Source organism: Sarcophilus harrisii, chromosome 4 (assembly GCF_902635505.1).
Source record: "Sarcophilus harrisii chromosome 4, mSarHar1.11, whole genome shotgun sequence".
Classification (NCBI taxonomy): domain Eukaryota; kingdom Metazoa; phylum Chordata; class Mammalia; order Dasyuromorphia; family Dasyuridae; genus Sarcophilus; species Sarcophilus harrisii.
In genome coordinates this window covers 14,127,016-14,271,194 of record NC_045429.1, presented here as the reverse complement: position 1 = coordinate 14,271,194, position 144,179 = coordinate 14,127,016, and the positions used below count along the sequence as shown (strand labels likewise).

Genomic DNA, 144,179 nt, shown 5'->3' with positions numbered 1-144,179 from the left:
TAGGTGGGCGTCTGGGAGCTAGAGCTGGGGAAGGGGCCGAGTCGGCAGGACGGAATGCTGGGCGCGCGGCGCCCACGGGGGCGAGTCTCTGCAGGTGCACGGAAATAGTCTGACAGATCGAATGCAGCTCCACGCGGGCCATGTCTTCACTCACGTCCTTCACAAGCCCGATGTAGCCCTTGTAGGCCCCCTGGCAGATGCGCACTGTCTGGCCCAGGAGGCCCTTGTGTGGGTGGCGGTCACCTGGGCCTCGAGAACCCCGGCCCCGTCCCCCGGCGGCCGCACTCTCAAACGTCCCGCGCCCCGCCCCTGCCGGGCCGGGGTGTCGGGGACTGGCGGGGTGAGGGCTCGGGCCCGCAGTCAGGCCCCCTGCCAAGAGATCGCGGCCCCGGCCGGACTGGGCGGCGCCGGCCAGCAGGAGGTGGCGGCACTTGCAGGCGAACAGGCCCCCGTGCTCCGTGAGCGTCCTGGAGCGCAGGAAGGCAACTCCCCGGAAGAGGTGCAGGACCGTGGCCTGGAGCCCCGCGCGCGGGCCCTCCACCACCCTGACCGAGTCCCGGACGCGGACGCCGTTCTGCTGACCGTCCAGGGCCATGGCCAGGTGGTTGTCCCTCCTGGCGGTGACGGCTTGGCGGCGCACCGTGACCACCCGGTCCTGCATGTCCAGCACCCGCAGAACGTCGGCGTCCAGGCCCACGACGACGCCCACAGTGCCGGGGCTCAGCTGCACCATCTCTCCCCAGCGGTGCCGGCCCCACGCGTCCTCCGGGGCCGCCGTGTCCGGGCACAGGCGCAGGTCCCCGGGGAGCACCTTGATCTCCTCCCGGCCGAGGTCGGACAGGAGCAGGACAAAGCTGGGCTCGACTCCGAGGACGAAGCCGGTGGTGCCCAGGTAGCGGCCCGCCAGCACCTGGACGTGCTCCCCCACCTCGAAGTGCTTGCGCAGCTCCCGGGCGGGCAGCTGCAGCGGCTCCCGGAGCAGCTCGTGCTCGGGCATCACGGTGACGTGGGGGCCTTGCACGCCCAGCACCCGGCCCCGCAGGTGGATGAGGTCGCCCGTGCTCACGCGCACCTTGTCTCCGGCCCTGAAGCTGCGCTCCGCGGCCCCGTCGACGTCCAGACTTAGTTCGAGCTTCTGCAGGGCTTCGGGGCGCTCCTCGAAGTGCTGCAGCTCGGAGAGCGCGGGCCTGACGGCCTCGGTGACCAGGGCCGACAGGGAGTGGGGGACTAGGGAGTTGGGGGGGAAGGAGAGGGAGGGGGAAAGGTCTTGAAGAGGAAGCCCTTGGGACTGTAGCGCTGCCCCCAGAAGAGGAGGAAGTCTCCGTCCCTGCCCAGCTTTCTTCCCAGGGATCGGATCTTCTGAGCGTCCAAGAGCTTCTGGGGAGCCGCTTCCTTTTGCCGAAGCCTGGTGTCGGCCCCGGGGAGCCCCGCTCTGTCCACGATGTCCTCCGTGCCGACCACCCACTCGGCTTCCTTTTCCTCCTCTTCTTCGTCATCTCCCTCCTCATCCTCGTCTAAAATGAAGCCGTGGTGTCTGGGCTTCTTCCTGCAACCATCCAAAGAAATAGGATGAAAAAGACTTTGATGATGGTGTTTGCATTCCTCACTATGGGGACTCAGATTGCAGCCGCTTCACAATATTGGACAAACTTAACTGACTATGCTGTTGGGAGGAGGGGGGGAATAATCGTGTTCCCATAAAACAAAAAACAGAAAGTTGTTAAGGACCACGCCTAAGGGTGAAGGTGCAGGTTAATTCTTTGAGGGCCTCCACAGCTTGAATATAACATACAAAAAGAATTGTAAATTAGCCTTTACTGTCGCAGATGTTGCTTGTGAATTGGAGGTATATGACATAATAAATTGGAGGCAAGAGGGAAGAGGAGAGAGGTCAGAGAATGCAAGTGCCTCTTTGCCTCAGTCTCCTTGTATCATTGTCATCCTCTCACATGAAGGGATCTATTCTTCTGGTCATAATTAGATCCCCAGCAGCCACTAGCAAGTGGAGCCTATAACAGAGAAACTAGGACTGTATTTTTGGACATGATCTACAAAGAGATGATAATTGAATCCATGGAAGCTGATGAACTCAATCAACAAGGAAGCATGGAGGGAGAAGAGGGAAGTTCCAAGACCAGAACTGGTTGATGTGGGTTGGGATAATCACAGTAAGAAAGAGTTGGATGATAAGGTTGAAGAACTAACAAAGGAAAACAGCAGGAGAGGTTGAACAGAGAAGAGGAGAACCCAGAGGAGTGATAATAATAGGTAACATTTAAATAGCCTAGAAGGTTTTCCAGTTGCTTGATAGATGTTGTCACCTGGTCCTCACAACTACTCTTATTCTTTCACCATATATTCAAAGACAGCAGGACAGTTGGGAAAATTATGTTTTGCACCAGGAGAGAGTATTCTGGCCAAACCTTTGAGAAAGAACAGATGGGGCTGGAGTTGACATTGGGGATGGGGGAAGCATCTTAACCTTTGTTCCCCCTTTAGTAGAGGAGAACTTTAGAGATATAAAATATTTAAACACTTTCATTGATATTTCAACAATATCTCTGGACAGCAGAGGAAAGTATCATGTTTGCATTTTTTTTTGGGGGGGGGGAGTGAAAAAATAATTCAAATCCACTGAGGAAAGGATAGCTTCAAGACCAACAGAAATATATACAATAATGAAGGGGAATGTCTGGAGGACTCAATTTCTCTGGCTAATGTTTCCTCAATTGTGAGATGAAAAATTTCCTCCAGGTGGCCTTTAAGTTTCTTTCATTTCATGCTAATCTGATTCGGAGGCTTCTGGACCCCATCATTTAGGCTTTTTTAACAGAGGGGACCTGAGGTGGGGAAACAAACTGGGGACTTAATGGGACAAAAAGTCAACTCAGTAAAGTACCCAAATTGCTGGCACCCCCTAGAAATCTGCTTAATTGATGAGACTCCTGCCACTAATGTAATTTACATTCTCTCCTAGGTACCATTACCAAATTGAATCTAAGACATTGATATGTACCATTTGGTATAGAGTTAAACGAAGTATTTTAAAGGGAAGCCAAGTTCTTCAGTATCTCCCTGAATCACCACGGTCTAAAGTAACAAGGTATCTCTTGAGACATTTATTCTCGTGTACACTTGGATAAGAATCTTTTCCAGGGCGTCTTAAAGAATTAGTCACCCAGCCTCTGATAGAAGATTTCTGGTAGTAGCGAACGATGGCACATTTCACTCTAATTATTAGGAACTTTCCTCTCCTATTGACTCAAAATCTACTCTCCATGGCAATTGCTCCTGCTTAATAATGATAATAATTGACATTTCTATATTATTATAAGGTTTGCAAAGCACTTTCTAGACATTACTTTTTAAGATAGTATTTTTCCAATGATATGTAAAGAAAATTTTTTAACATTCATTTCTTTACATAAATTTTAAATTTTCTCTTTCCCCTCACTTCCCTAAGTGAATGAATAGAGGTTATATATGTGTAATCATGTCAAACCTTTCCATATTCATCATGTGGTAGAAAGAAAAAACAGATCAAAGGGGGGAAAACAAGACACAAAAAGCAAGTGAAAACAATGTTTCACTCTGTTTTTTCTGGACATGAAGAGCATTTTCCCTTGCAAGTCTTTTGGAAATTTGAAGAATTTGGAACTTAAACCTGAAAGTAGCCCTACTAGGTAGACACATGCTTTTATCTTGATGAGAATACTGAAGTTTAAAGAACTTTATTTTTCTATAGGATAAAGATACTATGGAAGGCAGGATTTGAACCCCGGTGTCTGACCTTAAGATTTATCAGCCTAAGACTATCTAGTCCACTCTCTCATTTAATTATTTTCCCCATTTATCTCTATTAACAAGTTGCTGTGATTGTACATGTCGATGAGTCATCTCTAAAGTTTAAATCAGCAGCAGAAAGAACTGCCTCTGGGCCTTCAGGAAGGTCTATCTTAGTTCCCATTGCCAAATACAGTCCTGGACTCTGCTCCAGGCACTGTCACTGTGGTCATGCCATGGTAAGAGCTGCTAATGTTTAACTTTTTCTATGTCTTAGGCAGGTAGCATTTAGGTTATAGGGAGGTGATTCAGATCAGGTGAAGTTTTGTCAAAAAGTCTGAGATGGAATAGGTCAGACCTTAGGCTGAAGTCATGTGATCCTTATTCCCAGAAGTCTGCAGAGCCAGAAGCTTGAGTCTTAGGCTCAGGTTGCAGGAAGTCACATGATTTCAAGGCCTAGAGGTCTCTGGGGCAAGAAATATTAAAACCTAGGTTTAAGTTTCAGGTAGAGACAAAAAGTGATGTGGCCCACAGGAAGCAGACAACACTGGTGACCATTGTTCAATGATGATAACTTCCTATTTAGTCCATCCAATGAAAAGACTCGGGTCTTTGCTATTTAACCAGCTTTTCTATTTCTGGCCTGCCAGGTCAAGCACATTTGGGGAGGAGAGAAGCCTTCTGGATGTGCTTGGGCCTCTCCTGGAATGACTTAAATACATGCTTTCTCTTTGTATCTGAAGATGTCTGTGATTAGCTAATTTGGGGGAGGGGAGGGTCTAGCATCTGAACCATACAGTTTATGGGGGCTCCTCTAGGATCTGTGACTTCTCAGAGCTCTGGTTGGGGTTCTGATTCAAGGCAGGCACCAGATTGTGTTTTCTTTGAGATCAGACCCTTAGCCTCTCTCTCTATGAAGTATAGGCCTAAGAGAGACACTCAGATAAAAACAGAAACACAAATCTCCAAAGAAGAAACAGTCTGAGGACAAGTGAACAGTCAGGTAACTTATGCATGCATGATCCAGAGGTAGAAGAGAAAGAGCCAGTGGAGCTGCTCTGGGCACTTTTTGTGTCCTTAGACTGTTCCTGGGTAGAAGTGGGCCCTGAAATCACTAAGACTTGTTGATCCAGCATCAAGGGATGAACCAGAAGGAAGTTCTGATAAATGGCACAGAACTGGGGCACCACAGTTGATTGAGAGGAAGAAGACTACTTCTTCCGTGTTTGAGGGTCCCTACTGAGAGGTCAGCTCTGTATTACAGGAAATCAAGCCATGAGATTTGATGCTCTCCTCAGAGAGGCTTGGTGATCCAGCCCTCAGGGAGGGAGCAGTCCAATTAAAATCTTCAGAGAAAAAAATGGTGCCCCAATGAGATTTTTCTGTTGTGTATGAGTAAGGGATGGTCCTCTTCCATGTAATTTTAGTCTGTATTTGTGTCTTTGTGCAGAATGTCTGTGTCATGTCTATTCTGTGAGTTAGAATTTGTTAAAAAGAGAAAAAGACCTGACTTTCCTATAGATTTTAGCTCTAGCCAAGTTGGGGAGCTGCAGGAAAATTTTTGAGAGTAATAACAAGGGAGTTTGGCAATTGGTCATTTCAAGATTCCAAAGTGCTTAGCATAAAGCAAATGTTATATGAGTGTTGACTTCTTTATTGGCTTTAATTGCTTCATATTTGGTAACTTTATGTGGCTTTTTAGATGTGACCAACATACAATCCCAATGTGGAGATAAATGAATTTTGTGTGTGTAAAGTAATTTGGAAACAAATTCAACTAAATTGAGGCCTCCTCCAGGAGGATAGTGCATAGAGTAAAGAAAATCTCTTTATTTTTGTTCCCCTTTCCCCATTCCCTGACTGCACTGAATTTGGAAAATAATATTTTTATGATGAATCTTTTACAATTATATGAGACTATCACTATTAAATTGTATATGCTAGAATTGTGAATTGGTTTACTTTCAGCACAAGATCTTTGAAATTTTTAGCCAAAGACCTAAAATTATATTATAAAGTAATGGTCATACAAACCACTTGGTACTGGCTAAGAAACAGAATAACCGATCAATGAATAGGTTAGGATCACAGGACAAAATAGGCAGTAACAATAGCAATCTACAGTTTGACAAACCCAAAGACCCCAGCCTTTGGGATAAGAACTCACTATTTGCCAAAAATTGCTGGGAAAATTGGAAACTAGTATGGAAGAAATTAGGATTCCACCCACACCTAACACTACATACCAAGATAAGATCTAAATGGGTTCATGCAAGGGTGATATTATAAGCAAATTAGAGGAACATAGGATAGGTTACCTCTCAGATCTGTGAAGAAGGAAGGAATTTCTGTCCAAAGAAGAACTGGAACTCATAACTGAACACCAAATAGATAATTTTGATTATATTAAATTAAAAAGGTTTTGTACAAACAAAACTAATGCAGACAAAATCATAAGGGAAGCAATAAATTGGGAAATCATTTTTACATTTAAGGGTTGTGATAAAGGCTTCATTTCTAAAATATATGGAAAATTGACTCAAATTTATAAGAATTCAAGCCATTTTCCAATTGATAAATTGTCAAAAGATATGAACAACCAAGTTTCAGATAAAGAAATTAAAACTATTTCTAATCATATGAAAAGGTGCTCTAAATCACTATTGATCAGAGAAATGCAAATTAAGACAGCTCTGAGATACTACTACACACCTCTCAGATTGGCTAAGATGACAGGAAAAGACAAGGACAAATGTTGGAAGGGATGTGGGAAAATGGGACACTCATACATTGTTGGTGGAGTTGTGAACTGATCCAGTCATTCTGGAGAGCAATTTGGAACTATTTCCAAAGGGCTATCAAACTGTGCATAATCTTTGACTCAGCAGTGTTTCCATTGGGCTTATATCCCAAAGAGATCTTAAAGGAGGGAAAGGGACCCACATATGCAAAAATGTTTGTGGCAGCCTTTAGTAATAGTGGCAAGAAACTGGAAACTGAGTGGAAGCCTGTCAGTTGGAGAATGGCTGAATAAGTTATAGTATATAAATGTCATGGAATATCATTGTTTTATAAGAAACAATCAGCAGGATGATTTCAGAGAGACCTGGAGAGACTTACATGAAGGGATGCTAAGCGAAATGATCAGAATCAGGAGATCATTGTACACAGCAATGTCAATATTATACGACAATCAATCCTGATGAATGTGACTCTTTCCTACAATGAGATGATTGATGCCAGTTCCAATGATCTTGTAATGATGGTAGCCATCTTCACCAGAGAGAGGACTGTAGGAACTGAATGTGGATCACAACATAACATTCCTACTCTTTTTGTTGTTGTTTGCTTGCATTTTGTTTTCTTAGTCATTTACCTTTTCTCTGTCTCTGTCTCTGTCTCTGTCTCTCTCTCTCTTTTTGGATCTGATTTCTCTTGTGCAGCAAGAGAATTGCATAAATATGTTTGTACATATTTATGTGTATTTTACATATATTACATATGTAATACAAAATATATATATTTTAACATTGAATTGCTTGCCATCCAGGGGAGGGGATGTGGAGAAGGAGGGGGAAATCTGAAACACAAAGCTATGCAAGGGTCAGTGTTGTCAAATTATCCATGCATATGATTTTGAAATAAAAGCTTCATAAAAAAAGAAAGGAAATTTGTAGGCAAATATTGATTAAAACAAAGTTCTTGTAGATTACCTTAATGCAGGTCACATGTTTGTATCCCCTAATTAGATAGTATGTTGCTTTCTAAAATGTATATTGGGTAATTTGTAAAAATGATGAGCTATGCTTTAACATTTTATTTCTGCTGGATATATGTATAAGTTTCATGAAATTTGGCCCAATGGTATTTAATTGTGAATCATAAAGTTTAAGGGGGAAAAAAGGGGGGTGATTTTAAAGAACAAGGGACAAGGAGGATTGATTTGCAAAAACAACTGATATTTTGAATGGAACATCTAGTCAGAAGATCACGAGGCAAAGTATTGATTTTTTAAATGTCTTTTAATTGTTGTGCACATTAAAATTTCAAATGACTGTAAATTACATGAGATTCCTATTTATTTTTGTGATAGGTTATTTTATGTTTATTTGGCTATAATGTGTAAAAATTGTGAAATTGATAATTGAATAGTGCCATCTCACTTAATCATTTCATAAATTCAATGACCATCTTTGTGTAGATGAGACCCAGATCTATCTGTCCAGCTCTAACCTCTTTCCTTAATCCGCCTTTAATAGTGAACTAATTGAGAACAAGAACTTTTTATAACCCCACATATCCCCAGTATGCTTACCATAGCATCTGGCATACATAGGTGGTTAATAAATGTTCATTGATTATTAATATGTATTAATTCTCTTGGACATAAAAATCATCAAGTCAACATGTCCAAAACTGAACTCGTTATCTTTCTGCCCATCCCTAACTCTTCCTCTAATGCAAACTTCCACATCACTGTTGAACATCCTCCAAGTCACCCAGGATCACACCCTAAGTATCATCTTAGATTGTCCACCCAGTATGCTCATCTATAAAATGGGGATAATAAATAGTACCTATTATTGCAAATGTTTGTGAAGTGTTTAGCATAGTACCTGGTACATCATCAGTGCTATATAAATGCTAGCTATTGTTTTTTATTGTTATTTGTATCATTTCCTCTTCACTCTTACTCCTTTAGTAGCTTTTTTTGGGGAGGGTCAAATCCTGTTGGTTTTGTCTTCACAAATTCTTTTGCATTTGTACGTTCCCTTTACCTCCCCCAGGGCTCCCAGGCTCTGATAGATGAGGTTTCCCTTTTTTTCCCAGGGACAAGGCCTTTCTTTCCCAGTCATCTCCTCCTCTTAAAACAAAGGTTGCTAAGGTTCCAGAACTAAAAAACGGCAGAACAAAGATTGGAACCAATGTGTCCTGAGCCCAAATTCAGCATGGCTTTCTTTGCAGCACAATCACTGCTAGAGAATTATTTCTTTCAATTCATCAAAGACGACTTACTAAAGAAATTTTTCTTTATCATCATTGAATGGAAGTTCTTAAAATGTGAGTTCCTTAAGATCAGAGGCCATATAATTTCTCTATTTATATCTATCAAGGCTTTTGGCATAGTAAGCAATTAATAAATATTTTATTTATTGAATGGTGGATGGAAAAAAAGATAATCTCTGAACCAGTTTGTTCATTAATCCATCAAGCCATGAATCTATAAGCATTTATTAGGTGTGCATTGAGTGTATCAGGTGTGCACTGAGTGCGAGAAATAAAAATTTTATTTTATTTTTTATTTTTTTAATAGCCTTTTATTTACATATTATATGCATGGGTAACTTTACAGCATTAACAATTGCCAAACCTCTTGTTCCAATTTTCTTTCTCTGGGCATAGCTGGTTCAGTTCATTACTGCTCCATTGGAAATGATTTGGTTGATCTCCTTGCTGAGGATGGCCAGGTCCATCAGAACTGGTCATCATATAGTATTGTTGTTGAAGTATATGATGATCTCCTGGTCCTGCTCATTTCACTCAGCATCAGTTCGTGTAAGTCTCTCCAGGCCTTTCTGAAATCATCCTGTTGGTCATTTCTTACAGAACAATAATATTCCATAATATTCATATACCACAATTTATTCAGCCATCTCCAACTGATGGACATCCATTCAGTTTCCAGTTTCTAGCCACTACAAAGAGGGCTGTCACAAACATTCGTGCACATACAGGTCCCTTTCTCTTCTTTATAATCTCTTTGGGATATAAGCCCAGTAGTAACACTGCTGGATCAAAGGGTATGCACAGTTTGATAACTTTTTTTTTTTAATTTTTTTATTTAATAGCCTTTTATTTACAGGATATATACATGGGTAACTTTACAGCATTAACAATTGCCAAACCTCTTGTTCCAATTTTTCACCTCTTACCCCCCCCCCCTCCCTAGATGGCAGGATGACCAGTAGATGTTAAATATATTAAAATTTAAATTAGATACACAATAAGTATACCTGACCAAAACGTTATTTTGCTGTAGAAAAAGAATCAGACTCTGAAATATTGTATGATTAGCTTGTGAAGGAAATCAAAAATGCAGGTGTGCATAAATATAGGGATTGGGAATTCAATGTAATGGTTTTAGTCATCTCCCAGAGTTCTTTTTCTGGGCATAGCTAGTTCAGTTCATTACTGCTCCATTAGAAATGATTTGGTTGATCTCGTTGCTGAGGATGGCCTGATCCATCAGAACTGGTCATCATCTAGTATTGTTGTTGAAGTATATAATGATCTCCTGGTCCTGCTCATTTCACTCAGCATCAGTTCATGTAAGTCTCTCCAGGCCTTTCTGAAATTATCCTGTTGGTCATTTCTTACAGAACAGTAATATTCCATAATTTTCATATACCACAATTTATTCAACCATTCTCCAACTGATGGACATCCATTCAATTTCCAGTTTTTAGCCACTACAAAAAGGGCTGCCACAAACATTCGTGCACATACAGGTCCCTTTCCCTTCTTTATAATCTCTTTGGGATATAATCCCAGTAGTAACACTGCTGGATCAAAGGGTATGCACAGTTTGATAACTTTTTGAGCAGAGTTCCAAACTACTCTCCAAAATGGTTGGATTCGTTCACAACTCCACCAACAATGCATCAATGTCCCAGTTTTCCCGCATCCCCTCCAACAATCATCATTATTTTTTCCTGTCATCTTAGCCAATCTGACAGGTGTGTAGTGGTATCTTAGAGTTGTCTTAATTTGCATTTCTCTGATTAATAATGACTTGGAGCATCTTTTCATATGACTAGAAATAGTTTCAATTTCTTCATCTGAGAATTGTCTGTTCATATCCTTTGACCATTTTTCAATTGGAGAATGGCTTGATTTTTTATAAATTAGAGTTAATTCTCTATATATTTTGGAAATGAGGCCTTTATCAGAACCTTTGACTGTAAAAATATTTTCCCAGTTTATTGCTTCCCTTCTAATCTTCTCTGCATTAGTTTTGTTTGTACAAAAACTTTTCAGTTTGGTATAATCGAAATTTTCTATTTTGTGATCAGTAATGATCTCTAGTTCTTCTTTGGTTATAAAGTCCTTCCCCTTCCACAGGTCTGAGAGGAATAAAAATTTTAAAAGGGAAATAATCCATTGAGTCCTTCCTAATTTTGTTACATTCCCTTTTGATTTTGCGGTGCATCCCTCTTTCTGTTTACATTTTCAGACTTATGTGTATCATGTTTTCCTGGTTCTGCTTCTTTCTCTGAAGCAGTTTAGGTATCTTCCCATGTATTTCTGTATTCATCACACATTATTTCTTACATCACTATAATATTCCATTTTATTCATGTGTCACATTTTGTTTAGCCATTTCCCAGAAAATGCTCATCTACTTTGATCTGTGTTATTAAAGGTGCTGCTCTACGTCACTTAAGAGTATGTGGGAGTCTTACATGAACTGATGCTGAGTGAAGTATTAGAGTCAGAAGATCATTGTACACAACAACAACATTATGGAATTATCAATTCTGATGGACGTGACTCTTTCAAACAATGAGATGATTGAGACTAGTTCCAAAGATTTCACTCTTTTTGTTGTTGTTTGTTTGCATTTTGTTTTATTTCTCATTTTTGATCTGATTTTTCTTGTGCAGGAAGATAATTGTATAAACATATATACATCTATTGGATTTAACATATATTTTAACATATTTAACATATATTGGATTATTTGCCATCTAAGGGAGGAGATGGGAGGAAGGAGGGCAAAATTGGAAACACAAGATCTTGCAAAGGTCAATGTTGAAAAATTATCCACGCATATGTTTTGAAAATAAAAATTCATAAAAAAATTTAGTTCCAATTCCCCCTCCTTTCCTTCCTTCCCTCCTCATTGAAAAGGCAAGTAATTTGATATTTTATATATGTGCCATCATAACAAAACATATTTCCATAATAGCCATCTTGTGAAACAGAGAACAAACAAAAAACCAACTGAAGAAAAGTAAAGAATAAAGTTTCCCCCCCCCCCAAAAAAAGGAAGTATGTTTGATCTGTATTCAGACTCCATCAGTTCTTTCTCTGGAGGTGGAGAGAATTTTTCATTGTTCATTTATTCAGAATTGTCTTGGCTTATTGTATTATTTATAATAGCTAAAGTCATTCCCGGCTGATCATCTCACAATATTGATATTACTGTGTACAGTGTCCTCTTGTTTCTGCTTATTTTATTTTCCTTCAGTTCACGTCTTTCAGATTTTTTGAAAGCATTTTTTCATCATGTCACTAAGTTTTAATAAGTTGACGATGAGTTCTTGTTGGTCACAAATTTTTAATAGCCTAATGAGTCCTTACTGGCTCCAAGTCCTTATTGATTACAGCAGCTACCAGTATTATAACTGATAAGTTCTTATGGGCCACAAAGTTTTGTTGCTCATCTAGATTCAGACTAGAAAATACATCACTAGAAGATGAAGTTTTCCCTTTTATGTTGAAAGCAAGAGAAGAAGGAGGAATCTTTCCTTGGGAAGTCCCTGTATGTGAACAAACACTTCACCTTTGGGATAGTGGGAGCCGGGGGAAAGTCAGAAAGGAAGAGGAGGGAAAGACAACTCATCTTTCTTTTCTAGGCTTAGTTTCCCTAGAAGTTCATTGATTTGGGGCTGAATCTTCTTCATGAAAATAACTGAGTCTCAGGCTCTCACTGCTCCTCATGTAGGGTTACCAGATACTTTCAGAAATTGCAGGTATATTCCTTCTGGAAGATTCAATTGCTTTTTTGAAGGAGACATTGACTTTAGAACCATGGACAGCAATCTTGAAAGACAAGGGAAAGAAAGAAAGAAGAAAGAAAAGTAAAAAGGAAAGAAGAAAGAAAGAAATGAGAGGGGGAAAGGGAAAGAAAGCAAGATGGAAGTAATAGAGGAAGGAAGAAAAGGTGGAAAGAAAAAAATAGAGGGAAGGAAATGCTTATTAATTACTTATTATGAGCCAGGCACTATGCTTAATAATAGGGTACAAATATAAGCAAAAAGAGAGTGTCTCTCCTCATGAAGCTTCCATTCCAATGAGAAAGACAACACATAAAAGAGAGTTAAGAATGGGGAGGGATGGGAGTTGGTGGTGGAAAGGGAACTTTGAACTTCAGAATGTCAGGTACAGGTTCTGGAGAGGAGTGAAGAAAGGCCAGCCCATTCTTTCTGGAAGATCTCATCAAAAGGCAAAGGGGGGAAGGGTGGGTCTTGTGCAGAGTTATTCCAGGGTGAGCAGGCTGAAAGGATGATAGGCTATTTCAGGACAAAGAGGTCCCAGACATTGAGGGACATTCCAATAAGAGACAGTAGTCAAATTATGATTTTGATGTCCAGAACTGATGTCAGGGGAACTGAAGGCAAGCTAGCTCCTAGGGAGGAGGACAGTCTAGAAAGGTGCCCTAATCAATGAGCTCTAATGATTCCTGCCAATATGGTTTTAAAGTTCTCCATAATCTGGCTCCTTCCTACCTTGCCTCTTCAAAATACTCTCCTGCCCAGTGACATTGTCCACTTTCTGCTCCTCATTCATGACAATTCATGCCTCTAATTTTGTATCTTTTCACTAGGTGTTCTCATGGCTGGGATACCCTGTCCCCTCACTGCCACCTCTTGGCTTCTTTAATCTCCTATAAGATTCCAGTCAACTTCTCCTCCCTTTCTGCAGCAGACCTTTCCTAGATATCCACCCCCCTTCCACATTTGCTACTCCTTCCCTTTGAGCTTGCTTTTAATTTGCAGTGTCAATGTCTTGCATGCACATCATCATTAGCATGATTTTTTGCCTGCTAGAATGGCAAAGACCATAGTTTTTGCTTTTCTCTGTCTCCCTAGCACTTACCACACTAACTGTAATATGGTAAGCATTTAATGAATGTTTTCTGATTTGAACCAATGTCCATTAACTCTACAGTCAGTATCTTCTTACCGAGAGTCAATTAGTCAACAAGTGTTAGATGTTTTACTGTGTGCTACATATGGGGCTAAGCACTAGGTACACTCAGAATTCTGCTGCTTTCCCCCATCCCTTACCCAAAACAGTCCCTGTCCTCAAGGAAGGCAACATGTAAAAATTAGGTCCATAAAAATTAGGATTAGAGAACGTTAATGTGAAGAGGAAGTCATCAGCAGTTGAGTGTAACCCAGAAAGGCTTCTAGCAGAGGTTCAGCTTGAGCTGTGCACTGAAGGAAACCAAAGAGAATAGTATGTAGAAGTTAGGGGACAGAGTATTCCAGATTTGTGGGGACAGCCCATGGGAGGGCACAGAAATACAATAGTACAATGTTGTGGGTGGATCATTATGTGCCTGGAGTAGAATAAGGCATAAAACAAGCTTGCAAAGGTAGGAAAAGATCAGTTTATTCAGGCCAGGTGGTCTTAGCTCATCAAAACACATTGGAAAAAACCAATTTATATTTTTCCATTGTAAACTCTGTCAGGTAGATAACGCCTATAGCTTTTGATGGGATCAAAGTCTTGACCAGCTTCAGTTGCATGGTCATCTTTTCTGCTGCCTTTCCTAATTAACAGTAGATCCTTTCCCCAATTTGTGATATTGAGAAAGAAACTCCCCTGAAAAATGACAAATGTTGAAGGGAAAAATTGAGACATTAGCACACTGTGGAGTTGTGATTTGATTCAACCATTATGTAGAGCAATTTGGAGCTGTGCCCAAAGGGCTATAAAACCTTGCATATTCTTTGACCCAAAAATACCATTACTATGTCTGAATGCCAAAAGAGACAAAAAAAAGGGGAAAGGACCTTTACATACAAAATTATTGATAACAGCTCTTTTCTGGTGACAAAGAATTGGAAATCAAGGAGATAACCCATCAAATGGGGAGATGATTAAACAAGTTGTGATATATGATTGTGATGAACTACCATTGTGTTATGAGAAATGATGAGCTAGATGCTCTCAGAAAAACCTGGAAGGTCCTACATGAAATGATGAAATGAAAGAAGACTGTACCCCAAAAAAGCAATATTGTTAAGATGATCGATTGTGAATGATTTTACTCTTTTTTTTTACTCAGCAATAAATGATGCAACAACTCTGAAAGCTTATGAAAAAAATGCTATCCACCCCAGAGAAAGAACTAATGGAGTCTGAATGTAGATCGAAGCAGACTTTTTAAACTTTCTTTGTTTTTTGTGGATTTTTTTGGTGTTTTCTTTTTCAACATGATTAATATGAAAATATGTTTTGCATGACTACACATGTATGGCCTATATTAAATTGCTTGAATTCTCAATGAAGAGATGGGATGAGAGGGAGATAATTTGCAACTGAAATTTTTTAAATGAATGTTAAAATTTAATTTAGCATGTAACTGTGGAAAATAAAACACTAAATATTTTTTTAAAGACTTTCCATGGGCATCTAGGTGGCACAGTGGATAGAGCATTAGCCCTGAAGTCAGGAGGACCTGAGTTCAAATATGGTCTCAGACACTTAACACTTCCTAGCTGTGTGATCCTGGGCAAGTCACTTAACCCCAATTGCCTCAGCAAAAAACAAACAAACAAAAAGCTTAACATTGATTGAATCGCTTGCTTTTTAGAAGAGAGAGTTGGGGAGAAGAGAGGGAGAAAAATATGGAACACAATGTTTTGCAAGGATGAATATTGATAACTATCTTTGCATGTTTTGATAACATAAAGTTATCATTAAAAAAAAAGAAACTTCCCCTATTCTAGTCTCCCACAAGCCTAATATCATAAATGACCTTGAGAACTTCACCACATCTGGGTCTGATTAGGAATGCTCCCTCCCATATCTGACACCAATTACCTGTTCTCAACCAAGACCATTCTTAGGGAATATAATTTTGCCCACTGTATCAGGAAGACCTGAATTAAAATCCAGCCTCAGACACTTACTAGCTGTGTGACCCTTGGAAAGTCATTTCACTCTGTTTGCCTCATTTTCCTCATCTGTAAAATGAGATGGAGAAGGATATGGTGAGCCATTCTAGTGTCTTTGCCGAGAAATTCCAAATGGGGGTCATTGAGAGTCAGACACGACTGAACAACAGCAACAAATAGTGGAAGTAGAACCTCTCAGAACCATTAACAGTCTTGTGGTAAAAATAACATATAATTAGGAGCTGGAAAAATCTAAGCCAATAGCTCTGGGGAAGAAATGAATGAGAACACTTTGAGATAGAGGCACTTTCTATGACCAATGACGAGATTCATTACCGAATAATTGTAGGGAGGTGACAAGAGTGGAAAGACCTATGTTCCAATCTCAGCTCTTCCACTTAGTCCTACCTGTGTGATCTTGGAGAAGTTAATTAACCTCTCTGAGCTTCCTTTATCTCCTTTGTAAAATGAATGGGTTGGACTGCTTGACCTCTGTCCCTTCCGGGTCTAAATGTATTTCACTCCACATCGTTGGAATTGTCTTTAATTTGAATACTATTTTAGGAAAGTGAGAGAAGATCTAATTATTTTCATCTTTTGAAATCCTGTGGGGCTGAGCCTGCAAAACCCTTTCCGAATAAATCAGGTCTGGAGTCAGAGAGAGTGAACTGCATAATAATCAGGAGTGTAATGGGGGATTAGCATAGTTATTAGCATGCTCATAATCATTTCAAGCGGGGCCTCTGCTGATCATCCCTTGGCCTCCCGAGATTTATAACGAGGTTGACACGAATCCTATATGATGTTCTCTCCAATGAAGTAGGTAATGGTGCAAGGAGAGGTCTTTGAAGGTGTCAGTTAGGAGATCATTCTGAAAGGAAGATGATAATATCCCAGCCAAGTGGCACCTTCTTCACAAAGACCCAGAATACCAGGGAATAAGCAGGGTGGATTGGAATCAAATTTAAATTCTATTTCTCTCCTTGGATGATGATTCAATACCATAATAAAATAATACAGTTAATATTTTCAGCCTCTGACAATCATTAAGCAGGCTTTTCCTAGTATTTAAGAGCTATTCCATAATGCACGTGCTCGCACACGCGCGCACACACACACACAGACACACGCGCACTTGTGTTTTTGAGTCTTATAAACGAAACTTTATAGCTTTTACCTAATAGGGTTCAAGTCATAATTTGAACTCAGGTTTGGTGCCGTTCTATCCAGCTTTTGATCCATTATACCATCCATGACCCTTACTCTCTTGGTTTCCATTTCCTTATCAATAAAATGTCAAAAAATTAGCACCCATTTCACAAGACTTTGTGAGGGTCAAATGAAATAACTTGTAACGTTTTGCAAATCCAAAAGGTTAGTGTTAATTATTATATTCATTTTCATTTATTTATTTGTGACGTTCTCTCCTTTGAAAAAAAAAACACAAGCTTTTATTAAATGATTCCCATGTATTCGGCACTATTCCATTATGATTGAAAATTAAAGTAAACTGAGAGACAAGATAATGAGCATGATGGATTTATTGGGTCAGGTAGAAGTAACCAATAAATCGGGATAATGGCCTCTCTCAAAGACCAAAAAACCTGAATGAGGGCTGATGGGAGCTTTTAAGCCTAGTATGTCTTTCTTCTGATTCGCTGGACAATACATCATTTGACCTCATCTGCAAAGGTGCTTGTTGTTAACCCTTCCTTTTCAAAGAGATAATGACATCGTAGGGGAGATCATAACTCATGAGTGAATTGGAGTAAGAGTTGCACAAAGTCATTGGTCTCATTCTCTCTTCCCAAGTCATCACTGGAAAGAGGAGAGTCTGGATAATTGGTGATGACTCAAGATGCAGCAGATGATCTGGGTGTCTTGGACTCTAACTATTCCTCAGCACCTGCTTCAGCCAGCTTCACGGCCATTGGGACAAATGGTTCTCATCCACTTGTTTTGCTGGGAAAGTCTTTCATGCTAGGGGTGGACATCCTTCTAGCTCATCAGTGGGTTTGAGCCCCAAGAGTTCCTTTCAATCTGCTTTACCCAGCCGCTGAGAGGGTTTACTGGGTCGTCACCACAACTTCTTTGAGTCACAAGTGAGTTGGGTGACAAGTGAACACTAAAGATGGATGAGCACTGCGAAAAGGGCTCTGTAAGCCCTCCCACCAAAGATGCAAAAGGAAGACAATCCCCACTGCGAGACATTTTATTTTATTTTTTTTTGATTTTTTAAATGTCTTTTAATTGTTGTGCACATTAAATTTCTTTCTTTCTTTTTTTTTTTTTACTGTTGAAATGCTGGTATATTGTTCTCTGTTATTATCAAATAAGATTTTTTTAAATAGCCTTTTATTTACAGGTTATAGGTATGGGTAACTTTACGGTATTAACAATTGTCAAACCTCTTGTTCCAATTTTTTACCTCTTACCCCCCCACCCCCTCCCCCAGATGGCAGGATGACCAGTAGATGTTAAATATATTAAAATATAAATTATACACAATAAATATACATGACCAAACCGTTATTTTGCTGTACAAAAAGAATCAGACTCTGAAATATTGTACAATTAGCTTGTGAAGGAAATCAGAAATGCAGGTGGGCATAAATATAGGGATTGGGAATTCAATGTAATGGTTTTTAGTCATCTCCCAGAGTTCTTTCTCTGGGTGTAGTGCGACACATTTTAATAAGGCATTTGAGGAAGAGTTACTTCAGCTCCTCACCATTACTTCCTAAGGGATGGGAGTAATCCTCAGGTGATATGTAAGGGAATAGTCTGCAATGACTTGATCCAAACAACTTGAATTTGAGTTAAGTGAGTGGTGAATGAGGTTAGGAGCAGCTAGTGCACAGAGCACTGGGTTTGGAGACTCATCTCCCTAATTCCATGAGAAATTCAACAAGGGCCAAGGGGTCAGATAATCAATGCCTCTCCATGCTTGCCTTAGGGAATAGCTGTGGGAATTCAACTAGGGCCCATGCAGCAAAGGCCCACTTAAATTCCACAAAAACCTTCTCCTGTCAATGGCCTCTCTATGGCTCACCTTGCAGGTTTGCTGGCAGGGAGGTGACCTTTTGTTAGGGTCTTAGCCATCTCATCAGTTTGTCATTTCCTTCTTGAATTCATTTTCCAGTTGAGGAAACTGAGGTAAACAAGTTTAAGGGACTTTTCCAGGATCACATGGCTAATAAGTGTCTGAGGCCAGATTTGAACTTATGAGCTTTCCTGACTGTTGGGAAATAATCAACTGAAGAAAGGCACTGGTTTTAAGGGAGACTGGGAAAGGCTTCTTGTAAAAGCTGAGAGAAGGGTGAATTTCTTAAGAGACATCTCTCTACTGTGGAAGACAATCTCAATAAATTAGAACAGTGATCTTGAGTTCATGGTGGGAGGTTTTCTTGCAGGCTCCTGGCCTCTCCATCCTCCAAGCTACATTATGTGAAAATGATATAAATGTAATGATCTTTGGGGGGAAAAGGGTTGGAAAAGAACCTTTGGGGGAAGGGTGCCCCAGTCTCAAACTTCCCTCTAGGAGGGGCTCGCCTTTCCCAGACAACACCCTTCCCAAGATAAGTAAGCTCATTCACCTGGAAATCTGGGCCAAGGCCAAAATCCTAATCAGGAGTTTGCCCACTAAGAAAGCTTTCTTCTTAGCTACTGTTTTCTTAACTTACCTTTGTTAATTCCTAATTAGGAGCCATTTGCCTTTCTGGACTTGGCCCACTGCTGAAGGGATTTTCTTCTCAGTGTAAACCTATCTTTATAATAGTCCTGACAGGACCTTGCCCACTGAGAAAGCTGTCTTCTTAGTGCAAATAAATCCCCTTTTGCCACAAACTTTGGGTTTGCGAATTCTTTCACAAGGGATCTACAACACCGAGCAGAGGGGATCTCTTACTCTCAGTTCTCGTACCTCATCAAAATCCCACCATCTCCTCATTCGGACAAATATTTGACAGACCTGATGGAATAGGGTGAGTGCATCAAACCAAAAGTCAGAAGAGAACAGAGTTGATGCTTGTCTAGTTGTGAGACCACAGGCAGGTCAATCCACTTTTCTGAGCTTATTTCTTCATCTGCAAGATTATTGCCATTAAAATTATAGGGTTGTTATAAGGTTCAAATGAGATACCTGTACCAACCAAAAGGGGGATTCCCACAACTCTCTGCACTGCCACTAACCGCATTATTTTGGTTCCCTGTCCGACTGGGATCCCCGAAAACCTGGACGAGGTAAAGCCTTTTCTTGTTCTTTTATTCTATAGCTGGACACTCAAATACCTGGGAAGATTTGAGTCATCGGAGCCCCAGGCTCGAGCAGGATTCTCTCAGGGACCGTGGTTGAGAATACCTGCATTCTCTGACAAACGTCCCCTTACTCAGGGAGCATTTTGTCATCTCTCCATCTCTAGAGATGGATGAGGAGCTATAGAATTGAAAAAAAAAAAACCAACTAAGGCTCATGGCAAAATGAGACAAAACACCTGTGTTTCTAAAAATCCTTCCTTAGGTAAAGACAAATTCAGCCTGAACGATCTCAAAACCAAAAAGCTTAAATTAAAACAGCATTGTAGGATGCAGCTTAAATTTGCTGGAAGTCAAACTCCCTCCTTCCTGCCCCTCTAGAGACAGGGAAGCCTACCTTTGCATCCCTATGCAGTTCTAAATCCCTTTCAGAGCAGGACTTTATCTCATTAACTCTTATCTCTCTCACCTGAACTAAATCTTGTCATATTCTCTCTAAAATGTAATATTCTCTGTTGAGGTTTTCTTGGGATCTCTGGGAGCAGCCTTTGTTTCAGTTCAGTAATCACCACAGGAGTAGCCAGGGGTTAAAGTCCAAATCCTTTATTGTCTCCTTCAAAGTCTTGTCTCCTTCACTTGGGGCTCGCCTAGTTTTTCCGGAGGCCTTCCAGAGTCTTGGTTAGTGGAGAAGCGAATGAGGAGAGCCTGCCACCACTTCTCTGTCTTGCCTAGTTCTCACTCTGGCTGTTTGTCCGAGCTTATATGTTCTCTTATCAAAGATGTGAATCTTGTGGAACTATATTAAGTGCTAAGGACATGTACTGAACTACAGAACTGTTAAGCACCAGGATAAACAACCATTGTCTCTATCAATTCCACTGACTTAGCACCTTGTTTCAAGTTCTGGCTCATAACAAAATCCCAGGACTTCCATCTTTTTTTCTCACCTCCTCAGGATCTGTCAAATCTTTCCCAAACTGAGGAGAAACCTGGCCATTGCTCTGGGACCCCACCCAGCCTTTTGAGGAGTCCAAGGTCAACGCCCTTCTTGATCTGTCTTGGGGAGATGTTAATGTTAATATATAGAGGAAGCTGCAGAAGCCAGATTTGGTTCCTCAAAATTCTCTCTTAAAAAACAGCTGTTAATGATAGGAATCAGGCTTTAGCTGAGGAGAAAGGCCATGGAATTAAAGTGAGATTTGAAGAAAAGTCCCTACTCTTGGCTGCTATTTCTGGGAACCCCGAGGTTCAGGCTTTAGTTGTCATGGAAACTGTCTGAGAAGACTCCTCAGTTCTTGTCCTGAGTTTGAGCAGGAGGGGCACTGGAGGGACTGCCTCTCTACCACGGCAGCCCAACACCGCGGCCTGGAAGAGAGAGGGGCTTCCCTCTGGTCTCACCTGTTCCCTCACCCCATAGAGAGGGGATAACAGGGGGGGTCAGGACCTGCCTTGAGACCTCTCCTCAGCCTCACCAGCTTGGTGACTTGTCATTTAAATGCTCATTTCCCTTATTGGGGCAAGATTTAATGGTGAAATTTGGGACCCAGTTCTCTCTTCTCAGACCTCCAGAGAAGTTTTTCACTCATGAACTTTTAGTTAGAGAGTTATGAGATCTTGCGAAGCTTATAGTCTTATCCTGACAGGCAGGGTCACGTCCATCCAACAACAATAACAGAGAAGAGAGGCAGTGTTGCCTAGGGGATAGAAGGTTGATTTGGGGGTCAAACCCTGACTGACTTTGGTCTCAGAACTCTGGACAAGTCCCTCAACCTCTTAGTGAGTAGACAATAATAAAATACAGAAGAGTTACAATATACATTATATACAACCTGCCTTAGCAACCTCTTCCTTTCCCCTCCTCCCTAACCCTGGCCCCCACAGGTAAACAAATCTTTATAAAGAAAACAAATCCATATAATTAGTCTCTTTGTGTCACTAACACGTAATTGGAATTTGTGATCACTGGGCTAGAAACCCAACTCTTCTCTCCTTCCTCCCCAAAACCATTTCCCAAGAGCACTGAAATCTAAGCACCAAGGTTGATGGTGATGGATGGAATCCACAATCTTCCTCTGACGAAATGTTACCTTCCCCTTATCAGAGAGAAATAAAGCCCTACAGTTGGAAGAAACCTTAGAGATTATCAGTCTAATCATCTGATAAGATTCTGATCCAATACCCTCATTTTGCAGATTAGGAGGCTAGAGAAGGAGCTGCCTTTCCAAGGTTACATGGCTAGTCAGTGGCCGAGTTGGAACTAGAACCCCAGATTTCTTGATTTCCAAATTCATTATTCTTTATGCCACGTGAGCTGATGAATATTGGTATCAGCTTTTGTTGTATTCAAGTGCTACATAAATACGAGCCTTGATATCATTGATGTCATTGATGTGAATGTAGATCATAACGTGCCTCCCATCTTATCATGTGCAATCAATCCTTGTCCCTCTATAGAGTATCTATCAGGTGAATTATGGCCCTTTTTCTAGGTTGTTTATTTTTTATAGAAAACAAGATAATTCTGGCTATTCATCTGTTATTCTTTCCTGTCTTCATGTGGCTATCACCCTAGTAGTATTGCTGACCAGACTTTCTACTTTCCCAATCATGCATTTCCTCAATAATGTCAAGAGAAATACACTACCACCTGTTGGGTTTGTGTTCATTTTCTGTTGCCTTTAAGCCAACTGAGACTTTGATAATTAAAATGCAGTCAAATAGAGTGGAATACAAGGATGGTCAGTTAGTTGGCACAGTGGGCAGATCTGAAGTCAAGAAGACTTCTCTTCCTGAGTTCAGATCCAATCTCAGACATTTACTAGCTAAGTGACCCTGACCAAGTCACTTAGCCGTGTTTGTCTCAGTTTCCTCATTTATAAAATGAGTCAGAAAAGGAAATGGTAAACCATATCTTTGCCAAGAAAACTTTGCCAAAGAGTCAAACACACTGAAATGACCGAACAGCAACAACACTGATTATGGGTATTATCACTTCCTGTAAAAGTTTAAGTGATATTAAATAATTCCCACAGTGAAGGAGGCCAAAATAACCCAAAACCTCCTCAGCCAGTATGGGAAAACTTTATGGCATTGTTTGAATCCTCTGCGGTTGAGAAATCAGACCTGTTGCTTAGAGACCAGATCAATTTAATGCTTAACTCAGGACCTAGGTTGTGCTGACCAGAACCAAGTCTGAGCCAAAGGCTGGTTCAGGAAATGTAACAGGAGTTTTCTCTCCCATGATACATTTCAAGCAATCTCTGTGTCTTACTATGAAACTGCCTCCATGCTGGCCAAGATAACCTGCTACCGTTCCTTTGTTTGAATTGTCTATATTCTCTGAATTTTCTCTATTTTTTCAGACATTTGAAGGGAGTGGGTCATCCATTTTTTTGCTTTCTCCCTTGCTGGATGACTTAATATATTTCTTTCTAAAAGATTTCAGCTATGGATTTTGTTCTCAGCTAAGACCAGTATGGGCAAAGAACAGAGGCCAAATTATAGCATACGGACAGAAAAGTATTTGTAAAATACTATGGTGTGGATGACAAAAGATAATTGGAAGTTCCTCCTTTTAAAGTAATGAAAAATGGCCAAAACAAAATGTGAGACCCAAATGAGCTATACCCTCCCAAGAGCTTTCCTGGATGAAACTGGTAAAAGCACTCCCTACATCTTCAAAACTCCCCAGTAAAGTTGTGATTTCATTTAATCGGGAGTTCCCTTTGATGATGCAGACAGCATCCCATTCATGACAGCACATCCTGGGGAGCTCTCATCCATGTTCTTCTAACAGAGGGTTTTCCTAACTTGCTGGAGATTTTCCTTACTTTCTACCAGGAGGGTGAGGGTCATAGTGGAGCACTCTCACTGCCCTATTACAATACTCCTCTCTTGCCATATAAATATCCCATCTTCTCTTCTTATTGTACATTTCCTTCATGGGATCTTTTACTCCTGTTTTTCTTCAGAGTTCCTTTGGTATCTTTTGGCACGTGTTTGTGCCTAACATTTGTCTCTCCATGACCTTCTGTGTGATATTAATCTTTAGTTCCCAGGGGTGTTCCATGTCTTTCTCCTAAGTAGCACCTCAAGTAAAATGTTACTATTGAAAATATTGCCCCCAAATATAGCTTTTTGGGATCATAGAATCATAGATTTACAGCTGGAAGGGATCCAAGAGACCATCGAGTCCAATTTTGTTATTTCATAGATGAAGAAATTGAGGCTCACAGAAATTAAGTGACTTGCTTAGGATCACTCAATAATGATATTCAGCAGAATTTGAACTCAGGGTCTTCTTGACTCCCAGTCCAGTACCTTTGCTTTAGTGAGAAACTTGGGATCGGTTAAAAGGTTTTGTAATTTTCCCAGATCCATCCAGTCTCCCTTTCCTTTTCAACTCTGGTTCCAGCTCCATGTTAATTTGTATTGTAACGTGAAGGTTGGACAAGATGTATACAGCATTCATCTAAATGCATGTTGGAAGCTGGGCAACAGATACTTTTTCTCTCCTTGTTCTTCCCTGTGTGGATAGATAGGCTAAATTCTTTGGTGTTTACGTATCTCTTCTAGGAGGCTAGATATAATCTAATTCTAAAACTGTGTCTATAGTTCCCAATTATCTAATTATTCTAATTAAATACGCAGAAGGATTTGCCCCCATTGTGATCCATTCTTTTTCTACAGATCCTAAAGAGTGCCTCCCCATGTGGTTTTCAGTCCCATGAGAATGTTTTACCACATGTCAGATAGTTAAGCCTTGGCTAAGGTCCCAGGGGACCCCCGCCTTCCACTTTACTGTAAATGGGGCCAGGCTAGGCTAGGTTGGCAGGTCTCATCAGTGAATATCTGAAAATGAGACTTCCAGCAGGTCTGTTACACAGATATTTGAGAGTAGAGCTCACAAGTAACCAGTCACCAAGAAGTAAAGATCAAACAGAGCTGGGGCTGGGATGTAAAAGTGGGTAAAAAGGAGTCAGGGAATCCTTTTCACAGGAGGACACTCAGGTGCAATGAGAGGAAGTCACGGGCTGACATCAGCGTTGAGGCGAGGGTGGAAGCGACAGGGGCAGGTTGGTTGTAAAGAATCTAAGAGCGTGACAGGATTTGGAGTTGGAAGGGACTCTGGAGATGAGCTCGGTTAGCCGTCTCATTTCATTAATGAGGAAACAAAGGTCTAGGAAGGATAGAAAAGCTGCTCGAGGTCAAATATCTACAAAAGAAGCAATGAGGTATCACATTAAGGAACAGCTGCTGGATCCAAGGGGCTTGCGCTACTCCTCTCACTCCATCACCATGAAGAGAGCCAGCTGCTTTGGAGCCACACAGGCAATCTGGACCAAATTCAGCACCTGAGTGCCTGGCCACTGATAAAAATTGGGTTAGGACTTCTTCTCTCAATCTTTGGTTTGTTAAACCACCCTGGTACCCCAGGACAAATTATTTAAAGCTTAGTGTGAGCTTCACATCAAAGTTCTCCCCAACGTGGGAGAAGAAAGAGTTGTACAATAAAAATTAGATGTTTTTCTTACGCGTAAAAAGATGCTAAATAATCATAAGCAGGCATTTGACAAACACTTCAAACATGATTCAATAACTTATTTTATAACTGCCATTACAAAATGCTAGACAGTTGATATTTAAACTTCATCAGCTCATAAAAGAATCTGTGAGGTTGCTGATTACACATTCTACATTTTGCCTTGATTCACCCTGTCCAAATAACTTCTAGCATGTTGTTGATAAAATGGCCAAGTTGTGGGCTAATCAGTGGCAGTCCTTTCTTTCTTTCTTTTTTTTTTAATTAAAGCTTTTTGTTTTCAAAACATATGCACGAATTATTTATTTATTTATTGCTTAGACGATTGGGGTTAAGTGACTTGCCCCAGGTCACACAGCTAGGAAGCATTAAGTGTCTGAGATCAGATTTGAACTCAGGACCTTCTTGACTTCAGGGCTGATGCTCTATCTGCTGCACCACCTAGCTGCCCCTACAAATAATTTTTCAACATCAACCCTTACATAGCCTTGTGTTCCATATTTTCCCCTCTTTCTCCTCATCCCCTCCCCTAGATGGCAAGAAATCCAATATATGTTATACAGGTTAAAATATATGTTAAATCCAATATATGTAAATATATGTATACAGTTATCTTGCTGCACAAGAAAAATCAGATCAAAAAGGGAAGAAATTGAGAAAGAAAACAAAATGCAAGCAAACAACAACAAAAACAGTGGGAATGTTATGTTGAGATCCACACAGTTCCCACAGTCTCTCTCTCGGTATAGATGGCTCTCTCCATCACAAGAACATTGGAACTGGCCTGGATCGTCTCATTGTTGGAAAGAGTCCCATCCATCAGAATTGATCATCATATTTTATTGTTGTTGAGTGGCTGTCCTTTCTATACTATTCCTCCAATACGTGGAAAGATAGTTTTCAACATTCATTTTTGTAAAACTATGTGATCCAAATTTTTTCCCCTCCCTCACTTACCTTCCCTCCCCCTAAGAAAACAAGCAATCCTATATAGGTTAAATATGTGTGATTTAAAAAATATATTTCTATATTAGTCATGTTGTACATGAAAAATCAGATCCTTCCAAAGGGGAAAAAAAACATGAGAAAGAAAAAAAAAACAAGCAAACAAACAACAACAACAAAAAGGTGGAAATATCATGCTTTGCTTCACATTCAATGGTCATTGTTGTCTGGATGCAGATGGCTCTTTCCATCACGAGTCTATTGGAACTGAGAGGCAGTCCTCTCTAATAGCACTGCAGAAATTCCCCTTGCTGCTCTTCCGCTCTGACCTTATGGGTCACAGGATCACTCAGATTCATAAAGTCAACTCCAAACTTGGACGTATTTATCTGGGAAGAGACAGATATTTACCTCAGCTCAGGAAAGAACAAACACAAGAGGGACAGCCCAAAGCGGGGCTCGGGCTCTTCTAAACAAATGCAATTAAGCTGCCATATTGTCAAGGCCTCCTGGAGGACCACACAAGAACACAGGGCAAGCTGCCCTTCCCCACCAATCTCTCTCTGGGAGTACTTTGAGACAATTCAGACACAATTTACTGCCAGTAAAGAGGAAATAACTGATAGCACTGTCTTTTCCTTTTAAAATCTTTTGAATTATCAGCTCCCCAGCCACTACCTCCTTCCAGTCCCCTCATCCAAAGGTATTTTTTGCCATGTCAAAGTCTTATAACCCTGAGTCACACATGGTCAGAAGCAAGACCCAGAGTTCCCATATGGACTCTTGGGATCAGGGATGTCAGTTCTCTGTTAGCTCTCAATAGGGGAGAAGAGGTCTCATGCAGTGAGCTCACCTGAGCTTCAGCTCCAACAAAATGTCAGAAGCCATCTAATTCAGCCCTCTCCTTTCACAGATGAGAAAACTGAGGCACAAGCATATTAGGTGATTTGCACATAATGTGATACAGGTAATAATTGGCAAATTGATATTAGAATTCAGGTCTTGTCCAAATTCAATATTCCTTGTATGCATAATATTGTCTCAGCTTGTATCCACTTCTTCCTTTCCACCCAGTCTGCTCCCAGCCTAGATCATTGTAATAGGTCCTAACTGTTCAAGTTCCATTTTCTCTTCTCTCCAAATCATCTTTCACAGAGCTGCAAAGTTAATATTCCAGATGCAGCTATCACGGTGTAGAAAGAGTGCTGGACTGGAACGAGGCAAGGAAAGAAGGATCATGTGCCAGCCACTGTGCTAAGCACTTTACAAACATTACCTTTTTTTGATCTTCACATAATGACCCATCAAGGTAGGCGCTATTACATTTTACATTTGAGGGAACTGAGGCCGATCAGTGAAGTTACTTGGCCAGGGTTACATAGCTAGTAAGTGTCTAACGCTGGATTTGAACTCAGACTTTTCTGACTCTAGTCCTATTTACTGGGAATATGGAGCCTTGGGTTTGAATCCTGCCTCCTATGTTCAAGTATGTGTTGGTACCTCCTTAGAGCTCACTTTGCTTAGAACTAATTCCTTCCTTTATTATACTCTCTCCTTCTGTTAAGTGGAATGGATTTTTGAACCTGACAGCAGTGTGTGTGTGTGTGTGTGTGTGTGTGTGTGTGTGTATGTGTGTATTTTTTCTTCCTATGACCAGCTCAGATGAGACTGAAATTCAAGTATCATCCAGTCCCTTTCATCTTCCCCTTGTTTGTGTAGATGTCTATTTACATACCCTGATTATGTGAGATGATTTCCCCTAATCTTCCTTTCTTTTCTTCCCTGTTTAATTCTCTTCCCTTTTTCTCCATTTCCCTTCCTTATGCTTATTAAGACATAGTAAGACCACTCCCAGGCTTCGCCTAAATTGACTCTTTTTATGCATCCTGAACCCTGAGAGTTTTCAGAGAGGAAACATGTACCATCTCCCCATTATGTGATTGTTGATCCTTGTTTAGTCCTTTATCACTTTTCATTCACATTTTCCCATTTATGTCTCTCTTTACTCCTGTGTTTGAAATGCAAAGTTTTTACATAGGTCAAGTCTTTTCATCAGGAATGATTGGAAGTCTTCTATTGCATTAGGGGTCCATTCTTAGCCCACAACCCTTGTCCCAGATTAATATTCATTTTTGTTGGGTGAGTTATTCTTGGCCATACTCTCCCATCCTTCTCCTTTTGGTATATTTTATTCCAAGTTCTATGCTCCTTTATAATGGCAGCTGCTAAATCATATGTGATCCTGACTGTGGCTCCTTCACACTTGAATTCCTTAATTTTGGCTACTTCAAGTCATTTTTCCTTCCATGGGAAACAATGGATTTTGGCTGTGATGTTCCTGTGAGATTTCACCTGGCAATTTTTTTAGGAGGTGGAGTGGATTCTTCTGACTTCTACTTTGCCTTTTGATTTTAAGAGATCTTGGAAGTTTCCTTTTAATATTTCCTGAAATAATATGTCTAGGTTACTTTTGGGGTCAGGGCATTTTGATACTCCAATGATTCTTAATTTTTTTTCTCCTTTCTCCTTTTCTAGATCAGTTGCTTTTGCTATGAGATATTTTATATTTTCTTTCATTTTTTCAAGCCTGTCGTCTTTATTTTAATTTTTCTCATCATCTCATGAAGTCAGTGGCTTTAGTCCATTCTAATTTTCAGGGAATTTATTACTTGAGAAAGGTTTTGTACCTCTTATTCTAAGCTGCTAATTTCCTTTCCATTTTTTCCTTCTTTAGTTCTTGTTTCTTTTCTAATTTTTCCTCTAGCACTCTCATTCCAATTTTTTATAAAGTCATTTTAAATTCTTTAAAAAACATTTACTTCAATTTTTGCAGGAATTAAGTTGTGCCTACCTTTTGTTTTCTCTGAGGCTTTTCTCCCGTCAGGGGTCCTTGAACTATGGCTCGTGGCCCAGATGCAGCAGCTGAGGACATTTATCCCCCTCACCCAGGGCTATGAAGTTTCTTTATTTAAAGGCCCACAAAACAAAGTTTTTGTTTTTACTACAGTCCGATCCTCCAACAGTCTGAGGGACAGTGAACTGGCCCCCTATTTAAAAAGTTTGAGGACCCCTGTTAGAGTCATTCTCTTCTTCTAGATTTGTGACTTACATATCCCCATTACCATAAAGAGTTCATTGTTTCTTTTCCCTCCCACCCCATTCTTCTAGTCTATTTCTAGACTTTGCACTTGATGCAAAGACTAAGCTATAGGAAAGGTCTGGGATGGTCCATTGCTGCTTCCTTGGGGTATTGAATGTTGTTTCCTTCTAGCATTTCAGAGAAAGGGTGAGGATTATCAATTTTTCTTCAATGTTCTCAAGGAGTTCTCATCCAGGGGAAAATATGATTATTGCCCCCCTTCCCCAATCTGTGTTCTGAAAATTTCTGACTTGGGTTTGGGTCTGTACAAGCTTAAGAGTTCTGCCAGATTCTACCCCTACCAGTAAGATGGAAAGCTCAGGTGGTTCAAAGTGGCAGAATTATAGGATTCTCCTCTGGTCTAGGCTTCTTGCTCTGTCATTCTTTTGTAGGCTGGGATCTGAACCAGATCACTGCTGCTACTGACTTCTGTATTTCCTCCTTTCTAGTTCCCAGGACCTCTCTACCTGGGAAAGGCAACACCATTGCCTAATTGTGCCATGAGCAGGTCCTGTTCTCATTTCTGCTCTGAATCTGTGTACCAGGATTGGATGCTAGACAATGAGGCTGCCATCTGGCTTCTGTCATTATTTTAGTATTCTAATATGGGTCTTCTGGTAACCCAGTAGGATTCTGGGACCTCCTTTTATGTTAGTGTACAGATTCTCCCTCAGTATTGCCATGTTCTATCCCTAGAACGTGTGCTCCTGCCCTGACTCTGTCAATAGTGTTTCAAACCTCCTTGTCTATATTCTTATACCAGCTTGGGTTGGACAATGGACTCATTGTAGCTTTCTCTGGATTCAGTCTGGTGCACTTTATAGATCTGTTTTCAGGGGCTATAGATGGGAGCTCAACTGCATTGCTTCCTTCTGCGCCACCATCTTGGTTCTGTCCCCTCCAGTTACTCTCCTAATGTCAGTTTGAGCACTGACTGGGATTCTGGGAATCACAGGGAGAAGCATTCTCCTGCAGCCCTAGGAGGTATTTGGACTATCGTGATGTTTGAAGTGGAAGGAGGACTTGAGTTGTGCTAGGTAGTTTTAAAAGAGACCTCATAGCTTTTAAGAAAACAGAGAGGAAGAATCAATGAGACTGACTTCTCAGCCCTGTGTGAAACCTAAAGCACTGAACTGAGAATTAGTGACTCAGGGACAGCAACCAAAAGAAACTGAAAGGAAGGCAAAGCCATGGCAGAGAAGGAAGATATCAATATGGTTCATTGGCTCTTTGCAGCTATTGTGGAAGAGAGGACACAGGTTGGAGTCATATTCCCTTCTTGAGGGACTGAGTGAAGTTCCAAAAAGGCCAATTCTTTCCCCAACTTCTCCTCCCCATGCTTGTACAGTAGTAGATGCTGTAATATACTATGTTTACTTCTTTTACCTACACGTGTCCTGTATCTTTATTTTTACTTCACATATAGAGAGGCTGGGGATTAATTGAAGATACAAAAATTTAAATTTGTACAGAAATCCAAACTTCTATTTAAATGTTGGGAAATTTTCCCATCTAGAGGTTATGAGCTATTGCAATTATCCCAATAATTTTTCATTTGATATAAAGTCTATAAATAGCAAAGGACTAAGTGGATCTAAATGCGGTTTTTGTTATTGTTTTGCAGCTAGTCCCTAAATAGATAATTATTGTAATAGAGAGTGGTGGACTACGTCTCTGGAGAAAAAGGTCAGTGATCATAAATCACCTCCCAAGGGAGGAATATATGCAAGACCTCAGTGGGATTCAGTTCTACTTCTGTCCAAGAGGGAGGAAGGAACAGAAAGGATGATGTACTGTCCAGCCAGCTCTACTCTTCACAGCAACACCCAGCAGTACTATAGTCTGATGATGAAATCATGTCTGTTTCTTCCTCCAATGAACTTCATAAAAATGTTTCCCACCATGTTCCTCTCCTATGGCTGCTGAATTTCTTTATGATAGTATTGTTTCTTAATATGTAAGGTCATCCTAAACTTCCCTTTACCCATCCTTTCACTTAAGAAGTCTACTTTTCCAAAACCATATCCAGTCACTGACTTGATCCCATTGAATTTCAACGATATCTGCTTCCTTTTGTTAAGAACTCTAGTTTCTATGGTGTTAGCTTTGGGGAATTTGTTTGTAGACATACGAGGGCAAGGATTTTATTCTTGGCTACTTCCTTGGATTGGGTCTGCTATGAATTTTTGAATGTCTCATATGGCTGTTCTTCATTGACTATGGCTGCTCTATAGGGTATCTAGTTTGGGTGGTAGATGTGCAATCATTTCCTTAGTCTCTTCTATGACCTGTAGGAAGAAGAAATATGGGATTCCCTCATCCCTCTCTCCAAAGAATCAGGATGGTGAGCAGGGGAAAGTTAAGGAAGTGATTGGGCGAACGCAACAGTTTTGTTGCAATTTTGTTTTATTGTCTTTAATTAAACAATCTAGCCACAGAAAAGTTAACTGCTTATGAATCACTTATATGGGACTTGCTGATGTGTCACGGGCTAGAATCATATTTTCACATTTTAATAATCCTTGATCACATTTCATAGCCTGTCTCCATATTCCTTTCAGGTTCAGGTCAGTAAGTGTTTCTCTTTGCTCAACTCTTTGCCTGGGCAGGTTGCACGGGCTGCTGAGGCTTGCACCAAGCTGCTTTATTTTGCACATGAGTCAATGCAGACAGGACCATAGGGATGATCGCTGGAGTAGTATGCCATCTGCTGGGGAAAGGGATAAACTAAACTCTCTTGCTGATTGATGGTGAAGTGCTATAAAGTGATGTTCTTTCTTTGTGTAGTCCTCTAGAAGGCAGGATAGCGGGTGCTGGGACCTGCTCATATATGTGTTGTGTATATATATATTTCAGTATAATTCATTTCCTTTGCAATCCAGTATAATTTATTTTATGCTTTTAAAAACAATTCTTTTATATATTTATATACGAAGGAGATACATTAAATTAAAGACAGATAAAGTACAGTATATATACAAAATAAATCTATACTAATAGGAGGGCTTTCACAGCTAGGAACCAAAACAGGCCTCTTTTTTTTTGTTTGTTTTGTTTAATGGTGCTATTGTTTATTTATTTATCTATTTATTTATTTTTTGACAAAACAGTACTCTTAGTTGAAAATTAAAAGACAAATAGAATAATAAAAAACTACTCTATTTCCATCAAATATGTCTGCATATCTGATATAAATTCCAAATCTAATGATATTCTTGAAGAAAGATTCAATTTCCTAAGTTTCTCTTGGAAAAGACTTTGAGTTCTTGAGATAAAATATATTATGTATGTATAATATATTATAGTTGATCAAATATTTGTTTATAATAAATCATTAATTTTTATCAGATTCTGCCTAATCTGATTAATTGGTCCACTGAAAAGATAATATTTTAGGGGAAACAACATCATGGGGGCAGTTATTTTCATAGGAATAATGTTTAAATTTTTTTATTTAATATTTTTTGTTTTCCCCAGTTATATGTAAAACAAATTTTTACATTTGTTTTTAAAACTTTAGGTTTTAGATTTTTTCCCTTTCTCCCCATTTCCACCTTCCTTTATTTAAGACACAAACATTTCCATAAAAGTTACATTGTGAAAGAAAACATAGATCTCCCTTCCCCACCCCCCAAAAAACCCTCAAGAAAAATAAAGTAAAAAAAAAGAATATGCTTCAATCTTTATTTATATTTAGACACAATCATTTCTTTGAGTATGGATAGCATTTTTTAAATCAGAAGTCCTTCAGAGTGGTTTTAGAATACTGTATTGTTGAGAATAGCAAAGTCATTCTTAGCTGATCATCCCACAACATTGCTATTATTCTGTACATAGTACATTTCATTTTGCTTGAGTTCATGGAGGACTTTTCAGGTTTTTCTGAGAGCATTCTTCTCATCATTTCCCCCAGAACAACAATATTCCATCATAATTGTATGTTACAATTTATTCGGTCATTCCCTCGATTTCTAATTCTTTGCCCTGAGAAGAGAACTGCTATAAATATTTTTGTGCATATAGGTCCTTTTTCTTTTTCTTTTTAAATCTTTTTGCATTTCATGCCTGATAGTATTTTTTGGTCAAAGGATATGCATGATTTTATAGCCTTTGGGGAGTAGTTCTTTTAATCACTTATCAATTGGGGAATGGCCCTTTTATTTAAAAAAAATAAATTTAACTCATTTACTTATACATTTAAGAAATGAGCCCTTCATCAATGAAATTTGCTTCAAAATTCTTTCCCTCGTTACTATTGCTAATTCTATTTCCCCCTGTTTATTCTACTCTCTCTCTGTTTACCCTCTCTTCAAGAGTGTTTTGCTACTGACCACCTCCTTCCCCAATATGCCCTTTCTTTTATCATCCTCCCCACTTCCTCAATATGCCCTTTCTTCTATCATCTCATAACCCCCTCCCTTTCCTACTTTCCTGAAGGGTAAGATAAATTTATATACTCACATTGAGTATGCATGTGATTTCCTCTTTGAGCCACTTCTTATGAGAGTAAAGTTCATTCACCACCCCTCAATTCCCCTTCTTTCCTTCCACTCTAAAAACTTATTCTTGCCTCTTTTCTCTCCTTTCCCCATTTTCCCAATACATTCATCTCTCACTCCTTGATTTTATTTTTTAGGATGTTATCCTTTCATATTCAACTCACACCAGTGCTCTCTGTGTATGTACATACTTCTAACTGACTAAAAATGAGAAAATTCTTATCAGTTATAAGCATCATTTCCCCATGCAGGAATCTAAATAGATAAACTTTGTTAAGACCCTCATGATTTTTTTTTCCCCTTATTACCTCCTTATTCTTCTCTTGAGTCCTGTGGCAAATTTTCTATTCAGCTCTGGTTTTTTCATCACAGAGGCTTGAAAGTATTGTCCACCCTTTCCTCTGAAAGATTATACTCATTTTTTTCTGGGTGGGTGATTCTTGGTTGTAATCCTAGGTCCTCTTGCTGTCCAGAATATTATATTCCAAGTCCTCCGATTCTTTAATGTAGAAGCTGCTAAATCTGATATTATCCTGGCTTCTATTGACCACTTGCTCTGATTACAGAAATTTTTGATAAGAAAAAACATGGGCTTGCTTATAATAACATCAAAATTGGTGCTTTAGGCTGTAGCCTGAGAGCACATGTATGACAGGATAAAGCATCCTTAGCTCAGTTTGACTTTTAGGCAATAGTCATGGCTAACAACCAATGAGGCAGTTACAATTTCGCCTTTTAGCCAGACTCAGGAATAATCAGGTGGCCGTTCATATACAAAGGAACAGAATTGGGAAACTGAGTCAGAAGGATCCCCCCCTTAAACGGAGGCCAAGGTTGTCCTCCCAGCTCCTGCCCAGATAAGAGATCTCTACTCTGAGCAGCTTGTGGCATATTTCTCTCGGATTGTGGATTCTTGACTTAATGATCTGTCAGACATTCATACCTATATTCAAAACTCAAAACAATATCAATTATAGTCCCAAGAGATTTTGTAGAGGGCTGAAACTCTTGAGTCGATGCACTGAGATCAGGACAGCCGAGCACTTGAGGCTAACTACCGATTGGACAATACTCTATGGGCATATGCCTAGAAAATGGCCCTTCCCACTATCCTGTGCTGGCTCGATGATTGGTATATACAGAGGATTGTAGGAGGGACTAGGAAGTGGAGTAAGACTAGCCAGGGTCACTTAGGTCACGGAGATTCTGCTTCCATCCCCTTCACTTCTACCCCTAAAGACCAAGAATAAAGACTAAGGACTTTTGCTTATCCTGACTCCAGCTGATTCTAAGGTATCCTGGGTGCTAGCGCGGTTGTCACAAATTTCAGCTCAAATGGCAAGTTTCATTAATCAAAGCTTCAGGTGGCTTTAACTCTCAAGGATCATATATCCTAAATAAGTATTAACTATAATCTTACATTGATGACTTCAAGAAGAGATTCATCACAGAAAATTCACAACTTATCTTGGTATCTAAGTAGATGGTTTTAAGTTCAACATTGTACAAATCATTTTACTTAAAGATGCTCAATAACCAATAATCGGGTTAGAAAAAACAAAAATTCTAAATTGTATAAAAATCTACCAAATTTGATGAAACATGTTTCTATAGAAAAACATGTTTAGTTATTAACTATGTTGAAAAAGACACTACATAGCCTACTATTCTCAGAATCCTTTAAAATAATAGGAACATCTTTAAAATGATTCAATGTAACCAATTAAATTAACCTTCTCACAAGGACAAAGTTTATTAAACCTCACATACATAAGAGATTTCAGTTAACATCTTTGACTTTTTAAAAATTTAAACCTATCCTAGAATAAAAAGCAATCATTAAAAATCATTTCTATATAACAAACTTGTAGCTCCTCAGTAAACCCATCTCTTGAGTGAAAAATTTAAAACCCAAACAAGCTCTTTTCCCAGGGCTGATGACTTACTCACCGGATGCTTTCAAAGGAAAGGGAGTCAACAGGGATCTCAGAGAAGGGGCTGAATTCATTTGTTCTTGTCAGTTCACCTCAACTATCCTTAGGGCTTTTGTGGGCTGTGCTCTTTGATATACCTCTCCCTTCTCATCCACTAGTGGGGAAAGAGTGCTGCACACCCTCATATTTAAAAGAGAATTGATAAGTGTTTCATCTCATCCTTTTTGTTCTACACACAGTAATTACCAATTTTAAGTTTTAACATGACAATAACTCCAAATAACGTAGCTAACAATTTTAGAATTTTTATAATAGATAAATAGTATTAGCTGCAATTTCCTTTAAACTCATAAACAAAAGTGGAAATAACTTAATTACTTTTGCTGGATTAGCTAAGTAAATAAAATTAAAACCTTCCACCTTTTTTTAGTTTTTCAGTTTATACTCTAATAAATATCCAGTGTCCTAGATTACAAACCAAATCTGGGCTCTACAATCTCAGGAAAAACCCACTACTTATCAGTATCATTGAATCTCAACATGTGGACTCAAGTGGTAGGATTTTCTTGTCCCAAGCTATTACAGCTCTGGGAGTTTTCAGGAGGCTTCTTTATCTGTTACCTTAAATAAGTTTCCCTTTTAGTTCAGGGAGAAAACAAGACAATTTTCAAAATTCGGATACAACTGAAGCTATCACAAAAATGGATGAAAGTCTCATGTAATTTATAGTCAACTTTCCAATTTTAACACCCACACCAATTTAAAAGTTATTTGAAAATTAACCAGTACTTTAGTTTATGATATTCCCTGAATTCTAACTAGATGTTCCATTCAAACAAAATTACCTTTCAGTTGTTTCCCCAATTCACACAAACTTTTTTTTTTGGTGAATCAGGAAAGGGTTAAGTGCCAATTTTTGCTTCAGCTGGAGTTTTACCTCGAGATGCTTCCTGGAAGGGTTTCACAAACCTGAGTCCTGATAATGAAGTCACAAGCTCCTTGCTGGCTGGAGTTTTTAAAGTGGCATTGGACTATTTTTTCCCTTTTTAAAAAAGTTTCTCAAATCTCACATCCCTTTCTGTCCATGCTCTTTTCATTCCTACATGCTTAAATTTTCTCATTTACCTTTCTATATACATATCCCTTTAGTGAATTTGATTAAAGCCCCTTTAAAAATGCATGTCTCATTTCTTTTTCACTCTGATCAGACACTTTTCATATCTTCTTCCATTTGTTTTTTGCCATCTTCACAGTACTGGATATATTTTCTTTCTCTCTCTTTCCCATCCATCCATCTCTGCTGAAGAGAGGGAATGGGGCATACACAGAGAAGGAAACACTCCTCCTCTTCTGTTCTAGAACAACTCTTTTTTAAATTAAATTATTTTATTTCAAAAATATATACATGGATAATTTTCAACATTTACCCTTACAAAATCTTGTGTTCTAAATTTTTTCCCTCCCTTCACCCAAGGGTCTCCCCTAAATGGCAAACAATCCAATATATATTAAACATGTGCAATTCTTCTGTATATATTTCCACTAATATCATGCTGCACAAGAATGATCAAAGAGGAAAAAATGAGAAAGAAAAAAAAACGCAAGCAAAGAACAAAAGAGTGAAAATTCTATGTTGTGATTTACACTCAGTTCTCACAGTTCTCTCTCTGGAGCAGATGGTTCTCTTTATCACATGATCATTGAAACTGGCCTGAATCATCCCAGAACAACTCTTTATCAATCGCTTTTATAGCCAACATTTCTAGTCACTTGTAACTTAGCTGAGAGGGAGAAGTTCAGGGCAACATCAAGACCAGACTGGAAACACAAATACACACACGAAGAGAGACTAGGAGAAGAAAAAACATGTGCATTTTAAATCCCTAATATTTTCTTCCTAGTCTGAGTAGACTCAGTATCTTCCCAAAACTTAACACTCCCCAGTGGGCTCCAGGGTGGAGGGTGGGAGGGATTTCCAGAGGACTTGAACCTTTTTTCTCAGCGACTCTAATCCTTTATCTCCATCCTTGTAGACTTCTGTGAGGACTTAAACTCTGGTACTCCACCAGTACTGGGACTAGGACTCCTATCCTGCTGCCACAGCCATTTTCTGATTGATCTCTAAGTTGTCTTTGGCTGGAAAATGTTCCACTTGATCTTTTGTGCATTCTAATGCTCTAAAATTTGTCATTATTGTGAGAAATACTAGAAAGTTGGTTTTCCCAGAATGTTGCAAGCTTCGAGGTAGTATAGGGTAGTGAGCACTGCCAAGAAATAGTTTTTCAGAATTTGAGGGGTTATGGAAGGTTAAGGTTCAACAGAACAATTCACTTTCAGTCTCTTAGAAGACTTGAGCAAACAAGGAATTGGAGAGCTGGGAAGGTGCAGGTGGATTCAGCCAATCAATGAGTCTTGTGGTTTTGAGAAAATCATAAAATGAAGATAATAGCAAATTCAGACAAAACTAGTGGGACCAGTGACCTGACTTGACTGGATCACTGTTGTGCCCACTTAATAGGCTAGTTGAATATCAAACAACACACCCTATAGGAGGAGTTTTCTGCCATTTTTGAACATGGGATGTATGATGGGAGGAGAACATGGTTATACATATTTAGGTGGAAACATCATATCTGATGGGAATGGACGAATCTTAAGTCATTTTAATTTTCCCATATAGATGAGTGGGTAGAGAAAAAAATAAGTCAGTCAGATATTGTTCCTGCTCCCTGCTCTTTCCCCCTTCAGAGGCAGTTTGGGCCAAGTCAGAAGGGATCTTTGCCCTGAGTTCTGAGATCTCTTATTTTATTAGGACCTTATGACAACTCTGTAACGTACCACAAACGTTGTTCTTAGCATTCCAGCTAGAGATGAGGAAATCGGCACTCAGCCCTGTTAAGTTATTTGCTCAGGGTCTCACAAGTGGTCCCTGGGAGAGGAAGAATGCAGGACCACCGATTGCTTCATATTCCTCCTGTTTCTAAGTACACAACAACTTGCATTATATTTTGCTGCTTGGGGCAGGGGGAGAGGAGGATGGTTGCTTTTTAAATTTCCATGTCTGATTCTACCTCTCAGCTTTTATTGATGGAGAAACTGAGGCAAATAGGGTTAAGTGACTTGCCGAAGTGTCTGGGGCTGAATATGAACTCAGACCTTCCCCCTGAAGGGCAAGTAGTGAATTTCTGCAGGATGGGAATCTGAAGGGTAGCAGCCATCAACTTGTACAGAAGACATTAATATGAAAAAGGTCTTTCAGAGGCATTTGCCGAAACTAAGTGAGGAAGGTAGAGAATCTAGTAATATTTCAGGAGGCAGATGGAAAGAGGGACTAATTTTTTGTTTTTCTTGGGAATCCTCAAAAATTATTTTATTATATTAATATTGTATTCATAATTATATTAATATATTAATTACATCATTAATTAGGATCCAAGTTTCTATTTCCTCATTTCAGGCCCAGCCCCTGTGGAAAGTCAGTTTCTGAAAGGTGAGATCCATTTCTGTTGGATGAGATTGCCCTAGTCCTCAGGGAAAATGCTCTTCCATTTTGGGCAGGATTCCATCCAAATAGGAGACCTCCTTCTGTTTATAGAATAAACAGAATATAATTTAGCTGAATTTTTGCCCGTGGGGGAATAAGCCCATGTTCTTGCATCATCCATTGGGGTTTAGGGTGTCCCAGCTCATGAAGAAGTGAGTCTGGGTGCAGGTAGATTCCCTTTGCCCAGATTGCTGGAAGCAGCTGAGTCTCTGATCAAGACAAGTTTCTCAGCAGCAGGAGCTGAAGCATTTTAGCTCCCCTCCTCATTTAAATGTCCACCAATCAGGGGTAATTGCTCTTGTTAGGGGATTCCCTTTCAAAAAACCATTTAAGGCATTCAATGTCTCCATAAAGGGTCTTTGGTACCAAGAGAAACCACTGACCATTAACTTACTAGTAACTAGCCTCATTAATAAATTGGTTATTTATTACCCAGTATTAAATACCCAGTATTTATTACTGAGGCTTTTCATTAATCACATCTCTAACCTCTAATTTAAAATATCACTAGAGCTGGTTTTCACATAAATTTGGATGCTGGTTTTCAAATAAATCTGTTATTTATAGATCTATGACTATGCCTTTGTATATATTTATACATACATTTATATTTATTTCCCTTTTCAGTGGGTCATTGGATGGCTTTGTTTCCAGTTATTTGCTCTTACAAAATAGCTATATTTTTGCACAACTGGTCCTTTTTTTTTTTTTCTTTTCATGATATCTCTGTATTGTGGAAAAAGTTGTGTCCAGGGGCCATTAGTGTCTACTGAGCCCTGATGATAACGCCCAAGTCCTCTGTCTATGGCCAGTGCTTGGGTCACGCACAAGGGAAACACCACCTGGCCTAGGCTGAGCTTGAGCCAAGCTTTTCACATGTGATCAATTGTGTCTTGTGGGTTTAGAACCCAATTCAAGGTCAGCCATAGCAAAGGACTGGGCCTCTCTGTTCCAAAAAGAAACACCAATTTACAAAGAATAAATTCTTATTGCCATCTCTAAAATTCCCAGGGAACTGACACGTTCTGCTGGCCAGAGTCCCAAGATGCAGACTCCATGCAGTTCATTTCCCCGTGTTGGGGAAATGGGATTCTAACCTAGGTCTTCTGACCAAAGACTTGGATCCACTGCACCCCAATCCTCAGGCTGTTGAATTTTTCTTTTCTTTTTCTCTTTCTTTCTTTCTTTCTTTCTTTCTTTCTTTCTTTCTTTCTTTCTTTCTTTCTTTCTTTCTTTCTTTCTTTCTTTCTTTCTTTCTTTCTTTCTTTCTTTCAACTCTTACCTCTTTTTCTTTATGTTTTAGAAGGAACTAAAACAGTCCAGGAGGCTCAGAAGATGGAGTGCTGAGTCTGCAATTGAAATGACGCAAATTCAAATCCAGCTTTGAACACTTAGTGGGTATGGGACCTGGCAGGTCATTTCAGCCCTGTTTGAATGCCCTGGAGAAGCAAATCATTTCAGTATCTGTGCTAAGAAAGCCACATGGACAACGTGGTCCAAGGGGATCACAAAGAATGGGACATTACTCAACAACAACGGATTGTACCCACCAATGGGGGGTCAGGGAACGGTGTGTATGTAACCGTTACCATCTCTCTGCTCGGAAACAAAGAATAGAGTCCCTCCCTTCTCTTCCCCATTTGGGATTTAGCCAAAGACCTTTCTATGAAGTCACTTTGGCAAGAGCAACTTTGCATGAGCCATTCATTCATTTCCCATGTGGTTTTTCAATATTTAAAGAATTAGAAAACCTGTAATTACACATCTGATCTCTATGTTTAACCTATACCAAAGGTAAGGTCATGCTTTTTTGGGCCAGCAAGACTTGCTATTCAACAAGCATTTATTAGCCCCCTTCTCTGGGCAGGACCTTGCAGCAGTGTAGACACTAAGGTTCCAAAGACAAATGAAACAGGTTTTGCCCTCTACTGGAAGGATGTTAAGTCTACCTGGGTCAGCCTATTTGGGGCAACCTTGATGTCATTTTCTTTAGGCCTCCCCAGGATAGGCTCTGTGCAAATCTTGGGGTAAAACTCATCACTTAATACATACAGGGTTGCTGGCTCACAGACACAAGCCTAGCGGCATTTGGAGATGGAGGCAGGAGCTAATTTTTAAGAGATTTAAATAGCAGACTTGGGGAGAGAATTTTTTTATTTTTGAACCCACAGGGAGCATCAGAGATTCTATCTCAGAAAGAGATGTGGTCAGATCTGTATTTTAGGTAGATTGTTGTGGAAACTGTGGAGAAACTGGAGGTAGGGAGGTCAGTGAGAAAGCCACTGGAATATTTGAGGCAAGAGATGATGTGGTCCTCACTTAGGTGGGCCGCTGGGCAAGAAGAGTGTGAGCAGGAGGGAACCAGGAAGGTAAAAGAAGGGAAGCTTTTCTTTAGTTTTTCCTCTGTGTGTGCTCTTTCACAACATGACTAATATGGGAATAATTTTTTGCATGATTGCAGATCAAATTGCTTTTCATCTTAAAAGGGGAATAAAAAGAATATAAAACTCAAAATTTTAAAAATTGCTTTTACATGCCGTTGGAAAAATATTCAAAAAATATTTAAAAAGAGGTGCAGTCGGGCAGCTGCAAACTTGGGGCATCTTAGGCATTATTATCCCCTTTAATTATTACTTCACTGTGGCTAAGGGAAAGTGCTTATAATTAGAGACTCCTGGGGCGAGGAACCCGGGGTAATGGAGTTCTCTGTGTATAATTAGGCATTCTTGCCGGCACGTTCTCATCTTTCTAAATCATCAAGGGTTTCTCTGATTTGGGAAGAGCTTTTTCAGCTCAACCCAGGTTCTGCAAACGGCTAAGGTGGACAGTCCAAAGATCCCCCTGGGGTCAAGGACGCGGTCATTGTCCATCTTGCAGCTGTCAGAATCCATTTCTAAAAGTCCACGGCAGGCTGACAAGTCGTGTTCAAGTTCATTTCCACCACGGGTCCTTAAAGGAACAAAAGTCTATGAAATATTTGGCATATCTATAAAGCGGCTCTAACAAGCCACTAATGAAAGGGAAAAAACACTCTAAACATTTACACGGCGCTGCCGCATCATTTAGCCCAGCTCGCTTGCTGCCAGACGCGCTGGCACTCTCTCCTGCCTCGGGGCCTTCGCCGTCTCGGACTCCTCCAGGCTTACTCCCAAGGCGGCTCCTTGCGACCGACCAAGGCTCTCCCGCTCGGTTGCTGCGGCTCTGGTGCCCATCACTGCGCATGTGCGTTCCGCGCGGCCCAGCGGCTGCTTGCGGGCTCGGGCGCCGATTTCTCCGGCGGATTGTAAGCCCGCGGAGGGCGGGACCTCCTGCCTTCTTTGCCCCGCGCCCGGAGAGCCTGGAGCCCGTTGCGCAGGGGGCTGAGCAATCGTTAACCAGAGAGCGCGGGCTAAGCAGCTAGTCTAGGTGCTGAGGCTCGCGGAGCTGACGCTCCAGCCGGGGCGCGCCGGGCCGGCCACAAGTGCGCGGGAAGCTGCAGAACGAGGCCCGCGCCAGGCCGGCCACAAGTGCGCGGGAAGCTGCAGAACGAGGCCCGCGCAAGCGGTTTGTGGTTGTCCGCTGGCGCCCGCCTCCCCGGGACCCGCTTTGGGGTTTTCCTGGCAGACACCGCAGTGGTTTATCGTTTCCTTCTCCAGTCCATTTCACAGATGAGGAAACTGAGGCAGAATCAAGCGACTTGCCCAGGGTCACGCGGCTGGTAAGGGTCTGAGGCCGGATTTGGCCCCGGGATGCTGAATGTTCCCGGCTTGCCGCCCCTCAAAAACGCCTTTACTAGCGATCAGTGAGTCTCCCGGAGAAGACTCTGGGCGGGGGCTCCAAGAACCTGAAAGTTGCGGCTCTTGGGACCCCAACCTGCAGCTCGGCGGCGGGAGTGTAAGTTTCGGGATGGGGGAGGGGCTGTCTGTGCAGCTAATGAGATGTTTTTTCTTCCTCCAACTATTAAAATAAAAAAGAAAAGCCAAATCCTTGTCACAAATGTGTAGTTAAGCAAAGACCCCCCCCCCCCAAAAAAAAAAAAAAAAAACAACCTCCCCCCTTCCCCCGTGGTCCTTGTTAACAAATGTGTGCTTCCCGCTCTATCCTAGTCCACAGGTTATGGCTTAGAAAACAATCCCAAGGTCCTAGTTCTCCTCTGACTACTAGAGCTCACAAGCTACTGGGAATGGGGCAAGCTCTGGCCGCACTGCATGCTGGGTTTTGTAGTCCCTGTATCGTTGGTACTACAAGGGGGCGCGGCGGCGCACCGTATGCTGGGTCTTTTAGTTTCTGTTGCTGTTAGGACGAGGCACAAGCCTCACGCTAGGATTTGAAGTCTGGGCGCACTGCATGCTGGGTCTTGTAGTCTTGGCCCCGTCTTGGGAGAACCTTCGCGGGGGGTGCTGGGATTTAAAGTCCGGCCGCTTACAAAGGGACAATTTATATTTATCCTGGACCGGACACCCTGCTTAGGAACAATACTTGTCTATTGATCGCAGTAAAGAAGAGAAGAAATAGCCCAGGCCCAGGGAGGAAAGGGCAGATGTGGGTGGGGCAGTTGTCATGGCAGCAGCCATAAAAAAAGCATCCACCCGTTAATACCGGAAGGGGAAGTGTCGCCCAAAGGTTGTCAGTTCTTTGGGGGGCGGGGTCGGGAGGGGTCGGAGCAAGGCCAGGAGGGGCGGAGCGAGGCCGGGAAGGGCGTACCCCTCTGCCTATGGTGGCCTGAAAGGTATAGGTGGGATGTGTTCTCTCTTCTACTGGGGAGGGAGGCAGGGAAAGCTCTTCTGCCTACGGCGGCTCGGAAGGCGTTGGGAGCGGGTGTCCGCTCTAGGGGGAGCGAGGCCTGTAGGGGGCGGGGCGGAGCCCAGAGGGGGCGGGGCGAGGCCCGAGAGGCGGATCCTTGTGCCTACGGCGGCTCGGAAGGCGTTGGGAGCGGGTGCCCGCTCTAGGGGGAACGAGGCCCGTAGGGGGCGGGGCGGAGCCCTGGGGGGCGGGGCGAGGCCCGAGAGGCGGGTCCCTGTGCCTACGGCGGCTCGGAGGCGGCAGCTGGCGCGGATGGACGGAGGCGCGGCGAGGACGGCGGCGGCCGCGGTGGCGGGTTAGTGCCTCTCTTTGCTCTTCCCCGGGCCCCGGCCGCGCCCCCGAGAGGCGGACGCGGCCTCACCAGGGCGGGCGGCGGGAGGAGGGGCGGGAGTTCCCGGGCTCCCTCTCGCTCCCTTTCTCGGATGGGGAAACTGAGGCCCGGCGCGGGGGGCGGGGTTTGGACCCCGCGCTGTCCCCGACCCCTCGCCCCGCGGCGGCCGGCGGCGCACTTATGCGGCGCCTGCTGTGTGCCGGGCGCGGGCTGGGCGCTGTGTGCCGGGCCGGGGCCGCTCTCGCCTCCCGTTAGAGCCGGTACCCGAGGCGGCGGAGGCTCGGCGACAGCCCCGGGCGCCCTCAGCTGGCGGGCTCCGGCTCTGCTCCTGCGCCCCGAGGCCCGGGGGGTGCAGTCATGGGGCGCCTGCTGCATGCCTGGGGCCCCGAGGGGGGCGGGGCCGGGGGGGAGGGGCCCCCATGATCCCCCAGGACTCTTCCCCGTGGGCAGCGGAGGCTCAGGCCCGCCCCGGGCGCTGCCCCTGCGCGCCCCTCTCCGTCCGGGGCCGACGCACCTGCCACCCCCGGCGCCCCCGCAGAGGGGCAGCCTGCCGCGCTGGAGGGAGGCGCTCGGCCCCGGGGCCCCCAGAGGCGGAGCTCTGCCCGGAGGGCGGTGGGCACCGGTGACCGCGGGTCTGCAGGCCGGGCCGGACGGTGGGCGCCGGCCACAGCGGGGGTGTGGGCTAAGTCCCTGTGCCCCGGACCCCGCTGGCTGCAGGGCGCCCCTGCCCTGGGTGACGCGGTGTGCCCGAGACCCCCGGGCCGGCGCCGGCGCCCGCTCTCCCCGCAGAGCTCCCCCAGGCCCCTGCGCCCCCGCCGCCCTCGCCCTCCTCTCCCCCGGGGCACGAGGTCCTGCGTCCGGCCGCGCGGCCCCTCAGTCTGTGCAGAGCGGAGGGAAGGGCCGAGGGGGCCAGGGGGGCCGGGCATGGGAAGCTCTCTAGGGGCCTGCGGGCGGGGGAGGCGGGGCCGGGGCCGGCCGGGCAGAGACCCCCCAGCAGGAGGAGGGGGCTCCGGAGCGCCTCAGTTGGGTGCCTGAGGTTGGGGGGCGGGCGCTGAGCCCGGGCCGGCCTGCGGGGCGTGCGTGCCGCCGGGGGAGGGGGGGAAGGGTCGGGGGCACGGGCACGGCGGGGCGCGTCCCGGGAGGGTGGGCGGCCGCGGGGGCGCTTGGCCCGAGAGACCGAGGCCACGGGCTGCCGGACGGGTCTGAGCGGTGACTGATCCTCCCCAAGTTCCCGGCAGCCTCTGCTCATTCATCAGGTGTCCCCGGGTGAGCGACCCCTCGGGGCTCGGAGGGGACCTGCTGACAACCTGGCCGGGGCGCCTTCCCGCCGGGACCTCTGGCCCTTGTGGCCCCTGGCAGTGGAGGCCCCTTTCTCCCCCACGGGCTCTCTTTGGGAAAACCTTTCCCAGATGCTCCTCCTGGGGGAGCCACCGAGCCCGGGTCCGGCGCTGCCCTCGGGAAGCGCATCTTCTGGTCCGGAGCCGCCGGCTCACAGCCTCCCGGGGAGGGGACGGAGGGGGGCGCCTCCTCCCCCGGCCCTCTGTGGGCGCCCGCGGAGCCGGCTCTGCTTCTGGGGCCTCGCCCGCCCTGACGCCCGCGGCCTGATGGCGCCCAGGCCTGGGGGACGCCCCTCTCCGGGGCCGGGCGGCCGGAGGGCTTGGGAATGAGCCGCCCGAGCAGCTGCAGGGCGGGCGTTGGGGGGCGGTGCCGGAGCCCGGGGGGGGGGGAGAACCCCTCCCGGAGGGGCTTCTGCTAACGGGACAAGGGCCCAGGACCAGGAGGAGGCGCCGCGGCCGCCGGGGGCCCTCGGGGCACTGACGGCCCCGCGTTAGGAGCCCCCGGTGAGCCGGGGCTGTGGGAGGGGCGCGGGCTCCGCCAGCTCGGCCGGCCTTCGCCTCTCTGGGCAGCTTCGCCCGCGGGGAGCGAGCTTGGGCCCCAGCGTTCCCTCGGGCGCTCGCGGGCAGCGAGCTTCCTCTTCCTTTTTCTGGACCTTCCCTCCGCATTCTGGCCCGTGAGCCCTGGCCTTGTGGCCGGCGGCTCCGAGACTCAGGCCCCAGCAAGCTTGGTGCACACATACTCTTTCCATAAGGCTCTTCCCAGCCTCCCGAGCACAGGAGCGCGATGCTTGGGGCCTTTTTAAACTGCAAAATCACCAAAAACACAAAAAGTACCAGCCCCCCAAGGGCACTAAACAGAGCCTGGGAAGGGCACGTGCCTTCGAAGAGGGAGAAGCAACGGGGCGGATCACGGCGGCCTGGCTGGGCCCCACCGGGGTCACCGTGGGAGGTCACGCCGAGGCTTTGCTGCCCTGCTCCGAGTGCGAGGGCTGCCAGGTGCCCCCAGGGTGGTTTGGGGGCTACAGATGCCTTTGAGTCAGCATGGAGTCTGCAGGCTGGGAATCCCGGGGAGAGGACCCCCCCCCCCCCCCCCCCCCCCCCCCCCCCCCCCCCCCCCCCCCCCGCCCGGGGCCTTGGGCTGTGGCTGGTTCTGAGATCCGTGGGGGGGCGATGGCGCAACGCAAACTGAGGGGGTTTGGGGAAAGGGAGCTCGTCCCCCGGCCCAGCCGCCTGTGGGGGCAGGGAGCCGCCTTTGGAGAAAGCGGGAGCCCAGACAGGCCCGAGCAGGCAGGCCCTGGAGAAGCCCTGGCTGAGCCCCCAGGGGGCCCTGGCGGAGAAGGGGGGCCCGAGGGAGGAGTCGGAGGCTGTGTCCCCGGGACGCTGCCTGGGAGAGCCGCGGGGCCCTGAGACTCGGCCGAGGGGTCAGGGAACTGGATCCCATTCTCTGGCCGGGGCGGGGGGTGACTGGCTGGGCGATTGTTGTGTGTGCGGCCGCTCTTGTGGCCGGTGGCCGGGAGGTGGGTGGGACGCTGGGCTTGTGAGTGGCCGCTGGTTCTCGGGGCGGCCCTGAGCCGAGGGAAGTGAGGGACGGAACAGGGGGTTTGGGAGGGCTTCATGAAGACAGCGAACCTTAAACAGAGCCCCCGGGATCTTCCTTGGCGGGTGTTGTTGCACTTCCTGTCGCTCTGAGTTTTAGAGGCAACACCAGCCGAGCTCCTTCCCTCGCTCCAGCGGCCGCGGCTCGGTCAGAGGGAGCCCTCGAGCTGGGGGGGGGGGTGTCCCTGCCCTCAGGGGGCCGGGTCCCCAAGGTCTTAGAGAGCCGGCCCCCAAGATGGAGGAGCTGGGAGCTGGGGTGGGATTGGAGAAGGGGGAAAGGGCCAAGAAGGAAATCTGTGAGCTGTGTCTGGGCCCGCGGATTGGAGACACACTGCTGAAGGGGTGCTTGGGGTCTCCCAGAGAAGGGAGCGAAGGGGCTTCCCCAGGAGTCTCCTCACGTCCTTTTTCTCAGGCCCCTGACCCGTCCCCGGACAGTGCAATGGAGCCAGCTCAGAGGGCATCTCGGGGCCCCTCCAAACCCTCGGTCATTGCGCAGCCTCTCAGAGCTTCTGGGCATTGACAGTCACCATGTTGGGAATGTAAGCAGCCTTGTCTCCTTGTGAAACTGGGCCCTGGGAGCCCCCGGAGGGTTTTGGGGTCCCCTGGGATCCTTTGGCCACACCCTGAGAACCACTGGACTGGAGAATCACAGCACAGGAGATCCCGAATCTGGCCCTTCCCCCTCACGTCACAGATGGGGAAACGAGGACCAGGGAGGTCATAGGGCTCGGCCCCCACAGGCGGCCGGGGATTCACTGGTTAGAGCCCTGGGCTTGGAGCAGGGAAGACCTGCATCCAAACCTTACCCATGGGTGACCCTTGGCAGGTCACCAAACCTGTGCTTACCTCGGTTTCCTCAGCTGTGAAATGGGAAGCAGGACAGTGCCCACCCACTGTGTAAGGATGAAACGATCGGATCTGCCAAGTGCCCGGCTCAGTGCCCGGCAGGCAGCGGGCGCTTCCCACAAGCTGGCCAGGGCTCCGAGTCAGGTCCTCTGATCCCTGTGTGGCTTCAGGAGAGTCAGTGACTGGGCCCAGAGCAAGAACAGGGGTTCTGCCCCCCTTGTATTGTGGGCTCTCCGAGGGTCAGGCTGGTGATGGCCTTGACCCCCCCTCCGCCCCCTGGCCATGTGCGTAAAGGCCTAAAGCAGGAGACCTGGCGTTAGTCATTGACAATGGAGCCGCCCAGCCCGGGATGTGGCCCAGGGCCCCCGGGAGGGGGGGCAGGCTTTGCTTCTGGGCCCCCCGTCCCCTCATGCCGGGGCACCCAGGACACTAAGTGTGGAGCTAGACGGGGCCTCCCCCAGCCCTTGCGGGGCCTGCTCAGGGGCCCACATTTCATCTGCAAGGAGCCACCGCATTAACGACCGGGACCCACAAAGATCTTGATTGGTGGATGGTGGGGAGCGGATCATGGGCAAGCTGTGCACTGGGCAGGCTCGGGGCTGATCCGGCAGCCCCAGGGCCGGGGAGAATGGGGTCACCTTCCCAGCAGTCGTGGGCGGGCGGCCGTGGGCCTAGGCTGGGCTCAGGCCCCACTCTGACCGAGCCCCTCACGGGGAGCACCTCAGGCCTGTGAAACCCGGGCTGGCCGAGCCAAATGGTGACCCGCCACCAAGGAGCCAGAGATGGCCGGCCTGGCCACGCCGACGTGGTCCAGCTGCCCTGGAGGCCCGTGCTCGGGAGGGACATTAATGAGCAGGGTGTGGGTGCCACAGCAGAGGGCCCAGGGGAGCTGGCTGCAGGTTTGCCCAGAGGAGAAGCTCCAGGGGGGAGGACAGTTCCTCCTCCTCAGCCCCAGAGGTGTTTGGCTGATTCTGCTTGGTCCCCAGGCTCCTTCTGGGAGTTAAGTTAAGTTTAGTTAAGATGAGATAACATGACCTGTAAATACGCTTATCTGGGCTCATAAACTCCAGCACATCAAAGATGAAGGGAGAGGAAGGGAATTGGCTCCCTCGCAGCATCTTCCCTCAGGACACTGCCCGTAGCCTGTGTGACACCGAAGGAGCCACTGCCAACATGCCTCATACCAATAAGGCTGGATTTCTTTCATTTTTAAATGAAACACTTATGTAAATAAAAGCTCCAGTATTTTCTTCATCCCAGTGCATCAGCTTTTGTGTCCAACTTTGGAAATCGCCACCCTAGAAGGCCCCTCCCAACTGGCAGATTCAGTGGTTATAAATATCCTAGTCAAATCCCACTTTTGGATAAGAAGTCCAAGTTTTTCTGACCTTCTGTTAAAGTTGATAAATTCACAGATAGCAGCTGACTTTTCTTCACAACTTGGCTGAAATATTCTATAGTCAACTTGTCTACTAATGAGAGAGTAAATTCTTTTTGACCAAGTAGGTTTTTAACAGTCATTTTTATTTGTTCCTCAGTAGCAAAGTCTGGCAATAACGCTTCCCATTTATCTAGTGCTTTCAGATTTACAGAACACTTTCCTCACCACCATCTTTTCAAGAAGAGCACAATAAATAATAGCTGCCATTTCTGAAGCATTTTAGGGCTTGGAAAGCGATTTATGTGACAGAGCTGGGATTCAGATGCGGTTTCGGGGGATCCAGGTGGAGGGCTCATGTTCCATTGCATTTCCTTTACCCCTTTCAGGCGGGAGTGAGGAAGTGCTGTTTGAAGAACTTCCCCAAACAACCACAAAAACCATCAAATTGATTACATTTGGGCAGGTCAGAAATAATTGCTTACTGATTGTTTTCAGAGCAGATGTCCACAGACTTGTTGAGCAAATTTAACAATTAATCCTAATTAGAATAAAAACCAGAAGAGTGTAACCTAGGATGAGAAGGCTGGAACAGGAGGGAAGAGTTCAGGAGGAGGTGAGCTCAGCTCCAGGCCCGCTCATGAGGACTGTTAGCAAGTAGAATTGTCTACCTCACAGAGAGCCTCTGATCCAGCCCCCGTGAGAGGTGCTAGTATAAGACTCATTTTACTGGGCAGATCGCCCGGTGCCTCGGCCAGCCCCGCTCAGCTACTTTGGATTGGGGGCTTCCTGAAACAAGTCCCGGTGCTCCAGGCCCTCTATCACCCAGCTGCTTGGTCACCAGACGGCTTTGATTTCAGCATGATACATACATACATATATGTGTGTGTGTGTGTGTACTCTTTTCATTTTAAATGCTAGCAATTTGTTTTGTTTTGTAATTTCAACTCCTAGTTTTATTTATTTATTAATGGCTTTCTTACATTGAGTTTTATTAATTTGATTTTTGCTGTGTTTTGGTATGTTTTATTATTGTCATTTTCTTTTATAAAATTACACATTGTTTTCATAATCTTTTTGTTTTTCTTAGATTGTTCTTTTTTCTTCTAATTTTCCCTCAACCTCTTTTATTTGATTTGTAAAGTCCTTTTTAATGCTTCCAGGATGTCTTTCTTGGCAGCTGACCATTTGACATTTCTCTTTGTGGTAAGAGAAGGTTTTCCCCCCCCCTTCAGTATCTTCTTCTGAAGATACTGCAGATTTTCTCTATTCTCTCTGAGTATTTGATTACTCATTTCCATTTATGTATTTCTATATCTATTCATTTATTTATAGCAGCTTGTTCTTATGATCATCACCCCTGGGGTGTGGGTGATGGCGCCTTAGGGCTCAGGTCCTTTGTGCTGTTGTTATTATGAATAATTATCTTTCTTTTTGTCCAGGGCCCAACCTCCTTTCCCCCTCCAAGCTGCTGGTAGGACCCCCAGGCTCCAGTGGCCACAAGCTTCCTTCTGCCCTCTGGCCTGGAGCGGTAGCCTAGAGCTCAGCTCTCCTGTAAGTGCCCCTGCCAGCAGCCTGCCCGGCATCCCTGGGCCTGGGCTGGTTTCAGCTGGTGTCCTCCAGCCTGAAGCTGAGGCTCCTTCCCTACCTGGCTGCCCCAGAACACTTCCTCTGAGACAGCCGGAGATGCGTTTGCTTTTGCTGCTCTAGTTCCTTCCAGAACCCCCTCCTTTAATAGGCTCCAGGGTCAGAGCCCTTCCTAACCTACCCCCCTGCCCTTCCCGTGTCCGGCGGCCCCTTTGCCGTCCCTCCGGCAGGACCGTTCGTCCCCTGCTGTGGCCGCTTCTCTGGCTGCCCTTCCTGCCGTCGCCTCTGCCTCTCAGGGTCCCCTCTTCCTCCGCGTCCCAGCCAAGATCCCACCTTCTACAAGAAGCCCTTCTTGCTTCCCCTTCCCCTGTCAGCTGGTTCCGGTTGGTGCTCTCTCTGGCACTTGTGCTTGTCTGCATGCTCGCTTCTCCTAAGCTTGGAGCTCTTTGAGGCCAGGGCTTAGTTTTGCCCCACTTTTGCCTTGCCCAGCTCTCCGCGCAGGGCCTGGCATGCAGTAGGTGCTCAATAAGTGCTTCCTGACTGACATTTAAATGGCCGGAGCCTCCCGTGTTACACTGCTGTGAGTCTGACTGTGTTGGAGGCAGTTCGTGCGGTGTCGCGCTCGGATAGGAGCATTAGGACTGTGTGATTGACAGCACGGATCCAGCTCCCTGAGGCGCGCTCTGTGGCATTGGGACTGAGCGCGCTTTCCCTTTTCACGCCCAGCAGGAGTGGGCGCTCCCTTCTTTGCTGCCTCGGGGACTCTGGTGGGTTTGGGAGGTGCCCCCCAGGGCCCGGCTTTCTCCGCTGCCTCAGCACGGAGCGAACCCCAGCGCTGGCTCCTCCGGGTGTGCAGCCCCCCGGCCTCCAGGGCGTTTTCGTCTGGATCCTCCAGTGGGATTGCCGGCCGTCCCCTCCGGGACTCGGGGCTCTTCTCGGGCCTGGGGAAAACGCTCTGTTCTTGTCATCTCTGTTTTCCAGATTGCTGTTGAGGCTCCAGAAAGCGACATGGTTTGCCCGTAGCCATGCATCCCTTGGTTGTCGGGGCTGGGCCTGGATCCGGATCCTTCTGTACTCTTCCCCTGGGTGAGTTCCTGCCGGCCTGAGGGTCGCCAGCCAGATGGGCCGCAGCTCTTTGGGGCTTCACCTTGGGGTGTGGGGAAAAGCTTCCGTGCTCAGAGGAGCCAAGGGAAGTCCCTGTTAGGGAGTTGAATGGAGGTCGTGGCTCTCGGGCCCCAGCCCTCCTCCTGTGTCAGGCGCCTACGCGGGACCAGGCCCTTTGTTGCCTCCGCTTCTCTCAAGCGCCCATGGCCGTTCCAGCCGCTGGGCCCAGACGTCTTGGAGATGAAGGCTGGCAAGGCTGTTTGTGCCGGACTCGAGGCCTCCGAGCCAGTTTGCCGAGAACGTCACTGCGTGCTCTGGGCCAAGCGCCAAGGTGTGGAGGCAGAGGAAGCCAGGCCTCTGTTCTCCTGGCACATCCCCTTCTGTCCCCTTGGCACCTGTCAGAAGCAGCGTTTCCCTGCCCTGGCTTTTGTCCCTGGGCATTTCTAACCCACGTTTCCCTTTCCTTAGAGAGTGTTCCCATACTTCCTGTCTTACCCTCCTCCCTCTTCCCAAACCTGAGCCCCAACGCTGGACCTCCGTTGCTTCTGGTACCCAAACCCAGCTTTGATTCCTAATGGCCCATTTACTGTAAATGAGAAAAGAAGGCAACGGTGTGAGTGATCGCTGTTCTAGAACGGAAATTCCCTCTGGCCCTCCCCCTACCCCATGCTGCCCCTCTGATACTTGGTTTATTTGGGGGTGGCAGGTTCTGGACCAAAAACTTCTAGGTCTCAGTTTAGTAGATAAAGTGCGGGCCAGAAGGATGTCAGGTACAGAAGAATGGAGCACAAGATAGAGTGAAAAAGAAGATAATTGGCATTTCTGGGAACAATCGAGCACGGGGGCTGAAGGCCTTCAAGGTCAGGAGAGGAATTGACATTTGTTACTAAAAATGCAAGCATGCAGAAAGGGTTCCAGCAGATATAAAACCTTGTGGCAGAATTCACAGTATATTTTATTTGAGCGTGTAGCTAAAAGCCCATCAGAAATTCTAAATCAATACCTATATTTCATCTTGCCACAGAATGCCATTTGGGGAGTGCGCTTAAAGCAGTAGCAAGCCCCAGAAATCTGCACTGCCCTTTCTCTTTGTGCCTGGTGACTGAGCACTGTTGGGTAGCATTAGGACTCTTTGATTTTCACTCAAGGAGCCTGGGATAAGGAGGGCATAGAACCGGCTCCTTTACTTGCATTAAATCCTGACTGGAGAAAATGTTCCATCTCCTATTGCCAGGAAAAAAAAAGTGGATTTCCTTCCCCTGCTCATCAAGGACATTGCCTTGAATACCCTTTACATTGATCAGTTCATAATTTATTGACTCTCTTGATGGAAAATGATTAGAAAATTAGAAAAATGATTTTGTAAAAGTGGCATCTTGGACTCGAGCAGTGATTTCCATATTACATTTTCCAATTGGAATCTCTGTCTCCCAAAGAGACTCCTCCTCGTAGTTGATTCTGCTTCCTAGCTCACGAATGAAGGTTTGAGGAACCAGCACTTAGCCAGCTGCCTTATCCGTCAGTGGTGAGGCAGAAGGGAATCCACTTTGCTCATCACTAACTGTGTTCTCTTCTAGTTAAAAATGGGGTTGTCGGGAGGAGAAAAATGTGATGTTGCTATTTTAGTTGATCAGAATTGTTAAGCAAATTAACCAAAGATCTTATTTATTAACCTTGATCTTATTTTATTCTTATTATTTTTAAAGACAGGGGTGTCTCTGAAATTGGGAAGAGTATTGATACAGTGAATGCTTCCTAAGAAATAACTTAGAAATTGTGAACAATATACCTTAGGTTTATTGGATTATGAAATCAATTTGGTCAGTGTATCAAATCAAACCAGATAATTTAGATGTCAGGAGATTGAAACTGAGCAGAAAGGGGTCAGATCATCACATCACTCTGTGATTTTTTTTCTTAATGGTATTTTATTTTTTCAAATACACAGAAAGATAGTTTTCGACATTCGTTTTACCAAAATGACTGTGTTCCAGATTTTTCTCTCTTCCTTTCTCATTTTCCCCTTCTCCAACATTGCCAACAATCTGATATAGGTTAAATATGTGCTGTCCTTTTAAACAGATTTCCATATTCGTCATGTTGTGCATTGCTTTGTGATTTATAAGCAAAACAAGTTAAAGATGGGATAGATTTTTGGAAAGAAGTTCCCTGAGTTTGGAATTTTGCAGTGAGACTGACTCTTGCTTTGTCGATGACTGTGATTTTTTTTTATCCATGCTGTATTCAGCTCAGGGGTCACCTTGAAGGACTTTTCTCTATTCATCTCCAAACAGAGATAAAGGAAATGCAGTAAGAGGCTAAGTGTGCAGTTACAGCAGTAACTCCTTCCAGATTCTACTCCATCTCTTCTAAAATGAAGCAGAAGTTGACAGGGGGTCAGCAAGTTTTCCAAGTCACTTTGAGCAGAGTGTTACTGGGAAACTGAATTGAGGAACTTGAGTTTTTCACATGACTGAATCATTATACCAGATATCTGTAAATGTTACAAGAAAACCAAATTTTTTTTTTTCCCTTAAGAAGAGGGAAGAAACCCCTTTGTCTCAGCAATTTTTCTTTTCTCACAACTTGTTTAGAAATTTTGAAACGCATATTTTGTTGTGAAATATACAGTTGTGGAGTAAACACTCTGGATATTGTTCTAATTTGGTATACCTGAATAAGGGACACACCTTTTTAAAGTTACTGCAGTTTTCTGTTTTTGTTGACTTCCTTACTATTGACAGGGTACAGGCCAAGTTCTAGGCCATCCCCTCCTGGCCTTAGGGCTTCCGGAAGAATTTCTTTTCTGACAAGTTTCATCTGGGCTTCTTTGAGTAAATTGGAGCTAGAATCCTATCGCAAGAGATCTAGTCAGTTCTGTAGGATCAGTTATCAAAGTTCTGGGCTTCCTTAGTTTGGCTTTTAAGGTTTGCGTACAGTTTGCAGTGTAAACCATTGTGGTTCTTTTCCTTAGTCAAATAAATGTTAATAAAGTAGCTAAAGGAATTTGTTTGGGATGGATGGCCAGTTGCATTACTAACAACACGTATGACTAAACATTTTCTTTCATTCTCATGACTGCCCAAAGCTCTAAAATAGGAATTATGGGCAAGAGATAAAATGATTTCAGCTACCAACATAGTCTGGGACACCCAAAACCATAATGAAGTAACAGTCAAATGAACTAACAGCAGAGAAGGTTCATCTCTAGCCCCTAACACATGTAACCCTAACCCTAACCTCTCATCCACCACCCACTATAGTCCAGTGGGGCTTCAACAAAACTAAACTCTACCCTTTCCCTCTTTCCTTTGCTGTCCTCCCACTCCCTCCTTCCCCAGCCAAATGCTGGGGATGTTGCTGTTGTTATTGTTTGTCTTTCATTTTTTTCCCTTAAATTTAAATTTGTTTATTTAATAATTTCCCCCACGTACATTCAAAATAACATTTTAAAAATATTTCTTTTTAAGATTTTTGAGTTCTAGATTCTCTCCTTTATTTCCACCCTCAAGTGAATTTATGTAAAATATTTCCATAAGAGTCGGGTTGTGAAGAAAAAAAAACATAGATCTCCCACCCTAATGAAAATAAACACCCTCAAGAAAAACTGAGTTAAAAAGAGAGACAGAGAGAGACAGAGAGACAGAGAGAGAGAGAGAGAGACAGAGAGAGAGAGAGAGAGAGAGAGAGAGAGAGAGAGAGAGAGAGAGAGAGAGAGAAAGAAAGAAATAGAGAATGCTTTGCTCTATATTCAGACACAGTCAGTTTCTTCTCTGGGTATGGATAAGATTTTTCATCCTGAGTCCTTCAGAGTAGTTGTGGATGATTGTACTACTGAGAATACAAAGTCATTCACAGCTGGTCATCCCAGAACATTGCTGTTACTTTGTATACAGTACATTGTTCAGGGAGGACTTTCCAGGTTTCTTTTTTTCCCTGAGAACATTCTGCTCATCAATCATTTCCCAGAGAACAGTAATATTCCATCAGAGAAACTTGCTTCAAAAGTTTTTTTACAATTCCTTTTGATAATTATATACTTCGCTTCCCCCCCCCCCCATTTATTCTTTTTCCTTTCACCCTGTCCCTCCTCAAAAACTGTTTTGCTACTGATCATTCTCTCCCAATCTTATCTCCCTCTCTTTTATCACCCTCCTCCCTTATCTTATCCCATTTCCCTCCTATTTTCATGCAGGATGAGATAGATTTCCATACTCTTATTGTATATGTTTTCTATTTGAGCCAATTCTGATGAGAGTAAGATTCACTCCCCCCCCTCTCTTCTGTTCCTCTGCCCCTCCACTGTAAAAGCTTTTTTGTGGTGTTTTCTTCTTCTTCTTCTTCTTTTTATAATATAATGGTTTTCTCTGAGCAGGTTTCTTGGGGAGGTTTTCGGAGGCAGCCTTAGTTTCGGTTCTGAGTAATAATCACTCCCAATGCAGCCAGCTGATAAAATCCAAACGTTTATTTTCTCCTTCCAAGTCTCGTCTCTTTCCTTGGGCCCAGTTAGCTTTCTTAGAGGCCTATTTTTCAGTGGAGAAGCAAAGGAAGAGAGCCTGCACCCACGGTGGTGTGAGATGGGATGAATGAATCTGGTTCTGCCTCCGAGAGTGGGCTTCTTCTGAACTTACTCTCCTCCACTCTGAATCTTTGCAACTGAATTCTGCTGACTGAGCTCAGCTGTTTTTATGCTCTCTCAAAGGTTGACTCCTCCTCTGAGACAGTGGGATTGTGGGTTTCTGACTTGTGAATCTCATACTGAATACTGACTTGTGAATCTCCCAAAAGTGTGAACTCCAGTGAGTACTTAAATACATTAGTGAGCTAGAGAATTTGCTAGGTACCATGCTAAATTAGGCAACTGACTTATCACTTATCATTTTTCCCTCTCCTCCCTATGTCCCTTTTCTAAGAAAGCAAGCAAGCAGATATAGGTTAAACAAGTGCAATTCTTCTAAATGTATTTCCAAATTTATTATGCTGTGCAAAAGTAATGAGGAGAAGAATGCCTTAAAAAGCAAAACTGGCTCGAGCTTCAGGGGTTTTGTGCAGCTGTTGTCCAGGAATCTGACCAGGAGCCCTCTTTTCTGCCCTGGCGCTATTAGGATTGTCCCTACCCCACTGTAGCTGTGAGGTCTAGGATGCTGCCTGGGTTGGGGTTTTGCTGACCGGGGCTGCACTGGGATTGCCATAGACCCTCTCCACTGACCTTCTGAGTCTTCCCTGGTGTCTCTGGGCTGAAAGGGATGGAAGCCTCTAGCGGGCCAGGCCTGGGCTGGGGTTGGGGCTGGGCCTGGGACTGCCCGCTGGACTCCCACCTTGGTCACAGACTCCTTGCTGAGCTTCTAAGTTGTCTTTGGCTGGAAAATGTTCTCCTCTGTCTTTTTTGGGTACTTTTGCTCTAATATGAGTTTGGAGTGTGTGGGGGAGAGGTCGGGCGAGTTCCCGCCTTCCCTCCACCCTCTCTGCACCACCTCTGCCCCTCATTCTTGTTGAGGACATTGACTTCTGGAAATGACTGATTCCCAGCCTGAATCACTAGGCGTCGCCTCAGACAAACTGAGACTTGTCCAAGTCCTTAGCGCCAAAAGGCCGAGGTCTCCCTGTGCACCTGGGTCACCTGCAGGCGTCCTGATCTCCCTCTGACCACTGACCAGAAGACTCCGGAGGGGACAGGGACCTTGCCCAGTCCGAGTCACTTGCAGGTCACAGTGTCCCCTCTCTAATGTCTAACCCTACCTCTCTCGACTCTAACCTTAAATGCTCCTCTTTGAGAAGGAAGGACAAATGACAACAGCCTTAAAATGCTGGGGATACATAAAGAGGCAAAGGGCAGCCCCTGCCTTTAAGGAGCTTACGGAGGTTTCAGGAGATAGAAAATTCACTTAAAGATCTTGAGCATAAGCAGGGAAAGAGAGGAGGGCTTCAGATCAGCTAAAAGAGTTCCAGACATTTCTGAATAAATACCGTAGTACAGAAATTCGGGAGCAGAGGGCCTGTGGATTCCTAAGTGAAGACAGAATCCCATCGGGATATTCCTGAATGGTTTAAAAGAGAAACAAGAATTGTTAAACTGGGATTTGTGGCCTGCACAACAAACATTCAGCAGAATAGAATAACTTTAATCCACAGTGCTAGGTCTCCCTAAAGAAACTAAGGAAAATAATCAATCAGTAGGAGATGCAAATACAGAAAAGAGGAGAGCACTCTTAAAGAAGAGAAGCAAAAAGCACGATTGCTAAGATGAAACATGATCTCGTATTAGCAAAGCATATTGATCTCAAAGACAGGATACATAGAGATAGTTGAGGACCGTAAGTCTCCCAGGAGAACACATCAGCTCAGCGCTGGGAAGATTGTGCAGAACTTCTGGACCCAGAACACAACGTGCCAATCAGAAGGATCCACCGATTGCCTCCAGAACAGAACAAACCTCTCTGTTGCAAAATTCTGCCAGTGATCTGGAGATATATATATACACATACAGAGAGAGAGAGAGAGAGAGAGAGAGAGAGAGAAAGAGAGAGAGAGAGGAAACAAAGAACATTTAATAAAAAGAGGCATTTGAGGTGCTTCAAGAAAGAAAATAGAGTCTAAATAAATTACTTGTTTTTCATATGCCCAAATAGGAGAATACAGGGAGGTAGATAGTTCACTTTAATAAATATTTATTAAGCACCTACTATGTACTAGATTCTATGTTGGGATTAGATAGAAAAAATAAACAAAAGACAATCTAATGAGGGAAACAAAGTAAAGAAATATATACAAAACAGGCTATCTACAGGATAAAATGGAAATACTTAAAAGAGATTATAGGATTTTAATTGAGTCTTAAAGGAAATCAGGAATTGAAATGGAAGAAGGAAAGAATCCCAGGCATGGAGAACACAGAGCAAATAGCCAGATATGAGAGATGGAGGGGCCGGAATCACTAGGGAAATGAGGCATAAGAAATACAGGAAGATGGAAGCGGGTTAGGTGATGAAGGGCTTTGAATGCCATTCATACAGTAATCAAGGACAGTGGGTATAATCTTCAGGGATTTCTTGCTTATAGTGGCTGCCTCAGGAGAAGGAGAATCAGAGCTCCTGGGGCAACTGACGTAAAAGAATGGAGGAAATTTAATGGCAAATGGAAAAAAAATGATGATGGGGAAGGCAAAGATTGTTAATGACATATATAATCATGGGTTATAGGAAAACTATCATAAGAAGATATCCTCTCTATCATCTGCAGGAATCGCTATTTCTAAGAGTGAATACAACAGTAAAGGGGACTCAGGAGGCAAAATAATAGAAATTATTTAGAAGTAGTAACTCAAAATTGGCACTTTAGAAACTTTAGTTTTATGGTGAATGCAGAGGTTAAAGAAGGAAGAACTAAGTATCATGACCATAAATCAATGAATAAAAGTCTAAAATAGAAAGAAAAGATAATAAAGAGGGTGGGGTAGAATTGAAGGGAAGGAAAAGGGACAAAATTAGACTAAGAAAAAACCTTAATGAGCATAGTGAGTTGAAGGCCAGGAGAGGAAGAGACATTTTATTTAACTACTTATCTAGGAGGAAGGAAAAAAGAAAGGAAGAACTAAATAATAAACAAAAAGAAGAAAGAAATATGAGCTAATAAAAGCTAAGCAAAACTAGAAAACTAAGGAAAGGTGAATGGAACTTGAGGATGAATGGAAGGGAGAAATGGGAACAGATTTGCCTTAAAGTAGATTGTTAAAATAATTGAAGAGACAAAATACTATGTTTTCAGAGAAAAAAGAAAAAAAAATCTTAGAAACCCAACTCTCATATCTTTAAATGTGAATGGACTTAATCCAATAAAATGAAAAAAGAAAAGATTGAATTAGAAAACAAAATCCCTTATTCTGTTGCTTTCCAGAAACATTAAAACCAAAACCAATCCCTCCCCCCCCCAAAAAAAAAAACCTCCCAAAAACCAAAAACAGAGATATTCTGGATAAAACTAAAGACTGGGGAAAATTTTTTGTATATCAGACTAATCCCCCCAAAAAACAAGAGTTGCAGTTATACTGTTAGAGCAAAAACAAATATTCGTAACTAAGAGAAACAACAAAACTATATTTTGCTGAAAGGAATGATGGACTACAAATGAATAGGAATACTAATATTAAACTTATTTGCTATAAATATCTTAGCATCTAAAATTTTAAAGATAAAAGTAAATGGACAACAAAAAAACACACAAAAAGTAATGTAATAGTACCTCTCTCAGTACTGGACAAATCTAAAAGAAAGTGGAATAAAGGAAAAATATGGAATTGAACAAATTCATGGAGAAACTAGAGCTAAAAAAAATTTATGGTATCTTCTAAGTAGAGCTATTAAAGAATACATAGCTTAGTATTATGTGGAACTTTTACAGAAATTGACTATATCAGGGCACAGATATTGCAAAGAAAATTAAAAGGTAGAAATAGTAAACATCCTTTACAAGCCATTATATAATTTTAAATAGTAATTGGTTCAGGGAACATAAACAAAAGACAGACCCAAATATAAACTTAACAATAAAAACCTAAATAATGAATGAGTCAAAAAGCAAATTATAATTAAGTTAAAAAAAAGATAACTAAACAATGTACAAACTTTTGGAATTGTAGCTAAAATTGTCTGCAGGGAAAGAAGCACCTTTTTTCTAGAGAGGATGAACTAGATATGCATTTTAAAAATTAGAAAACTAACACCTAAACTTAAAATAAGCACCATACTGGAGATATTAAAATTATAGGAAAAATAAATTGGAAACAACAACAAACTACAGGAATAAGTAAACCCCAAAACTGATTTTTTTTGATAAATGTTTAGTCAGTCTGTTTTTTTAAAAAAGGACGAAAATCAGATCAACAAAATGTCAAAATGAATTGACAATGCGAAATAAAAAGAATTATCAGAACCTACTATAGCAAGATATGTACTAATAAAACTTGAGTACACAAATTAGAGAAATACCTTAAAAATAAAAAATAAAGAATAATAATAAAAAAAAAAAAACCCGAGCACTTTAACAGCAGACCTAGTAGAGCTCTTAAGTAACCCAACATCAGAAAAGGAAGTAGAATTAGCTGCAAAAGACTACCAGAGTGGGAAACAAAGCTTCTTTTCCTCATGGATTGATAGTGAATTCTATAAACTTTTAAAGAACAATTAGTATCAATTAGCACTAATAGCAAATTATTCTCAAAAAGTGAAAAAGCAAGCACTGTATTAGATTTCTCTTATGAAAAGATAGCCTTAATCCCCAAGCTAAAGAAGGACAAAACAGAAGTATAGAACAGCATCATTAGTGTATATTGATTAAAATTTATTTTAAACAAAAGCCTATCAAACAGACTGTAGTAGTTCGTTTCAGAAATTGTCATCCTCCAAGTTGGATTTATATCTGTGATTCAAAGACAGTTCAACATAAGGAAAACAATCAACATATATTAAAAAGAAAATGATCTAAAACTACGTCTCATCTAAAACATCTTACAGGCAGACAAAGCCTATAACCAAAAAAAACCCCACTCATTTATGATTAAAAACCCAACACTATGTAGACATAGAGTATTCAAAACCAAAAATATACATTACACATAATGAGAAAACATTAGAATCTTTTCTAGTACCATGCATATTCCATATAGAAGTAAAGGACAAAAGAGTTTATTATTTGTTATGGTTTTGGAAATGCTTGCAATAGCAGTAAGATTAGACAAGGAAATTAAAGGTACAAAGATGCTTGTGATCATAAAGGTCACATTTTTTAAAATTAGAAGAGAAACATATGTTATGGCTGTAGATAGGAGATGATGTATTCTTAATCAAAGGTTAAAGGCAGTTAGAGAAGATAAATAGGTAACTGACTACGTGAAATTGAAAAGCTTCTCCATAGACAATCAATGACTCTAGAATAAGAAGGGCAGTGATTGAATGGGAAAAAATCTTTGAATCAAATTTCTCTGATAAGGGTTTGATATCCAAGGTATATAAGCAATTAACGTGTGCATGTAGGTGCTCACACACGTGTATCTGTTCACTGTTACATGTGTGTTTATGTGTACATGATTCATCCATTTTTGGCTCTGTTACCTCTTGGACTTCTTTTGGCAGACATGCCGGAGTATTTGCCATTTTTTTCTCCAGTTCATTCTACAAAAGAGGAACAGAGACAAAGAGAGTGAAGGGACTTGCCCAGGGTCCCACAGCCAGGGAGTGTCCGAGGTCACATTGGAACTGGGGAAGTGGCGGCTTCCTGCCTCCAGGCCCAGCGCTCTGTCCTGTGCCACATGTGACCACTCGAGTTCTGAACGTCCTCTGTATAAATGGCCATTTGTCCGCTGCATCTTTTCTGTCCTTTCCCGCCCCACAATCCCCGCCCACTAAGAAGCCGCCATTCTTGTCATGCCTTCCCTCTGGACAGCAGCAACCAAAGAGCCCTGTCTGGGGGCCAGTCTGGAGAACGGCCTTGCTCCAAGTTTCAATCCCCGATTTTCTTCTTCCAGGAGTTTTTAGACTAGAAGTGCTGCAGACCATCATTTTTCTGGCATTTACACATCCTATTAACTATCTTCCTTTTATCAGAATGTCAGATAAACACTTGCAATGCATTGTGATGTCAGAGAAAACATTTAAAAAATGAAATCAGATTTGGCAAAGAACCAGTGATATCCCCTAATGTTCTTTGAAAGATCCCAGAAATTATCGTCAGAATCTTCCTAGATGGAGACTTCCCTGTTCATCTTCCTCCAGTTAAACAAGTCAGCATTCACAAAAGGAACAAAAAGCTATTTTTAAAGTTTCATGATTTGCTTGTTTGATTTATTTGCCAGCAGTATAGGAGTACCGTTTCCTAGGATTTGTCACGCATGAGGTGACTACTTAAATAGACTTTTGTGGGCTAGCCTGGAACCTGATCCAAAATTCATAACATTATTTGACTGGGAAAAAAAAAAAAGAGTTTTCCCATGTGAGTTCTAAACAATGTATTGCCACCTGATCTTTGGAACCAAAACCTGTGGTAGGGATTGTAGAGATGATGGTTTGCAATTTGCGTTCAGTTTGTGATGCCGAAGTTCTCCATTTCAATCCTCCAGTTCTTTACTGATTAAGTTCTTAAAATGTAGATTTTGTATCAGTCTATTTTCTCAGAACCCATCCATTCAATAGAACAAATTAAAGGGAGCTTTCTCTATATCTGTTCACCTCCGACACCACCTGACCAGGTGAGCCAGAGAGACTTTTCACCTCCTAGTGCTCCTGGTGAATTTGTAGGACTAGACTGTAGGAGAGCCATTGATCTGCACTGGGAGAGGAGCTTTCTCCCTAAGGTGGTCCCTTTGCCAATGAAGTTTTGGTCCTGGCTCAGTCTTTAGCCTTTAGGTGCTAGATTGCTTCATTGGGCATCAGGAAGAATTGAATTTAAGTCTCACTCATTTAACTGTGTGTTTCTGGCAAGTCATTTAACCTCAATTTCTCTGTCTGTAAAATGGAAGTTATAATAATAGCATCTACCTCACAGAGTTATTGTGAAATGACTTAATTAAAATTTTTTGCTAACCTAAAAGTTTTCTCTACGTGCTATTTACCATAATCTATCGTTATCCACTTACAGTTACGTAGTATGAATCATGTAATTATGCTAGTCATGTAAGGTCATGTAAGTGGAAAATTGACTATTTATAGGATGATTTCTGTGAATCAGTTCTTTGGGTATTTTTCCCCCATTTTTTTTCCTGTTTCCCTGACCACTAAGTAAAATAGCTTTTTTTGAAAATCTGCACCGGGAGAGAGCAAAGGCAGGGACTGCTAGTGCTGATATTTTTAAACTGACCAGAATGAACAACTTGATTATAAAATGGTTGGCTTGTTTTAAAGCCAAGAAGAAGGAACTTTATGACAAAACAAAAAGCACAATTAGTAGCATTTTAAAATACACATTTTAAAAATACTATGTGTGCTGTTAAAAAATATTTTTATCAATGCTTTTCAGGAGATATTTATAACTTGAAAGATTAATGTTCCATGAAATATTCTTTCTGTGGAAAGTAAATTGTGTATTATTGCGAAGAAATGCAAGTATTTTTGGGTATAATTAATTTTCCTTCAAAAAATATCCCTCACTCTTGAGTTTTAAGTCTGACTTGCCTCTGAAAGCTCAGAGTCCTTTCTGAGCCACAGACTGTGTTGTCTTGTACAGTTAAATCTCCTCAGTGCAACACGTTTATTTCAGTGATGGAGAGTTTAGGAATGGGAGGAAATGTCTCAATTAAAAAAATAGTTCAAATTCATATGAAAACAGTGATCTGTTTCATGTGAGTAAAGGGTTCTGAAAAATACCCTATTTTTTATGGGGATTCCACTAGCCTTCTTTAAAAACAAATAAAATCCAAGTGTGGGTAGCTCAGATCCCCAGAGTGGGGGACATAGACGCTAGCCAACTTTGTTGTGCGGTTGAGAGCGATTGGAAGAGGTGTTTTGTTTGTGTTAATGTGATAATTTTATTGTGTGTTTGGAATTAAATGTTTTCATTACTTAAATATTCATGGAACTTGGATCGCTTTCTGTTCTACAAATTAAGGCTTTTGGTCGCCCCTTTCCTAGTTGTGTTTACATTTGGGTATCCTGAGGACAGTTGCTCTCATCTCTGCATGGATGTGTGACCATGTGTGCTAGAAATCGGTGTTTATGAGCGTTTTTTGCCTTTTCTGTGTGTGTACAGGAAGATAAGCAAGCTCCCCCGAAGAGCGTGACCGAGGGATGGCTTTCCCTTCACTTGAACATGGAGGCCACAGGGAGAGACGAAGTCGACAAACTGAAAACCAAATTTATGTCAGCGTGGAACAACATGAAATACAGTAAGTGTTGCTGTCACGGTTGTGGAATTACGGAGTCTTGGTGTCCTCAGCTCGTGGGCCGGGGCCGGACTCTCCTGCAGGAGGGGCTGCATTGAGTCTTTTCTCAGACGTCTGTTAGCGGGGGCCCAGGAGCTGGCTCGTCCTCCTGACAGCCCCGACCCCACGGGGTTGTGGGAAGAATGGAGTGAGAGGCGCGCTGGGAGGAGCATTCTGAGGACGTGCCCCCGCGGTGGGGCTGTGGATGTGGGTCGAGGCCCCCCTTCCAGCTAGGGGCAACCGGGCGCTTTCCCTCTTCTATGGCTTCCTCCTCCTGGGGTGTTCCTCCACCCTCTGTGAGTGGCATTCACGGGGAAGGCTCCCGAGAGCGTGGCCCCTTTCACGACCAGTTAGTTCTTTATGAAAAGACTTAGCGAAGGCCTGACATCTGCCAGAATTGTGGGGTCTGTGGGTGGTCGTGCTGCGTCCAGATCAGATGAAAAAGCTGCAGGCCTTTAGCCAGAGGCAGGGAGAGCCTTGGGAGAAACTGGCGGGTGTGGGGAAGGGGCCGGGAGACCAGTGAGGAGGTCGTTGGGATGGGCCAAGGAGTGAGGAGAGGGGCCGAGCCCGGGGATGAGGAGCCAGAAGGAGTGGGCTGAACCGGGGGATGAGCAGCCAGGAGTAGGCCGAGCCCAGGGGTGAGGAGGAGCACGGCAGCTGCGCGCCTGGGAGCAGAGCCTTTCTTTGGGAGAGAACCAGAGGAATTCGGCTTGGGAGGCCTCTGGGTCTGAGTACAGGGAGAGGCCGGTGCCAGATGGGCAGCCCTAGGAGGAGGATGAAGAGGATTGGGGAACGGGGCAGGAGGAGATGGAGCTTTGGAGGGAGGAGTCAGTCCGGGCCTCGGCTGGAGAGTAAAAGGCCCCTTTGCTGCATTGGGAGCACGGCCCTGGGCCGGCTCCGGGAGGTGGCAGGGGGAGGCACAGGGGCTCAGCCATGACAGGATGAAGGCCCTGGGGCTGGGAAGGCCTCTGCCAAGGGACGTTTCAAGTTGGGGTTTGAAGGAAGCTGGGAGCTTTGAGGCCAAATGAGCAGGGAAAAGGGAGGCCATTCTAGGCCTGGGGATGGCCCGAGGGGAGGAGGAGGAGGCTGGCTTGAGGGAGGAAACAGAGAATGGCCCCGAATGACCACAGGTGAGGACCTGGGGTCACATGCTGGGGATACAGGGCAGGCCCGTGGGGCAAGATCCGGGGCACCCTGGGCTGGGAAGGGGCAGAGGGGAGAAGGTGCTCCGGCCCGGGTGGTCTCGGATAGGTCGGCCCTTCGGAACGTGGCTGAGCCGAGAGCCAGCCCGAGCGCTTTCTCAGCCCTTGCTGCAGAGGGCACGCCAACCTGCCCGCCATTTTCTCTGTTGCGCAGTGTGGCTTTCTCTGGGCGGCTTGGTGAGCACAGAGCCCCTTGTTCCGCTCCGCGGTCAGCCCTTTCCCTCTCTCACTCACACACAGCGATAATGGCTTCTGGTGGCAGGGAGCCGGGCCCAGAGGTGCGGTGGTGCCGTGGAAGCCGCCGCCCTCCCTGACGGAGACTCCCTCTCTTCCTCCCCAGGCTGGGTGCTGAAGACCAAGACGTACTTCAGCAGGAACTCGCCCGTCCTGCTGCTGGGGAAATGCTACCACTTCAAGTCTGAAGGTGAGAGCTCAGGCTGCGAGCGGCCGCGCGGCCCCCTCGAGGTTCGCCACGAACGGGCCCTGGGCCAGGTGGTCGTCGTCGTCCCGCCGTCAGCCTCCCCTTCGGGGCTCGCGCTCAGTGCTGAGCTGCCCTCTCCTGCTGGCTGCCGCTGCAAAGGATTCCCTTTTCCCGCCCCGCCTTGGTGGACTAGGCGGCAGGAGCCGAGCCTTGTTTCTTTTGCCCCTTCAGAGCAGACTGGGGGTCAGCAGAAAGCATTTATTAGGTGCCTCTGCGTGCCAGGGGCTGAGTGCTAGAGATAAGAAAGGGAGCGTTCCGGCCTCAGGGATCTTACAGCCCCCAAAAGAAGCCAGCTGGGGCTGGAGGGTTTGGGGGAGTCCCCTGGTGTGAGGGGTCAAGGAGGAGGTGGCTGGAGCCTGGGATGCAGCGAAGGCTTGTGACTGTGGCCCTTGGGCTGGCTTTTCGAGCCTTGACAATCTGCTTCCCAGGCTCGTCATTCAGCTGAAATTTCTGACTTGCCAAGGACCCCTCCATTGCCTACTCTTCTCCCTGTGCCATTTGACCCTGTTCAGCTCCATCCATCTTCCCATAATCCTTTGGGATCTCCAGCCCCTGAGGTTCCCTGCAAAGCGTTTTGTTCTGTGGGGCTGCTGGCAGTCGTTGGAAGTACTTTGGCCTTTCCCAAGTCCCGTCAGGCCCGACCTGCTTTTCCTGCTCAGTTATGGAGCGATCATTCTCCGCCAGGAGGGACATGCTGACAGACTCGTTAAGTGGGTCCTCGCCCAAATGTGGCTCATTCTCTTAATCAGAGAATCTTTAATGGGCCCACTTTTCTCAGTGTCTTCTCCAGTCTTTTCTGTCACTGTGAATCCATCAAGGAAGGTCCATGTTGGATTCAACAATTTAAGGGAGCAACTTTACCAGGTGGCTCCTGGGGACCAGACGGTGCTGGGGAACCAAGGAGCCTGCGGGCAACTGAGAGAGGTGGTGTGCGATGGGCCAGCCCGCAGCCACTTCTGTGGGGGCTGGACGGGCGACGATGGGCCTGAGGACCCAGAACATCCCCTGTGGGAGGCGGCCCTGGAACCGGAGGGAGGGATTCCTAGAGGACAGATGGGGAAGCGCCTGCTGTCGCCCAGCAAGCATGTGCCAGGTCTGGGGCTCCCCTCCAAAAGCCGAGTCAGCCTTGTGGGGTGTGAGGGGGCTGCCCAGGAAAGGACCCTGAGATGGGGGAAGGGTGCGGGGCCGAGCAGCTGTGACCTACGAGGGGGCTCGATCTGGAGCAGGGCGGATTGGGCTCACAGTGGGCAGGAGGGCGGCCAGGAGGCCTTGGGGTGGAGGGCCCTGGGGTGGCCACAGGGGCAGGAAGGGGGCCAGCCTGCCAGGGTAGGGGGGAATCCTGCCAGTGGAGCTCTTGGGAGGAGCATGGAAGACTTTTGGCCGACAGGGAGCCTTTTGGAGGCTTTCCACCGCCCTGATGGACGCCAGAGCTGGGTAGATCTCTGTCTCTGGGATCCTGCACGGTGCTCACTTACACAGGAGGGACTCCTCTGCCCAGGAGCCTCTTTGGGGCTCACCCCAATACAGCAAATCCCCGGCAGGTCTTGGAGGGTGGCAAGGGACCGGATAGCACTCAGCCGTGCTGGAGCCCCCCTGGGATTGCATGGGCACATTAGCCTGAGCGCCCGTGTCCGAAGCCCTGAGCTCCCTGCTGCCTTTATGAGGGGCTCCTCGGGCCCAGCTCTGGTGTGAGGGGATCCCTTAGAGTCAGTGACACAGAGAATGGAGTAAATGGTGCAGTCATCGCTGCCAATTGTGGCCAAGGCCCCACAGAGCGCACTTGGGGGCGCGTCTGCCTACGTAACCCAAGCCAAGTTCTCCTTCCCGCCCAAGGACCCCCGGATGAGCGCCGTGGTGGGGAGCAGCCGCGCCTGCGCGTACTGTGACCCCATGCTCTTGTCTTACAGAAGAGAACGACCCTGCTCCTGTCCAGCCACAGTGGGTGGGAGAGAACGAACCCGTGGTTGTCTCTGGGAACGTGGAGGAATTCCGGAGAGACTTCATTTCTAGAATATGGCTGACCTACAGGGAGGAGTTCCCCCAGATCGAGGGCTCGGCGCTGACCACCGACTGCGGCTGGGGCTGCACGCTGAGGACCGGCCAGATGCTCCTGGCACAGGGGCTCATTCTGCACTTCCTGGGCCGAGGTAAAGCACAGGCGCGTCCTTGCTCCTGGGCTGGGCCGGGCCCCCTGGGCTTTGTGGCCGGGTCCCCTGGGCTTTGTGGCCTGGCCATTGACTTTCCCGGGGGGTTATTTCCTGGACTCTGCTACAGCAAATGGAATTTACAGTCCAGCCCGTGGCAAGTGCTTTCTGGGTCAGGGAAGGTCAGTGTGTGGGCTTCCTTGTCCCTGCTGCCTCCTCTATACATTATCTAAGCCTTTAAAAGCTTTTCCTGTATTTCTGGTTAACTCTCCTCTCCCCCCAAGTAGTTTCCTAGTAATAAAACTTTTTTTAGCAGAAGCAGCTGAAACATTGACCACTTCTCATGGCAGATGCAACCTGTCTCCTCCAGAGTCTCCCCCTCCCCCCCCCCCCCTCTGTTTTTCTCTCTCTCTCTCTCTCTCTCTCTCTCTCTCTCTCTCTCTCTCTCTCTCTCTCTCTGTCTCTCTGTCTATCTCTCTCTGTCTCTCTCTCTTATCTGTCTTTCTGTCTCTCTTCTATTTCTCTTCTGTCTCAATTTTTTCTCTTCTGTTTCTTCTCTGTCTCTTCTTTTCTATTTTGTTTCTTTTCTCTTTTCTCTCTCTCTTTCTTTTCTCTGTCTCTTCTTTTCTGTCTCCTCTCTCTGTCTCTCTTTTCTCTGTCTTCCTCTCTCTTCTGTCTCTCCTCTCTCTTTTTTCTCTTCTGTTTTTTCTCTCTCTGTGTCTTCTTTTTTCTTTCTGTCTCTTCCTTTCTCTTCTGTTTCTTTTCTCTTGTTTCTCATTTCTTCTCTCTTTTCTTTCTTTTTTCTCTTCTGTTTCTTCTGTCTCTTTTCTCTCTCTTTTTTCTGATTTCTTCTCTCTTTTTTCTCTTCTGTTTCTTCTGTCTCTTTTTTCTCTCTGGCTCTCATTCGCTTTTCTCTCTCTTTCAGTCTTTTTTCTCTCTGTCTCTTCCTTTCACTTCTGTTTCTTTTCTCTTTTTTCTCTTGTTTTTTCTGTCTCTCTTTTCTCTCTCTCAGTCTCTTTTTTCTCTCTTTCTTTCTTTTCTGTTTCTTTTCTCTCTTTTCTCTTCTGTTCTCTTTTTTCTCTTCTGTTTCTTCTGTCTCTCTTTTCTCTCTGTCTCTTCCCCTCTCTTCTGTTTCTTCTCTGTCTCTCTCTTTTCTCTTCTCTGTCTCTTCTCTCTCTTCATCCCTGCCTCCCTTTCTTCTCACCTTACTTCTCTCTCCAGGTGGGTCTTGAGGGATGAGCCCAGTCCAGGTCCCATAGTTGGACCTGCCCCCCTTCTTCCTGCTCCCCCATTTCCAGATGCTGGGAGAGCAGCAGGATGTTGAGGAGGAAGGCACTTGGCCTTTGTTGCGCCACCTTTTCCCTTGTCCTTCATTGTCTAATTGAGGTTAATCAGATGGCGGGCGGGGAGTCGCCTTTAATGACCTCTCCTGGCGCCTGCTGTGTCACAGGTCAGCAGACGGTTAGCCTTGTTTTATGCCTTCCTTGTGCGTGTGATGGACATGTCCTTCCCCTTCTCATCATACAGATAGCGGCCCATCTCTGCCTTCTCCGGTCTCGAATCTGAACGCATGGTGGGGGTCTGCAGCCTGTGACATGGGCTGAGGGCCCCCGGGGGCAGCCCTGAGTCCATCTTCCCTAGGAGGTTTCCCTTCCTTGGGGCAGCCCTTGGGCTCACTGTCCTGGAATCCCCGTCCCTCCTCTCTGACTATCTGTGTCTTCTTCAGATTGCCCATTTTCTGGAAGTTCTCTTTCATCCTGCCCACTGTGTGGGCCAGTCCTTGGTGGGTCCTGGGCAGCTTGTGGCCCCCCCCAGAACCTCCCTGGGGCTTTGTTCATTCCTCATTTTCCCAAACAGCTACTTTACTTTTTTTTTTTTTTTGAAAGAGGGACCCAGAGAGACTTGGGTTCGAGGGCTGCCTCTGAGCCTCCTGGCTGTGTGTGAGGTGGGCAGGTCCCTGGAGACGCCCTCCAAGCCCAGATTGGAGAAAGAGAAAAGGCCTGGGGGGGTGGGCCTGCCTTCCCCGGCTCTGCCCTCCACTGGTGTTTGAGCAGTGTACGAGATTTTAATTTTTCTTATTAATTGTCCGTAAAGACGCTTTAATCCTCAGCCTTTTCATTAGATTCCTCCCCATGTATAAGGTTTAGGAAGCCTGGGAAACCTGCAGTGACCCTCAGGGATGCCATGTGGAAGTCTGACTCTGGTTTTTCTTCCCACTTTGGCTAGGTTAGAATTTTTCCTGCCCAGATAATCAGGTATATTTTGCTTGGATTTATTTCATAATTACCTGCTGTAATATTGATTTTTGTTTTTATTTTTAACGATTATACTTTGAGATAGAATTCCTGGCTTATTCAGAGTTTGATTCATTTTTTTTTTTTAGGATGACTACATTATCCGATCATGTAATTCTAACATTTACTTCCCAAAACGTGTACTGGTGAACTGAGTTTTGAGACTTTTAAGTTACATATGTGAATAAAGTGTGTGTATGTATCATAAGTGTAAGCAGTGCTTTCTCTCGTTTTGCTAATAGGATTTTAAAATAAGGTCATAGTTTTGGAAAGGAAGTGATGAAGTCAGTTCTTTGAAAATCTTTGTTTTTCTGGGGCAGTTTAGCTACAGTACGAGGTGACACTGGGCCAGACTGCAGGGATCTGTCCCGATAGTAGACTTTCTGCTTCTGGGGCTCGTTTTGTCACTGTAGAATGCAGCGTCTGCTTGCTCCCATACTACAGCCTGTCATGCTGGCTTAGTGCAAACTTAGTATTTTTTTTTAGTGCGTTTTTACGCTACAGAGACCCTCTGGTCCCGGCTGCCCAGGTGACTGACACCCCACATTCATAGTGACCTGTCGCACCTGAGAATGAGGAGGTGAGTTTCCTCAGTGTCTTCCGCAGCCGACACTGGCGATGTTCCCTTGGAGCTCAGAGAAAGAACCAGAGAGGGATTAGGGACGAGCGTTGTGGAGCCAGAGACCTGGGGAGATGCTCGGCCTTTCTGGGGTGTGCTTCCTTAGACAATTTGGTGGAAGTAGACCAGGCTCAGAAGGAAATGCAAACATTGGCTGGAGACGAACAAAATAAGGATGTACATTTTTCCCATTTGAATTCACAAATCTGGTAAAATCCCAGATTCAGAGCTCCCGATCTGGTCCATTCCCCCAACCGAGACCCATTCAGGTCATGGCTCACTCAGGATCAAGCCTCACGGGTAGTGTTTGGACATGGCTGACCACACCTCAGACCTCCTCAGTGCTGGCCAGGGTCGCTCTCAAGTTTACATCATCATGACGCCTCTGCAATTTTTTTCCTAGAAAAAGAAAATCTTCTAGAAAAAAAATTAAGTTTAATCTGCAAGTACAGAAAATTCTCATTCTATTACGGCTTTTTTTTTTTTTTTTTTTTTTTTTTTTTTTTTTTTTTTTTTTTTTTTTTTTTTTTTCTGCTATTTTTAAATATCATAAATGTTGCCATATTCTCTTGCTAAATCTGCTTTGGTTTTTGATGTAAAAACTAGAAATAATTGGTAGAGGTCGTTGCAAGTACAACTTGAAAATCATGGTCTGCCCAGTGCGAGGCACGTTTACTGCTTTAATGGCTGTGTCTCTTTTTAAGCTTGTTAAAAGCTTGGCTGCTTAAAAAAACGAACACCTTGTTCCTTGTATCCTAGCCTGGACCTGGCCAGACGCCCTGGATGTCGACAACTCAGATTCGGAATCCTGGACGTCTCACACCGTCAAAAAACTCACGGCCTCCTTGGAAGCGTCCCTCACGGGGGAGAGGGCGGCCCAAGACCCGTCCCCCATTAAGGAGCCGCCCCGGAGAGGCTCTGATGACGGAGGTGGAGAGGAAAGCTGCCACCGGAAGATCGTCTCGTGGTTTGCCGACTCTCCCCTGGCCTGCTTTGGCCTGCATCAGCTCATCGAACACGGGAAGAAGTCTGGGAAAACAGCCGGAGATTGGTACGGCCCCGCTGTGGTTGCCCACATTCTGAGGTAAAGTCCTCTGGAAATTCCCCTCATGGGAATTGGCTTAGAACTGTGGAGGGGACGAGAGGGAGAGGGGGTGGGGAAGGGAGAGAAACAGAGACAGAGAGAAAAAGAGACAGACAGAGGGAGAGACAGACACAGACAGAGAGAGAGACAGAGACAGTGAGACAGAGAGACAGAGACAGAGAGAAAGAAGCAGAGAGACAGAGACAGAAACAGGCAGAGACAGGGAGACAGACAGAGAGAGACAGAGAGAGAAACAGAGGGACAGACAGAGACAGAGACAGAGAGAAACAGAGACAGAGGCAGAAAGAGAGACAGACAGAGAGAGACAAAGACAGAGATAGAGAGACAGACAGATAGAGAGAGAGAGACAGAGAGAGAAACAGACAGAGAGAAATAGACAGAGACGGAGATAGAGAGAGACAGAGAGAGACAGAGACAGAGAGAGAGACAGACACAGTGAGACAGACAGAGAGACAGAGAGACAGAGACAGAAACAGGCAGAAAGAGACAGACAGACAGAGAGAGAAACAGAGGGACAGAGAGCAGAGAGACAGAAAGAGAAACAGACAGAGACAGAAATAGAGAGAGAAAGAGGGAGACGGGCAGAGACAGAGAGACAGAGAGAGGCAGAGAAAAGAGAGAGGAACAGAGACAGAGGAAGAGACAGAGGCAGAGACAGAGAGAGAGAGAGAAGCAGAGACAGACAGAGAAAAGAGAGTAACAGAAAGCTAGACAGAGACAGAGAAAAGAGAGAAAGACAGAGAAACAGAGATGGAGAGAGACATAGAGACAGGCAGAGATGGAGAGAAAGAGACAGACAGAAAGAGAGAGATAGAGGGAGAGGGAGAAGGAAGGTAGTGGGGGGGAGAGGGAGTGAGAGGGAGAGACAAAAAGAGACAGAAAGAGAAAGATAACAGAGAAAAAGAGAGACACGGTGGGGGAGGAAAAGGGAGTGGGGACAGAAAGGATGTTAAGCTTTCTTCCAGCTAGAGCAGAGCTTTTAATTTCTCACAGTTCTAAGACCTCACTGTAAAGAATCCTTTTTCTTTGCGCGCGCCAGCTCATGCCCCATTCAGTTTATTTACTGAGACAAGCCCCTTTCCCCCCCGTTGGTCGCCAATGGCCAAGGTCTCTTTAACGCTCAGGCTTTCAGTCGATAGAGCACCTTATTGAAATGTTCTAAAAACTAACAACTCTTTCAACCTTGGAACATGCATAACATTATAGATTTTTTTTAATACTGTAACCTGGGGGCTGTAATGTACTGATGGTGTAATGAAATGTCAGAGCTAAAATTGATGTTTTCAGCATTTCTTTGCACACATCAAATTCTTGTGAACTGTAAATGTATGGGACTATTAATATTATAATTATATCATAGTAAAAGTAAAGGGTCTGTGACATTCAGTGTGGGCGGAAAAAAGTCGAAAGTCAAATTTCACTCTACTTTGTCTTTTTATGTGCCATTTATTTGGATACTACTTGATTTTTTGTTTTTTATGGTCTTAGGTGTTCTGGGCCTGTCCCAGTATTGTCATAAACGGAATCATTAATATGTCATCCAAGTATAAGAGGTCAAGGTGCAGGTGTAAATTATTCCAGTTAGACACATCGATCAATTTTAAATTTTTCTTAAGTCTTGACTCGTGGCTTCCTCCACTTAGACATTTTACAAATCAAACCATTAAAGTGGGAGATTAGCTCCTGTTGTCTAGTTTTTGTTTCATCAGCATAATGATCGAGTGATATTTATTGTTCCCGAGTTGGTATGGGATTTATGAAAAGTAGAGCAATTCATAAAGCCTTCCTCTCATCGTGACAGTGTCGACTGGCACATGTATCTCTTGGAACCTAATTTAATCTGTAGAATAGGAAGATAACCTAGGGAGCATCATTAGAAATACTTTTGGGGAGCTGACCCAATCTCTCTCTCTGTGGTTATTCCCCACGTGAATCTTGTCACGGCTTCTGTACCTTCAGTTGGAAACTCACCTCTTCAGGTCATAAGGGTTCCTGAATAGATTTTAAAAATATTGTTTCTGTTAAAAAAGAGCTTTGGGAAAAGGCTCTGTAGAGATACCATGGATATGCACTCCGTATGGATGCAGATTTCCCTTCCCGCTTCCATACCTCAGATCTCTGAGGCCAGTGGAATGGGGGCATCCTGAGCAGTGTTGGGGGCTAATTGGATGTGACCCCAAATGTGTGGCCCTGGGACCAACCTAGTATTCTTACTGTTAGCCTGTTAGCCTTTAGCGAGGCTGGTCCTCAGGTGGTAGCCATGGCTAAGGCCATGGATGTCCAGATCACAGCCATGGATGTCCAGGTTATGAATGTCCAGGTCATGGTCATGGATGTCCAGGCCACGGCTGGTCCCAAGACTTTGTAGCTTGGCAGCAGTTGGCAGACTTTGTTCTCTGCTGGCTGGGTGTTGATAAACCAGAACCATCTCCTCATCTTGAGGTAGACTGATGGTGGACCAAGAAATGTGCTCTCCTTTCCTCTTTCCTCCCCATCTCCTTCTTCTCTCTTCCTTCCCTTTTCTCCTTCTCCCTTTCTTTCTTCTTTCCTCCTTCCTCTTCCTTTCTCTCACCTCCTGCTCCCCTTTCCTCATTCTCTCCTGTCTCTCTCTCTCTCTCTCTCTCTTTTTTTTTTTTTTTTTTTTACAAATATGAAACTTCAGAATAATCCACAGGTCTTTTGAGTCTCTCATTCATTGTTCTTGACCTGTGCTTTCTGATATGTATATATATATATATATATATATTTTTTTTTTTTTTGCCATCCCCCTTGCTTATTTTTATATTTGCATCAAAGTTTGTGTTAATTTAATTTGAAGGGACTTTTGAAATTTTTTACAGAATTTTTCTACCAATTAAACACTTCCTAGCCATGTAAATTTGGGCAAATCACTTAACCACTGCCTGCCTCAGTTTCCCCCTCCGTAAAATGATGATAACTCTAGTATTCACTTCCGAGGGCAATTGTGAAGATTAAGTGGGCTCATACCTTCAAAGTCCTTTGCAGACCTAACAGCATAAATGTGAGCTATTACTGTTTGTGTCTACACTGATGCAGTTTTCTTGGTGGTCTTTCCATGAGCGTGGAAACACAAGAAACCAGGTGCTCCCCCAGAGGGACCAATTTTGCTACCTCAGGGCCCTTAAGGCCTGCTCTGCCTGGCTCTTTGCTCCCCTCTGAGAGCCTTGTCTGCTCTTTCTACTGCAGCCTCCATGGTCATTCTGATTTTGTTTGTAGAGGGGAACGGGCTTCATGTCCTGTTCTCAGTATGAGCAGAAATGTGATGTAGAAATGTGCTTCTGGGTCCTCATGGCCAGAGGGGAGCTTCCAGCCACAGCAGGAATCACCAGGGAGAGACTGGTCCCAGAAAGTGGTTCTGATGATGTTCTCTAGATCGAAATGTCCGAGCTTGTGCCTAGTGCGACAGCTGGGATTCTTCCCACCTTCGATTGGAGAAAGGAGCCATCGGCACTCATTTTTCTTGTTTTGGGTTCATGGGCTGGTGTGGCCGAAATTCAGCACCAAGGCCAGGCTCCTGGCTCTGATCCTTGGGAAGCGGGCTGATTTATCCCCAGCAGCACTTGCAGAGCCTCTTTTTAAGTGTGGTAGACCCTCCTGTCCTGTGGGCCGACCCTTCAGGAGCCTCTGTCTGTCTCTCTGCCCCAGGCTTTTGGAGCAGGACCGGCTGCTTTTAGTGTATGAAGTTACACCGGTTGTCGCTGTTCTTTGGCTAGTTTAATTAGGATGTTAACTTCTTTGAAATGAATTCTGGTATTGTTTGCTCTGCACCTCGTGGAAACTTAGAAGTGCTTTTGTTGACCTTGAATTAAGTGGGATGATAACTTAAAATGACCAGAAGGTCTTTGCAAAGTGCGGTAGATGTTATTGGATCCTCCTAACAACACTGAAAGGCAAGTTCTGTTCTTAATCTTCCTTTACCAATGAAGATGCCGAAACTGAGACAGGTTATGGGAATTGCTTAGGATCGTCCAGGTAGCAGTCCGACACTACACCTCAGGCCAGAAATAAAAAGCTCTGCTTGAGGTTAAGTGGGCTTTGGTTACTGTCTGAAAATTCTGTTTAATATTTTAAAGGAGAATCATATATTTGTCCTTCTTTTATAGAAAAGCAGTTGAAGAGGCAAGACACCCTGATTTACAAGGAATAACAATTTACGTTGCTCAGGATTGTACTGGTAGGTACTCCAGTTAATTCTAGCCTTTGTCGAATTTACACATTCAGTTTTTCGTGTGTTTTGAAGCTTGAGTTCCCGATATCATTTGTAGGTTCTTTGAGAGAAGAGATGTATACAATTCACACATTATATACGTGCAAGAAATTTTTATTGATTAAAGAAGTCAATGTTATCATATTAATTTGCCTGCATTAAAAAAGCTTCACATTAATTCATGTATTTATTATATATCTAGGCAAAACATTTGTCTAGTAACTTTTCATGAAGATAATGATTTTTAGGGAAGAAAAAGTATTTTCACATTATCTTTTATGGAATTGTGTTTTGTGTTTTGACAATAAAATCTTGTTATCTGTGACTGTTTCTGCTTTGGTGCTATTATTTTTTATATTACATTTTTAATTTAATTAATAGATTTAATTATTAATAGATAAAATATTTTGAAACTTTATTGGGCTGAAATAGAGGTCTTGAGTTCCTGAGAGAATTTTAAAAATGTCCAAATGTAGATGCCCCATATAGGGTTAAATTTTTTTTTTTCAAGAATATATTTGAATATCCTATTGGTTAAGTCCTATTTGTCATGTATAAAATCTGAGCACTTGTCTTGTATTTCATGTTGTTGAAAGCAGTGAAGTTGGGGCCCTGAGGCTTCTGGGTGTGAGGTTGGAGGCCTGCTCTTCCCTATCCACTGGCCCTATCCAAACTCCATCCATGTGTAAACCCCCCATACAGTGTCCTCAGCATGTGGTCACACGCCTTCTGCTCCAAACATTCAGTGACTTCTGAAGCCATTAGTGATTTGGGGCATCTTTCTGTTAATGTAAAATCCTGAGACCAAAAAAAAATCATTTTCTCCCTCCCTCCCTCCCCACCCCACACCAGAGAAGGCCACCATTAGACACAGATATATATGTGTGTATGTATGTGTATAAAATGTCACACCATGCATAGTTCTTTCTATGGAGGGAAGTAACATTTTCCTTCATAGGTTGATCAAAGTTGATCCTTACAGTTGATCAAAGTATTTAATATACTGAAAATAACTTAGTCACTGATAAGTGTTTTCCCCCCTTCCCCAGAGGGGGAACAGTATTGCAGTTATTATATACAATATTCTCCTAGTTCTACTCACTTCACTGCATCAGTTCATGTAAATCTTTCCAGGTTTTTCTAAAAGCTACCTGCTCATCATTTCTTACAACACAGTAGTATTCTAATGTAATCATACATTACAATTTATTTGGCTGTTTCCCAATTGATGGACTTCCCCTCAATTTCTAGATCTTTGCTGTCATAAAGAAAGCTGCTACAAATGTTTTAGGACGTAGAAGTTCTTTTTCTTTTCCCCTGATCACCTTGGGAAACAGTCTTAATAGTGGTATTGCTGGTCAAAGGGTATACACATTTTGTAGCTCTTTGGATATAATTCCAGATGCTCACATAATAGCTACTCTTGCTTTTTTTTTTTTTTTTTTTTTTTTTTTTCATTAGCTAAAACTTAAAAAATTCTACTTTAGCCCTTTATTTTTACTCTGTGTCTCATTTTTAAATGTTTCTTGTAAATAACATATTGGTGATATGACTAATAGGGAAATGTGTCTAAAGTGATTAGACACGTATAATCCATATCAGATTGCTTGCAGTCCTGGGAGGAGGAAAGGGAGAGAGGGAGGGAAAAAAAATTGGAACTCAAAATCTTACAAAAATGAATGTTGAAAACTCCATACATGTATTTGGAAAAAAAATTATTAAGTGGGAAAAGATTAAAAAAAAAGAAATTCTTATATTAAAAATAATTTTGGATTTTGTTTTTTTAATCAATTCTGCTGTTTCTGTGTTTTATGGGTGAGTTTATCCCATTTACATTCAAAGTTAACATTTGAGTATTTCTCTCCATTCTACTTTTCTTATTGTTTATTGATTTTTCCTTCTCTCCCTCTCTTTTTACCCTCTACCTCCTCAGAGTTCTAATTTACTTATAACTACCACTTCCCCCCAATTCAGACCTCTTCTAAGAATTCCTCCCTTATTCTTACCTTTATTCTCCTCTTCCTTACTCTGTCCGCCTTCTAAAAGTCCCTCCCTTATCCTCTTTCCTTTCTCTCCTGTTTCTTGATCTGCCCCCTCTTAAGAGTCCTTCCCTTATCCTATCCCCTTGACCTCTTCACTCTTTGTAAGTTCCGAGTTTTGTACTTTATACCCCTTTAGATATGTTGTTATTCCCTTTTTATTTATTTGTGGAATTGTTCCAATGAGAATCAGGTCTAGCCCTACAATCTTCCTCCCCCTCCTGCCTCCTCTGTAGTAGTTCTTCCAATCAAACCTTTCAGTGTGGGAAATTGCTCCATTTTACCTCTCCCTACCCAGTGTTATTTTTTAGGATTATCTCATCATATTCAACTCAACCCTAAGCCTTTTACCTATATAAGCTTTTTCAAATGACCCAAATAATAACATTTATAAGAGTTAGAAATAATGTTTTCCCATTGAAGAAGCCAACAGTTCGACTTTATCAAACCCTTCTAATTGGTCTTTAATGTATACTTTCTTCTGTTTCTCAGGCACATATGCTACTTTGCTTCAGCTTGTTAATCAGATTTTTCTCACGAATTGGTCAGACTTCATTCCCCCTCTGCTCAGAACCCTTCCCCATCTTTAGTCTGACCTTCCTGGCCCTCCGTGACTTTTGGGCCCCGGTTCCACACGGTTTTCATTCAGACTCCGATGGAACACTCTCTTCTTCTGATCTCAGCCTCTCTGCTGTGCACATGACCCTGCATGGGTGCGCACGCCCCCTCCCCCCTTTCAGATCTGTCTCTGCTCTTGACCTCCAGCTTCTCCTTAACCATTCCCTGCCTCTGCACCATATCCCATACTGCTCCGGCCAGGCTGTCCAAGGGACTTCTTTCTAATTTTACTTAGAATTATTTTGGTGTTTCCTCCTCACATTAGATTGTAATGGTCATAGACTGGGTCATTTTTCACTTTTGCAACACCATTTTCTGACATAATAGGTTAATAGAGAGAGCGGATGGTACGGTACACAGGGCACTGGATCTGGTGCTAGGAAGACCTGGGTTCAGATTCTTAGATTCTTACTAATAGCGATACTGATACTAGGCAAGTCACCCAACCTCTGTCTGACTCAATTTCCTCATCTGTATAACAGTATCTTGGAAGGTCGTTGGGTGATTAAGTGAGATATTATTGGAAAGGCTATTGCATAGGGCCTAGTGCATAGCACGTGTTTGATAAATACTTGTTTCTTCCCTCCTTAATGTTTATTGAATTTGAATTTTTGAAAGTTCCTTTTCTTTATCTGAAGTGGATTTTAAAGATTTTGCTCTCAAGGCCTGTGGATCTTAGAGGAACAATGCTTATTGTTTGTGCTGAGGCAATTGAGAATGTCAGTGAAGTTGGAGGAGAGCCATCGGCATTTTATATACCACTTTTTGTGGTAATAGAACTTTTAATTTAGTTAGTTTCATTAATTAGAATGCTTGTTTGTATAGATAATAGAAGCCTTTTAGATTGGAATGAATTAGGAGAATGGAGCAGAAGAAGTTAGGAGGTTTTCAGAAAACCAGAACAAATAATTGTGAATTTAATGTGACAAGGAACCCCCATAGTATCATAGATTTAGAACTTGAAGGGACTTGGGGGTTATCCAGTCTGGCCCCTTCACTGAACAGATGTGGAAACTAAGACCCAGACTGGGAGGTCTGAGAAGGATTTAGCCTGGACTTAATTTGCTCCCAGTCCGGTTGTCCTTCCATCATGCTCTGTGTGATACATCTGCTCCAGGGAGCACACCTGAGGAAGTGGGGGGGAGGGGTGTGGAAGCCAAAGGTAGGAGGTCCCATAGTATGGGTCTCAGCCTGGACGAGGGCACAGGATGGAAAGTCTGTGGGGCAGGTTTCTGTAGTCCACAGATGAGGGCCTCCATCCTGCTGAGAGTTATGGGGTCGGGCAAGTATTTGATCATCAACTATTAGGCTTGAAAGAGCCTGAGTGTTTAGTTGAGGAAAACTGATGTTGCTTAAGAAAGAGTCTTTGGGGGACACTTGGGAATCTTGCTTAAAAGGAGATTGGGATATTGTTATTGCTGTCTTGGAGGTCAGAGAGAGGCATTTAACTGGGCAGTGAAAAATCTGGAGAAAAATATCTTGGAACTGAAAATTGCCAATTGTTTTGCAGTATTTTATTATTTTGAGAGTGTTGTCTTGACAACAAGCAAGATTCCCAAGTGTCCCCCAAAGATTTTTTTTTTAACTGTTTCTGTTAATCCATAACATTATTTTAATAAATGTTATAATACCCCTCCCCCAAAGAAAACTGATCTTGGAGTCATTTGTGTGGAAAACTAACGTATACTAATTGTGTTTTTTCCAGTTTACAAGGCTGATGTCATTGACAAACAGTGCTCTTCTATGGACCCTGAGAATACAGAAGACAAAGCTGTTATTATATTAGTTCCTGTCCGACTCGGAGGGGAGAGAACTAACATGGACTACTTAGAATTTGTAAAGGTATGAGATTAGAGTTCCTTCCTTTCTAAAAATGACCACACTGGCAAATAGGAGAAAATATTAAGGTTGGCAGCCTTCTTTCTAATAAATGTGTAGTGATCATTTTGTAAATCTAAGTTGTAAAGCCTGACTTTTGAGATTTTAAATTTGGGCATTATAAGATCAGACATAATTGAAGAGCACACAGTGTTCTGTGGTAAGGTGGCAATACGTGTTTTCTTCAGAGCTACCTGAGGAGAAGCAGTAATTACAAACAGATTCTAGTTACAGTTCAGATCACCTGCCTTTATGACTTTTTAAGATGCAGATAAATGCCTTTGTGTATATAATTTGAATATAAATGAAACTACTTGAAAATGATCAAATATAGAAACACAGACTTTTTTTTTATTGACATCAGATTTTTTTTTCTACCCATTGATTTGTTTTCTGGTGCTACTGTGAGGTCAATAAGAGATTAGAATGACTTTTATAATGGTAGAAGTGATGAGATGAACTAGTAGCCGAAGCTAATCGTCAGGGAAAAATGCTTAGGGGAAAGAAAAAAATCTGAAAAAAGCTACATTTGCCTTTAATTAGTCAGGTTTCATGTTTTGAGTTTTTGTTGTAACTTTAATAATCACAATTTAAAGCACTGGTGTCCAGTTCAAATAGAAACAGGGGTTACCAAAGATACACAGGGATTCCTGCGGGTCAGTCGGCTGTATATTGACTGAGAAAACCACATGTGAACATTGTCTACGTTCTGTAGCATCGTTGTTTATTGTGTTAAATATCAAGGTGATGTTTTCTTCTGGTTCTGGGGCTGCAGCTGCATGTTGGACACACGTGTTTGGTGGTTCAGCATCTGTGAAAGCTGGTGCCCATTGGGGTGCAGAAGGGCCCCCTGGGGTTTGGGCCCCCTGGCTTTGTGTTTGTTGTCTGAGGCCAAGAAGGCCCCCGCAGGCTGGCTACTGGGTGATGGACTTGGCTAAGGAGGGGCCGTGTCCTGGGCCATGAGGAGGTCCCCACCTGGAGGATGGCAACCCTTTCAGGGTCCATGTTTAATTCTGTCTCCCTCCACTAAGAGACTTGGCCCACTTCTCTTTTCCTACCAGTAGAACATGACTGTTGTATTCTTGATTGTCCAGTGGGTTTTTAAGAAGCACACTCACTGCAGTGTCCTGCAGTTTTACTCTCTCTACTCCAATAAGGGGTTGTGTGCAGTTTAGGATTTTTCCCTCCTCTAACTGCTGAGTCTTTCCCCATGTTCTGTGCAATTTTCTTTTTCTAAAACTTCAGATCTTAATTTCGATTATATTAAGTTTAAAAGTTTTTGTACAAATGAAACAATGTAGTCAAGATTAGAAGGGAAGCAGAAAAGTGGGAGGAAGTTTTTTTTACATCTAAGGGTTCTGATAAAGGCCTCATTTCTAAAATATTATATAGAGAATTGATTCAAACTTACAAGCCGTTCTGCAATTGATAAATGGTTGAAGGATATGAACAGTTTTCGGATGAAGAAATTAAAGCCATTTCTAGTTGTATGGAAAAATGCTCTAAATCACTATTGATTAGAGAAATGCAAATTAAGAAACTCTGAAATATCTTCACACCTGTCAGATTGGCCAACATGACAGGAAAAGATAATGATGAATGTTGGAGGGGATGTGGGAAAATTGGGACACTGATACATTGCTGGTGGAATTGTGAACACATCCAGTCATTCTGGAGAGCAATTTGGAACTATGCTCAAAAAGTTATCAAATTGCATACCCTTTGACCCAGCAGTGTTTCTACTGAGCTTATATCCCAAAGAGATCTTAAAGGAGGGAAAGGGACCCACATGTGCAAAAATATTTGTGGCAGCCCTCTTTGTAGTGGCCAGAAATTGGAAATGAGTGGATGCCCATCAGGTGGAGAATGGCTGAATAAGCTGTGGTATATGAATGTTATGGAATATTATTGTTCTGTAAGAACCGACCAGCAGAATGATTTCAGAAAAGCCTGGAGAGACTTATATGAACTGATGCTGAGGGAAGTGAGTAGAACCAGCAGATCATTATATACGGCAACAACAAGACCATACGATGATCAATTCTGATGGACATGGCTCTCTTCAACAATGAGATGATTCCCCTTGACAGCCATGTTGGCTTAATTCCAGCTTCCTGCCCTCCGAATCTGCCCTCTCTTGTGGCAGAGGGAAGGTGAAGGGGAATCAAGTCGTCAAGCACCATTATTTTTTATCCATTCACCTCTTAGACCGTTTGCTTTCTGGGGATGGTTGTCAGGGGCTCCTAGGGCCCATTTTCTTTCTTTGGTCCTAAGGACTTTAAGGTCCCTTAAGGACTGAGCATTCATTTTCACTGCTTCATAAGTTTCCACTGGAAAGAGAAGTGATCCGGACGACCAGACTTCTCTTAAACAAGTCCCTGACCATTTTTTAAGCACCTACTGGATGCAGCAGCCAAACAGGGGGATACAAACAGGCACAATGCAACCCCTGCCCTGCCTAGTCTGTCTGTGACACAGAAGGAAGGAATTCCTCTAGAACTTTGCTGGGAAGCTGAGATAAGAAGGGAAAACTTGGGAGGGTGAGGCACCCAGTCAGTGGGAGGTGGTTTGGTCTTATGTGTAACTTTATCTAATTAAAAATATTCTAAGAGGTTACATTTGCAATCTCATTTATTTTTCTGTGATTAAAAAGATCCCTCCCATTTAAAATAATTATCTTTTCAGAGGAAGCTATTGTTTGGTTACTAGTTCAGGCCTTTGAGCACATACTGAACTTATTTTTATTCCTCTTAAACTAAAATGTCTTCTTTTGTTTAAAACATGGTGGTTTAGATGACTGGTTAGTTTTCTGGGGCTTTGTAATACTTGACCTGGTACTAGTGGTATTCTGTAGTAAACTGAAGACATTTAAAATGATGAGACTCCTGTTTTAAAGAATGTAGGGTCTACTTGCATAGTATGAGTTTTTTTGAAATAGCTTTCTATTGACAAAGCATATGCATGGGTGATTTTTCAGCATTGACCCTTGCAAAATCTTCTGTTCCAACTTTTCCCTTCCTTCCCTCTACTCCCTCCCCTAGATGGCAGATAGTCCCATACATGTTAATAAACATGTTAAAGTATATCATAGTATGAGTTTTACATAATAAGAATCCTTCATGAATATTTTGAAGAATAAATTTATGCGGTAACTGGAAGATCTTAGGTGCAATTTTAGCTTAAGTAGAAGGGGCATATTGCATAATCTTTTGAGTTTCTGTGATTTAAAAAAATTACTAGAAACTTAATAACTATTAAAATCAAATAATTACATAAACAAAATATTACATAAAACCCTTAACCTTGCACCCAAAAGACCAAATGAATTGAAAATAAACACCCCCAAAGCTTAATATAATCTAAATCCCTTTCTAATTCTATCAGAAATTCCCTTACCTTTGACTTATTTTCTTTTTAAAAAAATATAGTTGTTAAGAACATGCTTATGGCTTCTCGTACGCTAATTTCACTTTGCATCATTTCACAAAGGTCTTCCCATATTTCTTTATAGTATTTATACATTTTTAATAATAACATCACATTTTTATTACATTAACATCATAATTTATTCACTCACTTTCTAATCATTGTAAATGTATACACACATAGAAATAACTACATTATGCTTATTATTTGTTGTTTTCCTGTTATAAAGAAAATACTTGTGGATTTTTTTTTTGTCCTAATAAGGACTTTTCTTATTTTTATAATTTTAGAATTGTGTCCTTAAGACTATGAATTTCAGGCTTAAAAGATATGATCCGTTTTGTCACTTGTTTGCATATTGTTCAAGTACTCCCTGAAATATTTGCCACTAATTTTCAGTCTTACTAGAAATATAATTATCATGTGTTTTTTCCCCCATAGTCCTAGCAACATTGAATTTTACAATTGTTTGCCATTTTTGCCATTCTTATTTATGGGACCTACGCTGGTATGATAGGTTGGTCTTGATTTGTATTCTGATTATTAAGAGATATGAGGACTGTCTGTTCTTGGGCACAACAATTTCTTTTTTTGTAAACAGCCTATTCATGTACTTTGACCATTATTCTGTTGAGGAGTGTGTATTATTAGTCTTGGAAATATATATCAAACAATAAGCAACTATTAGATGCCAACCTTGTCCTAGTGTCTGGGTATTCAGACACCAAGTATGATGGCAGTTATTCATAGATTTGGTATATGATTTGGTATATTCTGTTATCTTTACTGCAGCTATTTCCCCCAATCTCTTTCCTTTCTCTCATTTTATGCCTTGTGTTATACAGTTCTTTTTTACATAATTAAGCCCATTGGTTTTGTCTCTAAAGCTTCCACTTGATTAATAATTTTTTTCTTTCATAATTGAGGCAAGTACATTATTTAATGAAAAATTAAACAAAAATTTGAATCACTTATCCAGTTAACATTTTTTGTCATATAGTATGAAAAATAGCTCCAAAATATTATTTTTGTTCATATGACTATCTAGTTTTCCCCATTCAGTTTTGATTAGTGATTTCACTTTTTCTTAATTAAGTAAGATGCCAGTATTGTATACATATATATCTAGATAAGTAGATAGATATAGATGTGTACATCTATCTATTTTTCTATCTATCTATACACACTAGAAAAATAGGGAAATCGCTCAATGGAACAGAATTTAGGATCGAAAGAGTTTTTATAATCATTGCTTTATTTTGGAGCTACTTAATCTAGTCGCCCATTCTAAGAACTTATCTGTTGTTATTTTGATTGGTGTTGTATGAAATCTAAAAATTCACTTGGGATGTGTAGACATTTTTATTCTGTTTACTGGACTGCAGGGTGAGGCTAGAAATGTGTGATTCAGTTGGAGAAGCTGTGTGACTTGGGGGGAAGTAAGGGGCCTTCTCTGGACCTCAGTTTCACCATCTGTGAAATAAGAAGCTTGGGTTTGATGGCCACTGATGGCCCTTTCCAGATCCAGTCCAGATCAGTAGGCAAAATATTTTTAAGTAGAACCAATAAATGAAATGACAGTCCTAATTATTACAGTAAAGACATTCATTTATTTTCCAGTCTTGATTATTACTTCAATGATTTGGTGTAAATAATATTTGTGTAGTGGACAAAACATGGAATAAAATCTTGATAGAATATCGTTGTTGCTTTAAAAATGAACTGTCATGTTTTATTGGCTTTTATTAAATATGAATTAATTTTTGTTGGCAGGGAATTTTAAGCCTTGAATATTGTGTGGGCATCATTGGTGGAAAACCCAAACAGTCATATTACTTTGCTGGATTTCAAGGTTAGTGATTTAATAAGATTATGTTTCTTCACCGTTTTCTTTAAAAACCTAGGAAGTTAATATGGGATCACTTGGAAACAAGATGATTAAGATAGCCAAACGAGGGCCTTATTAATTCATCAGCTCCACTAAAGTCCACTCATTTGTCATTTGCCCTACAGAGTAATTGGATTCCGTAAAATGTATGTTTAATTTCAGTTGTTGCATAAACAAGGCAGAATTGATGGCTTCACAAAACTTTAGAAGCCGTTGCTGTTCCAGTCTGGTGGTTGTTACTCGCAGATTTACTTTTTAGCAGTTTTTAGTGGTGCTCGTTGATGTTACAATGACAAGCAATATGAGTTTCCTGTCAGGATTACATAGTACAATACATTTTTCATATGCAAACTCTAGAATATAATTGTGTGTTTGTAAAAGTAATTTTATCACCAAAAATTAAATGACAGTCTCATCACTTTATAAAAATTCTGCTTATACAAGCATATTTGATTATGCAAAAGTTAATCTGTCCTGTGAAAACCTCTGTTTCACTCAATGAGTATCAGTCTGGCAAGCTGTTATTCGTAGGAGGTTTTTAAAAAAAAACTGTTCTACATAGAAATTGGATTGTAAGCACTGTAATAATAAGGTGTTTTTTGAATTACTTGTCTTCTGTTTGTCCTTGTAGATGACAGTTTGATATACATGGACCCTCATTACTGCCAGTCTTTTGTAGATGTCAGCATAAAGGATTTCCCTCTTGAGGTACTATGGATTAAGAGTTGCTCCTGTTTTCTTTCCATATGAATCAAATGCTAATTATTTAGAGATGCTCTAGGAGCGGTACTTTTATGGCATTCAGGTTACCTATGTTCATCACTGCTTTACTCCTTGTAAAACCATAATAAACAAAAATGGCCAAAGGTTAAATACTTGATGCGGAATTTTAATTTATGATATACTTAAGACTTCATTTATCTTTGTCTCTTTCTTGTGGATACCAGAACCTCCCTGCTCCCCCACCTCTCCCCTATCCCCTAATATAAATGATCAAGACTCCAAGTAATTTTCTTGAAAAGACAGCTGGGTTGTACCAAAGACCTTAAGTGTTAGGCAGATTTAAAGGGGAAAAAAAAAGGAAAGACATAAAGAGAGCAAGTGGGGGAAGGTCTGGGGTGGTAAATTGAGGGAGCAAAATGTGTCTTGTTAGGTAAAAGGCATGTGGGTTTAATTAGTTTTAAGTATAATATGTTAATTATAATTCAATTTCTTTTTAAAAGGAATTTTAAGGCTTTAAATTGTTTGCTTTAGTTGTTTAGTCTAAGGATTCTTTGCCTTTTCCATGTCTTGGATCCCTTTGGCAGGCAGTCTGGGGAAGCTTCTGTGGACCTTTTCTTAGAGTAATATTTTTAAATGCATAAAATAAAATTCACATAGGAAACCAGTTCTACTGAATCATTATCCAAATGCTTAAAAATCAAGTTTGTGCCATCCAAGTTAAGAATCTTTTGTATCGCTGTCTTTTATATCTAGTATTTTTTATATCTCTGTTGTTCTATCTAGCATCATAAATTAGAAATGTTGCAAGGTACGTAAATGAGGCATATGCTTATTGTTCTCTTCAGAGTTGTTTCTATTAGCAGGGTTTGAAAAATGTTTTAAATTAATTTTAATTGATTTTAAAAAATATATCACTAAAATGTTTCCAAATGTCCTTTCCCCTCTAAACTCCAGAGAGGTAGCCCACATAACAAACAACTTTATTCAGAACATTCAAAAATTCTGAAACTTTGCAGTGTTCCTCAACCAGGGCCTCCCCCTCTGCATGGCGTCTTCCCATGTTGCTTTGGGAGCCGGGCTTGTTCTTGGAAGGTTTGCCATATTCTCTTTGGATGGTTTCCTAGTTGTTCTTTCCATTTACATTGTTGAAGTCATTGTCTAGATTGGTTTCTTTGCTCTGGTAGATTTTTTAAAAAAATTCTTTTTAACCATGTTTTCTGAATTTCTGAAATTCTGAATTTCAAGGGCCTGGTGTGAATATTTAATATTTTTTATATTTCAGTACTTCTGATAGTCTGGCCAATAATTTTGACTGCTGATGTTTCTGCTTAACTGTGCTGGGCTTTCCATGTTCCAAGTAAAAACCTTGTTTTTACTCTTCAAAACCCCTACCCTTCTCAGAACAATCTCTTATGATAAAGCAATGAAACAAATACCTATTTCAATCATATATGAATGTGCCTACTTAAACATCTGTGGTCCACTTTCTCTGCAGAGAGAGGGAAGTAACATTCATTATCATTTTTTCAGGAGCCAGACTAGTCATTATATTGTTCAGACTTCTGATGTCTTTTAATGTTGTTTATTTTTTTCTTTAAATTTTTTTCAATCAAGAAAAATTTACTTTTCACATCTCCTATCTTCCTCTTCCCCCAGTTGGAAAGTGAAAGAAAGAAAAAAAAAGCCATTTACCTCTTCTATAAACATGTCTTTTCAGGTACAACTGATTTCTATATTGGTCATGTTCAAAGATATATGTCTTAGTCTGCACCTAAATGCATTAGTTCTCTAGTAGAAAGTGAGTAGTTTGTTTTGTCCTAAGCTCTCTGGAGTCATGGTTAGTCATTCCATTGATCAGAATTCCAAAGTTTTAAAAAGTTTTTACTATTTTTTTTTTTTTTACTTTACAAAGTTTTCCTTAGGATTGTTCTCTCCTTTAATCCACTTGTCTGCTTATTCTCCTTTTTGCTCTCTGTTTCTATCTTGAAAAAAATGTATTTTTGCACCAAAGTCTGTATTAATATGTTTGTGTATCTTTCCCTCCTTTGACCAATTCAGATGAGTTAGGTCCAAGTATCAACCAATCCCTAAACCATTTCCTTCTTGACTATATATAATTCTTATTGTTATTCCAGTTATGTGATTATTTTCCCTATCCTTCTCCTTTCCACTATGCCTTCCCCACAGTATATTTCTTTTCTTTTCCCCTTCCATTCTTCATTTGAGATCATGACAACATATTCTTCCCAGTCCCTCTGTCAAATTAATCTTCTTCTCTTTCCCTGATAATGATAAGAGTTTAGAGGTGACACAGGTAGCATCTCATAAACATTTATCTTTTTTTAGTCCTTTATGATATTCACTTCTTCACTTTTTTCTCTCTCATGATTCCTGTGTTTGTAACCTTCAGAGTTTCCACACAGCTTTGAACTTTTCATCAGAAATATTTAGAATCTTCTGTTTCATTAAAATTCCATTTTCTGGCTTCTTGCAGTCTTTTTCTTTTAACCTGGAAGCTCTGGATTTTAATTACAACATTCCTGGGAGTTTTCATTTTGGAGTTTCTTTCAGTGAATGACTGGTGGATTCTTTCTGTTTTTATTTTGCCCTTTGGTCCAAGAGATATGTTTGGGCATTTAGGATATCCTGAAATATTTTTGGCTCTTTTTTTCTTGGTCATGGTGTTCAGATAGTCAATGATTCTTAAATTTTGCTCCTTGATTTCTTTTATAGATCAGTATTTTTGTTAGGAAGAGATAACTTATATTTTTACATGTGTGTATATATGTATGCATATACATTCATATAATACATATATGTATATATACATACACATATATCATTCACCAATAATGTGCGTGTGTGTGTGTGTATTTCTGTCTCTTGACTTTGTTTTAATATTGCTTATCTCACAGAATCTGTAACTTCTGTTTGCTATATTGTAATTGTCAGGGAGTTTATTGTTTGGGTAAAGTTCTGTATTTCTTGTATCAAACTAACAATTTATTTCTTAACTCTTTTTTTTTTAAAACCATTTCTTGTTTCTTTTCTGTTTTTACCTTGGTTTTCCTCATTTCATTTCTAAAAAATATTTTTAACTTTTAGAAAACCAAACTTGCTTCCTCTTTTTCAGGAATCCACATGGAGTTTGTGTCCCCACTGGTTTTGTCTGAGGTTTTACTTGCTTGTTTTGGAGCCATTCTCTTCTTCTGGGTTGGTGTTAAGCGTCCTTGTCGCCACATCAGATTTTTATGGCGGGTTCTTTCCTTATTTGCTCGTTCTTGCAGCTTCTCTCCTGATTTTGTATTCTTTTGGTTAAAGCCGAGCGGTGCCTGTCTGAGGAAATGTCTGGGCTGGTCCTGTGTTGCTTTTTTGGAGTATTTAGTCTTAAATCAGGGACAGGGACCTGTATATTGTCTTGGAGCGCTGACCTGGCCCTTTGGTTCTGAACTCTGCAAGCTCTGGAGGCTGATCTCAGTCTGAGCCACGCGCTTGGGGGCTTATCCCTGTGGATCTTCTGGTGGACTTTCGGGCTGGGGATGAGTACCAAGGGTCAGACCTGCTAGTTCTCCCTAGGTATTCTCGCCCTGGCTGTTGTAGCCAGGTGGGAGATGATGAGGTCTGTCGGGGAGAGGGGGGGGGAGAGGGGGCCAACATGGCCGGCATGAGAGACAGTCAGGTATCTAGGGTGACTTGTGGATGAAGAGCCTGAGAAGATGACGTCACCCTCTGTGATAATGGGATGGTGGGATGGGGAAAGACTCAGAGAGAAAGCTTGCGGTTTCTGCTTTGGATGAAGATGTCTGCTGCCCGTCTAGTTTGAGGTATCTGAAGAGACCAGCTGGAGATGCAAGATGGGGAGTCAGCAGAGAGAGTGGTGCACAGAGATGGCCATTCAGTCTGTGGGAGCTGGTGAGACCATCAAGTGGTCCAGAGGCAGAGGGGGAGGGGACCCAGGACAGCACCTCACTTCTCCATCGGGGTCACCCGTGGTGTGAGCGCCTGGGTGAGGAGGCCGAGAAGACGCCATCCAAATGGGGCTTTAGGACAAGGCCTCTCGACTTGGGCTCTCTGATCTTGGCTTTTTGTTTTTAAATTTTGATACCTGTATTTCAGAATAATTTTTTGGCAAACTTAGATCTTTTACACATTTAAAAACATGATTCTGAGAAGGACCCCAAATTCTTTGCCATTCTGCCACTAATGTTAAGAACTCTTGTTTTAGCAAGATCCATTTTGCTGGAGTAATTTGAAGGAGAAGAATCAGTTATTGCAGGAGTTGAGGCATAAAGTCACAAAGGTTTCAACAAGGGCGGCAGAGGAGGAAGTGGGGAAGGAGAGAGTGAATAAGGAAGCATCGGCTCCGGGAGGAGTGGATGTGAGGGTGGAGGCCAATGGTGGAGGAGTGCGCAGTCACTGAAAGAGGAGCTCCTTTGGGAGCAGGGCAGAAACTGTCATCCTCAGGTCGCTCTGGCGGGGGTGACCATGGCCAGTCGGGGTCATTTATTTGTCTCAGGGCCAGGTCAGCCACCCCAGCCCATCCTCACCCTCACCCCATTTCTCTTTAGCATTTTACTCTTTGCACACTGTCAGTCATGAAAGGCGGATCCATAAGCCATGTCTTTTGCAGTCCATGCTACCTATTGTAGCCATTTTCTATACACAACTTAAGGGCTCCAGAAAACAACCCTTTTGGATGTGGTTTCCTGATGGCCTCCAAGTCTGCTGAGAAGTGGAACTGGTGACACTTATTCCTCTCAGTGGATAGAAAGACAGATCAGGATTATGCTCGAGGGCAGGAGGTTGGCAGGTAGGAGAGCTGCTGTTTGGAGCTGCTGCCTTGATTTCCCCAAAATACTGTTCACTGCAACTGAATGCTCACTTTTGGATCTCTTTCGCTCTGATTGGATTATAAGGTTTGCAAGATGGTATCTCACAGAGCCTGAGGAAGAATCTAAGCAGATGTGTGGCTTCTTCCCTTCCCACCAGCAGGGTGACGGGTAGAGGCTGTGGTAGAAAAAATTTAATCCTCAAGTTGAAGAATTTTTAAATCCTGTTTTTAAACTGAGATTCTAAATGTGTCTAAACCAAATTACATGGAACATTAGAAAGACAGCTTAAACTTTCCCCAAACTTTGTGACACCAGTTGTGGACAGAAGAGCAAGGGAGGCCCAATGGGTTTGTCTCGGGGACGCCCACACTGATTACTGAGAAAACATGCTCGACAGCCCCGCTCTCCCTCCCTGGCAGGCGTGGCTGCTGGTGTCTGATGTCATCAGGGTTTTGGTCACCCGAGCCAAACACCCGGTCCATCCTGAAGGAGGCCCAGGACCCAGGGCCCAGGGCCATCCGCGTCTCGGGTGCGAGGGCCTAGGCTCCTTCCCACAGTGGACGCTCCGCCCGTGTGGATGGAGAATCTGGTTACTAGAGTCATCAAGCATGGCCCTTGAAGGGGAGAGGAAGCCCTGAAAGGACTGAGGAGGGGCCCTGAAGCCCTTGGGAGAGCCCCAGGTGTGGTGCTGCCAGGGAGGAGGTGGGAGTCGCCAGGACCTGGGCAGTCAGGGTCAAGGTAGTCAGGGCCCAGGCAGGAGGGGCCTGTAAAGTCATGGCAGTCAGGGCCCACACAGTCAGGGTTTGGACAGCTGGGACCAGGGCAGTCAGGGCCAGGGTAGTCGGGGCCTGTCAGGGGTGACATGGACATGGACAAGTCAGCGGCTCCAGGGTTGGGGGGAGCACATCTTCTGGGTGGCCCCAGCCAAGCCTCCCCTGGTTCTGAGAGGTGACCCACAGATGGGATGCCTTGTCCCTCTTCTCATCCCTGGGCTGGCTGGGAAGCTCCTCCAGGCCTCAGAGCTGGGATGGGAGGCAGATGCCTGCAGGAACAGAGGGCCCGGAGCCATCGGCTCTGGTTGGCAGTCAAATCCAGGGTGACTTTTAATTTTAAATGTAAAAAAAAAAAAAAAAAAAACAATATAGGAAGGGTTACTTTCTGGACATTAGTCCTCTTAAAGTGTGAGATGGAAGCTTTTAAAAACTGGAACTTGCTGGAACCTGACTGCCAGTGACATAATCCATCTTGATTACACGATGTAAGTTGGCAGCTAGGTACCGTAGGGTTGTGTCTAAATATAGTGTGGCGAGTTTCTTATGGTTGGTTGGACAATATTTTGAGAACTGACTTAGCCTGTAATAAACGGAAATCAATCTGAATTATAAATTGGTATTTTTTTTTTAGTTCAAAATCTGCTTGAATGAACAAGCATACAGCCTACAATTCTAAGTGAGTCCTAGCATTAATTTAATTTTAATGTTTATGTAATTATTTTAGTGATCAAAACAACTGCATAGAAAAATTTAGTGTTGGATGTTAAGATGCTTTCTTCTCTGGAGCCTGTCTGCTACCACAAGTCCCACCTTTCCACCTGGTTTGGGGTTTCTTTGGCATGAGGATCTTCTGGAAGAGGAAACTCCCTCCACTGTTCAGGGTAGCACCTTCTGGGCAGCTCAGACCCTGGGGCATCACCCGGCAGAATCAAGAGGTTGGGGGCTTGCTTAGGCCACAGAGTGAACTTGAGCCCACAGCTGCCCCCTCCTCCCCATGGCAGACCACTCATGTCCTGGTGTGTTTAGGGAGCATGATCCATGCACTAAGATCCACTGTCTGGAATGATTTCAGCTAATTGGAGCAGAAGGCGAAGGCCTGAAGGTGAGGGCCGGTCTGGGGGGGGGGGTGAATAGTTGGAGCTGGAGTTGGGAGGAGAGCCGAGTCTGTCTGAACCTAGCAGCCGTTCCCAGAGCTCTCAGAGCCTGCATCCCTCCCCTGTAAAATAGAGCTCAGATCTGTCCCTCCTCCTCCAGGGCTGTTTGGGGACCCTGTAGTCTGGGACCACTGAGGCATGTGGAGGCCGTGATTTCTGGTGCCTGGAGGGGCCAGGGATGGAACTGGAGACTGCGTCGCACCCAGGACAGGGGCCCAGGACGGTCTCCTGCAGGCCAGCATGGCTGGAGTTTGGATGCCGGCCACCCCGGGGCCTGGGCAGCAGAAGGAAGGGCCTCCACAGCAGGCATGTGAAGGGAGAGGCCTTTCTCTTTCGGCTCCTTCTCTGTCCCCAGCCTCCGTTGGAGGAACCTGCCATTCCTGGGAGGAGCCCAGAGGAGGAGCTTAGCCTGGCTTGTGTATGAACCGCCGGGATAGGGAGACTAACTGGTTTTCTTGGGACCAGTCACATCATGTGGACTCGTCAGATAAACCCATCGGTACAGAACTAGTCGCCATCGAGATGATTTTGTTTTATGTCTGCCTCTGTTTTATTGAAGGACTTAAGACCTTCCCAGCTTTGTGTCATGGAAGGAACAGTCTCAGAGTTTTCCTCACATAATCTGACTTGGTTGTAAACCTCGTGATTTAAATACAGGGTGTCCCCAAAGTCTTAGTGCAGTGTTAGACTATTGGTGCTGAAAGCTGTACTAAGACTTTGGGGACACCCTGGCTTAGACTAGTCATGTGTGTTTGTGGTCTGTAGTCCGGCTTAGTTGTACCCCTGCAGATGAGAAAGTGGTGGTTACTCAGGGCCTATTTAATGGGAAACAGAGGAGGAGAATCTGGGAGGAAAAGGAGGATGAAGAGGGGAGAAGGAATTAGAGGAAGAAGAAGGGAAGAGGAGGAAGGCTTTTTAGGCAATACGAGGAGGTTCTGTAAAAGATGCTAAGGGACAGCATATAGAAACTGTTGGGACTGCAAACTTTTGGGGGGCATACATTTCCCTTAATCTCAACAATGACACTGATAATGAATAATTAATAAAGCAGATTCGCGTGGAATTGAATATATGTAATGTAGTGATGTAATTCGGTGCTTTGCAGAGGGCAGGTTCAGAAAGGTTTTGTTTATTTGAATTTAAGTCTGAGAAACAGGAAGCACGGCTGCGTTACCCATCCTAAGTGATGGTTCCCGTTATGTAAAGCCCATAAAAAGAAAATATGTCGCTTTCATCTCCTAAAGGAGTTTTTTTGTTCCTTCCGTTGCAGTCATTTCATTGTCCTTCTCCAAAAAAGATGTCGTTCAGAAAAATGGACCCTAGTTGTACTGTAGGATTCTACTGTAGAAACATCCAAGACTTTGAGCGAGCTTCGGAAGAAATCACCAAGGTAACGGTCAACATTTGTTTGGGACCTGACCATGCTTTAAATGCTGCGGCACCAGAATGAGTGACCCTGGGGAAGGGGGAGAGGGGGGTTTGAGGGATCACCCCTTAAAAGCTGCGGGTGAAATTTTTATGCTATTGAACCGTTCTCCCTCTTCTATGTATATGTACATACATGCACACATGTTAACAATATTGGCCGAATTGGTGATGAATTGCAAAAAGCAAATAGAGAAATATGGACCCAAAAAAGGTTTTCTTTTCAGGGGGGAGACCGAGAGCCACCTAGAATGACCGTGGAACTATTGGGCCACTAGGTGGCACTGTTGAAATAAAAATCTTTTCTGCCAACTGCTGCCCTTGTGCAAGCAATTAGATTATATTCCATTTGAAGAGGATTTTAAAAGGGCAATCCCTTAGGGGTAAAGGAAAAAATTAATGAAGGATTTGATCAAACCAAATTGTGCATTATTTCTTGTTAGTCCAAGTGCTTCTTTGATTTTTAAAAGAGAAAATGGTATTTTTGGATTCTGCAGGATTAAGTAGGATTGTTACCTTCCAGTAAACTTCCCTAATCAGATCTATTTCATTTAAAGGATATTTGAAATAGGTTTATCCACCTTCTTCTCATTAGCTTTCAACTTGCAATTTCTTTGGCCTCTGAGTACTGCTACGGCGTTTTCTGAGCGGTAACGGCCAGTAGTCCTTATGCTACCGAACATCAGGAGAATTAGCTCAGTGGGAGCCAGGGCTCACAAGGACAAGGGCCCTTTGATGGCAGGTCTTTACGGGACTTTTTAAAAAAACAAAACATGATTCTATTTTTGAAGTTGAGTTTAGATAGAGTAGTCAATGGCTTATGAGTCATTTTTATTTCCAATTAACTTTTAATCTGAAAATCGGCTCTGAAGATACAAAAACATTTTTTAACGGCAAGAAAAATAAAATGACTAAAGTTAAAGCCAAAGTTTCCTGTAAGTTATGTTTAGTTTACATGACCTGCCATGTAAAAGAAGGAATTTAACATGGACATGACAGAAAAATGAACGAGGAGAGGAGAAAATGAGATATGTGAGAACCTTTTCTTAGGCTTCATTTTTCAGTTGTCTTCCCTTTCAGTCTCTTTTCAAGATGGCAGGCCAAGAACGCGGAAATGTCTATTTTCCCGGTTCTGGTGTCTCCTATTTGACAGTATCCGATAGAGTCTCTATCTAAAACTATTAGTGAATGGGATTGAGCTTTTTTGGTTGTTGTCTTGATAGGACTGAAGCAGATGTTAAAACAAAAGCACTTACTTAGATAAAAATAGTGATAATAATAATAAAAGCTAACATTTATACAGATGGTACTTAAGGTTCACAAAGTGCTTTCCAAATATAATCTCTTATATTCACACAACAACACGAGGAGGTAGGGGCTATTATTATTCCTTTCTAACAGATGAGGAAGCTGAGACAGACACGTTAAGGGACTTGCCCAGCGTCACCCAGCTGGGAAGTGTCTGAGGCTGGACTGGAGATCCAGGCCCGGCACTCTGTGCCCTCCGGTGCCCCCCTTTGCCAGTGTAGACACCGGGATTTAGAAGTGGGGCCCCCCGCCTTCCTCACCCACCTCTCAAGGTCAAGAGGGATCCTTGTAGTCCTCGGCACAAAAAGCAGACGACTTTCCCCTTTATGTGGTAAAGCCATTGTTACCCCATGTGTGGGGCGTAACTTCTTCCACTAGACATGTGTGTACGTACACACAAACACCATATACACACATAAGACACACATGAACACACAAACACCACACACATAGAGGTGTAGATACATGGACACACAAGCACCATATACACACACAGAGAGACACAATCACCACACACATAAAAGTGTAGACGCACAGACACATGGACACACAAACACCACACACACATACACACACATAGACATATATACAAACACATAAAGGTATATATACACACACAGACACACAAACCCCACATACACATATTTAAGTATACATACACACATACACCCATGGACATCCACATATACATATTTTATATACACACATTCCTATTATCCTTTAATTCCCTAGTTTTGGCAGATTATATTCTCACTTGGGAAACATAACACAAAATAAAGAGCCCTGGGTGAAAGGCTGTGCAGTGTCTGTCCCTTGCTCCCTCAGACTCTGGCTCAGCTTCTGCACCTGTAAAATGAGGTTAATAATCTCCACCTCTACCACATAGGAGAGTTGTAAGGACCAAATGAAATAATCTCTGTAAGAATGTTTTGAAAGCGGTGAAACACTCCATAATTATCGTCGCTGGGTCCAGGGGGAGAGTCCACAAGTCAATGAGATTTTTTTGGCCTCCATATGTAAATTGATGGCTTGGACTCAGTGACCTCTGAGATCTTTTACATCTTCATACAGCAAAATTTAGAAAGTTAGTTTTTTTGTTTGTTTGTTTGTTTTTTTGAGGCAATTGCGGTTAAGTAACCTGCCCAGACTCACACAGCTAGGACGTGTAAAGTATCTGAGGCCAGATTTGAACTTGGCTCCTCCTGACTCCAGCACTCTCTGCACTATAGCTCTATTCACCTAGCTATACCTCAAGGATGTTCTTTTAAGAATGGATAACAAACTCTGATCTACTGCTAGGGTCAAAGCAAGTAAGCAATCTGACGTGAGAAGGAACTGTGTCTGGTGACTCTCTCCCCCTTGACTCAAGATCTGCTACCAGGTCCAGAGCCTGAAGTTCCGAACAAGCAGGCCCTTGTGCTTTTTCTGGAGGGATGCCATTGGGTTGCCTCACCTTTAAAAAATTATTTTTACCCTTGCTTTTTACATCCTCTTGAGTTTTGAATTATTCCTTTCCAGAAAAGCCACCCTTTTTTTATGGAAAAAAAAAAAGAGGAATTAAAAAACCCCAGCTCAGCACAAATAGCACAGCATCCACATCTACCATTTTGTTCTATAGCCCCACCTCTGCAGAGGAGGGAGAGTGGCACCTGCTCATGTTTCTTTTGGGGTCATGCTCAGCTGTTCTAATTTCACAGCACGCCCATTTTCTCCACTTCAGTTTTTGGCATCGTATCTGTCATTTCCTGGTTCTCTTTCCTCTGCATCAGTTCACAGAAGGCTTCCCATGCTTCTCTTCCTTTTTATTGTGGGATTTTTGCACCTAGCTCATTCTTAATAACATTTTTTCATTCAGCTCTAGTCCTAAAAAGTTCAGTGATACTGCATTTCATACACAAACCACACTTTGTTTGGGCCCATTCTTGGGCCTCTATTTTATTTCCAGTTTTTGCTACTTCAAAAATGCAGCAATCAGTGTTTTGGTGTATATAGCTTTCCTTTTTATCATTCCTTACCTTGGTGTAAATACTTTATTTGGACTCTCTAAGCCAAATGGAAGGGACATTTTAAATTACTTTCTCAGCATCGTGCTAATCAAGAATGCCTTACTTTTAATTCATTTGGGCTAATGCTTAGTAGTTGGGAAATTTGTAGAAAGGCAGAAAGCAAATTAAGACATCAGTTGAAGGTAGTTATTATTTCTCTAGGATCAGCCAGCTTCTCAGAAGAAACATAAGATGCACAATTCAGAGAATCTGCCCCAAATATTCACATGGAAGAAATTTGTGGCCAACCTGTGCAGAACCTTCCGAGCTCGTGTTGGTCTGATCAGCCACAGCCAAACACACTAACTGGACTTTAACATAGTGATACTCTTTTTGTTCTCTTTGAGAGTGAAAGAGCAATCAGAATTAGCTAACTTATATTAAGGAATAAAATTGTTCAATTCGAATGTGGCTTTTGATAATGATATTAAAAATCCATTGTCAATGAATAACTTGACCATTAGAAATAGAAATTTCATAGAGTTCATCCAAGTTCATAGAGACATAGAACCTCAGAGCTTGAAAGTACTCCAGGGATTACCTTGGCTGGACTGCTTTCAAGGGGGACCTTTCCACAAAAGTCTTTGGTGAGTGGTCGGTCATCAGGTTGGTTCACATAGGCCTCCGTTGTGGAGACTCGCCACTTATGGAGAGAAGGCCATTCCCATTGTGCCTCTGCTCTGAATGTTCGGGGTCATGGTAGCAGACAGTTAAGAAGACAGAATTACTCCTGTTTTGCTTCTGTTTTATCTGTTAATCAGAAAGATCTGGGTACTATAAAATACTGAGAAATAAAAGTGGTTCATATAGAGCTGAACCTCAAGATAAAGAAGAATATAATTAGAAAACTTGGGCATCTATGACTTAGCCAGCCCAAACCATGAGCCCAGACAGATCCCCTTTTGGATTGTGAAAGAATGAGTGTGTGTGGTTGCTAATGACTGAGGTTGGCCATCTTGAGTCTCATAAGAGGAAGGAGAAGGGGATTGGGAGTAGTAACCAATGAGTTTGACTTCCAGTTGTTGGCAAAATGAAACTCTTATTGTGGGATGGCCCGTGACCATCAGGAAGATCCTATCTGAGATCACAACACTCAACATGGTGTCATTGAGAAGATGGCAAGCTTAGCAAACCTCAGGGTCACTGGATGCTAGTCACGGACTCTCCAGCAGATTGTTGTTAACGTCCATCATGCTCTTCTTTGGGGAAGAAATGGAGAGGTTTTAGGCCATGGATGAATGTAGTCAGGTAGATTCAAGCCTGATTGAGCGACTCTGCTGAGGGACAGTTAATGTTTTGATGCTGGTGAAGAGCCTTCAGGGATTGTTGTTGGCTAATTATATTATAATAAAATATTGCCATTTTATCAGTGATTTGGGTTAAGGCATGGGTGCCTCCTTATGGGTCACCCACTTCTGTGGCAGGTGAAAGATAGCTAGCAGTTTAGTTAGATATTTGTCCCAAAGGTGGGAAAATTGACTGGTAGTTTTAGATTCTACCAGAGTGAGAATCCAAATAACCAGAATGGAAAGAAGCATTTATATATCACCTACTGTGCGTTGGGCATGGACAGCCATGTGGCCTGGAGTCAGGACGACCCGAGTTCAAGTCTGGTCTCAGATACTTTCTACCTAGGTAACCCTGGGCAAGCTTGTTCACTCTGTTTGCCTTAGTTTCCTCAACTGTGAAATGGGGAAACTCTGGAGAAGGAAATGGCAAACACTGTAGTATCTTTGCTAAGAAAAGACAACAGATAAAAACCCTTAGGGTCATCCAGAGTTAGACATAATCCTCTCTTTTTCTTGCTTTTCTTGTTCTTCATGTTGTTCTTGTTCATGTTCTTTTTCTTCTTGTTCTTTTCGTTCTCCTTCTTCTCTCTTCCTTCTTCTTTTTTACTTCTTCCTTCTTCTCAGTTGAGATAAGTGACTTTCCTAGGACCACACAGGTAGGAAGTGTTATATGTGTTAAGATTTGGACTCAGATCCCGCAGGCCCCAGGCCTGGGCTCTGGGCACTCCTGCTCAGTTCTGGTGCTGGTGTTCAGGAAGGATGCTGCTGAAGGAGGCTTCTCAAGCCCTGGGAGAGGAACTGGGGGGATGATTAAGGGAGAGCATGTGAGTTGGGGAGCATGAGTTGGCTCAGCATGAGGCTGAGTCTGCTCCATTTGGTCCCAGAGGTGCAAGCCATGAGGCTTCTCTCTCCTCGGAGTCTCTGGGGCTCAGTGAGGGGCTCCCAGGCTGACCAGGTGCCTGCAGGTGTGTCCAGGTGATCCTTCAGTGGCATTTGCTGTCCCAGGCACTGTCCTAGGGATCTTGTCCATCAGCGCCCTTCCCAACCTTCTGGACCCCCAGAACTGGACACCTGAGAAGCTTCCTTTGAGCTTCCCAGGGTTGTTCTGTCACCTGGTGCGTGAGCCTCTGCTCTTCTGTAGGGTTTCATGGAGGAGTTTCTGGGCCAGTCTCCCCGGTGCTCTGGCAGCCTTCTGTCCTGGCTCCAGTGGCCTCCCTCAGCCTCCCTGTGGGCCATCCTCTGCTCAGGTCCTGGGAGCTTCCTTTGGAGCTTGTGCTGTCCAAGGTGCTGCCTCCGTCCTGGAGCGAGCACACCTGGAGGCCAAACATGAGTCAGAGCAACAGGGCTCTCCCTCCATGTTTTCCTGTGTCACCTTGGGAAGAAGCTCTCTTTCTATTTCCTCAGCTGTAAAACAGGCTTCTAAGGCCCCTTTCCTCTCTATTCTCTGTCTCTGTCTTTCTATCTCTGTCTCTCTTTCTCTCTCCGTCTCTCTCTTTCTCTCTCTGTTCCCCTTCCACAGGAGTCCCCTCCACACGGGCACTTGTCCATTCAACTCCCTCATTCCCCCAGACTTTTCTCTCTTCTTTTGTGGTGACTCAGCTGGCTCAGACATGGTCCATCTCCCTAGAGATCTGTACGTGGGCTTTGAGCGACTCCTGGGGCTAGACTTCACATGGCCTCTTCTTCCTTTGTCTTTTCTATCCACGAGTTCTCCTGTGTCACAAACCCCCTTTCTTAGGAATCGTCCAAGAGTCCCTGAAGGCATCCACCCCAAGGCCCTGCTCACCTGAAGGCATTATTCTGGCCCTTTGGAAGCTCCCTTGCTCAGCTTTACCTGAAATTGTGAGAAAATGCTGAAAAAGGAGGACATCTTTTTGGTCTTAGAACCAGATGAAATAGGAGGCCTTGTCCAACTCTAAAATTCTGTGATCTTGTGAGTAAGGACTGAAAAGTTTATTGATTTTAGTGATTTAAGAGTTTGATGGCTAGAATAATATCAGGAGAATGATGTCACATTTCAAAAGCCACATTTCAAGGGGTCAAAGGGTAAGTGGGAGGTAATAACGTGGTAACTTTGAAGTGACCTGTGTCTGGTTTGAACAGTGTCCCGCTGGATACAGTTCTGGTGTGTGCTAGTCTGGAGTTGTGGAAAGGACATTGGTCTGGGGATGATGGTTGCTGAACAAAACTGGGTCATTTCTTACTACTAATTAGCTGTGTGACTTTTGAGGAAGAGATTTTACTTCTGAGATCTTGATTTCTTACCTATAAGTCTGTAGATTTTCCTTACCAACCCTATCTTCAAAGATACGCTGTAAAGAATACGTGATGAAAAGTATCGTTTTGATAATAAATCCACCATTACAAATTTAAGAAAAAACAGCATCCAAGTATAAAATTGAAAGAAGATAGTTTTAGGAATAAAGGGCTAGATACAAAGAAGGGATAATATTAAATATATTATGAAGATATATCTATAATATATAATGATATATAATATATTGTTGGAATCTTTACAAACTGTTAGCCATTGGAGTTGATAGAGACAATAATTATCTAATTTGGCATGGTTCAACATGATTGATTTGATCTTAGAAAGAGATATTTTGGGCCAGAACTTGAAACAAGGTACTAAATACAACTGATGGAAACAATGCTTGTGTTCACACCTTTAGAGAGCTCATAAGTATCTAAGTACTCAATGGAGTTCACACGTTTGGGAGAGTCAGGGTTTAGAAAGAGATATCCGAATTCACACCTCTCTTAGGGCCAGAGAGCACTCTGGGAGATAATCCAGAATCCCTCTCTCTCCAGAAGAAGGAGTTAACCTTTGGGAGATCATATATATATATATACAGGAAGCTCTTAGAGCTTGGGGGAGTTTCTTGGAAGAGTTTTTTGGGGAACATCGACTGGGGTTGGAGACAGAGCATTCTGGGAGATATAGAAGTCTATTTGCCTCACTTGGAGATTGAGAAGCCTCAAGTCGGAGTTGAGCTGGAGGCGATAAAGGACAAAGCTGCAAGATCTCTTGGAACCAAGCAGAGAGATAGGCCTCTGAGCTAACCGGGCTATATTGAAGAAAACAATAAAAGATCTGAACTTTTGTCACCTGGCTGTGTTTTGGAAAAAGGACATCAAAAAATATATATTTTATATATGTTATCTTAGTATATATGTATATATATAAAATGAAGGTAGTTTTAGGAATAAAGGGCTAGATACAAAGAAGGGAAAATATTAAATCCTGTTTCTATTATTGAAATTCAGTCTGAAAAACACTTAGGAAATCCTGAAATCCCAGTGTGCTTCAAGAGGAGGTGTCCATTATATTTATTCAGATCTGGGTTGGAGTCAGTGGTTTCCTTTCTGTGAATGGACTGATCATTGAACTGCTCTGAGTCTCCCTGATATTTTTCATAGATTTAGAAAGGAAGGGACTTCAGAGGTCATCTTGTCAACTCTTGTCCCTTTGCAGATGGCAAAGCTAAGACTCAGAGGGAACCTCAGAGAGGCCTCCAAAGTCAGCTCCATTTGGGTCCTTTCCCAGGATTCTTGGTTAGCAAACAGCCCCAGGGCTACACTGGAACATTTCCACTGCTACATGCTGGATGCATTATTGTGGTAGGTCCTGCTGGAGGAGAAAATTTACTCGCTGAGGTTTCATGCATTGATCATTATAGGAAGTTTGAGGAGCAAGCCTGAATCATTGAGTACTACTTGCAGATATGTTTGGGGTGATGTTTTTGGGATCTCAACTTTTTAAAAAAAATACACATTGCTTTATGAATCATGTTGTGAGAGAAAAATCAGAACAAAAGGGAAAAACCCATGAGAGAGAAGAAAAAAAACACGCAAAAAAGCAGGGAACACACAACATGTTGATTTACATTTATTCTCCTCAGTTCTTTTCCTGGATGCATTTTCTTTCTAGCCAAAGTCTGTGGGGAGTGCTTTGAATCACTGAACCGCTGAGAAGAACCAAGTCTTTCCTAGTTGATCATTGCAGTCTTGTGGTTACTGTGTACACTGTATTCCTGGTTCTTCTCGCTTTGCTCAGCATCAGTTCATGAAAATCTTCCCAGACCTTTCTAAAACCAGCTTGTCCTTCATTTTTTATAGAATTATAATGTTCCATTACCTTCATACACCACAACTTGCTCAGCCATTCCCCCTTGATGGGCAGCCACTCTTTTTCCAATTCTTTGCTGCTGCTTCAAACATTTTTCCCTCCTTTATGATTTCCTTGGGATACAGACCCAGTAATGGCACTGCTGGGTCAAAGGGCATGCAGAGTTTTGTGGTCGGATTGCTTTCCAGAATGGCTGGATGTTTGGGGTGATGCTGACAGAAGCTCGTGACACATTTTGGACAGAACTTTGGTGGAGTGGAGGGGCAGAGGGCAAGAATAACCTGGGGGTGGGTCCTGCTTTGTGAGCCTGGGATATCCTCAGTGTGATGATCCCAGAAGAGTTGCAGCTTTCTCAGCTCACCATGTCTCAGCTGCCTGAGCCCTTTTATACAGGCAGGAGCTGGGGCGGCTGATTCTGTAGCCAGGGTCTTCTTTTTGTTTGTTTGTGGTCTTTCTCTGGCTCAGAACTCTGTCCTTCTGCTCTTTACGTGCCATTCTTATTCTGTAGGCTTTATTGGGCCATCATATCTGCCTAGCTATTGTTCTAGATTCTGTCAGGGTAGGTTTTGCTATGTAGCTGAGGAAAGGGGAAAGGAAGGCCCTTTGAGCCCGAGTCACATAGAGGGTATGAGGTGGACCCAGAAGCCAGGGCTTCCTGCTTTGCTCCTGCATCATGCTGCCTCCTTTACTTTAAGAAAGCGCACAGAGGAAAGTTAAAATTTACAACAAAACCCATGAATCCTGGGACAGAGAAGATTTCCTGTAATGTCTGTGTCCAAGTTCCTTGAAGATGGAGGAGCATAGAGCTAAGAGCACTTGAATCCTCTGACAATTGAAATCAATCCAAAATGAATAAAAGCTTATTGGAAATTCTGATAGCGGCCAAAAGGGAAATGCGATTTGATTTACAGAAGTAAGACTCAGAAATAAGACTCCTTTTGGGGAGCAGATCTCTGCATTCAGGGGAGCATACTGGCCCAGTTTTGTATTCTGGAGATTAAGGATATAACTGCTTTTCTGAGCCCCTCTGATCTTCTGGTGGACAGAGACGTGGCTGGAGCAAGGGTGGCTAACAGACACAGGAGGGGTGAATGCTAATCTGTACTGGGGTCACTGCGGGCCATGTCATGCCCTAATCTTAAGAATTCCCTATGGCATTTTAATCAGGTTGGGGCTGCCCTGGGGAGTTATGGCTGGGAGCATGGCAGGCTCTTGGGGACAGCATTTCATTTGAAAGAGACCTGGTTGTAGAGGTGCCGGGCAGATGGGGGCCAGTAAAGCCAGGGAGATCTTAGAAACATGGGCCCCAGCATGAGATAGGAGAGCATGGAAGGGCCTCTGCCCTGGCCCGACCACTGCTCGGGTATCCTGGGGTGTTCTGGAAGGACTAAGGGAGAATCTGCAGACAAGAGAGCCCAGGTTGGTGCAGGGGGGCCCAGAGGTGGGGCTCCTTTGGAGGCAGAAGTGGCCGGACAAGCCTGCCTCCATCTTTGTTTGCTGTGAGGCCCTGAGCAAGTCCTTTATGCTAAAGTAGGGTGGTCGAAACACCTCCCCTGTAAGGCTGCTGTGAGGTTCAGCTGAGATTCTGCAGACCTTATGGAACTGTGTGCTGCTGTTTAATTAACAAGTTAACAAGCATTTATTAAATACCTCCTGTGTGCCAGGAACATAAGTGTTTGGGATACCTACAGGCTGTGTACAAAACAACCTGATTTTTTGGGGGTCCTACTACCTGAGAAAAGCAGGAAGATCCTCTTGAAGGAGGTGGCCCCCTAAGTGAGCCTTGTATGGAAGCAGGAGACAGAGGCGTGAGGGCAATGGCTCGGGAAGGGGAGTGTCAGGGATGTGCAGCAGGAAAGACCATGGGCAGGGAACCTTGGAGAGAGAAGAGCTGCAGCAGCTGGGAACGGAGTGGGGGCCCTGCCAGCCTTTGGACTTGAATGCCTCGTCATGTGTTAATGACAGTTATTGCAGGGCTGAGTCTGGGAAGGCTCCTGTGTCTCTTCATTATCTCCCAATGTTGAACTTGAGAGATCTCGGCAATTTCTGCCCTGGTAGCTTCTCATCAGGGCTCAGCCAAACCCAACAGCTGATGGTGGTGGCACCCAGTGGGTGTGGCAGAGATGGGCATGGCTCTGAGGCCTCGGGGCCTGGCACACCAAGCTAGGCATTCATGTGGGAGCCCCTGAAGTTCAGCTTGAGCTGGATGCGGTGTCCCTATCCTGGAAGATCACCCTGCCTCAGGGACATCCCCAGGCCTGCCACATCTTTATGGCTCTTCAGTCTTCACCCCGGACCTGGACTCTCTTTTCCATGCTTCCAGGAGGATGCCTTCTCTCCCTTCTGCTTCTTTTTCTTTTACGGGTTATCTTCCCAATTTTGAACATAAGCTTCCTGAGGGCAGGGACTGATTTTTGCTTGTATTAATATTTATGATTCTAGTCTGGCTTATAGTTAGAGCTTTATAAATGTTTAACTTATTGAACTAGACTCAGACTAAAAAAAATTAAGGAATGGCCTTGGGTAAGAATTTGGGCTCCACTGGAGCAATTGCTCATAACTAAAGGAATCTGAAGCTAGAAAAATCCATTTCCTGTTTCTCCACCTTTTCCTCCTCTGTCAGATTCGGGATGATCCTTCCGCTCTCTCCCTTCCAGCTCTGAATCTGTGATCCTACATCTAGAGCAGTGTTGTAATTTCTCGGGTTTTTTCCTATTTCTGGACCAGAGGAAGGCACTAACCTGTGTCCAAAGTAGAGTATGAGCTCTTACATCCCTGACGCATAGTAGGCACCATGTGCTCATTCATTTTATGAACATCATTTTCACTTAGATCTGTTTGTCATCCTGCTCATTCCCTTCCCACTGCTTTTGGTCGGTAGGGCAGGAGATTTCATTGTCAAGCACCACTAGGTAAAAAGAGCCTTTTCTAAACACTTTGCCCAGCGACCCAGGCTTTAAACTTACGCCTTCAAGTTTATTGGACTCAGAAATCATACTTATGAGCCAGACTTTTCTTGAACTTGAAAGAAGTCCCATAAGCAATGATTGTTGCTGGCTTTCCCCTGTTTCTGAACATTAGATACTGGATTTTTATCAATGCCATGAAATGTTCATAAAATGGCAATAACTTTAGCAGAATCACAGGCATATCCTTGGACTCGGTGGCTAGAAGAGGAAGAATCCTTAATTAGATACGAGTATTTTTCATCCTCTGTCCCCAGTCTTTTATTTTTTTCAAACTCCTGCATATTTCTGATCTTCCTCTTCAATTATTACTTTTCCTTTCCTCCTCTTTTTTTTTTTAACCAATAAGGTGTAATTATAATAGATCAGACTAAAGTGTAAAATAGAAAAGCATTATAAAAATGGTAGAATCTGATTTTTATTTTGTTTGATTTTAAACACTTGATGGTTTTCTAAATAGCTCTTACTACCCACATTTCTATTTCATTGATCTCATCAAAGTTATTTTTTAAATTTTAGATTATCTATATGTGTTGCACTATGTGCATGTTTAATTAAATTTTAAAGGGAGTAATAAACAAAGTTTTAAAAACATTATTGAGGATCTTCTGCATGGCATGTTAACATTTTAGGAAATTGAATTTCATCCATTGAAGTGGTCCTTTTTTTTTTTTTTTTTTTTAAACAAATCACAATTGAGGTGATCACAGCCAGTTGGTTTTCAATATTCTTTTTTTCCTGTTCAGCCTTCTTTCAGTTAAGAGCGTGATTTCTGTTGTTAATTGGGCTTCGGCGGTTAGTCTTAATTCAAATCTTGCCTCATATGCTCATGAAAGTTGATTGATTTTTCTAATGGAATTTGGTTTAACTTGGAAGATGCTGCTGAATCAGTTAATGACTATTTCCGAGGCGGGCAGGCTATTGTCGTAGGCTCCTTGACTTGTGAACACTTCAAAACAGTTCCAGGAAGTACAAATCTGTTGTCCAAATGACACAGGCCTCAGTAGAACCGTTTGTTTAGGATGACTTCAGCCGACTGTTTGCACACACTAATTATATCAGTTATAATCTACTGGTTTATGACAGGCATTGCAGGAGAAATATTCTCAGTTACAGAAACAGTGACCCTGTGAGGGAAACCGTATCTGAAGGGTCGACACGTGAAGGACTCGTGCCTTGTTCTGTCTGGCCCTGGACAACTGAACCAGGAGCAGTAATTTGAGAAAGAATCTCCAGATGAAGAGAAAAATAAGGAGCTCTCTCTCCATTTTGGGTCTTCAAGCAAAGGCCGGAAGGCCATAGGCCAAGGAGGCTGTAGGGAAGGGTTCTGGTTTGGGGGATGCGTCTCCCGGTGGTGGGCACCTCTGGGTGCCAGATTTTGGCTGGCTGCTGCTCCTGTCCAGAGGTTTTAGTGAGCAGGGAGCGAGGGCAAAGCCGCCACGAGGGCCGATTGCATTCTTCCTTGTCAATTAAGGGTATATTCTTTGTCCTTTCCACAGGTACTGAAAGCCTCCTCCCGAGAGAAATACCCTTTATTTACTTTTGTCAAGGGTCATGCCAGAGACTATGATTTCACATGCACTCCAACCAATGAGGACGACCTTTTCTCAGAAGATGAAAAGAAAAGATTGAAAAGATTTAGCACAGAAGAGTTTGTCTTGCTCTGAGGACATTTTGCATCAGAGCATTTGTAGTCACTCGGAACACTTCTTTGAAAATAAAGAAAAAAAAATAAGAGACCTACAACACAGAAACTGATCTATTTTTGTAAATATTTTAGGGATTTTTTTTAACGTTCTTTCACAAAAGAGCATTTGAAAATAGACATTTTTAAAGATGTGTATATTTTGGAAAGCGACCTATGAGAGAATCTTTGTTGCTGATGAACGTCTGGCAGTCCTGGCTAATATTGCAGAGTGGCTGGTGGATGATCTGTGTGTGTGTTTTCCAAATGAATCCCCCACAGTCCAATAGATCTGGGACCCGTTTACTGTGAGCGGCCTGGGGGTTTGGTTTTGCCCATCTGTGATCCTGGAGCCCGAGGCCGCCACACGCCATCTGAGATTTAGACTCGTCTCGCTGATGGACGAGACTGGACAATTAACCCCTGATGTCTCCTAGCCTTCCCCTCCACATGTTAATGCAGCTAAAGGATCCATCCAGGTGTTTCTTGTTCAGTCTGAATAGCAATTACTCACTGTAACGGGGGCAATTATAGCGGCGGAATTGAGAGTTAAGATACTACTTAGCAGTATGATTTCATAATGGCCACTCCTTCAGCTTAACATGAAGCCTTCTTATGAGAGGTGACTGAAATATTGGCTTTCTCCCCATTTTTAAAGAGCGATGTTATTAATATTAACTGCACCCAATCAAGCCAGATAAAGTCAATTATTACATGGGAACGATGTTTGTTTCCTGCCTCAGCCATGTAATTTTATTAAGACTCTGCTTGTGCTGCTGTAGCATTACAATTTAGGCTGAAAACCTGGAGGGGAGAAGCCAGTAAATATCCTTGTTTGGGAGCTGTCCGTCTTCTGGTCTCTCGGCTGTGACTGTAAATCAGTGTGCATTTGTGTGGGTGTTCAGTCATCGAGGTTATCTACCAGGTAAATCTTCTTTAAGTAGTAGTATGCTTTCACTGAGAGCAAATCTGTGATTTAAAAGTACCAGTGCTATTATGGAGCCAGGATTGTAAAACAAATGTGTTAATAAAGATGTGAGACCATTAAATGCCTTTGCTTTGGTTTTAATGTTGGGATTATTTTAGTCTTTTCATTTGAGAGAATCATTTCTCAAATGAATCCTGTTGATTTGTAATAAAGGCAAATAGTATTATTGCTCTACAAGCAAAATATTAACTTTTTATGGAGCTTCCATGGCTCAGTGGAAAAGCCGGTGTGTTTGTGTGTCCCCTGAAGTCGTTTGATCTCTGATCACAAAAGTGACTTGTTTGTCTACAAAAGCCAGAACACCGACTGTGTGGGGTGGAGTGCTTTTAGTAATAAGACCGATGCCACATTTTGGAGTGAAGATGGTCTGATGCAATAAAGAAAACATCCTAATATCCCAGATCGTTCCTTTGGCCAGCAGAAAATTAAGCCAAAGAACCGTAGAATTTCGGAGCCGAGAGGGACTTCGGTAGCCATCTCGTTTAACCCCAGAAAGGAGTCCTGACCACAACAACCGAATGGTTGTTCAACCTGTTTTGGAAGGTCCCCACCTCCCCTTGAAGCTGCCCGTTCCTTCTCTGGGGAGGTCTTTAAGCAAAAGCTTGACCATTTGTCAGGTTTGATATGTTGGGGATTGAGTTGGACTAAATGGGAGCCTTCCCACTCTTAAAAATTCTACAATTCCACTTTAGAATGCTCCGATCGTTAGAAATCTCTTCCCGAGATGAAGCTTAAATTGAGCTTTTTGAACTTCTTCCCATTTCTCCTCATTCTGTTTGCCCTCTGACACCAAAGGGAAGAAGATTTATTCCTGTTCCACATCAGGGCCTTTCAAGTACTCAAAGGCAACCATAGCACATCCAGCCCGAGCCCTCTCTTTTTCAAGCCCAACAGCCACATTTCCTTCAATGTTTTCATTTGGAACGGACCCAAAGCCCTTTGCAAATCTGGTTGCCCCTTCTGGACACTCTCCACTTATCAGATCCCTCCTAACGTCTAGTACCCAGAGTTGAGCCTGATTCCTACAAGACCTTGCATTTCAAGATCAGAAACAATGTGTGCTCAATTTTCACAGCAGGGCATTCCCCACAAGCTTCTATTGCTTTTCTGTTATGTCACGGCTGCCCTGGTCACATCCTCAGCAGTAAACTCATCAAACAAGTATGTCCCTGGGAACTCTGGGGCTGATTTTAAGATCTCTCCATTAAAAAGTGTCTATGACTCTACAGAGTGGAAAGAGGATGCAAACATTGCAGTTTATCTAATATTTCGTTATTGGTTTGTGTTGGGGTGTAGGAGGCGGTGACATTGCGGTCTGAGCAAAGTTATTTCATTTCCTTCCCTCCCTCCCTCCTTCCCTTGTTTCCTTCCTTCCTTTCTTCCTCCCTCCCTACCCCCTTTCTTTCTCCCTTTCATTTCTGTCTATCTCTCTGTCTCCCCCCCCCCCCAATATTTTCTTCTCTCCTAAAGGCTTCTAAACTTCCTATACCCTTTCAGCTGAAGATCTTAACATTTTCCTGAGAAAATACGAACCGTTCAGTGTCAGCTCCCATTTCTTTTCATTTCAAAATCTCTTGACATTAACATCACTTTCCACCTATCTCTAACAAGGAGATGTCTCTTTTTGTGGAGGCCAAGCCTTCTAGATGTTCCAGTCAGACAATAAATAGTAATGACCTACTGTGTTTCGGGAACTGTGATAGAAGTACAAAAAAAGAGATAACCCCTCCCCTTCAGGAGCTTACTATGTAATGGAAGGGGAAAGAATGCAGATAAAAGAAAACTGAAAAGGGAATGGGAAAAGTTTTCCTTCCTCTGGACCAAAGGAGTACAAGTGGGTGGGAAAGGAAGAGATGGCTGACTCGGGTGCCCTTTTTAAATGGAGGTTTTAGGAAAAACCCTTTGACACGTTCCAGTAAGATGGCAGAGAGTTCTGAGGGTACTGGTAATGGATGAGGATCAAGACTGGTACAATCTTGTAGAATGATGAGGTTCTCAATAAAATGGAAAACTTCCATGATAGAGAAATCCAGACTAATTCAGACAAGTGGAAAATGGAATTGACCCTTAATCCCATCCCTTCCAGTCTCTCTAATTCGTTGTAATCTCAATTGGAAAACTGTTTCTCTCTAATCTTTAACCTTTCCCTATTTATTGGCTGCTTTCTCACTGCCTCCAAACATGCTCATCTTCACAGCTTTAAAAAAATTCTTCAGTTGGCTCTATCATCCCTTCAAGCTACAGCCTTTATTTGTCTTCCGTTTTCCAGCCGAGCCATTGCCTCTTCTCTTTCCTCGAGCCTTTGCAATCCGACTTCTGATCTCATGTGCTGACCCTCTCTCCACAGTTCCGTATGATCTCTCAATTACAAAATCTGATGGCATGTTCAGGCCTCGTCCAGAATTCTGGGCCTGCTGCACTTGACACTTGTCCACCCTCGGGCTGGCAGATATTTCTCTCTGGTCACCACCCTGTTGGTTCTCCCTTTCTGACTACTCAGTCTCCTTGCATGCCCCAAAATGGTGAGTTTTCCCCAAGGTTTTTCCTGAGATCTCTCCCTCTTCCATTTATTTTTCTTGGTGAACTCATCTGTTCTTAGGCATTCAATTATCACAGCTGAGCCTGTGACTCTCAGAACTATGTGTCCAAGCCATCTACACCCAAAGAGAGGATTGTGGGAGCTGAGTGTGGACCACCACATAGCATTCTCACTTGTTCTTTGCTTGCATTTTATTTTCTTTCCCAGTTTTTTTCTTCTTCTTAATCTGATTTTTCTTGTGCAGCAAGATAACTGTATACATATGTATACATATATTGGATTTAACATATTTAACATGTATGGGACTACCTGCCATCTAGGAGAGGGAGTGGAGGGAAGGAGAGGATAATTTGGAACAGAAGGTTTTGCAAGGGTCAGTGTTGAAAAATTACCCATTCATATGCTTTGTAAATAAAAAGCTTTAATTAAAAAAAATCAAGAGAAAAAAAGAACTATGTGTCTGGCCCTTGACTCTCTCCTGGGCTTCATACTTTCATTATTCATTGTCCATTGGACATTTCAAGCTAAATGGTGTATCAGCGTTTCAAACTCCAAATATCCAAAGTAGAACTCATCTTTCTCCTCAGATCCTTTCCTCTTCCCAACTTTCCTATTGCTGCTGAAGGTCCAACCATTCCAAGTCTTCCAACTTTGTGATCTTGGCGTTCTCTTTAATTCCCTGTGTTTTCAGTCATTTGCCAGATCTTGCCATTTCTACAAGCTCACCATCTCTAGCATCCAGTCTCTTTTCTCCACCTACCTGGTTGTACCTTAGTTCTGGCCAGCCACTTTTTACTGGCTGAGCCAGTTGTTGCATTCCAGCATGAGCATTTACTTACTCCTTGGAAATCAACAAATATCTTAAATCGGGCTTGATTTATTTTTTATTTTTTAACTGGGCTGAAGAAAATGTTAACAATAACGCAGAGTTTCCTTCTTTTCGGAGTGCTGGTTGTGAAATATTTACCAGCATATCTCAGATCTAAGCCTTTATCACCGGTCACCCTTGCAAAACTTTGTGTTTCAATTTTTTTTTCCTCCCTTCTCCCTATCCCCTCCTCTAGAAGGCAAGTATTCCAATATATGTTAAACACATGCACTTCTTCTATACATATTTCCACAATTCTCCTGCTGCAGAAGAAAAATCAGATCAAAAAGGAAAAAAATGAGAAAGAAAATAAAATACAAGCAAACAACAAAAAGAATGAAAATGCTATTGTGATCCACACTCAATTTCCACAGTTTTCTCTCTGGTTGCAGATGGCTCTCTTCATCACAAGATCATTGGAACTGGTCTGACTCATCTCATTGCTGATAAGAATCACCACATCCATCAGAATTGATCATCGTATAGTCTTGCTGTTGCCGTGTACAATGATCTGGTTCTGCTCATTTCACTCAGCATCAGTTCCTGTAAGTCTCTCCAGGCCTCTCTGTATTTATCCTGCTGGTCATTTCTTACAGAACAATAATATTTCATAACATTCATATACCATAATAATTTATTCAGCCGTTCTCCCACTGATGAGCATCCACTCAGTTTCCAGTTTCTGGCCACTACAAACAGGGCTGCCACAAACATTCTGGCATATACAGGTCCCTTTCCCTCCTTTAAGATCACTTTGGGATATAAACCCAGTAGAAACACTGCTGGATCAAAGGGTACACACAGTTTGATAGACCTTTGGGCATAGTTCCAAACTGCTCTCCAGAATGGATGGATCAGTTTACAACTCCATCAGCAATGTATTAGTGTCCCACTTTCCCCACATTCCCTCCAACAGTCACTGACCCATTTTTCTTGGCAAAGATACTGGAGTGATTTCCTTCTCCAGTTTATTTTATAGATGAGAAAATTGAGTCGGACGGGATTAACTAACTTGAACTCAGGTCTTCCTAACTCTAGGCCCAGGGCTCTATCTGCTGCACCATCTAGTTGACTTAAATGAACAATAACAATAGATGATGAAGAAAAGATGGAACTCTAATCCTAACTCTTGTTTGTTTTTTTCTGCCAAGCAAAATGATTTTTGATCTAGAAATGACTAAAACAAAAATAAATAACAGATAGTTCATACTAAAGATAGGTAGGAGCAGAGTTCAGAGAATACCTAAGTATCTGAACTTGATGAACTTATCAATTACTTGGAATAAAGGCGTGGATGGCTTGGTTATCTCATTTGCTGATGACACTGGGCTGGGGTGGGGCTAACTAGTACTTTGGGTGACAGAGTCAGGATCCAACAATGATCTTGGCAGCAGAGCATTGGACTGACTCTAAGAAGAAGAAATTTAGTGTGTCACATCTGGGTTCAAGAAATTACATTCATCAGTATTATATGAGGGGAGTATGGTTAGACAACAGATAGATATGATGGGAATTTTAGTGCACAACAAGTCTAAGATGCATTTGTGTGCTGTGTCACCCAGGGACACAAAAATAATGACATGACATTAAGCTAGGTATAGCATCCAAGATATAGGAGGTGGTGGGTTGACTGGCCAGACCATAACTGTAGTATTAAGTCTAGTTCTGGGGGACTATTTAGAAAGAGCATCCATGGACAATCACAGATGTCATCATTCAGGTGTTATCATCCATAGACAATCACAGATATCATCATTCAGGTATTACCCTCCACGGACAATCACAGGTATCATCCTTCAGGTATTATCATCCACAGACAATGCAGGTGATCAGGATGGTAAAGGGCTAAGAGCTTATTCCATACATAGATCAGTTAAAGGAACTACAGAGTTTCAGTCCCGAGAATGGAAGACCATTCCATTTTATCCCATTGTGAAATGGAAAATGTGGAAGCCATTTTAAATTACCTGGAGAGAGAGGATTAGACTTTTCCCACATGGCCCAGGGGGCAATCCTAGAAGCAGAGAGAGGATGCGGCAGAGAGGCAAACTTAGTCTTCCCATCAAGAAAAACTTCCTAGAACAATGGGAGCATTCCCAACGTAGAACTGGTCACCTCTGGAGGGTGTGAGCTTCTCTTTGCATATTGGGTTTATGTTTCCAAAGTAAATCTTTTTTGTAAAAGCTAGTAAGAAACGATTGGCTTCAGCAGTTCTAACATGAAAGTACTTAACATTTAAAAGAGAAGGACATGGTGTGGGGAACTCCCCATCAGGAATTTCCTCTACCTCCGCTATAATTTATAATCCTAGTTGCCTACAACAATGAGAAGTTAAATGACTTGTCCAGGGTCACATAGCTTATATGTGACAGAGAGCAAGTCTTGAATTCAGGTCTCAGCTCTGAGGCCTCCTTTCTAGCCAGTATTTCCTGCTGCCTACATGGGCTATACTTTAATTTCTCATGAGCTTTTATATGACCGTCCTTATTAGACAAAATGAAAACAGCTAACTTTTAAAAAAAGAAAAGAAAGGCAGTTCCCATTAGGTGGTACAGAGTGCCAGCCCTGGAGTCAGAAAACCTCATCTTCATGGGTTCGAATCTGGCCTCAGACATTTATTAGTTGTAGGATTCAGGCTAAGTCATGTAACTCCATTTACTTCCATTTCCTTATCTGTCAAATGAGCCAGAGAAATATATGGCAAATTGCTCCAGTATCTTTGCCCAAAAAAACCCAACTAGGGTCATGAAGAGTTGGATTCAATTGAAAAGACTGAACAATAATAAAAATTCACACGTTGTATTTGTTTAGAGCCCTTCCAAAAAACTAAGAAACTTTTCTTTCCCATCCACCCCCCCCATAAGTATATAGAGTTTGCTTTAGGGGTTTCTCATAGAGAGATTTGTCCCCTTGCCAGAGATATTAAGATTCCTCTAACTGGGGAAGAATTGTAATTGGAGCATCTCCATTCAAATGTTACTTCTGCTATTTACTGATTACCTGTGTGATCTCAGGCAACCTTTTCGGTAAATTAGGAGGGTTAGATCTGATGATCTCTATGGCCTCTTCCATTTCCAAACTCACAGTCCTATGATTTTAAGTGATGGCGCTTGAATATCATCGAGTATAACACCGTCTTTAGGAAATATGAAGCTGCATGATAATGGTTCATGCTTGCAGACAACTTCTCTACGGAGGGCCAGCCAGATGTCGTGAAGATTGTGATAAAGACTCACTGTGGCCGGTTGTAGTTTTCCCTTCCTATCACTAGATTTAGAGGTACTGTATAGTTTGAGTTTTGATTTTGTTTTGAACTCAGAGATTTTTTTTCTCCTTCAGGTTCTGACAGTGGGTAAACTCAGTAAAACTGATGGATGGTCTCTTTCAGCTAGGAATCAAGGGAAGTTAGAAAGGACAGGAGTCTGAGACAGGTGTGCTGTGAGAAATCACATCAGAAGAATCCTTGGCTTAAGCAACAGTTTTGAGACTCAAGATCTGAGCATTAACATTTCAGAAATGAATTTTTAAAATTCTTAATGGGACTTTTGGATGGTTACGATTTCTCCTCTCCGTTCTTCATGAGATTTGATACTTTAAATTCCCCTTTGTCATGTGTTAACCACCAGCAGGCAACCTGGAGAGTTATCATTTGCTGAGTGACTGAATGAAAAGATCCTTTATAATCTAAGTAATATTAAATTTTTTTTCCTGAAGGTATTCATTTTTCTGTCATTACATTTACCAACCCCATTAAATCTGTACTAGTGAAGGGTGAACTTCAGAGGGTTAAAAATTAAGGTCATTTCCTTGTAGGACTTAACATTGTCCAAGGGCAAATGCACCTAGATGTGCGTTTGTGTGTGTGTGTGTCTCTCTGTGTGTATACACATATATATATGTATTTAAATAAAATTATAATTTATCCTGCTTTTATTGTTTTAAAATTAAAAGAACATCTTTTATTGGTTCATTTGATTTACCAACCTCATTAAATCTGTAATAGTGAAGAGTGAACTTCAGAGGGTTAAATATTAAGGTCATTTCCTTGTAGGACTTAACATCATCCAAGGGCAAATGCACCTAGATGTATATGTGTGTGTGTGTGTGTGTGTGTGTGTGTACACATATATGTGTATTTAAATAAAACTACAGTTTATCCTGCTTTTATTGTTTTAAAATTAAAAGAATAACTTTCATTGGTGCATTTGATTTACCAACCCCATTAAAACTACTAGTGAAGAACGAACTTGAGAGGGTTAAAAATTAAGGTCATTTCCTTGTAGAATTTAACATCATCCAAGGATAAACACGTATTTGTCACTAATTGTTACCAACCATCCCAAGTCCAGCAAAGTCTTCAGAATCCCGGTGACTAAAAATGGTGGTGTCTGCTTGTGGATTTTCTTTTAGGAGTTAAAGAAACACATTTCTGAACATTTTTAGACTCTTGTCCACATAATATACAAAGACAACATCACTGACTGATGGGAGATGTTTCCAAGCAGGGCTCAGGGCTCTGCTGCTTTGTCTGTTTAAGAGTTCTCCTGTGAGCATCTGTCCTGTCCTTGTGGAAAATACTTTGAGGATATTTTCTATCAACTTCTCTGTGTTTATTGTTTCTTCCCAGTAGAACGTAGCTCCTCAAAAGCAAGGATTGTTTCATTTTTACGTTTGTATCTCTAGCACCCAGAATCGTGTCTGCCGCCATAAACAATTTCCTGCTTTTATTTCTTATTTGCCATGCAGAAATTCTGCCTACCTAAGAATGTCATTGTCCTGGTTTATCACGGGTTCGCTGCTGATCATCTACGTGATGTGTTGTATCTTAAGTGTGAAATAAGTAATAGTTCTTATATTCAACTATAAAGACTACACTAACTTTTAAAAAGGAGAAAGAAAGAAAATAAAAAAATATCCTATCTAGAAAAGGCTTGCAAAAACTGGAGGAAAAAAAAAGATGAAAGAGGTGAAAATGGAATAGACATGAGGTGAGGGGGAAATTGAGAATAAAAATAATGGAGAAATAGAAGTGGGCTATTCATGATGCCTTATTCAGGCAGTTATTAGGACAGAGAAGTGGAAATTACCATCCATGAAAAGAAAAGTACCTTTCTGTCTCCAAGAAATTATAGACAAATAAACATTTATCATTCACCATCATCTCCGGCATAATACGGACAATCGATGATGATTGCATACTATTGTTCACTTGAGCTGTTAGGCCAAATCTGAGTTTTCTCCTCAGTGTTTCATGGGATCCCAGATTGAAAAGGTGAAATAGCAGATGGGGAGAAATTGGACACAGCCTAATAGTCCTGGAAAACAAATTCCTGTCATATTTTAGTTTGAATCCCAAGTCAGTTTAGAAAGCCTAAGCGCTTTTGTGTGGTTTTCATAGTTATTTAAAGACTTTCTCCTAGCCTATAAACTTTGAAAAATATTATATTTAGAGCCAGTATTGCAGATATGTTTCTGAGCTAGCATTTTCCTCTCTTTCCGTTTACAATCCTCTTCAGCATTATTGGTGGCAAGCAATGGTCCAAAACATTCACAGCTGCAGTTATAAAATTTCACTTCTTCCCTCACCATGACAGGAAAAATTGGTTAGAAACTGATTATTTGGAAGGGATACATGGATGTTATCAATTCGGTAGAAAAATTTCTTTTGATAGCCCTCACTCCTTATATCTTTTTTTTTTTTAATTTATTTTTTATTTTCATTTATTTATTTATTATTATTATTTTTTTATTTAATAGCCTTTTATTTACAGGATATATACATGGGTAACTTTACAGCATTAACAATTGCCAAACCTCTTGTTCCAATTTTTCACCTCTTACCCCCCCCCCCACTCCCCTAGATGGCAGGATGACCAGTAGATGTTAAATATATTAAAATATAAATTAGATACACAATAAGTATACCTGACCAAAACGTTATTTTGCTGTAGAAAAAGAATCAGACTCTGAAATATTGTACAATTAGCTTGTGAAGGAAATCAAAAATGCAGGTGTGCATAAATATAGGGATTGGGAATTCAATGTAATGGTTTTTAGTCATCTCCCAGAGTTCTTTTTCTGGGCATAGCTAGTTCAGTTCATTACTGCTCCATTGGAAATGATTTGGTTGATCTCGTTGCTGAGGATGGCCTGGTCCATCAGAACTGGTCATCATATAGTATTGTTGTTGAAGTATATAATGATCTCCTGGTCCTGCTCATTTCACTCAGCATCAGTTCATGTAAGTCTCTCCAGGCCTTTCTGAAATTATCCTGTTGGTCATTTCTTACAGAACAGTAATATTCCATAATTTTCATATACCACAATTTATTCATCACTCCTTATATCTTGAAGAGCTTAGGAGCCAAGTGTCCCCTCAACAAAAGCCAGATTCTGGGCCACATAATCGAAGTTGATCGTAAAAGAAGAAATTCAACAAAGCCTCATTTCTCAGGCCGACCATTGGAAAGCGGCCCAACCTAATTCATGATCAGAGAATTCATTTTGAGGAGATGTTAAAGGAGAAAAGCTAGCTCACGGTGGAGATCCAATAGAGGAGCCTGATAATTAGAAATATTGCAAAGCTGATATCATCAGTTAGCAGCATCCAAGTGCCCACTGGTATATGGTTTCAATGTTGACTGTTAAAGCCTCTTGGTGCCAGTACTACCAACACTGGGAAGAGAAACTGAGTGGAAGTAAATATTCTCACTTGAATTCTCTATAGTTCTTGTTCCAGAAACCAATTTTTTCCCCTGAGGCCCGTTCCTCACTCACTCTGAATAGGTAACACTTGATACCTACATCCCAAGATTGTGATTAACTTCAGCTTCCCTTGTCCTACCTTTGGACAAGAAGATCTCTTCTTCTCCTCTTCCATTCCACTTATGGAAGTTTTTTCAGAAAGATGATATTTGCAAGAAGACTTCTCTGAATTGTAGATTTGATTCCTTTAATCTCAATCAATTATTATCATCTCCCTTTTCTTCCTCCCCCCAACAGTATCAGTCTTCAGTTGACTGCCTCCTACTCTGCTTACATATATGCTCAAATATCCCTTAGCTTTAGCTTGTTGCTGCTCCCCTACTCAACTCCCTTCTAGAAATAGTCTCCACTTAGCATATTAGCTTCTTGACTGCCTGGCCTTTTCCATTTGTAGTTCCCCCCACATTCAATCCATCCCATCCATTACCAACAAGTTTCATATTAATTCTTTTGACAAATATTTATAGAACTCTTATTATATTCAAGGCAATATGTACTCTTTTTGCTGTATTATATTTTTAATTATTTTGTTAAAATTTTTAATATGTACTTTTTGAAGTACAGTTCTGACCCTATTTCTCTTCTATTAAAAATCCTTCAGCGGCTCTCTGTTCCCTAGCAAATAAAATATTATTTTGATGTCAAAGTCCTCTACAGTATCATCCCAGTCTTATTTACATCTACATCCTTGCAATATTCTAACAGACCTGCCATTCTCTACATGACCTCTATGTTCTTGCCTCCACATCTTGTTTTCGCTTGGTACATAGTAGGTGTTTAATAAATGCTTGTTCCCTTCCCCATCTTTTCCTATCATCACTACCTAATGAAATCCTGCTCATCCTTAAAGGTCCATCTCAAATGCTACTGTCTTCCTAATTTTCTCCTTAAGTTTTCCCTGATTTCACATTCCTGTTCCCAAAGCTGGAAGGGGTTTCTTCTCATCTGAACTCTTAACTCTTGGTACTTTTTTATATCATTAATCAAAAAGTCTCTTTTATTGGCTTTATCTGTAGTTCCTGCCTTTCCTATTCTACTAATTAGCTTCTTGAGGTCAAAAATTGTAACTCAGATATCCTCTAATTCTATATAATGGCTAGTTCTGTGTTGGTCAGTTAAAAGAAACTTTTAAAAGTGTTATATAAATGAGAGTTATTTTTTAATAATAATAATAGCTTTTATTTTCAAAATATATGCAGATAATTTTCAATATTCACCCTTGAAAAATCTTGTGTTCCAAATTTTTCTCCCTCTCTTCCCCTAGCCAGCAAGTAATCCAATATATATTAAATATGTACAATTCTTCTACACATATTTCCACAATTATCATGCTGCACAAAAAAATCAGCTCAAAAAGAAAAAAAAATGAGAAAGAAAACAAAAAGCAGACAAACAAGAAAAAGGTGAAAATGCTATGTTGTGATCTACAATCAGTTCCCACAGTCCTCTCTCTGAGTGCAGATGGCTCTCTCCATCACAAGTCTATTGGAATTGGTCTGAATCATCTCATTGTTGAAAAGAGCCACATCCATCAGAGTTGATCAATGTGAGTTATTTTTGTTTGTTAAGGAGGGTAATAATGAAAAAGAAAAGGTAGGGGAAGTGGAAAAGGATGAGGGAAGGGAGGAAAAGGAAGAAGAGAAAGATTGTTTTCTACAAAGATGACGAAAGATGCTCCCTATTACGGTACCCTTTTTTAAGAGAAAAAAGTAATATAAATAAAGGGAGAGAGAATTTTAGAGTTGAAAAGGCTTTCAATGATAACTGGCTCAATGCATAAATAAAAAAGAATTCTCTCTATAACAATGGGGAAAGGGGTTATCCAACTTTTGCTTTACCCTTTTTCAGGGAAGGGGAAAAGGGACCTATTGTCAACTGAGGCAGCTCATTCCCCCTTTCATCAGCTCCAATTGTTTTTTTTTTTTTAATTATAACTTTTTATTGACAGTACATATCCATGGGTAATTTTTTACAACATTATCCCTTGCACTCACTTCTGTTCTGACTTTTCCCTTCCCTCTGTCCATCCCCTCCCCTAGATGGCAAGCAGTCTTATACATGTTAAATATGCTATAGTATATCCTAGATACAATGTATGTGTGCAGAACCAAACAGTTCTCTTGTTGCACAGGGAGAATTGGATTCAGAAGGTAAAAATAACCCAAGAAGAAAAACAAAAATGCAAACAGTTCACACTCATTTCCCAGTGTTCCTTCTCTGGGTGTAGCTGATTCTGTCCATCATCAGCTCCGATTGTTATGAAGATTCTTTTTCTGTGGTGCTTAAGTTTGTCTACCCGTTACTTCTCCTTTCTGCCCACTGGGGTCAATCACAACAAGTCTGATCCCTCCATGTGATGGCCATTCAGATATTTGAAGGCTGCCATCTTGTGCCCCTGACTTCTTTTTCAGAGTAGACAAACCCATTTTGCTTCACTCTTTCTTCACAGAGCATAAATTTAGGGCAATTCAACACTCCGGTAACCTCTTCTGGACATTGTCCAGCTTATAAATGCCCATCTGAAACTACTTTAAAGTATTTAAAGTGTTTATTTGGTTTTATATTTTAAAGAGTAAAAAATCCTAAGTTTGAATCTTGGTTTTATTATTTCCTGACGGTGTGACCCTGACGCAAATAACTTTTCCTCTCTGGACCAGTGTTCTCATTTGTAAAATGAAGGTGTTGCCTTAGATCAAGAATTCTTAACTTCTACTTAGTGTAATTATTTTTTCAAAAAGAAATTTTATTAAGAATACTTCAATAGAATTAATTTCCTTCATCATCCTTTGTCTTTTATTCATTTAAACATGTTATTTCTGAGAAGGGGACCATCGGCTTCTCACGAATGCCAAAGGGGTCCATGGCCCAAACATTGTGAAGAACTCACTGGCTTAACTGGAGAAGAGATGAAAAAGGAATACCTAAGACAGCCATAATCTTCAAGCTTTAATACACCTTGACCCGCTCTCTGCCAGAATTTAGTCTTGTTTGTGGGTGGAGGGCATCCTGTGTGCATTTCTAGCTTGACAGGGCAGCGTCCATTACCCCTGTTTCAAGGAGGGAGCTAGTTTTGAATCAAGGAGATCAAGCTTTAATTATGACAGAAAACCGAACCAGCAAATTATGAATCAACATAAAGTCACATCAACAGAACTCATAGACCACTTTTGTTCTGAATAGAGTCTAGAGGGAGAAGGGCAAAGAATTATTTATCCCTTTCTTTTCAGTCCCCCAACCCTTTCAAACAGCCTGAGGGGCAGCAGCTATTAATTATGGTACTGTCAAGGCTCAGGAGGCAGACTCCTAACTCCATGTCAGTGGGGTGTGCTACAGCAGAATCAATGTCATAATGAGGCACGGGAAGGTCTTAGCCTGCTTGCCCAGAGAATCCTCCCAAAGTGCCTTTGCACAGCTCCCCCAGGAAGGATCCGAGATGGAACACAATATCCATTTGGACTTGTATGTGTGTTTAAGTGTGTGTTTTCCTTTAAATGAAAGCAACAGACATTCTTAGGACTAGAAGAGTGATATGGCGGAAAAGAGGCTGGGTTTGGAATCAAGAAATCTAGGTTTAATCCCAGTTTTCCCACTTCCTTGCTGGTGTTACAGTGGACAATTCACGTCACCTCAATGAGCCTCAGTTTTGCCATCTGTGGATGGATGGGGATTGGACTCAGTGACTTCTAAGGTCCCTCCTGGTTCTATGATTTTATGAATCTGTCATTTTATCAAGATCCCTGTGAGAATCTGATAACCACCAATCATTGCATGAGGGTCTAGAGAATATTATTTTCTTCAGATTAAAAATATCGCAGAACTAACACAAATTGGTGTTAAAACTGGTTCTAGGTTATAGATAGATGCATTCTAATAGCAACTTGTGATCTAGGGCAAATCGTGGGGCCTCAGTTTCCCTATTTGTAAAATGTGGGCACAGGGACAATATGGCATAGTAGATAAGGCCTTGGTTTTGTAAACAGAAAGACCCGCAATTTCTTCCAACCTAAGGCAACAAGAACTTCTTGTGGGTCCATAGGCAAGTCACTTATTAAGGGGCTTGGATTCAATGGCTTACAAGGTCTCTTTGAGCTTTAAATCACTTGATAATTATATAAATAGCCTCCCATGTATGGAAGTTGTCAACGTTGTTTACTCTTTAAGCACAATATCCAAACTATTGAAATCATTTTTGACGTCTTAATTCTGACAAGGATTTCTTTTGTGAACTCATTGGAAATGAGTTTTTTTCTTTCTTATGTCTGGCCATCGAAAGCACCTGAAATGATGCTCTAGGGCAGAAATCAGTGCAAATATAGGCTGGGTCTTTATTTAAAGACACGATATTTACTGAAGGAATCCCCCTTTCTCATCATCTTCTCTAGAGCACATTATCCTGCCCTGAGCTAGAGAATCCGAGTTCTTTCCAGAGGGACCATCCTTCCTTAGGTTTGGAATCAGGAAACCTTCCACCTCCATCCTTTCTTGTTCCAAGCCCGAGGGACCCTTCTGTGCCCCAGAATAGGAGGAAGACTCCATGAAGACCAAGCACATTGAAAACTTTGCAAAACATGGCAAGTTCCCAGCTGCTGATCGGCAGCTCCATTGGCTTGTTCAGTCTGAGTAGTGGCTTGTTTTCATGCTAACACAAATTCTTGTATTAATAGAAGCCTGGCCCGAGCTTCCTTCAGCTGTATGGGAAAAAGTTACTGCTGAGATGGTAAACAGAGGGTAGAAGAATCGGTCCCCTGTCCTCCCTTAAAAAAAAATGGGATGAAGCAATAGCGGAATCATTTTAATTGTAACCCTCTAACACTTGAGATCAGTAAGTACATTTGTGTCCTGTTTTTAGGAAATGGGGCACTGAGGAGAACATAGAGCATTAGAAATGCAAAACATGACTGCATGTTCTCCAGATTCTGTCAGGGTTCTATGAAAGAGGGCTTGTACTGGGGGGATGCTGGTCTCTGAGGGTATTCTCTGTTCCGTGTGTATTTACAGAGATGTATGAATATTTGATTAATGAGTCATGGTCTCCGGAGAAATTTAATAACTGTACTGCTTTACAAAGCCCGCTCCTTAGCTGTTAACACAGCTACCAGTAGGATTATTGACATTGCAGCCCCCTTGGAATTGAATGTATTTGGGGGAATAAATTCCTTGGTTAAAATGGGATCTGTGAGGGACGTTGTTCAGTTATCTGTTTTGAATTGTTGCAAGTTCAATTTACAGGCTCTGATCTGTAAAGATTTTTCCAGTGGAAACAAGCAGGAATTGGGGGAGCTGAAAAACTGACCTTTTTTTGGGGGGGTTGCTTTTGCTGAAAAGTTAGTCGCAAATGGAGGGTGGGGGTGATATGTGTGGGGGTGGGTGGGGTAGGGCATTTTTGTGGAGTGAGCATTTATGACATAAAGGACTATTTCAGCATGATTGTGTAATCTGTTTTCAAAACCATTTGGTTGCTCGTTTAAAGAAATAACGACTCATTTTTAATCTAGTGAAATAAAAATATAAAACAGTAAAATTTTTGTTGTGGGTGGGTTAGCTACCACCCCCTCCTTCCTCATCTCTCTTTGAATCCCACATTTGAGATTCATCATTACATCTGACTTAGTACATTTCCAGAAATAATTAGCTGCTAATTTACCCTAAATCTATCTCATTTTTGTATCTAATATCTACAAAGAGATCAATTCTCTCTTAGAAAGTTAGGCAGATATTTTAGTGATGTTACTCCAGTTAAACTGCTTAAGTAACAGGGGGAAATGTCAAAAAAAGATAAATTTAGTACCAGCGCTTTCACTGGAAGCTATAACTGCAGGTTAGAATTATACATGCAATGCAGAATTTCCTGCAACCCTTCTCCTTTGGGCCACGATGCATTACAGCAGACGTATAATGAAGCTGCTATAAAACCTTGGGTAATTAAGGGGGATTTGACAGTAATTGCAACAGTGAATCAACTTAATTATTACCTGCTTCAAAGAGAGCTAACCTGATGTTATAATCTAACCTTTTCTACTTTTAAAATGAGAGATTAAACAAGTATTATATGTAGCATTTAAGAATTAAATTTGTTGAGATAGAATTGGATTAAGATACTTTTTATGTACATTTAATATAGGTGTATACAGCGGCATAGCCATGAGGTGCTGCTGGGATCAGTAATCCATGAAGAGGGCTCCAGGAACCGAGCTGGGTCCTCATTTCCCATGCAAGGCGGCTTCTTCCCGAGCCTCCCACAAATGTGCCTATGGTTTACCATATTGCTACAATTCCTAGAAGAAAGCCGCAGTCTCCCATTTGGCTCCCAGGCTCCCGTCCAGAGGCTGGGATTTCCCAATGCTGAGAGCTCACCATGTTAGCCCTCCCCAGACCCACCATCTTGCTCCTTGGCCACCTTCATGGCTGTCTCTGGATACAGTTATCAATTCAATGCTACTGTTGCAGAAAAGGAAGTCCAGGGGCATATGGATGGCCTGAAGTCAGGAAGATCTGAATTCAAATATGGCCTCAGACACTTAACACTTTCTAGCTGTGTGACCCTGGGCAAGTCACTTAACCCCAATTGCCTCAGGAAAAAAAAAAAAAAAAGAAATCCATCAGCTGTCCTATGCTTCCATTCAGCATTTCTGCCACTCCCCAGACCCAAAGTTCCCTCCCTGGATTTTACTGCCCTAAAAATATTATCTCTTTTTATTAGAATATATGATTCCTGAGGGCAGGAACTGGTTTAGTTGTTTTTGAATCTGTGTACTTGGTGGTTGCCTAGCACTTAGTGAGCATTTAATAATAAATACAACAGTGGCTCACACTCACATGGGTTCCACAAAAAAGTCCTAGAAACACTTACAAGTGTTTCTACAAGCTCAGATCCCTCTGGTTAGCTCAGTCATCGAGGTGCTGGGGGGTGGTCTGGTTTTGCTTCAGTAATGCTTGGTCTAAGTTGTCCGCTCCCATGGTGCATCTCTCCATGTCTGCAGCTCCTTCTCCCAGGCCAGTCCTTCCCCATGGGGCAGGACCCAGGCTAACCACTGTCCATTCTTCCACCCCCTCCCATATCTGCTTCTTCTCTGGACATTGCTACTATGCTTTCTCTTCCTTCTCTTTCTCTCCTCTCAGCAACTTTTCGTATTGTACTCTCTCATTATATATGTAAGCTTCTGGAGGGCAGGATTGTCTTGCTTGTTTGTATTTACAGATCATATTGGGGATATAAAAAGAAAAAAATTAGTTTCTGCTCTGAAGGAGCTCACACCTCAATGAGGGAGATCACATGCAATTATGTACAAATGAAAAATATATGGGTAAATTGGAGATAATCTCAGAGGGAAGACATTTAAGATGAAGGAGGACCGGGAAAGGCTTTTGTAGAAGGTAGGACTTTAGCTAAGTCCTGAAGGAAGCCAAGGATACCAAGTGCTAGATGAGGGAGGGGGGAGGTCCTGGCATGGGGGTCGGCCAGTGAGAATGAACAAAGCTGGAAGATGGAACATCATGCATGAGTCACTGCTAGGAGGCTGGTATCACTTGATGGCAGAACAAATAAGGTCTTGAGGTGCAAAAAGACTGGAAAAATCAGAAATCTCCAGGTTATCAAGGGCTCTCAAGGTCAAACAGAGGATTTTATATTTGACCCTGCAGGGAAGAGGGAGCCACTGGGGTTTTTTGGATGCAGAGATGACGTGACCAGGCCAAATCTCTCATATGACCAAGGAAGATGGCCTGGAGTGGAGAGATGTGCTATAGAAATGGTGGCTACTATTAATTGTTATTATTACCACCTTGAAAAGGCTTTTTTACTTATCACCTACATATTTTATATATGTATTCACACACACACACACACACACACACACACACACATATAATATGTACATTCAGTAGAATGTAAAATCAATGAGGACAGGATCTGGTGCATTCTCCCTCCCCACACCCCCGCCACTCCTTCGGTCCTCAAGAGCCTGACATAGTGCATGGTGCATAGTAGGTACTTTATCATATTTATTAAATTGAATTTATTGAATTGAATTGCTTTTCTCCACTTCCCATGGCCTGATTTTCATCCCTCATAAGCTGGAAAGGTCAGAAGTGAAACTACTTGAGAGCTGATCCCTAAACCCTAAGTCTCACAGATCCTCCAGTCCCATCAGTATTTTCACAGGACTCTCTTCTATGAACTTCCCTGATAAAGGGGCATTGAGCCTTTGCTTAAAGATCTCCAGAGAGGGGCTCATTAGAACTCTACTGTAATAGGTATTTCTATTGTTTGGTAAGTTCTAAATGTTGAACGAAATAATCTTCCCTATAACTTCCTTCCACTGTTTTTAATTCTGCCTCCTGGACAAGCAAAGCAAATGTACTTCCTCTTTCATCTTAAGAAACCCTTTAAAAATTAAACTAATAATAAGAATAGCTAACATTTATATACCCCTTTAAGCTTTGCAAAGTGCTTTAAATATATTAGCTCATTTTATTTAGCAACTCCATGAGGTATCTTCATTTTACACATGAGGAAACTGAGACTGAGAGATTAACTGACTTTCCCAGGGTCATACTAGAAACTACCATGATCCTTTCCTTCCTTCCTTCCTTCCTTCCTTCCTTCCTTCCTTCCTTCCTTCCTTCCTTCCTTCCTTCCTCCATTCTCTCTCCTTCCTTCCTTCCTTCCTTCCTCCATTCTCTCTCCCTCCTTTTCCTTCCTTCCTCCCTTCCTTCCTTCCTCCCTCCCTTCCTTCCTTCCTTCCCTTCCTCCCTCCCTCCCTTCTCCTTCCTCCCTCCCTTCCTTCCTTCCTTCCTTCCTCCTTCCTTCCTTCCTTCCTTCCTTCCTTCCTTCCTTCCTTCCTTCCTTCTTCCTTCCTTCCTTCTCTCCTCCTTCCTTCCTTCCTTTCTTCCTTCCTTCTCTCCTCCTTCCTTCCTTCCTTCTCTCCTCCCTTCCTTCCTTCCTTCTCTCCTCCTTCCTTCTCTCCTCCCTCCCTCCCTTCCTTCCTTCCTTCCTTCCTTCCTTCCTTCCTTCCTTCCTTCCTTCCTCCTTCCTCCCTTCCTTCTCTCCTCCCTTCCTTCTTCCTCCCTCCCTCCTCCTCCTCCTTCCTTCCTTCCTTTCTTCCTTCCTTCCTTCCTTCCTTCCTCCTCCTCCTCCTCCTTCCTTCCCTTCCTTCTCCTCCTCCTTCCTTCCTTCCTTCTCTCCTCCCTCCCTCCCTCCTCCCTCCTTCCTTCCCTTCCTTCCTTCCTTCCTTCCTTCCTTCCTTCCTTCCTCCCTTCCTCCCTCCTCCTTCCTTCCTCCTCTCCTCCCTCCCTTCCTTCCTTCCTTCTCTCCTCCCTCCCTCCCTTCCTTCCTTCCTTCCTTCCTTCACAAACCCCTTATCCTCTAACTCCTAATCCAGTTCTTTCTCTTCCTCTTCTTCCCATATGAGGATCCAAAAATAAATAAATAAACATAACAAGAGTTTATATGGACTAATGAATCTGTTCTCCTTCAAAGTCTAAGGCCATCCTCCATCTGATCATGTTTCTATTATCCCAAACACTTCTGATCTTTTCTGACATTGTATCAGTTGCAACTGGAATGTTCCACTAGTGACAAATATGTATTATTATAACTTAAATTTGTTTTTGGAAATGGACTAAAGTTAGAAAGAAGGAAGCCTGCTGAACAGAATGGGTTAGAAATGCAAAGAGGCAGATTAAGGCTTGATATGAAAAGGGGGGGAGTCTTTCCTAGAGTAGAATAAGCAACCTTAGGCTCATTATTTCTCTCTCTCTCTCTCTCTCTCTCTCTCTTTCTCTCTCTCTCGATGGGACTATGAGATTAGTAAATGTATTGACATATCGGGAAACAATATATGATGGAAAAATTCTGAATTTGGATTCAGAGGAACTGGACTAAGAGTCTGATTCTGCCATTCACCATGTTTGTAATCTATTGGCAAATCCAAGCCTGTGTTTCAGTTTCCTAGTATTTAAAATGAGGGAATCAGACTAGATTGTACCTTGCTCTTCCAAACCACAGAATCTCAAAGGACTCCAGGTACCAATAGAAAAGAAGGAAGGAAGAAAGTAAGGGAGGAAAGAAGGAATGGAGGAAGGAAGGAAGGAAAGAAAGAAGGTACTAGTGTGGTCTCAGACAGGATATTGTCCCTTTTTCCCAGAGAGTAACAGTTTTAGTGGGAAGAGGTTGATCTATTGACAATCTATTGACAAGATTGACTCTTGATAGAAAAACAACCGATTAAAAGCCATGAAATGAGATGATCTTGAAAAATCTCACAATTTATGAAAACCAAAGCAAATCCAGATAAAAGAATATAAATTTTTAATCATAAATATAAGTACATGAGAAAGACATGCTTTTTTTTCTACTTTTGTCATACGCTTTGATGCATTATTTTATGCTCTCTTCAATCTGTTGTCCAATGTAGTAAAGCTCCACGAGGGCAGGAAATGTGCTGTATCTAAACTTGGTGCTTCCAGTGTCCCATCAAGCAAAGTGCTCTGATTACTGTGTGCAGTTACTCAATAAATACTTAGTGTATTGAATTTGTTCAGTTGAACAAATCAATCTAGTCACTGTAGGAAACTTACTGAGCGACAATTAATAATAATAACAAGAGCTAGTATTTAGTTAGCACTTACCCATGTGCCAAACAGTAGTAATTTGTCATTTGTTTGGGCAAAGTCCTTTCTGATGGTGAGCCAAGGTTAGCAGCTACCATTACCCTGCTTAAAGGAGCTGTGTGTGAATTGTGTATTTTGGAACATGATATGGGGATAGATTTTCATTTTTTTTGTTCTCTTTAAAATTGGCTGCTTTACCTGTAGCAAATTGTGACCCCCCAAACAATGATATTTTTAGATATTTTATTTATTGTTAGAAATTCACCACAGGCAGTCAGACCTCTGAAATTTAGGGAAGGAACATCACTCTCAAAAATTGTTATTTCCTTTCTTTTTTTCTCATGAGCCTATGTAGACAGGTTCCTTCATCTTGGGTAAAGGTGATCCTTTGTATTAGCACCCACAGTATCTTTTAAAGTTGCTGGCATATAGTAGGCACTTAATAAATGCTTGTTGACTGATTGTCTCATCTCCAGTGCCTAGCATAGTGCCTGGGTTGAAATAAGAATTTATTCAATGGCTGTGGATTGATTGAGCCTGGTGGGAGATGAGGATTCAGAGCTCAGTTAACCTTTGAACCAGCAGCTCACCCAAATCATTGTGGACATTTTTCTGTTGGTTCAGAGAAATCAATTATTTTGGATGGTTGGTATTTTCAACATCAGATTTCTTTTGGTCATGTTCCATGCCTGTGGAAGAGTTTCCAAAGAATAGAAGAAAAGTTTTGCCCAAAGGGCAAGGGCAATGAACATGGTGGGCACGGCTAAGGTGCAACATATTCAGAGATGGAATCATACATAAAGAGTGGTCTAAAGTGGCCACCAGAGAAATGCTGAAAGAGAAAAAAAGTTGGGTTTGTTACTGAGCAAGAGCGAGGGAAAGCTGATGGCCAACTGTGTGTGTTATTGTGATCCGAACAATTGTCATGAGAATTAAATGAAAGCCCCAGGACATTGGGGTGACACCCTCTAAGTGATTTATAGGAGAACATGAATGAGACTCACAGCATGGGTAGCTATGAATGGGCTGTGTGGATTGCCCACGTTAATGAGATCCCAGTTCTGTTGGAGCAATGGAGTGCAGGAAGAAAGGAAACAAGCATTTATTAAGTGCCTAATAAGTGCCAGGCACTGTACTGAGAATTTGCCAATTAAATCATTTGATCCTCACAATGACCTTTTGAGGGGGATGCTATTTATTTTTATATTTTACAGTTTTACAGTTGAGAAAATTGAGGCAGGAATTGACTTGGCTAAGGTTTTACAGCTAGTAAATGTCTCAAGTTGGTCTTTCTGACACCAGGCTCAGCTTTCCATCCACTACATTACCTAGTTACTTCTAGGAAGTCTGCAGTATAATTTGACTATACACATCTGCTGATAATTTGGAAAGAAAGTCTCCCTATTTTTTCAGTTGATTTTCAGTGTCTTTCTCTTTGGAGAAGGCCTCATGTTAATGAAATTTTGGTGGCAGGTGCTTGTTTTTCTTTTTGAGAGTCACAAAGCCTTGATGTAGGTTTAAAAAATCTGTGTAAAGCTCTAAGAGTGCATTGGATCAATGATTAGGGGAGAAATGAACCAGATTTCTTTAGAATAAGGCTTCTGACATTTGTTTCTCGGTTTGCCTTTGGATCTTGAATCTCTGTAGAGCAGTGTAAGAAAAGCCAGAAGAAAGGCTGAATACCATTGTGAGCGGTGACTCTCTTCATGGAAAGGGGAAGAACATGAGGTGCAGTTCATCTGAGGAGGTGGAAGGTTCACAGTCGGCCTCTGCTACTTACCTGGGTGAACTGTGGCAGAGACTGACTCCACTGGTCTTTAGCATCCATATCTTGGGTCTGACTTGATGACTTCTAGGATAGAATTTGTTTTTTTTTTTAATCTTCTTTGGGTCAGGGACCCTTTGGACTTACAGGATCTTCAGGAACATGTTGTTAAATGAATTAACAAAGGAAACTTTCAACTACATAGAAATATAGCTATCCAAATGTTAAAAAAAAAAAAAAAAACATGTTCATGGTCTACAGGTCAGTGACTCCTGTTGAAGGTCTCTTCCAGATCATTATCTAAGCTTTCTGAGGGTAAGAACAGTTTTTTGCCTTTTTTTGTATCATTAGCACTTAGCACAATGCTAATTGGATGCATTTAATCAATGCTATTGATTGACTGACATACATACACTCTGTGATAGTGAGGATCTGAGGTGGAAAACCAGCCCTCATTTAATTTATTTTTTTAAAATTCACACTTTCTCCCATGGATTTCCAATATTTTTGCTATTATATAAACCCAGGGGTTGCTAGGTGGCACAGTGGATAGAGAACATCGACCCTGAAGTCAGGAGAGAATCTAAGTTCAAATCTTGCTTTCGACATTTACTAGCCATGTGACCCTGAAGAAATCATTTAACCCCAAGTGCCTAAAAAAAAAGAGAGAGATTGTAAAAATCTGATATAACCTAAAAAAGGCATCATCTGAAGTGAAGTTATCTGGCCTAGGCAAAGGGAGTTTTTTAGCACTTAGAATATTGCAAGGATTCAGTCCCCTTCTTGGTAAGGAGCACAATGATTTGTTAGGCCATTGAAAGAGTTGCTGTGGATGAGGAATCCATTCTTCTGCAGATAAGCTGGGAATGAGCCTCTTGGCTGACACACAGTCTGGCACTGGCCGGTCCCAGGAACCTCGCCACTCCTAGGCAGAGTTTGCCAGAACCGGTGCTATACTTGTCGAGTGGCCTTTGATAACCCAGGTTCCATCGATCGCTATATCTGGAAGAGTAACCTGAGGAACACTGGAGTGGAAAAATATTTCAAAGACCATCATAAATATTCCATAACCCCAGTATAATATTAGACTAATCAGTCTTTCATTCAGTTAACAAATGTCTCAGCATTTAGTGGACCATAGAGGCAGGGTGAAACCTACTATGAAAAGAATGCTGGATTTGAATTTCTGAGTTTAGATGCAAATCCTGGGCTCCTGCTTAAGTCTCTTGACTTCAGTTTCCCATTTGTAACATGGGAATAGACTACAATCCTTCCATTTTCTCAATCTGTAATGCTGTGATCACAGGTTGTAAGGTCCTATAATACAGCCCTCATGCCAGTTTCTCCAAAGATGAGGGGATTCTGCAGAGAATGCTGAGAAGATAATCTCTGAGAAGCTCTTGCCATTCAGAGACTGGAAAATAATTATAATACTTAGTCTCTCTCATTGGATGTAATTGCTGATGTATTTCCCAGTCTTTTTTATTGATGTATATTTAAATGTACCTACACATGCACACACATGTATATATATGTGTTAAAATACATACACATATAAATATACATACATATACACACATGCATGTATATATCGGTGTATACATACATATATAAACACATATGTATGTATATATTATATATTATAATATATGTGTGTACATATAGTTTAATTTGACTATTTATAAACATCTACCAATAATCTGGAGAAAAGCTACTCTACATTTCAGTAGCCTTAGAAAATACACACACATATACCCCCACATATATAATAGATACATATATACAAATATTTGTGCAACTATACTTAGTACTGGCCTAAACATTAGACTGAAATCTGAAAAGTGACAATGAGCCAAAGTTAGAACATTTGCTGTGAGTTGGGAAGATTGGGCTCACTTCAGCAAGAAGGCCCAGTCTAGAACAAACAGGAGGAAAACAAATTTGTTTTCCACTTAGCCAGTGCTCAACGCTGCTTTCTCTAACAAGTCTGAATTGAGAGGCTCGTCGCATCTGACCGCGTCATTCTCTGCCAGGACAACAGCCCATACTAAAGGCCTTGGCAGTCACTGCCATTTAAGGTGGAAAATATCAAAAATGGGACCCGAGTTTCAGCTTTGATTTTCCCCAATCTCCTCCTCTTGATGCCTGAGAGGAAACAGGCAAGCGATCTGTGGCCGTGCCCACACCGGCGTTCACAGTCCTCTCTGGCTCAAAATTCAGTCCTGGTGCAGCTGGTGAGACCCCGGCCTGGGTTTAGACAATGATGGGAATCGGTCGTGGGAGTGGATTTCGCAGTGAAGACGACCAGCCTTGTGATTTTCGCATCCCCCCTTTCCCCGAAGGCACCTGCAAAATCACCAAGAGGCAGCCCATTCCCCCCCTCGAAATGGCTCTGGCAGTTTATCATGTCAAACTGAACTGGGGAGGGTTAAGGCTATAGGGCTTCTGGCTGTCAAGAGTGGGATTTCATCTTGGGGGCCCCTCAGGCCAGAGAGAAGGAGCCTAGAAAGTTCAGTCCTGCTTTCTATTGTCTGACATCCCATCCCCTTCCTACTCTGTGCCTCAAATACAAAGCTATGTTTTAAATCCAAGATGTCTTTAACATTTTATCCCATTGATGAAAAGAAATCAATCACAATAAAATGGTCTCCTTGGAGCAATCAAAAAATCTACAAAATTCAAAGAAATTTGATCAAAATAAATATAAAATACATGTGTGTGTGTGTGTGTGTGTGTGTGTATGTGTTATATGTATTTTTAATCTTTGGAAGCTTATGAAAACCTTAAAATACATTTTGGGAATGGTTTCCCTCGACCTTTCTAATAATTTTGCAAGGAAGGATGTACAGATGAGCTTCCTGAGCAGATAGATGTAATCCGCAGAAGCAGAGTCATAAGTGGAAAAAATACACATCCGTAATTCTTTTGTGGAGCCAGGAGATTAAAATTCGCTTCACAGCTTTGCATTTGAGTTCATCACCACCTCTTTCAGATTTTACGTGGAGTAATTGTTTCGATGTAAAATTCTTTGGTGTCTATTTTCAGAATCGCTGTGTTGTCTATAAATATTTGGTGCTAACTCATGATGGGGTTGTATTTACCCCTGTAGTTATGGATTACAAATGAAAAGACAGCATCTGCTGAAATTAAAAGTGGCCACATTTTCACGGGAGCTTAATGAAATGCCAAAATTTATCTACATTAACAACCAAGTAGTGAAATTTATTGATCAATTCGCATGATATAAGTTGACAAATGGCCTCGGCAATTTCCATAATTTTCTACACGTGTTAAAATTTGTAATGGAAAAGAATACTAGATTAACATGAAATGGGAAATGAGAGGGAGATTTTGTAATGGGGCCAGTGCCCCCGAGCAGTACACTTTGTTTTCCATACCCTGTCCGGCTCGCCTGCTTGTGCTGGGTACAGATGGGTCTCTGACAGCTCTACAGCTGTTCTCCTAATTGTCCATTAAGTGTTCTATTGATTCTCTGATTCCAAGTACATGTCTTTCAGCTCAAGCTATCGTGTAAAGTGGCAGGCACATTCCATGTAGAATGACAGAGCTGCTCGAAACCTAAAAATGTGATCTGCCACTTCCAATTGAAGATCGTGCTCTCGAAGGCGAAGGCTCGGTTCGAGGAGCCTGCTGGAATATCTGGTTAGCCTTTATTTTCTAAACTTTGAGCACCCTTCAATTAAAGCCCCAACAGCCCCAAGAGTCTTAATTCCCTGTTAAGCACCTATGGATTGCAGCTGGAGGATGTGAGGCAGGGGGAATGGTTGCTGGGCTTGGTAACCAGAGATCTGCCTGATTTAGAGAGATGCAAATGTGTTTGTGTGTGTATGTGTGTGTGTGTGCATTTGTGCGCCTTTACACTCGACATGCGCAAAACCTGTCTCATTTGACTTGCAAGTTCACTTTTAGCATTTTTTAAAAAATTGAGATCATCTGCAATTTCAGATTATGCCAGTCAGAAGCCTGTTGAAAATCACCTCCCTTTAATCTGAAGAGTGAGGGAGAAGATGCAGATGGGTGGCGAGCCCCATAAATCTTCGAAGAAACAAATAACCATAGATAAAACTGTAAAAGTTATTTAGTTCTCCACTGGAAGAGGTTTATTAATCTAAAATTTCCAGTCCATTGTGTCATGATTTGGTTAGCTCTCTCGATCTCATTTCGTGCAGTCGTACCCCAAGCAAAAGAGAGGGATGAGGGAGAGCTGCTTCCGCCTTGAACTTTCGCAGGGGTGCTCGGCTCCTGCTCCAAAGCCAAGAACAAAGCTCGAACCATGGCTCAGAAAGGAAATCGTCCAATCACCCAGGCCTGGGTGGCCTCAAATAGTGTTTGTTTTCTTAATGAAGTGTGTCACGTTCCGTCTGATCATTTTTAGATTTAATTCTTAATTAATTTGCAGTGTTAAGCTGTTGAATTGAAATGTAGACTTATGATCTAATAATCCACCTCTACGAATGAGAAGTACACAATTGATGCACATTCTGTTCTGTGAATGATTAATTTAATTATGAGCCATCTGAGTGGTCTTAATTACAGGCAACCAGTTGTGGATATTTGTGTGTGTGTGTGTGTGTGTGTGTGTGTGTGTGTGTGTGTATTTTAGTTAGCAAGTTTTTTGGTATCCATCTGTATTTCTAAGAACAAAAGCAACCCAGGATTCAAAATCAAATGATTACTAATCGATTTGAGAGCTGTGACTTCCAGGAAAGAAATTACTTTAAGGAAAATTTGTTGTCCTATAAGGTTGTCCTCTCTGCTCCCTCAAGCCCTGTCCAAAAGCTTTCTTTGCCTGTGTCATCATTAGCATCTGCCCACTCATGGACTAACTTGACAAGTGAAATATTTTTCCTCTTGGATGAGTGAATGAGTAAATGAAGAAGCGTTTATTAAGTGTTTGTTATGTTCCATCCATTGTGCTCTTGAGAAATGAGTAGCTTCCGCTCTTAAACACTACTCACCCTGCCAAACTGCCTTCACTCTGGTCTTTCTAAGCCATAAATATCAATACCCCATCCTGCTAGGATGGAAAGGAGGAGCCTCCAGTAAATTCTTCTCAAATAAGAATAAAGAATTTAAACACAAAATTCTTTGTTTTAAATATATTAGAATCCCTTGGATGTTAGTTTCCCTATGGACTTGGAAAATGATTGTCTAGGGGTTTACAAAAACACCCCTAGTGCCATATGAACAGCTTGAGTGACTGTTGTATGTTAAAAAAAAAAAAAAGCACCTCAATCTAAATGGAAGGATTAGTGTTTTGGGTTATTTTTTTTTTTTTTTGATTTTTTGTTTTTGTTTTTAAAGCACACAGCACAAACACTACCAAATCTCCTCATCCTGGCTGGGTTGCTTCTTCCAAGAGAGCACTATTCTCTTCTGTATGTGACTTCTTGGAAAACAAGTGAAAAAAAAATCCCTTTCTAATCTAATAAAAGATCATATATTGATACCTGCAAAACATTGTGTGAATCTACTTAGATTCTAGCACTTTCAATTACACTGTTAGCCAGTTTTTAAAAAAGATTTTTAGAAGCTTTCAACTGTAGACTTTTGTCTTGTTGAATGAACTTGAGCGCCACTAAATTTTAAGTAAATTTGTGATGACTGAGCAATATACATTGGCTGAGCTCGAATCCAATAACCCACAGGACAAATTAATTTCCAACAAAAAGGGCAGAAACCTCAAGTGTCTTGAGTATATGGAGTCTCATTCTATCTCTCTGGAGCCATTTTTGCAAATCACTACAGCTATTCATAATCTAAATCCGTCTCCTTTAGCAGGAGAAAGATCTTTTTTCATGACAAAACAGAAGATGACATTCATTAGTGCCTAACTTGCATAAGCTACCTTAAATTTATTGGTGCTCTTCTACTTATCCAGATAAGGATTCCTTTGTCTACAGCCATAGGAAATTTCCAGTTGTACCACTTAAAAATATAAATTGTCACTTCTATCAGAACTTTTGGCAGTTTACTTAATTTTAGAAGTAAAACTGGTGGTTAAGGTTTTAAGACTTCCAATGGGCGTTGTTTCAGGCCTGGTTAATATGTACCCAGGATAGCAATAGAGCTCTGGCTGAGCTGCTGAGCTGTACCCAGTCTACATTTTCATCGGGTTATTGCCGGGTTGGACCGACAGCACTCAAAGATTTCTGAAGCTCCATCCGAACTCAGATCTCTGTGGCTGTGAGTTGTGTCCTCTATTTGCTATCTAACTGCCTTTATACAAAAGCTGCATGACCTCCTGTTGGGAGTGCTGTAATGGTGATGTATTTCTCAGGCCTGGGTTGGCCTCCAATTCTGAAATTCTGTGATAAAGACAAAAGGCTGCCATGAATTTGGGGACATGACTATTATATTTTAAATAAAAATTTATTTTATTTTTCAAGCGAAGATTTACCTTATTAGTATCTGCTTCCCAGGATTGTTGTGAAAATCAGTTAAGATCATATTTGCAATGCACCTAGCCCAGTGGCTGGCACAGTGGTCCTTAATAAATGTCAGATCTCTTTCTTTCCCTCTTTCCTTTTTGCTCTCCTATTTTCCCTTCCTCCTCCCTCAACTGGGAAAGCAAGAAAAACAAAATCCCTTTTACAAACATTTATAGTAAAAAAAACTATTCTGAATTGGCTTTGTATTTTTTAAAAATATGTTCAATCTGCCTTCTGAGTCCCTCACACCTTTTATTAGGAGATGGTCAGCCTCCTTCATTATGAATCCTCTGGAACTGTTGTTGGTCACTATGGTGACCTGAGGTTCTAAGTCTCTCAGAGTTGACCACTGCAATATCATTGTTATTGTATAAATTGTTCTCCTGGTTCTGCTCATGTCACTGCATCAGTTCATAAACTCTTTACAACCTTCTCTGAATCCATTCCCTTCATCATTTATTACAGCATACTAGTATTCCATCCCATTCATATAAAATAACCTATTCAATCATTCTTCACCAGAGACATCCCTTAGTTCCTAATTCCGTACTACTGCAAACAGAGCGGCTATAAATTTCGTATATGTGGGTCCTTTATCTTTTTCTTGATCTCTTTTGGGTATAGGTTTGGTACTGGCATATTTGGGTTAAAGGGGAATCCATAGTTTAATAGCTTTTTGGGAATAGTTCCAAATTAGTTTTTAGAATTGTTAGACCGGTTCAAGTCCACCAACAATTTTCCCACATCCCCTCCAGCATTTGTTAGTTCCTTTTTTTGGGTCAGTTTTGCAATCTGATAGGTATGAGGTAGAACCTGAGAATTGCTTTAATTTGGATTTCTTCAATTATTAATGATGAGATTTCTTCCTTTGAGAACTGCCTGTTCATATTCTTTGACCATTTATCAATTGGGAAATGGTTCTTATTATTATAAATTTAAATCAGTTCTCTATATATCTTAGAAATGAGACCTTTATCAGAGAAACCAGGAACACTTTAAAATGAATTTGTACTTTTCCTACTCATAACAGCATCTACATGTATTTGAAAAATAGTAATATATATGTCTGTGAGATATATCATTTATAAGTACAGTTCTTGACACGTAGGAAGTGCTTAATCAATGCTTTTTCATTCATTATTCAGTCCACAGAAGGTATGATTGCTTATTTATGGATTTCCCAACTCCTTGCAATAACTGCAGGTTGGGAACCTCTGTCCTGTGGTATGTTGGGATTGTGAGCTACACCGGTTGATGGAGAATACTTTGCCTGGCATTTAGAGCCCTCCATAGTGTAGCTCCCACCTACCTTTCCAATCTTAATTTATATTATCTCCACCCCCTGTCCCATGTGCTTATTTTAAGGTAGAGTTACATAAAAGCAAACTTAAGCTTCACAAGGAAAGACTTTTTGACAATGAGAGCTATTCCCAGATCGAGTGTACTGCCGCTGTATGTCAGGGAAGGGGAGATTCAAACAGAGGCTGGATGACCATATGTTTGGTGGGTGGAAGGCATTCTTGTTCAGGTTTGGGTTCAACTGACTATATGGTCCTTGAGGTCACATGTACCTATCAGATTATGAATTTATGTTCAATTTGTTACAAAAGTCAGCTTGGTAAAAAAAAAAAGAAAGAAAGAAAGAGAGGGAAGGAGAGAGGGAGGGAGGGAGGAGGCAAGGGAGAAAGGGAAGGAGGGAGGGAGGGGGAAGGAAGGGAAGAAGGGAGAAAGGGAGAAAGAGAGGGAGGGAGGGAAGGGAGAGAAGAAAGAATGAAGGAAGGGAGGGAGGGAGAGAAGAAGGAAGGAAGAAAGGGAGAGAGGGAGGGGAGAAAGGAGAGAGGGAGAGAGGAAGGGAGGGAAGGTTCCTTCTATAGCCTTAAGTCTTTCTTCCTTCCGTCTGACTTATTTGTCCTAACCCCGGTATTGACTGCCATCAGACACTATTACTCTGGGGACATTACTAGAAATCCCATGGGAAATCCAATATTTTCCAACTTTTAAAATTCCCTAAGGTCTCCCTTTGGTTGAGGCCCTTCACCATCATAGTCATTCTCTTCCAAGTGGTCTCTAGTCTATCGATATCCTTCCTAAGGTGTGATGTCCAATATTGATTGTGTCTCCCTATGTGGTCTAAGAAGGGAAAAGGAAAGGATTCTCATTTCATTTCTTTTAAACATTAGACTCTCTTCATGTCTTTAAATAGGGTTTTTTTTGGGGGGGGCTAATATGTTGTACTCATGACTTATATCAAAACCCCACTCTACTCAAATATTGATTTTTCCCCTCCCAGAAAATTACTGTCTATCCTTTCTCTCTCATTTTGTAATTGTGAAGTTGGTTTTTAGAGCCCAGGTCTAGGACTTTAGATTTATTCCTACTAAACTAAATCTCATCAGGTTCAGCTCAGTGTTTTAATCCACTACTTATCAAGTAATATTCTGCAGGCACTGTATAGATCTACAAGGTGAAGCTCCCCAGGGTTTAAGACACTCAGTAACCTTTCTCTTTCTCAGTTTCCTCATCTATTAAATGGGGAGGATGATTGTGAAGATCGTGTATTTTTAAATCAACAGGAGTCAGGAATTCAGGTTAGGGGAAAATCGTCAGTCTTTATTCTCAGTGAAGAAGGATCGCAGGTGGAAGAGAATCGGCGATAGCAATGTGTGCAGCTGAGTCAAGAAGCTAGCTGGACCAGCAGCCACACAACCAGCAGCTTGGAGTCTCGAACCCAGCCCAATCTCTCCCCGCTTGTCCTCCTCCTCTCTCTCTGCCTCCACCCACCAAAATCGTCATTTCCTATACAACACATCAGGACTTGCACGGAGAGTGGGCAGGGACCATTCTTTATCCAATCATGTATATTAATAGAGTATAGCCCAATTACTATCTAGCCTCATGTACTTGGGACCTCAGTGCATCAGCTCAAACCTCAGCCCATTACAGATGATGGCACTTACAGACTTGTTGGGTCAAATGAGATAATACATGTAGAGCACTTTGCAAACCTTGAAGTGCTGTATAAACCTGTAAACCTATTATATCCAATGATGCTTCTCTTAGTTTATCTGGCCCTTTTGAATAGGTACACCCTTCCATTACCTTAGTCCAATCTTAAGTCATATTCTCCCAAATCTCCATGATAGCTGTGATGTCTAATTTACCTTCTTAAACTTAGCCCTCTATTGTGATCATTAGTAATAATAATAATAGCTTGCATTTATATAGTGCTTTAAGGTTTATAAAATGCTTTATTTGACCCAGATAACAACCTTGGGGAGATAGAAACTATTATTATCCCCATTTTGAACACAAGGAAAATAAAATAGATAGAGTTTGAGTGATATGCTCAGGGTCACATAGCCGGTAAATGTCTCAGGTCAGATTTGAACTCACTATCCACTGCACTATCCAGAATCTTGCATGTGGTGAATGATCAGTTTTACTGCTGATCATATACTTTTTAATCATCTCCTCTAAATTGGAATTGGCTGTTAATTTCCTATTCCACATCCATTCTTTTGTAGAATATTTACTTTGAACCCAAAACATAGTTGAAAACAGCATCCATTCCCCAAACTTGATAATGAACGCAGGTACTTCTTGGGCTTTTTTAGTTTATTCCTTTGCTTTTTTCTTACCCCAAAGGAGATTTGCAGGTATATTCCTGGTTGGAATCAATCCCTGGTTGACCTCAAGATGATTTGAAGACTTCTAAAAGTCTTCTTGGTTCTCCAGCAACTAGCATCCTCATTCCCTCTCTCTAAAACCCATTGTTTGCTTATTTTGTATTTATTCTCTATACACTTATATATGTGTACATATTGTATTTTCATTAGGTTGCAGTCTCCTTCCTCATGAAGTCTTTCTTAGTTCCTCCTGTTGATAGTCCCTTCACCTCTCAGCTCCCCTTCCATGTACTTTGCATGGATCAAGGAAATACTATTTATAAACAAGTCTTCTCTTCTATTAGAATATAAGCTTCTCAGACCTGTGGAAGGGGAAGGTCTTTATGACCAAAGCAGAACTAGAGATCATTACTGATCACAAAATAGAAAATTTCGATTATCCCAAACTGAAAAGTTTTTGTACAAACAAAACTAATGCAGACAAGATTAGAAGGGAAGCAATAAACTGGGAAAATATTTTTACAGTCAAAGGTTCTGATAAAGGCCTCATTTCCAAAATATATAGAGAATTAACTCTAATTTATAAAAAATCAAGCCATTCTCCAATTGAAAAATGGTCAAAGGATATGAACAGACAATTCTCAGATGAAGAAATTGAAACTATTTCTAGTCATATGAAAAGATGCTCCAAGTCATTATTAATCAGAGAAATGCAAATTAAGACAACTCTAAGATACCACTACACACCTGTCAGATTGGCTAAGATGACAGGAAAAAATAATGATGATTGTTGGAGGGGATGCGGGAAATCTGGGACATTGATGCATTGTTGGTGGAGTTGTGAACGAATCCAACCATTTTGGAGAGTAGTTTGGAACTATGCTCAAAAAGT

General features: G+C 42.5%; 1 protein-coding gene across 6 annotated transcripts; it reads left to right on the top strand.

The window, feature by feature from the left end:
* Window positions 1-43,230: 43,230 nt before the first annotated feature.
* Window positions 43,231-110,718, top strand: ATG4C (autophagy related 4C cysteine peptidase). 6 transcript variants are annotated; one of them, XM_031968985.1, is made up of 12 exons: window positions 43,231-43,249; window positions 52,391-52,495; window positions 65,249-65,384; window positions 66,963-67,046; window positions 69,011-69,250; window positions 72,920-73,244; window positions 77,390-77,460; window positions 81,856-81,992; window positions 87,228-87,306; window positions 87,974-88,050; window positions 96,095-96,214; window positions 109,489-110,718. In XM_031968985.1, the coding sequence occupies exons 3-12, from the start codon at window positions 65,309-65,311 to the stop codon at window positions 109,654-109,656; spliced, it is 1,377 nt and encodes a 458-aa protein (XP_031824845.1). In that variant the 5' UTR covers window positions 43,231-43,249; window positions 52,391-52,495; window positions 65,249-65,308; the 3' UTR covers window positions 109,657-110,718. The 6 variants fall into 6 exon arrangements, with proteins under 6 accessions (XP_031824845.1, XP_012403012.1, XP_023357439.1 ...); XM_012547558.3 differs by lacking the exon at window positions 43,231-43,249 and adding an exon at window positions 43,268-43,425; XM_023501671.2 differs by lacking the exon at window positions 43,231-43,249 and adding an exon at window positions 44,172-44,260.
* Window positions 110,719-144,179: the final 33,461 nt, after the last annotated feature.

Excerpts from the sequence above, each read along its gene's own strand:
- ATG4C (XM_031968985.1), top strand. The coding sequence starts at position 65,309 with ATGGAGGCCACAGGGAGAGACGAAGTCGACAAACTGAAAACCAAATTT. Across the intron at positions 69,251-72,919 it reads TCTGCACTTCCTGGGCCGAG|CCTGGACCTGGCCAGACGCC; the intron begins GTAAAGCACAGG and ends CTTGTATCCTAG. Across the intron at positions 81,993-87,227 it reads ACTACTTAGAATTTGTAAAG|GGAATTTTAAGCCTTGAATA; the intron begins GTATGAGATTAG and ends TTTTGTTGGCAG.